The sequence below is a fragment of the Lygodium microphyllum genome, chromosome 20, assembly GCF_053477565.2.
Source record: "Lygodium microphyllum isolate KBCC chromosome 20, Lygodium_microphyllum_v1.1.10, whole genome shotgun sequence".
NCBI lineage: Eukaryota > Viridiplantae > Streptophyta > Polypodiopsida > Schizaeales > Lygodiaceae > Lygodium > Lygodium microphyllum.
Window position 1 is genome coordinate 119920746 of NC_141154.1, and position 144179 is coordinate 120064924.

At 40.7% G+C, this 144179-nt stretch overlaps 1 protein-coding gene and 1 pseudogene across 3 annotated transcripts; both read left to right on the forward strand.

The window, feature by feature from the left end:
- Positions 1-4800: 4800 nt before the first annotated feature.
- LOC148019315 (uncharacterized) lies at positions 4801-101482 on the forward strand. Of its 3 annotated transcripts, none has more exons than XM_087701203.1 (10): positions 4801-5301; positions 33149-33330; positions 34175-34232; positions 34320-34379; positions 46483-46551; positions 72028-72132; positions 72265-72342; positions 95444-95488; positions 101048-101110; positions 101261-101482. In XM_087701203.1, exons 1-10 carry the CDS (start codon positions 4867-4869, stop codon positions 101384-101386), a joined length of 1221 nt encoding a protein of 406 aa, XP_087557329.1. In that variant the 5' UTR covers positions 4801-4866; the 3' UTR covers positions 101387-101482. The 3 variants fall into 3 exon arrangements, with proteins under 3 accessions (XP_087557329.1, XP_087557330.1, XP_087557331.1); XM_087701204.1 differs by having other exon boundaries at positions 4802-5301; positions 72031-72132; XM_087701205.1 differs by lacking the exon at positions 46483-46551 and having other exon boundaries at positions 4802-5301; positions 72031-72132.
- Positions 52238-59023, forward strand: LOC148019316 (uncharacterized; annotated as a pseudogene).
- Positions 101483-144179: the final 42697 nt, after the last annotated feature.

Sequence of the window (144179 nt, forward strand, 5' to 3'; positions counted from 1 at the left end):
TCTACACTTTAATTGATTATAACAAGTCAAATGGGGCACAATATTAGCAGAGTTGTGAAACACATGGAAAAGGCTCAAAACTTTTGGCAAACCTCCAAGTTTAGAGTGGAAAACTCTCCTATGCATTTGGAATTGTCTCTTGAGAAGGTGCTCTTAGGAGCTAGTAGGATGAATTAGAATAAGAAGATGACAATGACCCATATGTTAATGCATGCCATGAGGATGGTGCAACCACCTCATGGGCTTGCAAAATCCTTTCATGGCATGTTCCAATGTCCTAGGGGCTCATTGCACCTCCTAGAGGTGGTAAAGATTCTAGGTTGGACATTAGAAGGCATGCAAGGCTGGTGCATGAGGTGGCCTTTCTTGGCAACTAAGGTTTTATTAACCTTAGCAATGGTGGTGATGGCAAACTTGAGATCTAAGAATGAAAGGCCTTAAGGCAAGGCCCTCTTCTACTTAAGCATTTGTGTGACCACCTCAATAAGGGAGTTGAGGGGAGCACCCAGAGTGACAAGAATAGCTTTTGAGATTGTTGGAAAAATCATTTGCTTAAAGCCCGTTCTTCTTGTGACATAATGTCAAGGGAATAATACATAGGATCATGAAGGAGAGGTGTAATATCATTGGTGTCTTCATATAGGGAATAATAGCTTAGAGCAATTTGATTTTGCCACCATTTGAAGATTAGGAGAGGTTGAGGGGTGAAGCGAGTAGATGTGAAGCAAGAGTATGCAGGTGTAGTTGAGTACTTGAAAATGCATTTACATGGAGCACTAAAGTTTACAAAATAACGATAATAATTCACTTTGCATGAGGGATCTAAACCCCCTTGATAAACCCACCAAGGTGTGTCAAGTATAAGACTCTACCCTAACCCCTCTCTTAACCCTAAACACACACATGCAAGTGCGTGCGCGCGCGCACACGCACACACACGCACGCACGCACACACACACACACACACACACACACACACACTCTCTCTCTCTCTCTCTCTCTCTCTCTCTCTCTCTCTCTCTCTCTCTCTCTCTCTCTCTCTCTCTCTCTCTCTCTCTCTCTCTCTCTCTCTCCCCTTAGCTTTAAATATTCCAATTTCTTTTGCACATTCTTGTGTGTTTGAAATGTGGAATGGTTATTTTAGAAAAACTATAACAAAAACTCTCTAATTGTTTTTTACCATGGTAGCACCATTTCGTTATGGGTATTACTTTTATTTTAAAAAAGTGGAGGTTTCTACGGCTCATTAGCTATGCTTGTTGCCAAAAAAAAAAAAACACATTTGAAAAAAGGTGTGGGTAACTTGGCATTGGATTCCCCTCTTGGGATAGTTTGCCTTCTAATGTTTAAACCTTAGAATGAAAATAAGGACCTCCTTTTTCAAATGGAGCATAGCTCTCTTGCTATATAATGACAAGAAGCGGACAAGCTCCAAGCCGAATCCATGGTTGAGTAGTACTCCTCTTTACTCTCTTTTTTTGTCTCTGGCCCTTCATTGGTGTTGTATGGACCACTCAACCTTCTCTCATAGGCTAAGGTGTGCCTTAAAAGTAAGAGTTCAAGCAACCATGAAAGCTCTCTCCATGTTCATCTTGATTTTAACATCCCTCTTGGCTATGGCTACCTTTACAACAACGAAACTATCACCATATCTTGCTCCTTGCAAGAGCTACTTTTTATGATGCTCCCTTTGTTTTTATGTGCATCCCTTGTAAACCTTCCTACTCAGACTAGACTATGTAACCTTTATAATGATAGCACTACTTGTTAAAGTTTAATTTTCTTTCATATAGGCCTACCATAGTAAAGGTCACCAATGCCTAGCTGCTTGTGCAATGCTTCACTATCCTTAAATGAGCGATGTTAGCCTACATTTGTTGATTATTATCTACTAATGCTTAATAAACAACTAAGTAGGAAGTCTCTGCATCTATAGAATTGTGCAACCTCCATTACAATACAATATTTATTGTTCTTGAATATAATTTAAAAAAACTATGCAATGAAACATTGAGCATCATGGATGTTGAACCTCCTTTCATTAGGCCATGATTTTTCTTTAAAATTTTGTGACTTGAGGGACTGAGCATACATGTAGCCCCCATTCATGGTGGCATGATAATGATTATATAATATGTATATGTCTGTAACAAACACCATGTAGCAAGGAGTTGAACAAGCATGATTGCTCATCCTCTATTCACTATGACATAGTTTCTTTTCATATGCTAACACATTTCTTTTCAAATATGATTGCACCTAGTGTGCTAAACATACACGTATGCTCAGCTTCCATTCATTTTCACATGATTGTTACTACAATTAATAGGTTGATTGCTACATGCTCATCCATGTTGTACCAACTCATGTCACCTTCTTTGCAAGTATGGTGGATACCCTCTACCTGGTGAGGCCTTCCACATGATGAAGGCACAATCATTCTGTAGTATATTGATGTTACCTTGATGGAAACGCTAAAGACATGCATGGGCTTTAGAAGGTTAGTGGGTAGTCCTTCCTACTTAATGAATACTAAGGCGACATTAGCACTACCAATGGTACTATTATTTGGTTAGGCAACAAGCATGTGGATGCATTCTAATATTTATTTGAAGCATCTTGTCCCTCTATATCACATAACTAATCAGACACTAACATGTGCAAAAACTATACCTACTCACATTGGAATAGGTTCTTACTCACGTCTAACTCTTCCTATTCTTAAAATAAGGGGTGTCCTCGATGAAAATGGTAGTCTTATTCATATGTATAACCTATAGCCTTCACGATTCTAGGCTCACCCAATCTTCAATACATAAGCGAATACTATGTCTCAAGAGAGAACCATCTTAGACTCACATTCATAACCAATCCCATACATAAGGACCCCCTATCCTTCTCATCTATCACACTTTTCTCCATCCAAGAAAAGTGATTGCTACACTTCTTTAACACTTTCAACCAAGTTTTACACCCTATTATGGAATCTAGCAAGGTAAACTGGTGAAGTTGGCAACTGGGTCAAGCCATTGACACCTATAATACAAGATTTGCATCTTAGTTTTTACTAACCGATTCTTGTTTTGCTTGCAACCATTCTAGCTTTCTCAAATATGTATTGTTCGAAGTCTCAAATATATGTCACTTGTTTTGTGAATCTTTAAGCTTTGTATCAAGTGTAATTTCCATATTTGCAATAAGGAGTTTGATTATTTTTTATACAAATTATTAGAGGCAAAATGCTATTTTATGATTAAATGTCAGTTACCACCAAGTTTGTCCAAATGCTAATGATATTTTAACTCACTATTCAAGAGTATTATGATAATTAAAAATTTTATTCACACGCACGCACAGACACATTGACACACTCACTCACTCACTCACACACACACACACACACTCTCTATGTGTGTGTGTGTGTGTGTGTGTGTGTGTTAGTTTATAGCATATAGAAGAATACTTTAAGTCTAATAAAGTCATTGCAGCATTTAAAAGTAGCATAATCTAGAAATTTAGAATAATAGAAACATGTATTTACTAAATATATAAAGCTATAATAATATATTATATTAGCAAAATGGAAATCCATGATCAACACTCTTAATAATATGAGGGCTTTACATAAATGCTAATATATTGGGTTAACAAGGTTCACCATGTTGCTACCAACAATAGGGCTTAGATTGAAGTATATGAGGGCATCAATGGATGCCATATCATTGCTTGGCACAACTTTCCACTTGACTATGAGATGATGGCATGAAGGGCACGACTAATATACTTATTAGGATGTTCATGATTAAAAGAACAAGGAGCTTGATGGTCTTAACAACAACCCCAACCAAGAATATTAGGCAAATCAAATCTAGAGATAAGCAATAGAAATAGGGGGCTATATGTATGAAAGCACTAACATATATAACACAAAAACATAGCAATTATATGTATTAAAGCAAATCGTACATGATATATTAATCAATGGAACAATAACATTAAATCAATGTACTAGCATTAGACGACCTTAACAAAACCTAAGGACTAATCAATGGGATTCACTCTCTCCATCCACAATTATTATTGAGAATATTTAAACAATATTTTATTTACTCCAAAAAAGATAGCGAGCAAGACTATGAGGATAGACTTTGAAGTGAAATTGCAAGAGATCTACAAAGTGATTGAGTTGTTGAGGGAAAGTGAAATGAAACTATTAACAAAGAAGGGAGGTTGCCTAGAGTGGCAGTTAGGACTACTAGGGTATCTAATCCCCGTAGGCTCCTTTCCTTATACCTGGCCTTTATCAAGTGCCTTACTATTGCTAGATTTTCGACAGGTAATATGGGCCCTCTGACCTCTAGCCAATTCGGGACTCCATTTAGTAGCTTCGCGAATAATTTCATTACCTTCATGAGCAAGATCACGTCCTTCATTGCGGGCTTGTACACTGAGCTTTGTCTTGAATTTGCCCATTACTTTAGGTTACTCCCAAAAAGGAATTAGATAGACAAGCTGTGCCCTCCATTATTGCATTATTGTGTGCACCTTCACACACTAAATTGCACCTCAACTAGCAAACTTTTCCGCATTTGGCATCGTTAAAACATGCAAACAAAGTTTCCACTTTTAATGACAAACGGGCACATGCTGCCCATTGCAAAGCCTTTCTTACAAATCAGACATTTTTAAAAGAAATAGGCCCTATTGCTCGTGAAGGGACCGTCAAATCAAAAAGTGCTTTCGTGATCAAGAACACAATGTTACTTTCAAAAAAAGTTCGAAAAATAGGAGATGAAAAATACAATTTATTCTTCCTAAGGCCTTCCGAGAGAGAGAGAGAGAGAGAGAGAGATACTGTGTGTCTCAATGGAAGCACCGAGTTGCATCTCCATCGACACTACCCCCTTATCAACAATCAGGTGCGTCTGCATCAACAGTACCCCCTTCTCAGCCTGCGTGTCCTCCCCTTCGGCGAGTTTCAACTGTGTGCCACCGCGCCGGCTTCAGCTCCATGGCCCGGTGGTACCTTCATCTCCCAGAGCAGCGGCTGCTCCTGCTGACCTTCACTGCCATGGAGGAGGAGGAAGAGGAGAAGAGGAGGAGCCAGGAAGATGGCGGATGACGAACGCGCGTGCGGAATGTGGAGAGATGAACGCTCCCTGCTTCATTTCCGGATGGCTGGCCCTTGTAATGCAATGGAGCTCGGTGTTGGAGACTCGCCGGTCTTTTATTGCAGGCCTTGTTCGAAAGCAGTTTGGCCACCTCGCGACAAACCATCTGCCTCACCTAGTTTCACCACAGGTATGCAAGACACAAAAACACATGGCTCTGAGCATGCGTTGCTTAAGGCTCAAATCACATGGATTTGAGTATGTTGCTTTCGATAAGAGCAGTGCTTGGCAAAATTGGCCATGTTTTACAAGATTTCACTTTGTTCAAGCAACATTTTTACTCGGACCTGCATTGCCAACATCAGCATGGACCTGCATTGTCAATCGACAGTAAACTTCCACTAGTGGATACTTTACAGCTCCAAAATTGCAAGTCAAGGTTGGTGCATCATTCTTGCCACCAGAGATAAAAATAAATCTGAGTGCATTGAATAAATGAAGTCATTGAAAGTACCCCTTTCCCTATCTGAGTGCAAGTGATAGTTTCATCCTTGTCATGCTTATAACAGGTTGGCACGACCACCACTCTTGATTGTGCCAGCTGGCATAATGGAGGCATTGGTGGAAGGAGTCAACAGCAGATTCAAGAACTGCATTTTGGAGGGACCACAGCCTGGCCAGCTTGCTGTTATCATTGTCCCTCCTCCTCTTGCTGTTTGTGGAGCTGCCATCGCAGCCAGCATATTTGCCTTTTGGCTGCCTGGAGTCTCCTGCTGCCTAGAGGACTACAGTGTGCTCCTTCTGTTGTTGCTCTTGGCATCATTGTTGCTGTGGACTGCTGCTGCTGTGTTTCAGGATCTGTTGTGAGACACCATGGGAACTGCTCTTCACATCTTTGAAACCTCTTTCAGCCCAGTCCTGGAGACGAGGTTTGAGGCCCCCACATTGTGGCACATATCTGCTTATTCCTTGTGGTGTGGCACATTTTGCATCTCTCTTTGTTTGCCCTAGCATTTCTTTACATGGTGTAAGAGCTAGATGCTCTCGATTGACACTTGAGCCTTGATAAGTAAGCTTGGCATTCAAGAGCACACGGGAATCCTATACACAGCACAACACAACCATCTCTCTCTCATCATTTGTACATAGATTCTAATTTGAATATATATATATACACATTTCTCTCTCTCTTTCATACACAAGTTATCCACATCCACACGTGTGTGCATGCAGGCACTCCCTCCCCAACCCCAAAAAACTAGGGCTGAGTGGTGGGTAGCTTGTCTATTTATAGAAGAGTGGATCCTCCCAATTTAGGGTTTGGCTTATGGGATATAGACACTCTCTAGGATTGCATACCATTTAATGAAACTTTTTGGTAAGGTGGTTAAAGCACCACTAGTGGAAATAGCTCAGGATCTAGTCAGGGGTGTTGTGCACAATGAGATGCATAGAGTAATGCCACATGGTGAGAATGGGCATGCAACAGGCCACTTGGACAGTGTCTCTTGTGGGGAAATTATTTCTTCCAAGGACCCTTTCACAAAGATGAGTATGATCATTCAATGTAAAGGGTAGGTACAATAGTGCATTGAGAAACCGCTTCTTTTGTGTATCCACCTTAGTTAGGATTTCACATTGACAATCCCAAAAAGGATTGGTGCCCTTATTCTTGGCACCTTATCAGTGGGCACCCACATAGTGGTGCGCCACCCTAGACAGCTGAGGTCTATAAATAGGCCACCTCTCCATTCATTCGACACATCTCTTCAATCATTGTCCACCACTCTTCTTTTGTCCTTACACACCCTTCCTTCCTCTCTTCAACCCTTCCATTGCCCTCACATCCTTTTGGTGGACATTGCTGTTCGTGGCTCGTGGCTCTTCTTCATTACCATTTTCTCCCTTAGCTTTAGGCATCATCACCCTTTGCGTTTGGAGCAACTTCCACTTGGCGTCACCATGTCTCTGCCTGGCATCAGCACCCCTCTCCTTCAGGCTCCACCTTCACCTACGTTTTTCAATCTAGAGGGTTTTCCCTTGCCTGGCGTCATTATCCCCAGCTTGGTGTCAGTATTGTCCAGCTTGGCATTAGCCCTTGTGGCACTTGCGTCAAGTTTATAGCCCTTGTCACTTGCGCTTTGCAGTTAGGAGGCTCCTCCACCTTGAGTTTCCAGCTCCTAGGCTTTTGGGGTCATCTTCCATTTGATGTTTTGTTGCGTGGCCCACCTGGTGGCATTCGAGGATTGCACTTCACCCCTTCGACAGTTGGTGATCATCTTCTTTCTCCTTGACGGCATCAAAGGATTGTATTTTTGCTCCCTCAATAATTGTCCTTCATCTCTAGGTTAGTTCAATAGCCTAGTGGCCGGAGGACTGTGTTTTGCTTCCTCCAGTGTGCTGATTCCCCACAAGTGTTGCTACTTGTCTCAGATATGACAGTGCAGACATCTTTTGAGCTTTGGCTTTTGTGTGTGAGAGAGGAAAATTTATTGTGTGTCTTACTCACCTCTCAACCAAATATACCCTCTTCCCACCTTCTAATCGGGTCTTTAGGACTTTTTTTCATGGTGCACCCAACTGGTGTTCCCAAATAGACAAGTCCTGCCCAATTTAGCAAGAAATCTAAGGGTATCCCTTGAGCTTCGGACCTTGGCACTTCTTGCCCTTGTTCGGGACGCACTAATTAATGGTTGATTAGTGATGGGAAGTGTCATCGAATCAGAGCTTTTGATTCCCATGTAGCATCAGTAACTGGTAGATCCTTCCAGGCAACTAGATACTTGTGGAGAGTACGATTACGCAACCGTTTCTCTCTCCGATCTAGTATCTTGTTTAGTCCATGGTTAACAACTGAATCTTGTTCCTACAAAGGTATCATACCATCAATTAGATTATCGTCACGTGAGAGATGCTTTTTTAATTTGCTAACGTGAAACATTGGATGAACACGGCATCCAGGAGGAAGTTTCAATTGGTAAGCTACATTACTTAGCTTCTAAATAAATTTCCACCGTCCACAATATCTTGGAGATAACTTTGGACATTTACTAGTCGATAAACTAGACGACTTGGCTGGTACTTGGAGAAAAACTTTTTCTCCTAATCCAAAGATTCTACTTGACCTTTTTTTATTTGCAAAATGCTTAGCCCTATCAGTAGCTTGTTAAAACTTGTCTTGAGCAATTTTAATATTAGCTTGTATGTTAGTAAGAAATTCTGCAGCAGCTGGGCATTTCTCATCTGACCTTACTGTACTGGGTAAACTTGGATTCATTCCATAATTTATTTCAAAAGGAGACAAACCTGTCGCCTTATGAGGTCTGTTGTTATATGCAAATTCTGACAAAGTCAAATGCCTATCCCAATTTGTTTGTTTATCAGATACATATGCTCTCAGCATGTCTTCTAGTATCTGATTGACTCTTTCTGTTCGACCATGTGTTTCTGGGTGATCACCACTTGATATGTTTAAAGACACATTTAAATGACCAAAGATATGACGCTAAAAATGACCAGTAAACTTGACATCCCTATCAGACACAATGGACGTAGGTAGACCATGCAACCTAAACACATGATCAATAAACAAATCTGCGACTTGTGGAGCTTCCACACTTTCGCGAGTGGCTATAAAATGAGCCATTTTACTGAAGCGATCCACTATCACTAGGATAGTGTCTTTTTGTCTCTGGGTTCTAGGGAAGCCGACAATGAAATCCATGGAAATACTTTTCCAATTAGATTCTGGAATTTGTAATGGCATTAGCAGTCTTGGTGGCTTCACCCTTTCTGCTTTATTAACTTGACATTGAAAGCATTGTTGGACATATTGGCAAATATCCTTGGCCAACTTTGGCCACCAAAATGTCCTTCTAACAAGCTGTATGGTCTTATCAATACAAGGATGTCCTGCACAAGGCACATCATGGTTATCAAACAAAACTTTCTTTTGTAGTTCCTGTGCATTAGGAACACAGATCTTGCCTTTTCTTTTAAGAAACCCATTCTCAATTGAAAGGTTTTTAAATGAACTTGCCTTATTAGAAATAACAGTAGGTAATGAAACAAAAGTATCTGGTCTATCCCTAATCAAAGAGTCTCGTTCTATGGCTTGATAAATTTTTGCCATATAAGAGTCCTCTAACTATGCTTCCTTTATTTCTTGAAGCAATGAGCTTTCTAAAATTGTAAAGCTCATTTGATATATTATACGAGATAATGCATCAGCAACAACATTATCCTTATCCTTCTTGTATAGAATTTCCATATGAAATTCTTGCATCATTTCAGCCCATCGAACTTGGCGCCCTCGAAGATCTGGTTGACTACAAAAATACTTAGGGGTATGGTGATCTATATAAACTTTAAAATTTGCACCATATAAATAGTGCCGCCAAACTTTAAGGCAATGAACAATAGCATAAAGCTCTTGTTCATGAACTGGCCAATTCTTTTGGCTTGGGGAAAGCTTCTTGCTTTCAAAAGCTATAGGCCCGCCTTCTTGGCTAAGGATTGCACCTATCGCGATGCTACTTGCATCTGTTTCTAAAACAAATGGTTTCTCAAGATCAACTATCTTGAGAACAGGGGCAATAGAAACTGCTTGTTTCATAGCCTCAAAACTTTATTGTTGCACTGATGTCCACACATAGGGCACCATAGCTTGCAACAAATCTGTCATAGGAGCATCTATGTACGAGTATGCGTATATAAATCTCCTATAGAATCCTGACAATCCCAAAAAGGAACGAAGAGCTGTTTCATTTTGGGGTGTCGGCCAGCTAAGTATCACAACAACCTTCTTGGGGTCCATCTTGATCCCGTTGGCAGAGACAATATGACCTAAATACTCTATCTTTGCTAAACATAGTTAGCATAGAGTTTTGCTTCCCGCAAAGTTTCAAAGATTGTCACCAAATGTGACTCATGTTCATGGATACTCTTACTATACACAAGTACATCGTCAATAAAATCTACAACAAGTTTGTCCATGTATGGTCTTAGTAAATCATTCATTAACATCATAAAAGTAGCAGGAGCATTTGTTAAACCAAAAGGCATAATCAAATACTCATATTGACCAAATCTTGTTCTAAAAGCAATTTTAAAAATATCTTCATCTCTTACTCTAATTTGGTGATAACCACTTTTTAAATCAATCTTACTAAAGATAGAAGCACCACCTAGAGCATCCAAGAGATCATCAATACGAGGCATAGGATATCTATGCTTGATAGTTATTTTATTTAAAGCTCTGTAGTCTACACACATTCGAAAAGAACCATCTTTCTTTTTTACAAGTAAAATAGGGGCTGCAAAGGGTGAAAAGCTAGGTCTAATCAATCCTTTGCCTAAGTACTCATCCACCACCTTACGGACTTCATTCTCCTCTTGTAGACTCATCTTGAACGGGGGTCTAGCAACTGGATTAGCTCCTGGGATGAGCTCAATCCTATGCTCCACGTTCCTACGAGGAGGTAAACCAAGAGGTAGTTCAGATTTAAATACATCAGAAAATTGGGCTCTTATTTTACTTGATAAGACCGAAGGGATACTTGTGGAACTTCCACATTTATCTGTGTCATCCTTTGACACACATTTAGATATATTTAAAATATAACAAAAGTAAAGAGACTTACAGTCAATCTTGAGTTCCTTGGTCATTGAGAGAATCTTCGCTTCTTGGAGATCTGGTTCTCCGCGAATCAACAATCGTCGGCCCTTGTGCTCAAATTGATAAATATGAGAAGAGACGTCAATGATAGGTCTCTTCTTTGCATGCCATTGCTTTCTCAACACTAGGTCGAATCTTGCAAGGCGTGTAATTTCAAAATCCAATCTGTTCTGGATGTGTACAGGGTGGTCAACAACTCGGCTTCTTGACAAGATTAGAGCTAATAACATTATGTGAAGAGCCCGTATCAAATAAAATACGCACAGGATATCCTGCCACTATGCCTTTCATTACAATGAGCTCAGTGTTAGCAAATTGGTACCCCTTTTGTGCCTCGATAACATTGCATTTGGCACAGTCGGTACTTTCTTTGTTACTGTGATGGCTAGGATCCGTTCATGATAACCAGAATCATGTGGAGATGACTCATCTAGGTCATCTCTCGCCTTATCCACATCTTGCATTGGATTAAGTACCATTTGAGCACTAACTCTTGCCTTCTTGGGACAAGCCTTAAATTTATGCTGCCCCAGGCATCCGTAACAGAGTCCTTCTCTCATTGCTTTCTCCCTTTGCTGTGGAGTGAGCATGGATTTATTGTAGGCTGTCTCAGTCATAGAAGATACCTTCCTCTTGGTACCTGACACCGTCTTGATCATATGCATCTCTCTAGTGTCCTTCGCACGAGGAACACTAGATGCAATTGCAGGAGTAAAGACAGGGCGTGCACTTCTAGTCCAAGGAAATCTCTGGGCCTTCCCATCTTCAAGGACCAATGCAAGCTCCACTGCCTCATTCAAGATTTTACATCTCTCCTTCCTGACAAGTGGCCTTAAGGTTTCTTTTAAGCCCATGACAAATTTATGCACTTGTAGAAAGTCAGGAATATGTTCAGGGACCTTTAACAGAATCTCCCTATACTTGTCCGTATATCCCTGGATAGAGTAGCTCTTCTGAGCTATGAAGACCCATGCATCCTGAGCCCTTGTCCACTCATCTGGAGGGACAAAATTATTATAAAACAATGTCTTAAATGCAATCCAAGTAGACGGCTATGCATGATCCTGCTCAATTTTCCGTCACCAACAGTGAGCAGCATCCATGAGATTATATGTAGCTTGTTGTATCTTTTAAGCATCCTCATGAATATGGCATAACTTAAAACACTGCTCCCATTTAGAGAGCCACTGTTCCACCGCATCTGCAGTCCTTTGTGCCGCCGTGCCATTGAAGTTAGGTGGCTTAAGGTCTTTAAGCTGCCACTTAGCTTCTAGCAACGGAGGAACGACTACGGAGGAGTCGTGTACAACTTGTGTGTTAGGCATACATGCATCAGGTAAACTCTCATCTAAAGGTCTCTTGCCTTTATCCAAAGCATTTCGAGTTAAAATTTGCATTTGTTCAAGCAAAACTTGCATAGTGCCTTCCAAACTAGAAAGACGATTATGCACATCATTAAAACTTTCTCTACATCAATGTCGTTCAAAGGCATATCTTCTGTGCCTGACATGATTGATTAATTGATGTTAAAAAAAAAAAGATTGATAATTCAAACCAACAAAAGCAAGGCAAACGTAAATACAATGTACTTTCAGAAAACTTCTATGTTTCCGCACAAGTACTATCCACAAGAAGCATACATGTCAAAAGCAAGCCTCTTTGTACATTTCGAACAAAAGTACAAAGCTCAATAAGTCACCAAATCCTCTTTGAAACCAAGCATAAACATCCAAATGCACAAAATCCACACTCTCAAGCATATATAGACGCACTCAAGTAGTAAATTTTAAGCCCCAGAAGGTAGAGATAATGCATATCTGGCACCACGAAAGCAATTTGAAATGTCCTCGCTGGTCAAAACCAGAGGTCAAATATGCTGAAATTTGATACTCATCAATGCAAGAAAACCATAGGAACTAACAGCACTTGAATCGGAGTCCGTTGGAGCCCAAAAAATCCCAATTTTTGCCCGCCTCAAGAGGTCACTTTGGCGCGAAATTTCAGAAGTGCTCCCAAGCTCAATTGGCGATGATAATACTTTAGAAGCTTGTCTTCAAATCATTCTTGAAGCTTGTGAAATCGGTTTGCAATTTGGATGTTGTACCAAGAAGTTATAGATCTCAGAAAATGTGTTCAGAAAGAGGAGAAAACATCCTTTTTTTTTTTCAAGGGGACTGAGGGCTCACAAGCTTGGTAAAAAGGGGATTCTATTCCACATGGAGAGTGCCACAAGGAATTTACCAAGGATAAAAGGTGAAAGGGAGATGGTCATTCTCTCAAGTAAAAGAGAGAGAGCTCTCTTGTGTGATGGAGTGTGCCTTGGCCTTGGTGGTGCTATTGGCCGCCGCTGGCTCACGTCATTGGCTTGTTGGTGGGCCTTGTGGTGGGTGCTGCCACCTGCACAGAGAGAGGCTTTTCACGCTGCACTGTCTTCTGTGGTGTGTTGTAGAGATGCCTTCACGTTGCCCACCACTGTGCGCTCTCGTGACTGCAGCACGATCTCACCTGTGTGGCCGTAACAAAAAACCCCCAAATCTCTTTTTTTTTTTTGGAAACCCGCGTGCTCTGATACCAAATGTGAGAGAGAGAGGAAAATTTCTTGTGTGTTTTACTTACCTCCCAACTAAATATACCCTCTTTCCACCTTCTAATCGGGTCTTCAGGGCTTGTTTTCATGGTGCACCCAACCGGTGTTTCCAAATAGACAAGTCCTGCCCAATTTAGCAAGAAATTTGAGGGTATCCCCCGAGCTCTGGACCTTGGCACTTCTTGCCCTTGTCCAGGACACACTAATTAATGGCCGTCTTGGGCTACTTGCTTGGCCGAAGGTTATTATGTTTGACAGCTTTGTTGTATCAACTTTTCTTCAGATAGCATGATTCAATGCTTTATTATCTTGTCCTTGTGTTTTTGAGTTTTTCTTCTCTCTCAGTGTTTGCCGATACTGTGTTTCCACAAAACCTATGGTCTCTTTGTCAGAAGGTGTGCAACAATGGAAGCGTAAACATAAGTTGTAATAAACTGCTGAAACACAAGACAAAAGAGAAAGGGAAAGAAAGAACACAGTATAGATGAGAACTTAGATGTATGCTTGGAAAATGGAATCCATATATGAGACACGAGACTGTTGTAGTGAGTCATTGGCTGCGTGGGCACTGGCACCGACTCCTCTCTCCATGGAACCTTCAGGCGGTGAACCATTGCGGCCAGAGATGTTAAAAACGTTTAGAAATGAAACGTCAGAAACATGTTTCGTAAGTTTCTTTCAAGAAGGAAAAAAATAAGAAACGTGGGTTTTTTTATATAGGGTTTTTCAACAGTTTTGACTAGGAAAAGAGGTTCTAAACCTCTATGGAACTCTCTTAAACAAAGAATGGCCAATATAGTCAATTGAGAATAATACGTTACATATCCATGATCCATTATTGACTTGTTACTTATGTCAAAGTTAGTCTTTGGACCAAGCCATACTATGGTTTAGAACTCAAACATTATGATTCATACATATCATACAAAGAAAATTGAAGTTAACCTGCAAATAGCCTATCTACAGTATGGACTGAGTCAAGTTGCAACATCATGATTCTCATTTCAAAACAAATTGACAAAATGTCAAAATCGAGAATGAATTATAATATATCATGAATAACTCATACATGAGACTAAAGTCGTATAATATTCAACTCTCAAGATAAGAATAGATACTAGATTGACAAAGTTCAATATCTAAACAAAATCACAAAAAATCAGTCTCTCGTTCAAAATCTTGAGCCCTCACGAGTCATTACACATCATCATCATCATATTTAACATTGCCTAATAGTTTTTGTCAAAAAACCCATGTTTTGGATTCCAACTCACCAGAAAAAAAGAAAAAGAAAACACAACTTTTTTTACTCTCAGAAATGTTTCGTACTTTAAGAAACGTTTCGTAAGTTTCAAATTCAAAGAAGTGCTTTTCTTAGCTGCTATGTGGTGAACTGACTAACTGAGGAGGAGGAGCTTAGAATAAATAGGCACAAATAATGCCATAAAATATGTCAGGTTGGCCAGCATTTAATGCTGGTCGGCTTGCAATAAATGCCAAATATGACCATAAAATGACACAATAAAAATGCCTAGATAACCTAAATAATGTGCCCAAGCCTCTGCAGCTCAGACTCACACATGAGCTGACGTATCTGCTAACACCCTCTCTCAGATCATGGGTGATCTGATACAATACAATGGTACAAGGAGAATGAATCAGAAACCATAAAACATAGAACCACCAAGTAGAATCATGGATATCCAAGCAATGGGTGATCAAGCCACCACCAAGGTGCCTCGGAGAGAACCTGATGTCGATGTCGATCATACGAGCTCTTGAAGATAGAGAAGATCATAGTAGCTCTCAATGTTTTGTTGGGGTAAAAGGCCCTTGGGCTTGCCCGTGTATACTGACCGCCCATATTCTTTATTCATGTATATGAGATAGTGCAATAAGTTTGTCATATCATTCTTGACAGCACCTACATTGTGTGTGCTCTTCTCTCCCGCATCTTCCTCTTCTTCTTTTCCACTGCCATTGCATCCCCTTCAACTGGTATCAGAGCTTGATTGTGGAGCTTAGCCCGTCATTACTTCAGCCCGGATTGAAGACCTAGAGCTTGGAGCTTCAATGCCAGCCATGGCTTCTTCCCCCCGAGATAAGATTTCATCTCCCGCCTCTCCCCGGCCCTCATAGGCTCTTTGCAGGTGTTCCTTGGCTTCATTGGGCACCTTGTATGCCCCCATTCACCCCCTTATCCTCAGCATAACCAGCAGGCCCCATAGTAGCAGCTCACGTTTTTTTGTTCCGGTTTCAAAATCTGGCTTAAAAATCCCATTTTTTCTCATATCTCGGGCATCCGAAACCCAATTTAGGCAAGGTAAGAGTCTAACTTGGGGTTTTGGCACGCTCTGATGCAATGACGATGTCAGATTTGCCAAATTTTGATCATAGAATTTTCTGCAACAGATCTGAGTTGATTTATAGAAAGAAAATGTTATGCTCTTAGCTTATGTGATGCTCTCGAGACTTGGTATTTGATGCCTAGATGCTTTGGGGATGTTTGCCCAATGCTTTGAGATGCTTTAGGACTCGGTTTGAGCTTCCATAGCTCAATTTATGTAGGGATTTATTGCTGTACATTGTTTGGGCAGCAAGGTTTTATCTTGCACGGCTTATGCATAATGCTCTTTGTTGACATTCGCGTGTCCTGTTGGATGTATTGATACTTGGTCATCATGGTTTATGCCCAGATATGCTATTTGAGAGCTATTGAGCCTTGATTTGGATGCGAATACTTCGTTGTTGATTGGGATTTATGCTACCTTGGTTGATAGGTTATTTTACCTCCAGTTTGGTTATGCCTATGGTCTACGGGTGCTCCCGACTACTCGGTATGATATGCTGATGCATTTGGATGATGCCACTTTGATGTTTATGCTCTCGGATGCTTCTTGAGTAAAGAGTAGAGCTCAATTCTTGGTTCACTGTTATTTTCTTTGCAGTTGGCATTTCACTTGATAGGTTTATCCCCCGTGCTATCCATTATGGGACTGATGTTTGATGTGGATGCTTTTGGGTTCGGCTGCAGTATGGTAGATGTTTGGGCTTGAATCGACTTGTATTTGAGAGTTTTATGGAGCTGTTTGCATTTGGTCGGCTTATCACTTACGCAGCTTGGATGCTATTCTGCCCTTAATGCCTTGATTATGGATCTTGGATTTACTTGGATGCAGATACATGTTTGAGCAGTGATTGCTCCATTCTCCTTTGACGGTTGGTTATTGAGCAGTGATTGCTCATTGATACTTGGATTTATCGCAGGTTATTTTGGTCGATTAGTGGACTTTATAGTGCTTGGGTTACAATTATGGCTTTCTTGCTCCTCTGTTGTCTAGCTTCTATGCTAGTTGGGCTGGTGTTGCCCGTCCATTTTTAAGAGCAGATGCTATGTATGGTTACCTGTCTATGCACATGGTCTACTGTTGTATACCTTACAGAGCCACTTATTTGGATGTTGTTGTACAGATGTTTGGGCTTCTCTTGGAGCTTGATTCTTGTAGGATGTTTTGTCACTTGTCGGTCTTTACTTGACTTGGATGTTCCTAGGTGGCATGATGTACTGCAGAGCTATGCGTATGCGTATGGCTATGGGCTGATTTCATTGCTGAATACCGTATGCTCTTATGACTGATGTCTATTCTTTACTGTATTGTGGTTGGTTATGTCATCTAGTTGGCTAAGACTCTTCTTCATGTGAGAGCTTTTGCATCCTTGGTTGATGCCTTTATGTCCTCTCGTCCATTGAGGTTTCATGAGCCTTTGTAGCATGCTCCTACCACCACTGATGTACTTGTAGATAATTGTCTTCATGAGTAGGTTCCCTCTGTTAGGACAACCCTCGACTCCTTGAGCTCCGTGAATGCTATGGATAGGCCTATTCATGATGACTTGGATTCCTTGTCGTCTTCTACAGGTTCTTCAGTTATAGATATTGTATGCTTCCATTGTGGAAAGCTTGGGTATGTTAAAAGAAAATGTTTTAGACGGATTAGAGAGCAGCAAAGACAGACGGACTCGACATGAGCAGAGAGTTAGCGATGCAGCAGGTGTTACAGCTTCTTCTAGTGGTGAGGTACATGCAGTTATCCATGATGATGCAGTTGAGCATGTCCTCCTGTCATCTAGTTTCCCTACAGCTTACTTGCTCAATGATCAAGCCTATGTCTTTGATTGGCTGTTGGATTCTTCAGCCTCTTGTCATGTTACCTCTCATAGAGCATGGTTCTCTTCTTACAGGAAGGTTGACAAATGTATTGATTTGGGCCTTGAGTTATGCTATTGTTGGTACAGGGGACATACACCTAGCTTTGCCTAATGGGACTTCTCGTGCTCCATGATGTATGACATATTCCTATGCTTAGTAAGAGCTTGATTTCTGTCAATTAGTTGCATGATGCAAGTTACTCTGTTTCTCTTCAGGATAGGTCATGGAAGATCTGTCGTGGTTGCTTGGTTTTGGCGAGAGGTTCTAGAGTTGGTTCTCATTACCCAGTGCATGTCTCTCATGTAAGAGATTCTATGGTTGCAGTTATCCGGATACCATATGCATTGTTATGGCATTATCGCCTAGGCCATATACACCATAGAGAGATGGAGATCTTGTCTCGTTTAGACTCCATATTGCCTTCTTTGTGCCCTGATTGTACTTATGGTCCTTGCAGAGCCCCTTTGGCTCATGGTGATCGTGAGAGGCATGATCCTTTAGATCTTGTCCATTGTGCAATATATGGACCTATGCCTTTCCAATCACTTGGTGGAGCATCGTACTTTACGACCTTCGTGGATCATACTACCCACCATGTTTGGGCTTTTCCCTTGGAATGGATTGAGGATGCCGTAGTTATGCGGGAATGCGAGTCAGAAGTGGAGCAACAACAGTGTCGAGTGTGAGCATGAGAGAGTTTCAAGATGAGTGTACCAGCTTGTACTGGTATACAAAGAATGACATATATTTATATGTTAGGATAGAAATAAGGAGGTATTCATACCCATATAAGTTTATACATGGAGATTAAGAGACTTTACACCCAATAGGCGCAACGGCCCAAGTGTCACGCTATCATCAATGATTATATACATGTATCATGAGACTTATAATAAACAAACTAAATCAAAGATCATCATCATGATCTGAGATTGCTGTAGTTGCTCCTAAAGTGCTAGTCTCATCATCATGTGTGCCATGAATTGTTGCATCTCCCTCTCCCTCAACAGTAGCATGTGTTTTCTTTTCTTGTTGCATCTCCCACTCTGTGAATGGATCGGGCTTTGCTTTTAGACCGTTATATAACATCCTCAAGTTAGCACTAAGAAATACCAGATCGTTTGCCCTCTCCACACCAAGACGATTTCTCTTCTTTGAAGCAATGTGAGTGTACGTACTCCACAATTGCTCCAAACAATAGGAGCTAATTGATTGACTCAAAATAGGGATGGCTAGTTGCTGCAACTCAGGACCATCCAAACCATACTCCCAACACAAAGCTGCCCTAACCTTATAGCGATCCTCCTGTGCATTCCCACAATCAAAAGAACCCTTAAAAGTCTTATGACATGAAAGTTGGTCTTTGATCTTTAATCTAGTATCATAATTAGGCTCTAAATAAGATAGTATAAGTATCCATGCATCCATAACCTTAGTGTCATTTTCTTGACCCTTGCCCTGGAACTTGGGATCCACAACAAATAATGTTGTATGCATGGGTGAGCTATAGGAGTTCCATCTCATCACAACTAAATGGGGTATCTCCTTATATGCCTCATCATTTGGTGCCAACTCCTACAACTTTTCATTCAGCCTATCCATAGCCTCATATACCTGGCCAATGCAAGACTGCATAGCATCCATATTCCTCAATAAATGGACAACAGGTGATACCATAGCATCATCCGCTTTACATCATCCCAAAAAGTGGAGTTATTTGCTTTCTCCAAGCATAAGATACGTGTAGGAGTATCTGCCAATGCTGATGAGGTGAACTCATCACTAAGAAATAATTGCTCCAAGGCATGATTGCATTCTCTTAATCTGCTTAGCATCAAGAAACAAATGTGGTATCAGAGTATTTTAAAAGCATCTTCTTCGACCGCAAAGAGAACTGATGGCTAAGAAATTGGTGATTCAAAACAAAGCTAACAATTTGATCTCCTTGCTCTATGACAGGTATAATCCATGACAGTTTATCGATCTCCTTTAGTAGGTAATTCAAGTAATGAGCCATACAATATAAAAAAGTGATATGTGGATAATATCCGTGGATGATAGCACCTGCTGCCTTGTTTGTGGGTGTCACAAGACTGTGACAACTATTACCTTTTTTGTTGATTTCTTTATTACATATTTTATTTGGTTTTTCTTTTTGGAAGGATCCCTCTTGAAATCTAAACACTTGAGTTGCATGGCCAGTATGTGAAATAGATAGGAATGTCTAGTGATTCAAGACAGGATAGTTAAGGTCCAGTACAAGTCTGGAAGAGACTGATGGCACTGTAGATTGACAAGCCTGGAAGAGACTTGTGAAAGTGTATATGGACAAGTGTGTTGAAGAACTAGCCTGGAAGAGACTAGTTCAAAGTGAAGATGGACAAATCTTCAAGAGATTAGTCCATGTGGGGTCATTAGTGGAAATTCACTTTCAGTTGAGCTACATTACAAATTTGGATGTAGCCATAGTCTGCAAAGATGGTCAGAAGACTAGTGGGGATGCAATGGAAGCAACTCCTAAAATTTAGGGAGTTACTATTTTCGGACCTCAGAATCTGTTCGTGTCATTATCTTCGTTTTTGTACGAGGATTAATCCTTTGGTCTATGCTGAGGTCAAATTTTGAACCGAGGATGGAGAATTTTAAACCGGAAGGTTAGAACGGGAAATATCTTACAGTGCTGCCATTTGGCACAAATTGGTGCACTTACCTCTTTAAAGAGGGCTGGCGTGCAGTTTTTGGGCTGAAGGGGCTCATTTGTGAAAGAGGGGATGGATAGTTGCTGATGGAGAGCTCTTGAGAGCTGGTCTACCTTGTCTATGAAGCACAGAGGGTGGAGCTTGCTTCCTACTCTCTCTTTTTCTCTCCTTGACAGTATGGTTATGCTGCAGAATCAAGGGCCTTTCTTCTGATTCAGGTACAGCTGTGTGGAATATGCTGTTTTTGCATGAGGCAAGAGCCTCTGTTCTTCAAGAACGGGAGCAATTGTTTGCTGCCCACAAGCAGGAACAGGTGAGGGTGGTAACCTCACCAAGCAAGTGTTTGAAACAGCATTAGATCAGTTCTGATTCTGGAATGTTCAGAGGTTATTTCAGAGCCCAATTGATGTCAGAATCAAGGGGCACTTGGCTCAGATGATGCAGGATAGTGCAAGGAACAATATGAGCTGAGAACAGGTGTTAGAACATTTTTGAACCAGTAATTACAGTGGGTTGAACAGTACAGGGAACAATATGAGTTGTAAACAGGTTTCAGAACAGGTCTGAACCAGTAATTACAGCAGGCTGAAATGGTCAATTCTGCACTCCAACCAGAAGTTTCAGACTTGGGCAGAGTGTCCCCTCCTGGTCGGCTTGTTTTGGGGCAGTAATTGTACTGTTATGCTGCCAAATTTCACCTAGAATAGGTGAAGGACAGCCCATTGTACTCTCTCTCTCTTTTTAAAAATAAAGAAATACCGCAAGGGGCGCCTAACTTAGGGGCCAACAGGGTGTCTGTGTGGCAACAGGAGCATTTTAGCTTCCTGTTTTTCTTCTTGATTCTGTGTCTTTAAGTTCAGGTAAAGTGGGCGACTGTTAATTGGGTGAAAGCATTTATATATTTTGGTTGTACACTATCGCCCTTCCCAGTGAACAGGCCGGTTACATGGTTCCATTGCCGGGATCAAATCACTTTTTTCCTAAAGAGTGAGCCAGGGTTTGTTTGGGTGTAAGACACAGAATTGTGCATTATGGCTGATAGAAAGCAAGACACCAGAGAGGAAGCGTCTTCATCACAGGAGATCCCTGTTGTTCATGAGGTGGGAGAGTCTTCTAGACCTCCACAGTCTGTTACTCCTCCTGTTATGGTTGAGCCACAAGTTCCTACGGCTTCTTGTATGGATGAAGACATTTTCAAGACTCAGTTAGTTGCTGCTGTGAGTATGTTTACTCAAGTGATGCAGAATCCAAGGTTTTTGGCATTTTTGCAGCCCTCTCTTCCTTTACAGCAAGTTGGGCAATCTGCAAAGATTTCGGATCCAATAGAGGTCCAGGATAAGGGTAAGCATGCTGCAGATTCAGTGGAAACACCAAGGCAGCTTGCGGAGTCAATGGAGACTCCAAGATTGGTTCCGACTGTCCAGGAGCAGGTGGCGGAAACGGTAGTTACACAGGCATTGCGAGTTCAGCTCGCCACTTTACAGCAGCCAAATGTTGGCTTAAATGGACAAGGAAACAATTTTCAAGCTTTACCACAGGTTTTCCCACCGACCTCTTTACATCCTGGGTACTTTGGAGGTGGATCTGTATTTTAGAGTATGGCTGGTTATGCACCTGGAAATCAGATTTATGTACCAGGAACAGTGTTTTCGGGTGCACAGGGTTTTATGCCAAACCCCATGTATGGCAATATAGGCATGCAACTTGGATTTAAGGGTGTTCAGGGCAGTTTTGGCATGCCACAGGGCGCTTTTGGTATGGTTGGTTATCAAAATCAGCAAGCAAGTATTGTGTCTACAAGCCCTGTAGTCAGTGGTCTAGCAACTCCTATGCCACTTGTTAGTGTTCCTATGTTACATGCATATCCTACGGACCCTTTGATGGCTCATGAGAAGCCAAAGCCATACAAGGAAGGTGGTGCAGCCGTGCGGTTTGACATCTTTCGAGGATTTGAAGATAGGACTAAGGCTCTCTCTTTCTTACAGCAGTTTGATGCCGCATTTGTAGGAGGGAACTTTACAGAGCCTTCTAAGGTTCGGAAAGCTGCCACTTTTCTTAAAGACAATGCTAGTCAGTGGTGGAGTACATTGCTGATGCAAGGACAGGCTCCTGCCACTTGGACTTATTTTAAGCAAGTATTTGCTTCTGCTTGGTTGACCAATGAATTTGAGATTGATGTTATATCAGCTTGGCACAATTTGGATGCATCTAAATGTAAGGATCTGGAAGACTATAACAAGAAGTTTTGGGAGGCTTTACTTCCAATCACTTCTTACAGGGTTGTGCCATTGACTGAGCAGATAGAGAAATATTGCTGCGGGCTGCCCAAGGAACTCCCGAATTATTGTACAAAGACAAAGGTCACCACTTTGACTCAGTTAATTGAGAATGCTACCACAGGAAATGCATTATTGTTGGGACAGTCAAGTGGTTTTGGGGGCAGCATTAAACATGACAAATCTGAGAAATTTGCAGTAAAGAAGCCATTTGGTAAACAGGTTTCTTAGATTTCTCAAAGCACAGATAAACCTTGGCAGTTCAAGAAGAAGCCAGCCAAGTTCTTTGGACAACAGTCAAAGGACTAGAAGAAACCTTTTGTGCGCAAGTCTCTTGAAGAGAGAAAGGCTTTAATGGTGAGAGGAAGTGCTTTATTTGTGAGCAAAGTGGTCATATTGCGTCTAATTGTCCAGACAAGAATAAGAGATCAGCTGATGATGATAAAGAGGACAGAAAAGGAAAGAAGCCCAAACCTTCAGCAGGTTTAGTGCCAGATATGCTGGGAGACAGGCCACACTCGGATGCTAATGAGCTTTGCAGAGCTTGGGGTAAAGTTAGGGATCAACATGTACTCATTTTCTTTGATTCAGGAGCTAAGGCAAACTTTATCTCACTAGAGTTGACTTCTACTTTGGGCATCAGAGCAGATGAGATGGGCTACACAGCAGAGGCAGGGTTGGCATGTCCTGGTCACTTAGAGTCTGTGACACCCATGCTTGGAAAGCTGCGTCTTCATATACAGTCTTATGTTGATGCAGAAGAGTTTTATATCATGCCACTTGAAGGCTGTGATGTCTTGTTGGGAAGGCCATGGATGTTCAGAAAGCATGGTGTGTTGGATGCCTTTAACAAGACACTGACTTTGGAACATAGGGGAAAGACTCATGTACTTGATGCGAAGCTTAAAGGAGAGTCTGTACCTGTTGTATCGGCTTCTGCCATTACATCTGTAATAAAGAATCATCTTTCTGCGTACTTGATTTTTGCACGTGATGTCAAGGATAATGATGAGTCAAATTTCTCTATGTTAAATAGAGACAGGTCTGCTTTCTTGTCTCAGTTCAGTGATTGTTTTTCTGACTCATTACCATCACAGTTGCCACCAGAGAGGTCTGAGGATCATGCAATAGATTTGGTGCCAGGTAGTAGCCCGCCAAATAGACCTCCGTATAGGGTTAGTGCAGCCCAAGAGAAAGAGATATTGAGCCAGGTAAATGAGCTCTTAGAAAAAGGGCTGATTCAGCCAAGTTCATCTCCCTTTTGCTCACCAGTGCTCTTAGTACAGAAGAAGGATGGCTCTTGGCGCATGTGCATAGATTATCGAGCGTTGAACAAGAGTACCATCAAGAATAGGTTCCCCATTCCAAGGATTGACGACATCCTTGACCGTTTGGAAGGAGCGTCAATTTTCAGGAGGATAGATTTGAAGAGTGGATACCATCAGATTAGGATTAAGCAAGAGGATGTGCATAAGACTGCATTTAGGACCATGTTTGGTCCCTATGAGTTCTTGGTAATGCCATTTGGACTTACTAATGCTCCTGCTACGTTTAATCGAATGATGGACAAGATTTTTTATCCATATAGGCAGTTTGTTGGTACATTCTTTGATGACATGATTGTCTTTTCAAAGAATGAACATGAGCATAGAGAACACTTGAAAGCAGTCTTTGATGAGCTTTGCAGTAATAGGTTGCTTATCAATGGCAAGAAGAGTGAGTTCTTCTTGGAAGAAATCCAGTTTTTGGGGCACATAGTGTCAAAGGATGGTGTCCAAATGGATCCTGCTAAGGTTGAAGCAATTAGAACATGGCCAGATTTGAAGATTGTCCATGATGTAGAAGCTTCTTGTGTTTGTGTTCTTACTACAGGAGGTTCATTCTCAATTTTGCAGAGATTGCTTCACCTTTACATGCTTTACAGAAGAAAGGAGTCTCTTTCCAGTGGACACAGAAAGAGATTTCAGCTTTTAATCTTCTTAAAGAAAAGATGACTTCTAGTCCAGTGATCATTCTGCCAGATCTTAGGAAGTCATTTGTTGTCCAATGTGATGCTTGTGGCAATAGCATTGGTGCAGTGTTAATGCAAGATGGCCGGGTAGTGGCATATGAAAGCAGAATCTTGCGAGGGCTAGAGAAGACTATGCAGGTCTATGAGAAAGAATTGCTGGCTGTGATTCATGCGCTTTCTTGTTGGAAACACTACCTACTTGGGGCAGATTTTGTTGTCCAGACAGATCATCAGACATTGCGTTATTTCTTAACTCAGACTAAGCTGTCAGAAAAGCATATGCGTTGGGCAAACTTTTTGTCAATGTTCCATTTTCAGATTGTGCATGTGGAAGGCAAAAAGAATGTTGTGGCTGATGCTTTGTCAAGGAAGCCACAAATTTCAGCTATGTCAATTCCTTATCATCATGAGCTTGATGATATGAAGGAACAATATGCTGATGATGAAAATTTTGCAAGGATCTTTGATCAGCTTATCAATGGACAGACAGAAAGTTATGACAGAGAGTCATTCTCCACCATATGCAGGGCATCGTGGTATTGATGCAATAGTCAAAGCAGTAGAGGCATTCTTTTATTGGCCTACTTTGAGAAGAGACGTGGATGCTTTTGTGCGGCAGTGTTTGATTTGCCAGAAGGTCAAGTTTGACAGGCAAAAAGCACCAGGGCTTTTACAGCCATTGCCTATTCGAGATAAACCATGGGAAAGCATAGCTATGGATTTTATCTTTGATCTTCCAAGGACATAGACAGGAAATGATGGGATATGGACTATTATTTGCAGGTTTAGCAAACAGGATCATTTCATTCCTGTCAGGAAGAAGATAAAACTAGATCAGATGGCACGTTTGTTTATGTGCAATGTCTTCAAGTATCATGGTATGCCACAGTCTATTGGCAGTGACCATGATCCACGGATGACAAGTCTATTTTGAAGAGGCATATTTGAGAACATGGGCACAATGCTTAAGTTCTCATCGTCATTTCATCCACAGACTGATGGACAGTTAGAAGAGGCAAATTCTACTGTCTTGGATCTGCTTAAGTGCTATGTGTCAGAGCGTAAGTCAAAGTGGGAGCAGTATTTGCCTTTGGTTGAGTATGCATACAATAATACTGTGCATTCGTCAACAGGCCAAGCCCCTTTTGAAATTGTTGAAGGTGGTAAAAAGGTTCCTCCCATTTTGCATACAAAGGATAAGATCTTTCAAGCAGATCAGTATGTGCAGAGTATGGGTGAAATGTATCAGAAAGTTAAGCATGCCCTTGAAAGGACTCAGGCAAAGCAAAAGAAAGCTGTTGATCATCACCGTCGTGAATTGTTGTTTTCACTTGGTGATTGGGTACTGTTGCGGTTTGAAAAGGCACGCTTAAAGAAACGGAAAGGCAAGGAAAGTCTTTTCACTAAGCTTAGTATGCGATACTATGGGCCTTTTCAAGTAACAGAGAAGATTAGTGATGTCAGCTATGGGCTGAAATTACCTGACAATTGGAAGATTCATAATGCTTTCCATGCAAGTCTTCTTAGACCTTATGTGGGTGATGTGCTAGAAGATATGCCAGTTGAGGAACAGCCCGAAGTTGAGGAACTTGATGAAATTCTTGTTCCAGAACAGGTATTGGCACACAAGGAAAGGAAAGTGAAAGGCAAAGTTGCTAGAAGGTATTTGGTTAAGTTCAAGAACTATCCAGCTATAGATGCTAAGTGGATGGACGAAGGTGAACATGCAGAGTCACCTAATGTGTTGGAACTTTACCTTGAAGCATTTCGCTTGCAACCTACCTTGACCCCTTATATCTCTAAGCTGAAATAGATTGTCAAAGTGACAATTGCTCAAGAAAGAAATTATGTACAGAAACAGATTTTGTATAGGTTAACACTGATTGTATCCATATGGTTTTCTCAGTGCTAAAGAAGTAAGTTTTGCTTGCAAGAATACAGTTTTTACTTCTATTGAATTGAATACATGTTGTAACAATGGTTACTCGATCGGGCATGTATTTTGTGAATGGACTCAGTGGGGATATCATTTTGATGTACCGGCCACTAGATCTCTAGTCAGGGTGATGTGGAGTCATCAAATGAGAATCTGCCACTATGGGGATATCATTGTGGTGTACCGGCCACTATATCTGGAAACAGTGAGGTGGAGTCACATGATGATAGTCTACCATGTTTCACAGTTAGAACATACATGTGTTAACAGTGTGTTCAGTTCACAATGTTGACTGATAGCATATATGTGTTGTACATGTGCTGCCAAGTGTAAGTTCACTGGGTTAGCTGGAAGCATGTATGGCATTCATGCAAACGAGGACGTTTGCGATTCGAGAGGGAGGTATGTCACAAGACTGTGACAACTATTACCTTTTTTGTTGATTTATTTATTACATATTTTATTTGGTTTTTCTTTTTGGAAGGATCCCTCTTGAAATCTAAACGCCTGAGTTGCATGGCCAGTATGTGAAACAGATAGGAATGTCTAGTGAGTCAAGACTGGACAGTTAAGGTCCAGTACAAGTCTGGAAGAGACTAATGGCACTGTAGATTGACAACCCTGGAAGAGACTTGTGAAAGTGTATATGGACAAGTGTGTTGAAGAACTAGCCTGGAAGAGACTAGTTCAAAGTGAAGATGGACAAATCTTCAAGAGATTAGTCCATGTGGGGTCATAAGTGGAAATTCACTTTCAATTGAGCTACATTACAAATTTGGATGTAGCCATAGTTTGCAAAGATGGTCAGAAGACTAGTGGGGATGCAATGGAAGCAACTCCTAAAATTTAGGGAGTTACTATTTTCGGACCTCAGAATCTGTTCGTGTCATTATCTTCGTTTTTGTACAAGGATTAATCCTTTGGTCTGTGCTGAGGTCAAATTTTGAACCGAGGATGGAGAATTTTAAACCGGAAGGTTAGAACGGGAAATATCTTACAGTGCTGCCATTTGGCACAAATTGGTGCACTTACCTCTTTAAAGAGGGCTGGCGTGCAGTTTTTGGGCTGAAGGGGCTCATTTGTGAAAGAGGGGATGGATAGTTGCTGACGGAGAGCTCTTGAGAGCTGGTCTACCTTGTCTATGAAGCACAGAGGGTGGAGCTTGCTTCCTACTCTCTCTTTTTCTCTCCTTGACAGTATGGTTATGCTGCAAAATCAAGGGCCTTTCTTTTGATTCAGGTACAGCTGTGTGGAATATGCTGTTTTTGCATGAGGCAAGAGCCTCTGTTCTTCAGGAACAGGAGCAGTTGTTTGCTGCCCACAAGCAGGAACAGGTGAGGGTGGTAACCTCACCAAGCAAGTGTCTGAAACAGCATTAGATCAGTTCTGATTCTGGAATGTTCAGAGGTTATTTCAGAGCCCAATTGATGTTAGAATCAAGGGGCACTTGGCCTAGATGATGCAGGACAGTGCAGGGAACAATATGAGCTGAGAACAGGTGTCAGAACAGGTATGAACCAGTAATTACAGTGGGCTGAACAGTACAGGGAACAGTATGAGTTGTAAACAGGTTTCAGAACAGGTCTGAACCAGTAATTACAGCAGGCTGAAATGGTCAATTCTGCACTCCAACCAGAAGTTTCAGACTTGGGCAGAGTGTCCCCTCCTGGTCGGCTTGTTTTGGGTCAGTAATTGTATTGTTATGTTGCCAAATTTCACTCAGAATAGGTGAAAGACAGCCCATTGTACTCTCTCTCTCTTTTAAAAAATAAAGAAATACCGCAAGGGGCGCCTAACTTAGGGGCCAACAGGGTGTCTGTGTGGCAATAGGAGCATTTTAGCTTCCTGTTTTTCTTCTTGATTCTGTGTCTTTAAGTTCAGGTAAAGTGGGCGACTGTTAATTGGGTGAAAGCATTTATATATTTTGGTTGTACACTACCGCCCTTCCCAGTGAACATGCCAGTTACAGTGGGTACGCTATCTGCAACAAATTCCACAACATGCTCTGGGCTAATAAACTCAATATCTGTAACCCACTCTATTGCAAGTACATGTGTTGAGTTTCCTGTCTTTGATGCATCATGTGAAAATATGAAATACATCTCCCCACAAGAATAAGTAACAATGCCAAAAATGGATCGCTTACACGTATCATTCCAACCATTAGTAATCAATGAAACTCCATTTTTAGCCCGTAGGCTTTTTCTAGTCACTGCTGCTTGCTCAACAAGGCGTTTCTCCATGTCGAGCAAAGTGGTGCGCAAGATCTTTGATGCTGGAGGTACATATGAAGGGCCATAGTCACCAATCTTCTTGCATATCAATTTAAAATGCTGTGATCTGGTTGCATGAAACTAATTGTGGTCATGGGAGAAAAAACGTGCCATTGATGTATCCACCTCTTCCTTCTTCTTGGGATCCCAACTAGCATCAAGTGTGCTCTATCTATTTGCAACATGTGGTGTTGCTAATGCCATGGTTGATGTAATGCCTACAGTAGGTGTGGAGGTAGCACTTCCTTCTACTGATCTTGCTCTGGACACATTTGATGGGGGTGGTGTCACAAAAGTTACAGGGTTAACTGCAACATGTCATGGTCTAAACACAAGATAAGCCTGTTGACCTACTATATGGTCACGAAGCTCCCTTTGCTTCTCCGTGGTCACATTAGAACAGAACCATACCTTTGAATTTGGCTCATGCAGGAGATGAGCTTGGACCTAATTGTGCAAAAAATGAAACAAATGGCAATGGTATTTTATATTCTAATATTTAAGTAACTTTGAAAAATTAAAATCAATAAAAATTCGAAATAAAAAATCTCAATTCAATCAATTATCTTGTTTCCTCCACTAGTTTGCTTGTATGGGTAAAGTTTACAGGTCCATGGTTGAGATCCTGCACTACTTTATGGGCGGTCAGTGTTTACTTCTTCCCACCATGACCAATCATCGGACCTTCTTGCTCAACCATTGACACAACGAGCGTGGTGGGAAGATGAAGCCATTTCAGGCTGAAAACTGAAATAAAAACAGCTGAAGAAAAGCCTCAAGGGCTGGCCATGGTGAAGAGACTCGAGAGAAGGGAGAAGAGTGAGGGAGAACTCAGAAGAGGGAAGGGAGAAGGAAGAAGAGAAGAGGAGAAGAAGTGGATGGAGCAAGATGACCTCAATAGGTTCACCTTATTGTTATTGCTTTATCTTGATAGTTTTGATTAGAGTAAACTTCAGTCATTGCTTAATCAAGCTCAATAGAGTGCAATTTTGGAGCATTGCTTGATGCTCAAGAAGGGGGGCGATTCTACTTTCTTGGTATGGCAGACTTAGTCATCTAGAGGTTGCTTGGTGATTCTAATGTTTCCTCCAAGGTATTGTATACTGATAATGACTTCTTTGATCCTTGTAGTAGAAATGTGTGATGCTATAATATATGTATGTTGATGCAATAATTATAGGTTAACCCCATGGATTGAGCTTGAGTGGGGGTGGAAGCTTGACTTTACCTTAGTGGACTTGGGTGGATGGCTAGGAACACAAAATGTGCAAGAGATTCATAAAAGGAAATAGGTGGAAAAAAAGCAAAAGGGGACAAAGTGTGAAACCCTTGAAATAATCTAAAAAGAAATACCTTGTATGGGCACTTGGTTAGGATAGGAATAATGACATCTCGTAATTCCAAATAGCTACGTTGGTTACATGATCGCTAGGTGATCTAAGCGAATCACTTGTCTTGCCTTAATATATAAAAACAAAAGATTCAAATCATAATGCAATGAATTCATGTGAGAAATCCCAATCTTGAGCGTCTTTTTATCCCCTTATATTATGATTATCTAGGGCGAAATAATCCTTTTGACAATCATTCAGTTCATTTTTTGATAAGAATCAAATAAATAATACTTAACGTATCTTTGTTAAGTTTACTCTCTTTTCTATTCAACCTTTGTCTATATCTCTAACTTAGCAAAAAGTTGTTAGTCAACATTGATTGGTAGACATATGTACCCAAAAAAAAAGGTTTAATACTAAATATATTTTCTTTTTGTATTGAAAGGAAAATTGAGGAGGTTGAGATGGATCTTGAAGTAATCATTCTTTATGGCAAATGTAATTCCATTGGTTCAGATTTGGACTTTCTATGCAATTACATTGCACTATCAAAATATCAAGCATGGGTATCCTCTTACATAACTAATGAGGAGCTGTATGAATACTTAGCTTCATGTATGGTTTCAAATTAGAGGCGGTAAAATTCTAGAAGTCTTAAGTACAATTGATATAGACGACAACGAGTCCAAGTAGGTGGACATGTGGCACCAACCAATAGGCTTCATGCAATAGCATAAACAACAAATCTTCATGTAGCATCATAGAGTGAATCTCCCACAACTTTATCCCAATAAATCTTCAATATATTTTTCACAATTACTCATAGAAACCATCAAAAAACTAAAGGAATACAAAAAAATGCTCAACCTTGAATGGAATGCATCACATAGTACTCATATTTCTTAGTCTTCATAGTCTTCATAGTCTTTCTCTCAATCTCTCACATATATATACAATGTTTCTTCATAGAAATTGACTATCTCTTCACCTTCTGTTTTAAAACCTAGACATTGTACCCTATTTGCCTTATGCACTCTTCTTGATCATGAGGGAATAGACATTCCATTTCTGAGTTACAAAATTATCGTAATTGAGCAGTACAAGCTGCAAGGTACATTGGGCAAGGTTTTGCAATCACATTGGATCATCTTAACGGGTCACTCGTAACTATTCAATATCCATATGCAATTTTTTTACCATTTGAGTATTTTCGTGGAAGAATCCATTTTGAATTTGATGAATGGTATTGCTTGCAAAGTTTATGTCCGAGTGTGCCCACTCAATCTGCTAGTTGTTGACCAGAAATTAATGAGTATATTAAGGAAAAGATTGGAAAATTATAGCATTGATTTTGGAGTCTCTACCTTTTGCGGAAATTGTACTGAATATTGTCTGACAAATGGCTTGTCAATGATTGAGGAGTATGAGCTTTCCAGATGTGATCAAGTGGCTCTAGGTTGGCTACCCCTTTCTATTCAACAAGACATTATCTCCATGAACTACCAAAAAATGGAAGAACATTTGATAGTCGAAGAAGTGTTGCTCCCAACATCCACCCTTGCACACCATAAATTGACTTCTTGAGAAGCAGAGAATTGGCTCCATAAACTGGTTTACAAATTCTTAACAATTGTTAATTCATTCACTTGTTTATCACCTGAAATTTGAAACTAATTGAAAATATGTTTGAATAAAAAAATTAATTAATGAATAGTATATGTATGGACATGCCCATGACAAAAGTCTTACTTGGTTATTTTGTCACATGCATATATACTATGGTATGTCCCATTGGATCATGTTTGGGCATGAGGGTAACTTGTGACGCTTCATGAGGGTGTATGTCAACAGTATATTCATGTAAGATTTTGAATCAGAATACTTCAATTTTGGTACTCCTTGCTTTGGGCATGATGATCAATTTTACACTAGTAGTTAAGACATGGGCATTGGACATACAATGGGCAAAGTGTAGGCCTTGTGGCACAAGGGCGGGACCAAAGAATGGGCTCAAAACTTTGAAACAATGAGTTTCTAAGGTTAAAACAATGAGGCTTGCCAAAGTTTAGGCAGCTACTTAATTAATTTATGTTTAGGCAAACAATTTAAAAGCTTGGGCAATCCCAAATGCTAATGACAAGGCAAAAATGTGGGATATTTTTCTGATGCTTTGGGCAAGTGAAACTTCCCATCAATGTTTGGACACGCATGCAATGTTTCCTGGACATGCAATCACTATTATGGATGTATCCAACATTCAAATGGATGCTGGCACTTGTTAGATTGAAATTGGGACAGCTTCGTTGGGAGAAATGCCAAGATTGATGAGACATTGTTGGCAAGTGCATTAGGGCACAACTGGATGGAGCTTCATCGAAGTATCCAAATTGTCATGGTCCTTTGTAATCTGAGGAAATGCTACAATGGGCACCAATTTTGGGGTGAGTCAGTGTTTGTGCCACTGAGTAGGAGCATTTCGTTTTCCTGATTTATGGTTCTGGTTCTAAGTTGTTTATATTTGCTGAGTCAATGTCATACTGTCCTTTAGCTATTTGAAGGCCAGCTTCATCTCACCCTAGCAGTTAATGAAAAGAGAAATCTCTTGTCTACTTTGTAAACAAAATGTTCAGCTCATACTGACCAAAAATGCCTCATTTTAATGCAAATAAAGATGAGGAAATTAGTGAAATCCTGTGCCCCAATAATTAAGAAAAAGAGAATTTTGGTGTTTACTTTGTGAACAAAATGGTCAGCTCACAATGATAAAAATTGCCTTATTTGTATATAAATTGAATTGAGGAACTTAGTGAATTTATTTTATATTATAGTTCAATTATATACACTTCAGTGTTTGTAAGGTCCATCTCAAACTAATGAAGTTTCTGTTAAAGATTATCATCCAGAAAACATAACTTACATCATATCAAGCATGCACATTTATTTGGGATTTCGAAGACATCAGAGGTTGATCCAATATGTAATAAGAAGCAAGTTTGTTTGGGGATTTGATAATACTGGTCATGTGCTGTTGCAGCTTGTCACTGAAACAAATCATGAAGTATTTGCAAGGAGAGTAGCTTTGGTAACACTAGTGCTAGCTGTGGGAACTGCATCATGGAGTAGCCCTGCATCAGCTAGTAATGAAGAAGATGACAATCTGAAGAGATCTTTTCTACAGAGTCTCGGTATCGGAGATGCAGATATTTACTATCCCAGGTGCAAACATTTCACAACGGGCTAACTAGTTTCAGATTACTCCAAGTTTTTTATTTTCAAAGAAGAGAAAGTTCTATATTAATGGAAACCTTATAAAATACAACTGAGATAGTAATACAATAAGAGCCCTGTATAGAACTTCGAAAGAACATCCAATATAGACAGGAAATCCAATATATGGACTGGGTAAAAAAGCTAGTCTGATGTTCTATAATGCTAGATAATGTGAGACTCTAAAATGGAAGACGGTGCCTGAATCCCAAGTCTGAGAAAAGTGTCTCTCCCGGAGAGGCTTTGAATTAGATTACTCCATCTTAAGCTTGTCTGATGCACATTAGTTCCTAACATTGGCATGTGATTCCTAATATTGAGATGCGATTCTTGACACTGACATATACATTGACAGCTCTAGCACAGACAGCTGACCCCTGTTCCTTTGATGGGGGATGCCCAATGTGTATCCAGGACCTGTCCTTTGATGTTGGGATGCTCAATGTGTATCTGGGAAAATGCTTCACTAGTTATAAATTGCAATTGGATGCAACTATGGAAAGCTCCAACTCCTAGCACTATTCCCTGTTCATTGCACATGCAAGTCTGAACAAACTATTTCTGAAAAGTTTGGCTGTTTTTCCATTGGCAACGTTTCTCCTTCAAGTATACTTCACGATTTGCAAAAGATTATTGCAAACTTTTCTTCCTGCAAATTAGTATTTTCTCTTCATGCATGTTTTGTATGTTAAAGAGTATGATATCAGTGGGTGGCCATAGTGTGTTTTCCAATATTGTATGTACAGCAGGTTTAGATCTCTGGCACTTGAAATATGACTTGTTTCTTATTTAGGTTGTTTCAAGGGACTTGGTCTTGTGATTCAACACTTGTGGCAGTGGACGCTCCTCAGGTGAGACATGTGGTTTACTTATGAGTTGTAAGCCTTAACAGTGAGTAAAAAGGTGGTCTCTCAGTAAACATTTTGGTGTTCATACAGGGTGAGGAAAAGGTAGACAAAAAAAGTGTCGATTTTTCTCGAAAACAGCTGGGCTACACTGTAAGTGCTTTTGTCTTCTTGTTGAACTCCAAATTGTCTTTCTTACAGAGTTTTAAGAGGGTAAAAAGAAAGTTGTTGATGACCCAAAGGTCTATTTGACATCAAAATAATAAAATAATGCAACTCTATAGTCAATACAAAGAAACATTGAATAATATAGTGATGAAGGAAGAGTACTAATTCTGGAACTTGTGAATGTAAGGGATTTGAAAGGTGCATAGCTAGGATGAGTCACTTGAAGTGCTCTTTCCCTACTAGAATGTCTAGTGCCTCTACTGCTTTTGAAATATTACTAGCGGTAAGGAATAGAGAAGAATAGCTTTTGCTAAGGTTCAATGGATCTTTGAGACTGAAGTTGTCATATAGCAAGCTCATGCCATGCCCTGCAAAGAACCAGCTGCTTAAGGAAGCAAAATATCCGACACAAAGGTAGAACCAATGGTTTATCTTGCAAGGGAGAGAGTGGCTCAACTTTTGATAGAGAACAAAATGGGACTATGTAGCACAGATATTGGGAAAAACATATAGGATGGAATTGTCTACATCACCAAGGGAAAATCATATAGCAAGTATAAAGACCTATATAAAAACAGAAAGGGCTGAAATAACATTCATGCCACTGTGGTAACTGCAAGCTTTGCAGACCGTCTACCGTGCTTAGAGTTGAGTCCAAGTGAAAAAATAAAAGTGATTTGAAAGCTGCACTGGAAATCTGTGAAACAACCACATGTATTTCCCAACGTAAGTTTTTCTTTGTTGTAACAACTTGCTCACAAGCAATGCATGGATAATATTCTAGAGGCCGATGCTTGAGCGATCTCACAAGAGCATCGATTGTGCTTGTCCTCTTTCACAATCAACTTGATGGTGAGAGGGGGTGCTTGTACCTCCTTGCCTGGGATTGACTTCATGGTGAGAGAGTGTTGATTTCCCTCTTTGTATGACAAGTTGTGGTGTAATTTTATCTTCAACATTACCATCTTTCCTTCTATACTATGATTAGCCATGTATTGCTGTAGAAGGGCATATGAATAAGTGAAGTGCATATTGAGGGTGCTACCTGTTGAGATGTAGAGGGAAGATATGTAGAGACATGAGAGAGAAAGAAGAGACACACCATGTACACTCCCAAAGACTATTTCATATTGATCACAATCTACATATATATAGGTGAGACCTAGTCTATATAGGGTGAGCTATGGATTACGGAGGTCACGGATGAACCATGTACATTTTATGGAGCTTGTTTGCTCTAACTACTATTTGATGTCTTGTGTTATGCAGGATAGAGAGCGTACCTTTGGGAAGGAGGCTTTACAGTCTGACCGTTGGCGGAAAGCGATGGAAGCCGAGTTGGAGGCTATTGAGTGGAATGGTACTTGGTACCTTGTGCCTTGTTTCTCTCATAAGAAGGTGATTGGTGTCAAATGGGTCTTCAACACCAAGTAGCATAGTGATGGCTCTTTGGACAAGCACAAGGCGTGCCTTGTTACTAAAGGTTTTGCTTAGCGCCCAAGCATTGATTTCCATGCTCCTTTTCCCCCACTGCTCGTATGGCGATGATCCGTGCTATTCTTGCCTTGGCTGGTCATTGGAGCTAGCCCGTCTTTCAGTTGGATGTGAAGTCGGCCTTCTTGAATGGCAATTTAAAGGAGGAGATCTATGTAGAGCAGGCTCCTAGCTTTGGTTCCTCAGATGGGTAGGTTTACAGGTTGAAGAAGGCCTTGTATGGCCTGAAGCAGGCTCCACGTGCTTGGAACGAGAAGATTGACTTGTTTCTTCAAGCAAAGTTAGAATATTAGCGCACTTAGGCCGATCTGCAACTTTATGTGCACACTTCCAAAGGTGATTGTGTGTTGTTTGTTTTGTATGTTGATAACTTGATTGTTATAGGTGACTATGCCCAGAAGGTCACAGGGACAAAGGCAGCCTTACATCAGAAGTTCGAGATGACGGATTTAGGACTTCTCCATTTCTTTTTGGGCCACGAGATTTATCAGACTCAAAGGGGGATTTTCATCTCTCAGTAGAGATATGTACATGAGCTCTTGGTGACTTTTGAGATGGAGGTGGTCCATTTCTACTTCTATGAATCCGAATTGGAAGGCCACTTCACACTCAGATTCTCCTTTGTCGGATGCCACCTGCTACCGTCAATTGATTGGATCGTTGATTTGGCTTCTCAACACTCGGGTTGATCTATGTTTTGTTGTAGGTCTCTTGGTTGGGTTCATGAGTGCACCTCAGCAAGTACATTGGTAGGCTGCTTAGGGGATGCTATGGTTTTTGAGGGGGACCTCCGACCTAGGGATTTCCTATCCAGCAGGTACAAGTGCTTTCGATCTCGTTCTTGCAGGTTGGAGTGATTTGGATTGGATTGGCGATGTAGACCATATGTGGTCTACTACAGGCTATTGTTTTACCTTGGGTGCAAGTGTTATCTCTTGGAGTAGCAAGAAGTAGCCCATGGTAGCCATATCTTCGATTGAGGCAGAGTATCGGGCTGTGTCTTCTACCACATGTGAGATTGTCTGGCTTTAGCGATTGTTGGAGGAGCTTGGCTGCCCCCAGACTCGTCCTACTATTTTGCAGTGCGACAATGAGAGTTACATTGCCTTGGTATGGAATCTGGTACTCCATGCCCAGACGAAGCACATAGAGATCTAGTACCACTTCATCAGGGAGAAGCTTCTGGATGAGACCATCAATGTGAAATACGGTAAGACCAAGGACAATCTTGCAGATTTGTTTACGAAGGTGCTTTCCCAGGCTCTACTTCGCCAACATTCCAGATCCCTCCGCCTTATGCCTTGTCCAGGATCTGAGAGGGGATGTTAGCTAGTCATCTCCGGGACAAGCATGTGCCACGTGGCAGGCAGTTCTGGATGAGACCATCGATGTGAAATACTGTAAGACTGAGGACAATCTTGCATATTTGTTTACGAAGGTGCTTCCCTAGGCTCTACTTCGCCAACATTCCAGATTTCTTTGCCTTATGCCTTGTCCAAGATCTGAGAGGGGGTGTTAGCTAGTCATCTCTCGGACAGGCATGCGCCACGTGGCAGGTAGTCGGCCAAGTGCCACGTGGCCTGCAGTCGGAGTCCAGATTGCAGTAGTTGGCTGCATTAATTGCAGCTGACCTGCATCTTTTTGGCCATTATTTTCAGACTATTTATAGGCTTTGTCTCCAACAGTCTCAATTAGTTGTGTCCCATAGATTTCAGGCTGCAGGCCGTGGAGACTACCCTCGGGGCTGACAGAGACCGAGATCTTTGAGGTGGAGACATACGCATATATTCTCTTTGCACCAGTGTATAATTCTGCATCCTTATACAAGACTCTTCATTGCAGATTTTCTGTGTATCACTGTCTTGGTCATTCGCTTCCGCATTGCTTCACTTTGACATGTATAACCCAAAAGTTGAAGTGAATGCAAAGAAAGAGATTTGTGTTGGCGTCGATAAACCAACCCAAAATCTTTAGTGCCTTTCAAATACTTTAAAACTTGTTTAGATGCAGACCAATGTTTAAGGCATGGAGAACTAAGACGTTGCCCAAGAAAATTTACAATAAAAAGAATGTCAGGGTAAGAATTTAAGCCAATAAATTGAAAATATCCAACAAGATTAGCATAAGGTTGATATAATGCTAATTGTCCATCATTCTGTAGAAAGTGAGAGTTTTTGGTAGATCTCATAAGACAAGGAGTAGTAGTAGGATGTGTAGAACCCGAATCAAATTTCTAAATAATATCTTCAATGAACTTTATTTGACGCAGTAATAAAACATCCTTTTCTCAATAGCGTTGAATCTGCATACCAAGACATGAGTGTATGTCTCTAAGATCCACCATGCCAAATGTAGAAGACAAAACCTTCTTTACTCGTTGAAGGAAGTTGAGATTGTTAGAAACAAGTATGGTATCATCCACATATAGAGCAAGAATAACAAAACTATCATTGCAACGCTTGATATATAAGTTAGGATTTGAAGAACAAGAGATAAAACCTTGTTTTGTAAGGAAGGGATCACTCTTTTGATACCAAGCTCGTGAAGGTTGTTTGAGACCATAGAGTGCCTGATGAAGTCTACAAGCAAGATTTTCCTTATGTTTGACTACAAATCCCTATGGTTGCTCCATGTATACCTTTTCCTTTAAATTTCCATTAAGAAAAGTAATTCTCACATCCATTTGGTAAACCTCCAAATCAAACTCAACAATAAAAACTAACAAGACCTGAATACTGATAACACGAGCAACATATGAGAAAGTTTCTTGATAATCAACTCTTGCAATTTGTGAGAAACCTTTGGCAACTAGCCTTGCTTTGAGTTTGTCAAATGTTTCATTTGCTTTTGTTTTAGTCTTATAAACCCACTTGCATTTAATAGCAGTATGTCCAAGTGGTAACTCAGTTAGAACCCATGAACCTTTAGAGAGAAGAGATTCATACTCAGCTTCCATAGCCTCTTGCCATTGTTTCTTTTGTGGGATTGATATGGTATCACTATCTGACAGGGTCTTCACAAATATTGAGAGCATTTTGAAAAATATCAGCATCATAAATATGACAGCTACCATACTTATGATCAATATAAAGATCAATGCCAAGGTCATCATCAACAATAATAGATGTAGATTGTGAATTATGATTTGAAGAGTCAATATTATCTTGTGAAGGAGATTCATCATCATATAGAAAAGGAAAAGTAGTGAGTAATGACTTTGCATCATTAACATTCTCTAGTGACCACGTCCTCCCAGCATCCTCCTAAGGCCATGTGTTGCTCATTGAAAATAGTATCATGACTTATGATTATCTTCTTGGAGGATGGATCATAAAACTTGTATCCCTTGAAAATTTGAATATCCAATGAAAATAACTTTCAAACTAGGAGGATCAAGTTTTCTGTGAGTCTCTTTGGATACATGATATAAGCAATATATTCAAAGATTTGAAAATATGAAAGAGAAGGAGTTTTACCTATCCAAACAGTAATCGGTATTTTACCAGAAGGAGCAGTCATAGAAAGATGATTTTGCACAAATATTGATGTTAAGAATATTTTAGCCCAGAAACATCAAGATAAGCTAGAATGAATGAGCATACATCACATGGCATTGAGAATAGTTCTATTTCTACGTTCAACAATACCATTCTGTTGAGGAGAATAGGGAACAATATATTCATGATGAATACCCTGATTATTACAATAATTGCCAAAATCATTTGAGATGTATTCTTCATCATTATCACTACGAAGTTTCTTTATGCGACGACCAATATGAAGTTCTGTAGCTTTTTGATATTGCTTAAAAGATAATAAATCTTCTGATTTGTGTCGCAAGAGAAAAATTGTGGTGTATCTTGAGAAGTCATCAATAAAAGTCATGAAATACCGATAGAGATTTCGATGGAGGAAAAGATCCACAAATATCAATGTGACAAATATCAGCGAATCTCTTGAATGAGTTGTGGTAGAAATGGAAAAGGGTTTGCGAACCTTGAACAAGGTGACACTGATAAAGATCGGCAAGCTTAGAATAATCAGAGTGAACAAAGCGGTGATGCCATATTTTGTTGTTAAGATTGCCAAGAGCTATAACAACATTTGCAACTTCTTCATTTAAAGATACTCAAAAAGATTACCATTTTGAGGAGCGACAACTATGGTTTGGTCGTGTTTCTCAATGTGACACTTGGTATGGTCAAAATTGACAAAGAGACCAAGATCCACAAGTCTTGTAACTGAAAGAAGATTCCTTTGTAGATTTGGGACATATAAAACTCCATGCAGAATTCTTGTTGAAGAAAGAGTACCGAGATATAAATCACCTATACCTTTGACTTGACAGGTTGTGTCATCATCAAGATAAACCAATTTCTTGATAGGAATAGAATGATAATTATGTAACCATTGGGACTAATATGTTGTGTTTCTTGTAGCATTGGAATCAATAATAAAAAGAGATTCATAACGAATATGAAGTATCCTTTCCGGAGAGAGAGAACAACTCACATAATTTACTTCTTCAGTAGTGTTGCCATGTATAGCAGCATATGCTCTTTTATGATTTGAATCAAAACGCCTCTTGAAACATAGATGGGTTGGATGATCACTCTTTTTGCAGTAGTTACAAGGAGAATAATCCTTGGATAAACGTGGTTATTTATTTGTAATACCGTGTTTTTCATCATATTGTTTATTTGTAATACTGTGTTTTTTATCATATTGTTTTGCTCAACAATCATTTGTAGTGTGACCGTTTCTATTGTAATAAAAACAATGTCTACTAGGAAACTTGAGATGAGAGAAGCTTCCACCATGATGACTTCTACGTGTAAAGGGTGGAAAGGGATGCCTTTGAGTTAGTAAATCTTGGTTGATTTGTTTTGACTGTTTGTCCTCTTGTGAGATCATAGCTGTTTCTTGATTTGAGTGTCGCCGTTCATGTCATTGTGAATATTCAATAAAAAAATATACAAGTTTGATCAAAATTGATTCCATCTTTATTAGATAATATGGTAACAATATTATCATAAGCGAGATCCTTTACAGTGTCAAGAAGCTGTGTTACCAATTGCTTTCATGGAATGGCATCATGAGTAGCAGCAAGCTGATCGATAATGTTCTTGAATGATTCGATATGTTATGTCATAGAAGTTTTGATATTGTATTGTAACTCAGTGAGTTGACTACGAAGATAAATTATTTCTGTAATAGATTTCTTATCAAAATTTGCTATCAAATACTCCCATATAGCTTGTGAGGTTGAAAGATTACATGTATTAAGCATAAGAGATTCTTGAAGAGTAGAAAGAATATACCGATGAGTTGCTTCGTTGCATCTGATCCACCCATTATAAGCAGTTTGCCATTCTTCAAAGATAGGTCCTTCAGTTACAAGGGTATTATTATGAGCCTGGATCAATTGGTTGAGGGAAACATTCACAATTACTAAGAACAATATTATACAAGTTATTGCCTTCAAGAATTAGCAGCATCTTTACATTCCATCCAAGGAATCCTTGTCCTTGAAAGTGAGGGACAGAACTTTGTTCAAAAGGAAATCCATTGACGATTATAGAATACGGCATATTTGGTTGAGAGAATACGTACAAAATGAGATCACAGAATTTGCACACCATATACTAAATGATGACGAAAGTGTTGTACAATAAATCGTACGTAGAAGCTATGCTGTAAAGAAAGATATTTAGTTCAAAATATGGCCCAAGATAGATGAAACGTGGGCAAGAATAAAGCGGCCCAAAGTAGATGAAACGTGGGCAAGAATAAAGCAACCCAAAATAGACAAAATGTGTGTGGGAATAAAGTGGCCCAAAATAGACGATAAATATGAACAAGGATCAAAACGTTATCACTTTACTTTTTGGCAAAGTATAGATGATGATTTGGCTAATTTTGGCAGAAACTTAAAAGTGAGTAATCGTGACGAAATTTGTGTCGTAGAAGTCTGTACGAAAAGCTGTTGTCTTGTTTGTTTTGCCGTTTCAAGTCCAATTTACCTGAATTGATATAACTCTTGACACAAAACTCCAAATTGAGTACGGATTTGCTAGAAAGAAAGCTTGTGAGCTTTAGCACATCACAAAAATTGGTTTTCCAGGAGAATAGAAACATTTAGGGTGTCCAAGTAAGGCATATCTACAATTTAACATATCTGCAATCTAAACGATGATGGAGGGAACTTCTTCTATGCTTAAAATTCATAACATAAGATGCTCTTAACATACACAATACAATACATAAAATTTAAGCATGAAAAGAACATAAATCAAGAATTGAAGAGATACTATATAGGTTTACTTCCTAATTGTCTTCTTCAAGGAATTGGTTGTAGTCTATTGTGATAGCTCTGAGACCATGTTGAGATGTAGAGAGAGAAGACATGTAGAGATGTGCACGAGAGAGAAGAGATACACTACGTACACTCCCAAAGACTATTTCATATTGATCACAATCTACATATATATAGGTGAGACCTAGTCTAGATAGGGTGAGCTCTTGCTGAAAAACCAGTTGTTGGTAACTTTTCCAAGTGATTCTTGTTTGCTACCTCTACTACAAATGGCACTTGGGGGTCTCGAATAGCTACCTAACTCACTCAGCATTCATGAAAGTCTCTCTTTTAGATTCATGAGGGTGGTTTGCTCCCTGCTTGCCAAACTTGAAAAAAAAGGGAGAGAACTGAGTCTTCTTGTCATTTCCTCTTGGGCTCCCTTGTTAGGACCATAAGATGTGTAATTAGTAACTTAATTACAACTTTATTGGCTGATCTATTTGGCTCTAGAACAGGTTCAAAGGGGAAAATCAAATTAAATGCACTTTTTTGAGTTTGGGTAGGACAAATGCCCACCCAAACTCCCTATAAAGGGGCCATGGGAGGACAACCATTCTTCATCAGTGCATACAATGAATTGTTCTGACTCAGTGTTCCATCACCATCACCACCCTTTCTTTGCAACACCCAATCTCCATTCCAATTCTAGCAGCCATAGTGGTTGCTCTGCTGCTTGACGATCTACCTAGCTGCCCTGGTGACATATTGTGGCTGTTGCATGCTGCTGTCCTTCTCTAAAATGTAAATTCTTGCTGCCCGCTACCAGCTACAAGTGACATCTGTGACTCGGACTTTTTATGCTGCTATGAACTTTGATGCTCCTGTTGATCCCAAATGCAGCTGTTCCATGCCAGTTCATTGCTTCTATTGCCCATGCAGCTGCCTCAGCTAGCAGTGATACTGTTCTAGCCTGCCATGCAACCTTTTGCACTAACAAACAAAACCTCTGTGTAAATGCAGTCTGCATTGCCCAGAATGCTACCTTAAGTCAAAATGTTGGATTTCTTGTGTGGTTCGGAATACTGGTTGCATGCTCATGTTGGGGATTTGTTTGGGTGATGACAGGCTCTGCCCTACCATTCACCTACATTTTCACACCCATCCACTTCCATCCTTGTTTATTGTTTTTCCTTTTTGGTGCACTCACAAGGAGTCTCTATGCCTAGCACAGCCCCAGCTATGTTGCTGGCTGCACCTGAAATCACTGTGGTGGGAAATGCCCCTACAGCGCTTTAGTTTCCATGATAGGTTTGGTTTGAATGATGTACTATGTCTTCTTTATGATGCATTTCTCCTTTTTATTCCTTAGCTATTTGGTTTTAAACTTATTTAAAGTATCTAGCCCATTTAATGTATACAGTTTCTTTGGGATCAGAGTAAGGTGTTTTATGAAGTAAGGATGCATGATTGGAATTTATTGCTTCATATATCTGCATGCTTGTATACAGGTTATTATTCCTACCACTTTGATGCTTCTGATTTAAAGTTACATAGTCTCAAGGTGGTTGGACTACAGATATGGTTTGTGTAGCTGTTGAGTTGCTCAGATGTTTTAATTATGGTTGCTTATAGTATGGTTTTTCGGGAGCATTGCTTTTGTGGTTTTTTTGGAGGTGGTTTTTAGTTTCTTGTAATAGTGCCCCTTGAGTTTCTTGTAGCGGTGCCACTTGATATTGTCATGTGCTACTGATTGCAATTATTCTCTTACAGCATGCTAGATAGGGATTAGAGATGGGATGTATTTGACTAGATTCAAATTCTTTTTAGTTTTAACATGATACTCATCATGGAGTTGTTGTATATTCACAACAGACTCATCCTGTTATTGCTGCTCCCTCTTCTTCACAACAGTGACACAGTCTGAGAGTGTTTTTAGTGAAAAAGAGGAGGAAGATTTGTTGCAGCAGCCCATGAGTCTTTAAGGATTGGAGGAAGAGCAATTGAGCAAACATATTGCTAGTCCATTTACTTTGTTGTTGGCACTATTGCACATGATGGCCATCACCATTAGCTTTCTAAGTGCCCATCAAAAGTCCTCACCATGAAATGGTTGTTGATTCTTCATCATAATTTTGAGTTGTCTCCTAACCCATGTCTCAAATCAAACGCCATGAATACAATCATTTGGTGATTGACAGCTGCATGAAATCTGTCCAGTGTATCCATCTGCATGGCATCAGCTCGTCTGTCAGATTGCAAGTTGCCATGCCATGATCTACCTTGTGACATAGAAGGTTAAACTTTGAATTTTTCATTCAACATTACGAACAGTTAAAAAAAACAACCTTCATTTGACGGAACACATTGATGTTTAAATTCTTCAACGTGGATTTTCATATTTCTAAATTTGGTTGACCTCTTGTTAAGCTACCTCAAATTAAACCCCACATTAATAATGTTTAAGTGGCTAAAATTTTTGCTCTCGTACATCCCAAAAAGAATTGACAATTGAACAAGAATTGTTTTACCAGCTTACTTTTTGGTAGGACAATTGGCTCAAAAAGTTCTATAAAAGGGGATCATGGGCAGTCCACTTATCATCCCATCTATATCAACTTTTTGCACCAGTTTTCCATTGTCTTCATTATTGTTGCTTGTTAGGCTTGATTGCTCTACCCAACTAGGTGCCTGCATTCATCATCCTTCTTCCTGACAGACCCTTGACTGGATTGATGCTACTTGGTGTTCACCTCTTCAACAAATAGCTGCTGTTCATATCCAATGCAAGGACTGTTGCTGTTTGTCTGCATCAGAGGGCTCCAGCTGCTGCATTTTGCTGCCCAGCTGCCCCAGCTGCTGGTGCTGCTACCTCGACTGTTTGTGCTGCTGATGGCTTCCCCTTGAGCTTCCACACTGTTACATTTGGCTTGCCAGGAGGACCTGCTGCCATCACTGCCCTAAACACAGCTTGCCTTGTCATCAACCAGTGTGTTTTGGGCTGTTCACAGTGCATGCACAGACCGTTTTCTCTCCATCTGGCATTGGACAGCTTTTTATATTTGCATTCAGGATCCATTGGAGTATGACACACTCCTACTGTTGTGATGTCATCAAAAACTCAGTAAGCTCCCCTTCAACATGCTCTTAGAGAGACTTACATGTTCATACATTGTGTTCCATACCCTGCTTTGTGGAGGATCTTGTATTTGTTCCTTCATTTCATTTGAGCGTTCATTTGTTATTCAGGTTGTTCATACTGTGTGTTCTCTTGTTAGTCCCTGGTTTTCTCACCTCATCTGAGAGCTGGGTGCCTTGTTTAAGTTACCTGAGTTGCCACTCGTCAAATTTGGTGTCTCATCTCTCACACACTATGGAGGGAAGATTTCCATCATCTTCTTCATTGGGACATCTCTCACGGTCAGAGCCTTTGTTACCTCCAGATTGGGGTATATCTTCATTCGTTCAGGCTTTGAGGGAGTAGTACATGCAAACCGATGCATCTTCTTCTACCATGCCCAACAATACACCTATTCATCTCTCTCTATCTTTGGCTTCCTCTTCTAGCATCTTTGATCTATGTGAAGTGAAGCTAGAGGGAAATGCATTCAGTCACAGTACTTAATTGGCAAGAATTCTCAGCTTCTAGTTACGGGAGAATAGCCCATCAAGGGATGATTGGCAATCCAAGACCTTCATCATGGCCAGACACGTTGTCAGGCTTGTATATTTCTTGTAGTTTGTATATAAAGTTTCGTCTCATTGCTTTGTCTCAGATATGCAGGTACTGACTGTAAGTTGCCATGGAGACACATTGGTACCAATATATAAACTTGGAAAGGGGATCTAGACATAAAAGAAAATCTTGGTCAATTAAAACTGAAAGTTTGAAATTTTATTGACTTAGAGAATATGTTTAGCACATTCCTTTCTCAAAACACTATTCTCCCACCCTCTTCTCCAATTTCTGTAGGAATCCTGCCTTCTTAAGGCTGAAAATTACTGTTTCTTTATTTAATCTATAGGATGTCGTTCCCCCTGCTCCTGTTCCTTGACCTCAGCTGTTTCCCTTATTCTGAAGGGCCTTGTTCCACTTTCCCATTTCCCGTTCCATGTTACTATGATTAGTGTCCCCACCCAAGGGGGAAGGGGGAGGAGGCATAAGGGAGTTGGGGAGGCAATACATCATGGTGAGTGGCTAGAGGCACAGCGAGAGAGGCAGTACTTCAGTTTAGTGTTTAAACAATGTTTGCCCTAATGTTTTTTGTTCCTTTGCTTTCTTGGGAAAGAATGAAGCAGGTTAGGTACAAGGCTCGTTTTATCCCTTTTCAAAACAAAGTAATTGGTGATCGATTGTTCACAACTATGGTGAGCTACTTTCACATTTTGTCCTTTCAAATTGCTGATTTCCAGCTACTATTTGAGATGAGTTTAAAAGGATGCTAACAGTGTTTATTGCCACGTGTGTCTGCATCTTTGTCTTTGTTGGAGATTTATATTGTTGTTTAAATTTCTTGGGAACTCTCTTCAAGAAGTTATTTTGTCTTGGGCTCCTGTTTCTGTTGGACTGTATATACCCCACTAATTCCTTAGTCAGATGTGAAGGGACAAAAATACAATCCGTGATCATGACTTTTTATTACAATCCACTTCAGGTGTGTCCACTAAAAACAAGTCTCTAATCATGACAACTTGCTACATGTCATGGCAGTGCAGGCTGGGAGAGTCATTTGATACCCAGGTTTCGGGAACTCCTCAATGTCTGCTCTACCCTGTCGATAAACTGCCCACTCTGCTTCTCTTTTTTTTTTTTTTCGTGACGATATTGAATTAAGTAAATATTTACATCAGACCATTAGGTCAACATTGAAAATGACAGACATAAAGGGAAGTCTACACAGACTCTAGCACAGAAATGTCACACCGAAAGAACAGCTGGTGTGGAGCAAATAGTATCCAGATAGGGAGCAGCAATGTCAATAAGAACCAGATCCACAGACACCGTAGAGGAGATTTGCCACAACACTAAACCACAAATTCGTGCCACATGACCATGAATGCCAGGAACTGAATAAAAAATGAAGGCATTCCGAGTACACCAAATATGCCAGAGAGCTGTCCATCTAAGGAAATGGAAAAAGGCAGCAACAATCTGAACTCAAAGAGGTCATGGAGGTCATCTTTCCCATAATCCATGAATGAGCTGATATCCGGTGCTGAGTCAATCCGATTGAACTTGTCTCGCTGCAGATCTTTATCAAGCCAATCCAACAACCTGGAGGTAGCCAGTACTTCTCCTAGTAGGGAAATTTCCTTCTTACGAAAATCAGAAGAGCGCCAAACTGCAAAACGTAATATCGCGTGCCAAGATGTGATAACAGGGGAAAGGAGAAAAGAGTGGGAGACCTTAATAGACATTGTAGAGTTAAGTAGATGCCACCAAGAAGCATGAATAACCGTTCTATAATGAGAAATGTCAGTCCTTTCTATTAAAAAATTTGCTATATCTGTCGAGGGACGATTCTCAACACAGAGTGCCTGGAGAAGAGCTAACCTCAAAGCAGCCATATGAAAATCAACATCCAAAAGAGTTGCTCCCCCCATCCTTTTAGGAGTAGTCACATGTTGCCATGAAATCCACACCTGGCCCAGATGATTTCCTTTCTTTTTCCATGACATGAATTGGATAGGCTGAACCAATTCCGATAGGGACTTCTTGGTCCAAGGAAGCAATGGCAAGAAAAACGAAATTATGCTGATCATAATGCATTGAGCAACTTTAAGTTTCATATGGAGAGGCCAGCCTTGAGACTTCCAGTACATAAACCTATCATGAATACAGGATGCCATCCAATCCAACAAGGCACGAGGAGCTACCTCCACACCAATAGGATAACCCAAATGTCTAGTTATATTTCCCGGATCACAATACCATTCTAGCCCAAAGCTTGCAAATCATTTTCCGTACAAGAGAGCAGAGTGGATTTTTGAGCATTAATATGAAGTCCTGATGCTATAGCAAAAAGTTTCCACGCTACCATTGCCCGATCAACATTCGAGCGAATTGCCTTAAGAAACATAAAGGAATCATTTGCCAAAGATTGACCCACAAGTTGGGCCCCACTGGGAAGAGACAAACCAGCAATCTCACCTTGATTAGCCAACTTATCCAACAAAGAAAGCATCGAGTGAGTAACTAATGCAAACAACAAAGGGTTGAGAGGGCAGCCTTGGCGAAGGAACCGAGATAAGGCAATTTCATTAGTGATCCCTCCGTTAAGTGCAATACGAGCCATTCCCCGCTGACTAATAGTATCCACAAGAGAAACTATACGTGGCCCAAACCCCATGGTGAACATTAATTGCTTCAAAAAAGATCAGCTTACATGTTCAAATGCCTTTTCAATATCCAGTTGAAGCATAACAATTTGCTGGCCAGAATCTTTTGCAAAGTCAATCCCCAGCTGAACATTCAAGATGATGTGCATTATATTCCGACCCTTAATGAAACTGTATTGATGTGGATGAACCAAATGCGGAAATACTTTTTGCAATCTGTTGTTGGTAGTGATTTTTGAGAAGATTTTATATAAAGAGCCCATAACAAAAATGGGTCTCCATTGTTTCAAAGAGATAGGAGAGGGAACCTTAGGCAATAACCGAATGACTGCAATCTTTCAATCCGAAGGCATAATATCAAAATTTCAAACTTGCTGACACAGGCGAGTCAACGGATCCTTAAATTGTTCAACATTGGCTGAAAACAACTCATTAGGAAGGCCATCCCAACCAGGGCTTTTCCTTCTAGGCAAATGGGACAACACCTCTTCCACTTCATCCTTCAAAATATCAGCCTCCATTAGAGCTACCCATTTTGGCTGAACCTGATTACTAACCAGGTGACAAATGTATATGCGAGCTGAGTGTACAATATCAGAGAGAGTCTCTTGAGGGCCCAACAATAATTTATGAAAATCTACATATCTGAATGATGGATGTAGGATCTGTCACCATAACACCTTGCTCATTCTTCAAATGCACAATATTTTCCCGGGCGTATTTTTGATGTAATTGAGCAAAGAATTGATTAGATTGACAGTTATTATCGTGCAAAGCTTCTGCTTTGGACGACAATTTGTATTTAGCATATTCCTCTTCTTGTAGCAATTGAACTCGGCCTTTCAACCATTCAATGTGTCATCAGTGGTATCCCCCAACAAACACAGAGACAAAGAGTGGGCCAACAAAGATTACGTATGCTTCAATTCAGCACGTAAAATGGAAGCATGCTGAATACCATACTGTCGAGATAGCGACGAACGCGCATTATCCCTAAAAACATCCCATGCTTCCATCCCTTCTGATGGGACCCTAGAATGAAAAAAATCAATTAATTGCTGAATACATTCCAGAAACAGATTTTGTAGCAGAAAGGATTGATTGAAACGAATAGACAAATGAGCTAGGAGAGCCTTATAGGCATGAATAGGTCGGTGTGTCATTTCCCAAATTAAAGGATAATGATGAGACAAGATATGCTGTCGCTCAACCCACATATCAATGATTGCAGAGAGAAAAGAATCACTTTGACAAATATAGATCTTGTCCAGTTTGGCCCATGTATTTGGATGCTGAAGAGAACGATAAGTATATCGTGGCTGAGAGGGATGCATTCAAGATCGCATGTCTTGTTTCAAAGACACAGTTGCTAGAGCATCCCAAGCCTGTCGCTCAAGTCCATCCATAACTGAGTGTTGTAAAGTCGTTTGATTGAGTGATATAAAGGCGTTAAAATCACCCATTACAAAGCCTTGATGGGCCATGGCAAGGCAATACAAGTCATCCCAAAGCTGACGACGTTCAGGCTCAATAGAAGGAGCATACACACCCACTAGCCATAAAACCTCTCCCTTATATAGGATTTCCAAAATCATAAATCTGCTGCGATAGTCTTGAGAAATCATAGACCTTATAGCACAGTGGAGGAGGGAGATTGCTTGTAGCAGGGTAGAGAGTGTTGTAGATAGAGATTATTTGATTTCAACAAATGCTATCAAAACCACTCATGAGATTGCTTGTAGCATGGTAGAGAGTGTTGTAGATAGTATTGAGTATTGCTTCATAAGAATTCGTATGCAAGATGAAGATTTGACGGCCAACATTACTCCAGATTTATGTGGAGCACGACCACTTAAAAAGACTGAATAATCATTATATACATAAGATGAATCTGCCAAAGCATGTTGTTTATGCTCCACAACACAAAAAACATCCCAATTGCCAGCTAACACAGCTTTTCACAACCGATATTGGTTACTGCCCGAAGAAATACCTTTAAAATTCCATAAGGCAATTCTTATGATAGATCACAGAAAAGAAAAACTACCGAACCCCCACTTTCCCTTTCCCTTTTACATCAATTACTTTTGCTACCTGAAATCTTTCTATCTCGCTTCGAATCACATCTACGGGATCTACCCTTTGTAAACGAGCAATCGAAGTATGAGAATGAAACTATTGTTGCTGGGGATAGAAAACATCCCGAGCAGGCACCAGCCTCCCTCTTGAGTCAAAGCGCAGAGCAATATCAAAAATCCTTTTTTCATTCTCACGAATTGCAGGTTGTGGTTTCATATAGAACCCCCTACCTCTGCTTTGAAAAGTTTGAGTGAGAGTCTATGGAGCTAGGCGAACAGGAGTTGATTGAGGCTCCTCTCTAGCTGCCACGGGGACGTGAAATTTTGAGATGCTTTAATCTTGCTAGTAACATTTGATTAAGTTACTAATCAAATGTGCAAGGTTGTTTAGCACATGTGATGCACATGGCAGCTATTTCATGGGAATGGGCCAAGGACCCCGAGGATGCAGTGGGTGTTAAAGGCAAAAGTCGTGTTAAGTTATGTCAACTGGGTTTTGGTGGTCAGTTGGTGCCAGGTTGAACCCTAGGACAATTGTTTGGCCATTAAATGTCAGTGGTGACATTAGGGACTAGCATTAATTAATTAATTAATGCTAGTCTAAGGGTCAACAGAGGTTGGGAACCACTCCAAGTTGCAAATGGCCTAGCCAATTTCATTCCAGATGGGCATGTTTAATTTTGGGCAGGGTCAAAATGGTTGAAATTAATTTTCAGAATTAATTAATTCTGAAAAATTAATTTAATGGCTGAAAATGCATTAGGAAGGCTGCCACTCGGCAAAACTTTTCCATGCAACTAGGGAGAAGGCTGTTGGAGGGTGGTGGAAGCTGAATGGCAGCCATTCGGAGCTTGGTGGAGGGAGAGGAGGTGATCAGATTTAGCTCTGAGAGGCAACGACGACTGATCGCGCGCCGCGATAGGAGAGGGGGCAGCAGGTTTTCTCTTCCGCCTCAAGAGAGGCAGCGGCAGGAGAGGAGGGCTTGCCAGCTGAGTTGGCGTTTTACCCTCCTTTTGAAGTTGTTGGTGCCATCAGATTTGTCATCAGAGCTACGACTCAGAAGATACATTTCAGCTGATTTTCTCTCTTTCTACAGCATTCTCTCATCTCCTCCAGTCTATGCTCAAGTATTCTCAGCAATTCTCAGCCATGGGTAGGAGAGTACAACCAAATTTGGTGGATTGAAGAGAGTTTACTGCTGTAAACCCTAAATAACAGCAGTAATTAGGGTTTAGCAGCCACCTTGGGACCCGTGCCATCAGTCAAAGGCATTGTACACTGAAATCAGCACCGGAAATTCGTGGAATTATGAGGATTTCAGATGCCAGCCCATCTATTGTGAATTTTGAGCAGCATTTGACCAGTTGGGGTTCCATTAGAGCAAGTCCTGAGTGAAAATCAAGGGGCAATTTGCCCGAATGCTTTCCTGATTATTGGAACAGCAAGGGGCTTTTGAATCAGCCAAGGAGATTGTGAAATCTCGGTTTGTAATTTATCCATGAGCAATTGAAATTAAAGAAATACCGAAAGGGGCATCAGTTTTGGGGCTAACAGGGTGTCCACTGTCCCAAGTTTTTGAAGGTAAAGTGAGCATTTCAATATATGTTCATTTGCTAATTGCTGTAACTAAGTGCTTAATCAGGTTAAACCACCCTATCCGAGAAGGAAGGCTGGTTTCATGGTTCCATTGCTGGGATAATCACTCAATCTCTTGATTTGGTGAGCCCGAGGCACCCGATTGCAAGCCAAAGCTTTGTGCTAGTGCTGATTTTTATGCTCAGCTGAGAAATTACAGCAACATGTCTTCATATAGTGAGATGGAATCAAGCAGTGATGATGCCTCTCAGTATGGACATTCTCATGGGAATGAAGGAAATGCAATGCCTAATCTTGGACAAGGCTCTCATGATGGACAACAAGCTGAAAATGCTGCTGTTGGGAAAGATGCAGGGCCTTCAAGCCGTCATGAGGTAGAGGACCAGCAAAGTGAAGAGGAATTTGATGGCCAATTCAAGAATTGGATGAGGACAGCAGCAAATCTCTTTGCTGAATAGGCAAAGGATCCTTAGTTCACCCGATTTTTGAATGCTCCAAAGAAGGACAGCAAGGGCAAGAAGAAAAAGTCAACTTCTACACCTTCGGGACAGCAAGATGCATCAAAGGTAGTGCCAAATCCTTCACTTGAAGCTCCTAACGAGGCCAATGAAGCTAAACAATTGGTACCTATGGGGCAAGGAATGCAAATGCAAGGCCATTATGGAAGTGCCAATCCAATGGATTTTGGACAGCCGAGCATGCATGCTATGATGGGGCAGCCAGGATACTTTGGTGGTAGCATGATTTTTCATGCAATGGTTGGCCAAGGGACGCATACGGGAATGCATGGCACAAATCCCTATGGTATGCAGCAGCCAATGCATGGTGTGCAAGGCCCATTGTTTTCAGGTATGGCTGGAAATGTGCAAAACTCTATGTATGGTAGCATTGGCTTGATGCCTGGGGCACAAAGTGGAATGTTTGGCAATGCATCTGCACCCCCGAATGCTTATGGGGCTCAAGGAATGACTGCTGGTCATCCAAATGCTTCATTTGGGCTTGGTCATGATGTAAATACAGCAAATGCACCCTTTTTGCAGCAGCCAATGTATGACAACTTGACTCCCAAAGGGGAAGCAAAAGACTATGATGAGGGTGGAAAAGCAGTGAAGTTTGAGTCCTTCAGTGGTGCACAAGAGAGGCTGAAAGCTTTGACCTTCATTCAGCAGTTTGATACAGCCTATTCAGGGGGAAACTTCACTGAATCCTCTAAGATTCGAAAGGCAGCCACTTTCTTGAAGGGGAATGCATTGCAGTGGTGATCCACGCTCTTGATGCAAGGTAGTGTCAGAAGTGGAGCAGCGGTGGAAGCATAAACATGTGCTGAAATAAACTGTTGAAACACAAGACAAAAAGAGAAAAGAAAAGAACACGATACACATGACAACTCAGATGTATGCATGAGAAATGGAATCCATATATCTGAACGCGAGACAGTCGCATACAATAGTGAGCCACTGGCTGCGTGGGCACTGGCACTGGCTCCTCTCTCCACAGAGTCTGCAGATGGTGAAGATGATGATGACTGAGGAGGAGCCATTGAGTATAAATAGGCTGAAAAGTGGGGAGCAATAAATGCTGGTCGGACAGCATTAATGCTGGCTGACTGGTGCATAAAATGCTCCACTGGCATAAAATGCCACATCAGAAAAATATCTAAAATACCTAATAAAAATGCCCAGCCCAGATCAAGCTCAGACTCACACATGAGCTGACAAATACTCTGCTAACACCCTCTCTCAGATCATGGGTGATTTGATACAATACAATAGTACAAGGAAAAGGGATCAGAAACTATAGAACATAGAACCACCAAGTAGAACCATGGATACCCGAGCAGTGGGTGATCAAGCCACCACCAAGGTGCCTCGGAGAGAACCTGATGTCGATGTCAATCGTACCAAACACTTGAAAATAGAGAAGATCATAGCATGTCTCTGTGTCCATCATCAATGTCTCGCAGTAGCATACAAGACCATCCTGTCAAAAATGCCCCTGAACATAGGTGACCATGGATTCCCCGCCTTTGGCCAGACCGCCAAAGTGTCCCCTCATGTGAGCTCCAGACGAAAGCCTCCCGCTCTCTGTCAGATAACCAACTCATCATGAACGTGGATGTCAATCCCAGCTCTAGGATTTGATTCCGCCAGACTGAAGTCGATGTGTCAGGGACGTCCCTCTCTGAAACCTGTGCACCTGTATAAAAGTATAGATGAGGCGCGGCTGCCCCATCGGAACACCCGCTCACACTCCCTCTCTGGCACAAGAGAGTCATGAGGGATGACCTCATCACCACCACTAGAAAGCAGTCGAGGAAGGGGCCACCAAGCCCTTCTTGCGATCCGAAGAAGAGGATCCCTTCCGCGCCTTGGACTTCACCTTGGTCGGAGGATCTGAGTCGGAGTTTGATGAAGGAGAGAACTCATCGGTAGAGTCAACACCCCGCTTCGTCTTCTGCTCCTTCTCTTTGGAAACGTCCCAACGAGATGCGCCTCGGGAAGAGTAGATTGCATGTGCCGAAGCTGGTCCTGTACCTGTGTAACATGAAGAAGAAAAGACTGAATAGTATCTTTCGGCTCAAACTTCATCTGCTAGAGCTGGCCATAAAGTGTGACTGCCCACATGGTGGAAGGTGCCTCGTACATCTGTTGCAACTTTTACCATACTTCAGGAGAGGTCCTACAGGAGGTAACCGCCGGTAAGACCGCTTTAGAAATACACCGAAGCAACGCTGAGTAAGCACGGGCATCGTCCGAGTCCCATGTGAGCACCGTTTCCTCATGGGTGTCCTCATCAAAATTGTCAGGAAGAGGAAAAGGACGGAGAGGTCGAGGTATAGCTCCACAGACGATGTACCATAACCGCTTCTGCACAAACCAAGCTTTCATGACAGCACTCCATGTGAGATAATCAGGTCCATGTAACTTATCATCAGTGGAAGTGCACGGAGGAGCCATATGGAGAGGATAAGAAGAGAAGGAATTTAGAGAGGAGACACAGCCAAAACACAAGCACAGACTGCAGAAAATGAGAGTGCACATGCAATATAACCCAAAATCTGATCAATAGAAGACAAAATCTGCTGCAGAAAGGCAAAAAATTAGTCAAAAACTGCCAAAAACAGCAAAAACGGCCTGAATTAACAGTCACCCAGCCATGAGAGATGTTGAATTAGCAAAAACGCAGGCTGTAGATTGCAGAAAAATAGGTAGAAAACTGTCGCTAGCAGCTGCTGATGGAAAACGCAGGCAGCAGAGGGTACGGAGGCAGCAGGCGATGACAAAACTGCAAAAAACGCAGGCTGAAAACAGCCCCAAAACAGGTCGTCTGGTTGTGACAGCAGTCGTCTGATCAGCACGGATACAAAACAGTCTTGAAATCAGCAAGAAAACACAACAGGAGCACAGATCCTGAAATCTGATACCATGTCAGAAGTGGAGCAACGGTGGAAGCATAAACATGTGCTGAAATACTGCTGAAACACAAGACAAAAAGAGAAAAGAAAAGAACATGATACACATGACAACTCAGATGTATGCACGAGAAATGGAATCCATATATCTGAACGCGAGACAGTCGCATATAATAGTGAGTCACTGGCTGCGTGGGCACTGGCACTGGCTCCTCTCTCCACAGAGTCTGCAGATGGTGAAGATGATGATGACTGAGGAGGAGCCATTGAGTATAAATAGGCTGAAAAGTGGGGAGTAATAAATGCTGGTCGGACAGCATTAATGCTGGCCGACTGGTGCATAAAATGCTCCATTGGCATAAAATGCCACACCAGAAAAATACCTAAAATACCTAATAAAAATGCCCAGCCCAGATCAAGCTCAGACTCACACATGAGCTGACAAATACTCTGCTAACACCCTCTCTCAGATCATAGGTGATCTGATATAATACAATAGTACAAGGAAAAGGGATAAGAAACTATAGAACATAGAACCATGGATACCCGAGCAGTGGGTGATCAAGCCACCACCAAGGTGCCTCGGAGAGAACCTGATGTCGATGTCGATTGTACCAAACACCTGAAAATAGAGAAGATCATAGCATGTCTCTGTGTCCATCATCAATGTCTCGCAGTAGCATACAAGACCATCCTGTCAAAAATGCCTCTGAACATAGGTGACCATGGATTCCCCGCCTTTGGCCAGACCACCAAAGTGTCTCCTCATGTGAGCTCTAGACGAAAGCCTCACGCTCTCTGTTAGATAACCAGCTCATCATGAATCTGGATGCTAATCCCAGCTCCAGGATTTGATTCCGCCAGACTGAAGTCGATGCATCAGGGACGTCCCTCTCTGGAACCTGTGCACCTGTATAAAATTATAGATGAGGCGCGGCTGCCCCATTGGAACACCCGCTCACACTCCCTCTCTGGCACAAGAGAGTCGTGAGGGATGACCTCATCACCACCACTAGAAAGCAGTCGAGGAAGGGGCCACCAAGCCCTTCTTGCGATCCGAAGAAGAGGATCCCTTCCGCGCCTTGGACTTCACCTTGGTTGGAGGATCTGAGTCGGAGTCTGATGAAGGAGAGAACTCATCGGTAGAGTCAACATCCCGCTTCGTCTTCTGTTGCTTCTTCCTGGAAGCCGCCAACGTCTTGCAGTCCTTCCGCAAATGTCCCTTCTTGCCACAGTGGTAACATTGGGCCTTCGACTTCTTATTTCCGTCACCCCTCTCTGAAGCTACATAAGCCTCGCCTCCATAATGTGCCGGAAGCCACCCCTGTAATCGCAAGGATGTCTCATGCTCAAGAAGCATCGAGGTCATATATGTAAAACTGATAGGAGTCGATGATGTCTGCGCCCGCAAAGCATTTGCCACTCCATCAAACTCCGGAGAGAGCTTGTAGAGGACCGTCCCGACGAGATGCGCCTCGAGAAGAGCAGATTGCATGTGCCGAAGCTGGTCCTGTACCTGCGTAACACGAAGAAGAAAAGACTGAATAGTATCTTTCGGCTCAAACTTCATCTGCTGGAGCTGGCCATAAAGTGTGATTGCCCGCATGGTGGAAGGTGCCTCATACATTTGCTGCAACTTCTGCCATACTTCAGGAGAGGTCCTACAGGAGGTAACCGCCGGTAAGACCGCTTTAGAAATACACCAAAGCAACGCCGAGTAAGCACAGGCATCGTCCGAGTCCCATGTGAGCACCGCTTCCTCATGGGTGTCCTCATCAAAATCGTCAGGAAGAGGAAAAGGACGGAGAGGTCGAGGTATAGCTCCACAGACGATGTACCATAACCGCTTCTGCACAAACCAAGCTTTCATGACAGCACTCCATGTGAGATAATCAAGTCCATGTAACTTATCATCTGTGGAAGTGCACGGAGGAGCCATATGGAGAGGATAAGAAGAGAAGGAGTTTAGAGAGGAAACACAGCCAAAACACAAGCACAGACTGCAGAAAATGAGAGTTCACATGCAATATAACCCAAAATCTGATCAATAGAAGACAAAATCTGCTGCAGAAAGGCAAAAAATCAGTCAAAAACTGCCAAAACCAGGAAAAACGGCCTGAATTAACATTACCCAGCCACGAGAGATGCTGAATCAGCAAAACCGCAGGCTGTAAATTGTAGAAAAACAGGTAGAAAACTGTCGCCAGCAGCTGTTGATGGAAAACGCAGGCAGTAGAGGGTACGGAGGCAGCAGGCGATGACAAAACTGCAAAAAACGCAGGCTGAAAACAGCCCCAAAACAGGTCGCCTGGCTGCGACAGCAGTCGTCTGATCAGTACGGGTACAAAACAGTCCTGAAATCAGCAAGAAAACACAACAGGAGCACAGATCCTGAAATCTGATACCATGTCAGAAGTGGAGCAGCGGTGGAAGCATAAACATGTGCTGAAATAAACTGTTGAAACACAAGACAAAAAGAGAAAAGAAAAGAACACGATACAGATGAGAACTCAGATGTATGCACGGGAAATGGAATCCATATATCTGAACACAAGACAGTCGCATACAACAGTGAGTCACTGGCTGCGTGGGCACTGGCACTGGCTCCTCTCTCCACAGAGTCTGCAGATGGTGAAGATGATGATGATTGAGGAGGAGCCACTGAGTATAAATAGGTTGAAAAGTGGGGAGCAATAAATGCTGGTCGGACAGCATTAATGCTGGCCGACTGGTGCATAAAATGCTCCATTGGTATAAAATGCCACACCAGAAAAATACCTAAAATACCTAATAAAAATGCCCAGCCCAGATGAAGCTCAGACTCACACATGAGCTGACAAATACTCTGCTAACAGGTAGAGCATCGTCAACATGGGTACAATTCAAGCAAATGTTTGCATCGAATTGGTTGACTAGTACCTTTGAGGTGGACATCATGACAGCTTGGAACAAGCTTGATGCTAAGGAATGCAATAATTTAGAGCAATACAATAAGACGTTTTGGGATGCATTGCTGCCGGTCACTTCTTAGCGTGCCGTATCCCTTCATGAGCAAGTGGAAAAATATGTATGTGGGCTACCCAAAGGAATCAAGGATTTTTGCATAAAATCCATATTGTCTAGCATGTCTCAGCTCATAGAGACTGCTACTACAGCCGATGCTTTGCTGCGTGGAAAGGATTCGGGCTTCCAAGAGAGCGGGGAGAAGCTGAATAAAAAGTTGTTTAAGGCTGAGAAAAGGGGCATATCTGAAAACCAGTCTTAAAAGAGACCAAAACAATAAAAAAAGGGCTCGAAAACATTGGCACAACGTAGGGAATTGATGGCTGCAAATAAATGCTTTATTTGTGAACAGGAGGGTCATATTGCAAAGAATTGTCCCAATAGGCAGCAAGTTGCAAAATCAGAAAATTAGGGAGATCCTAAGGGTAAAAGGCCCAAAACATGAGTGGGATTGGTGCCCGGTGTTGTTAGTGATCAGCCCAATGATGATACTACTGAGTTGTGCAAAGCATGGGCAAAATTAGGGATTAGCATGCATTGATATTCTTTGATAATGGTGCACGAGCCAACTTCATCTCTATTGACATTGCAGCCCGTCTAGGCATCAAAGAGGATGAGATGGGAGCCACGGGGGAAGTTGGAATGGGATATAAGGGTCATGCAGAACCTGTCACACCACTTACTGGAAAGCTTCGGTTGCACATACAGGGATATGTGGACAGCAAAGAGTTTTACATTGCTCCACTTGAGGGTTGTGATGTGTTGCTTGGTATGCCATGGTGCCACCGTATGCATGCAGTGATTGATTCATATGCAAAAGAGATCACTATTCAACAGAAGGGAAAGACACTCACGCTTGATGTAAAGTTAAAAGGAGAATTTGTCCATGTTGTATCTGCAACTGCTATTTCTAAAGTAATGAAAAATCATCTTTCAGCATATTGAGTTTTTGCTAAGGATAAGGATGATAGTGAGAATGTTGGAAATATGTCTAAATTAGAGAAGGATCTCATGTCATTTCTGAAAATGTATGTTGATTGCTTCTCTCAGTCACTTCTAGGGCAGCTACCACTTGAAAGACTTGAAGATCATGGCATAGACCTTATCCCTGGAAGTAGCCCTCCTAATAAACCACCCTATAGAGTCAGTGCAGGCCAACAGAAGGAGATTATGAGTCAGGTAAATGAGTTGTTAGAAAAAGGACTGATTCGGCCCAGCTCATCTCCTTTTTATTCTCCAGTGCTTTTGGTGCAGAAAAAGGATGGTTCATGGCGTATGTGCATTGACTATCGTGCTTTGAACAAGATCACGATAAAGAACCGCTTTCCGATCCCTCGGATCGATGATGTTATGGATAGATTGCAGGGGGCAGCAATATTCAGCCGTATAGATTTGAAAAGTAGGTATCATCAGATACGTATTAGACCGGAGGATGTGTCTAAGACAGCTTTTAGGACATCTTTTGGGTTATATGAATTTCTTGTCATGCCTTTTGGACTTACGAATGCTCTTGTCACTTTTAATCGGATGATGGATTGCATCTTTCGGCCACATAGAGCATTTGTGGGTACTTTCTTTGATGACATGATTGTCTATTCAAAGAATGAGACAGAGCATAGAAAGCACTTGGACATTGTTTTCAATGAGCTACCTAAGCATAGGTTGGTTATCAATGACAAGAAGAGTGAATTCTTTTTGCGTGAAATCCACTTCTTGGGGCATATTGTATCGGCTGATGGTATTCGTATGGATCAAGGAAAAGATAACTTCAGATCCTGTGCTTGTGTTGCCTGATCTAAGGAAGTCGTTTGTGGTTCAGTGTGATGCATTTGGTAACATTGGGGCTATCCTTATGCAAGATGGCCGAGTTGTGGCTTATGAGAGCCGAATTCTCCACGGTGCAGAGAGGAATTTACAGGTTTATGAGAAAGAGCTCTTGGCTGTAATTCATGCACTGTCTACGTGGAAACATTATTCGTTGGGGGCTGATTTTACAGTGCAGACAGACCATCAGACTTTGAGGTACTTTCTGACGCAAACAAAGTTGTCAGAGAAACATATGAGATGGGCAAATTTTCTCTCTATGTTTCATTTTCAGATTATACACATTGATGGTAAAAAGAATGTTGTGGCTGATGCACTATCACGTAAGCCATAAATTTCAGCCGTCACTATGGTTTATCACACTAAGTTGGATGCCATGAAAGAGCAATATGCTGCTGATTCAGACTTTGCTAATGCTTATGATCAGCTTTGCAATGGCCAAAGGCATGAGCATTTTATGCTAAGAGATGGATTTCTGTTGATGTATGGACGACTGTGTGCCACAAAGCAGTTGGGGCCTAGAGTGATCATTGAAAGTCATGCTCCTCCATATGCAGGACATAGAGATATTGATGCCACAGTCAAGGCAGTGGAGCATTTATTTTATTTGCCAGCTTTGAGGCATGATGTAGAGCAGTTTGTTAGGGCATGCATCATATGTCAGAAGGTAAAGCATGATAGGCAAAAGATGCCGGGCTTGTTGCAGCCCTTGCCTATTCCAGATAGACCTTGGCAGAGCATTGCTATGGACTTTATCTTTGAGCTTCCTAGGACACCTACAGGGAATGATGGGATATAGACTATTATTTGCAGGTTTAGCAAGCAAGTCCATTTCCTTCCGGTAAGGAAGAAGATAAAGGCTGATTATATGGCACGATTATTTATGCAGCACATTTTCAAGTATCGTGGTATGCCTGAGTTGATCATCAGTGATCGAGACCCTCGGATGACCAGTCTATTTTGGAAGGGGTTGTTTGAAAATATGGGCACCACTCTGAAATTCTCATCATCCTTCCATCTGCAGACAGATGGTCAGTCTGAGGAAGCAAATTCCACAGTGTTGGATCTTTTGAGGTGCTATGTTTCAAACTACAAGACACAGGGGGAGCAGTATTTGCCATTGGTTGAGTTTGCATACAATAATATGGTGCATAGTTCCACTGGCAAGGCTCGCTTTGAGGTGGTTTTGTGTGGCAAGAAGGTTCCACCTATTTTGCACACCAAGGATAAGATCTTTGAGGTTGATCGCTTTGTGGAAAGCTTGGATGCAGCCTATGAAAAGATAAAGTATGCACTTGAGAGGTCACAGGACAAGCAAAAGCGGGCAGTTGATCGCCATAGACGTGCTTTGCAGTTTGCAGAGGGCGATTATGTATTGCTGCGTTTCGAAAAGGCAAGGCTGAAAAAGATGAAGGGAAGAGAGAGGTTGTATCCGAAGTTAAGCATGAGATACTATGGGCCCTTTCAAGTGTTGGAAAAGGTCAACGATGTTGCATATCGACTGAAATTACCTCCACATTGGCAGATACACAATGCCTTTCATGTCGGTTTGTTGAGACCTTTTCGTACTGATGTGCCTGAAGATGTATCTGCTGAAATTCAGCCAGAGATTGAGGAACTAGATGAGATTTTGGTACCCAAGCAGATTTTGGCACATAAGGAAAGGAAGGTTAGAGATAAAGTTTCCACAAGATATTTGGTGAAGTTTCCAAATGATTCACCAATGGATGCAAAATGGATGGAAGAGGATGACTTGGCAGACCATCCTCAGTTGTTGCAACTTTATCTCGATGCCTTTTAGTTAGAGCCGACTTTGGATCGGGCTTACTCAAGTTCAGTAGAGCGGACGTCTAGAGCATTGCCTGATGCTCAAGGGGGAGGTAGCACTTCCACCGGTTTTGGACAGCTCTCGTATATAGTGGATCTCGGATGTATTCAGCATGCATCCAAGGTACTGTGCTGACAGTATTGTGAGGGGGTGAGAGGATCAAGGTGCAGCTGAGAGTGCAGTAGGCAGTGTGAGAGACAGAGTGAAGCACGACACCCAATAGAATAGACTGAAAGAGTGTAAAATGAAAGTACAAAGTACAACCCTTAAACCTTAGGGTTGTAGGGGGTGTTCACACCCGAACACGGTAAGTGCCCATAAGTGTGTAACATAAGCACATAAGTACATACGAAAATAAGACCATAAGTCTGGCGGAAAAAACCTCTCCTATCGAGAGTAAAAAGTGCCCCAGTGTCCTACTGATCACCGACACTCCCATATGAGCGTAGGCGTAAGTGAGGCGTGAGTCAAATACCTAACAAACCCCCCTGGAGTGAAGAGTGATCAAGAGTACAAGGATCATCCGCCACCAAAGGATATCAAATTTAAAGCATCGCGAAATGCTTCAAATTTGTCACGAGGAAGAGCTTTGGTGAAGATGTCTGCCACATTATTGGTGGCAGGACAATAGACAAGGCTGATATCACCTGCATGTAGCCTCTCTTTGACAAAGTGATATGGATCTCAATGTGTTTCGTGCGGGCATGAAACACTGGGTTCCGTGCCACTGCAATGGCACTCTGACTGTCAGTGAACAAAGGAGTAGGCTCCGTAACAGATACATCCAGATCAGCTAGCAAGCGTCTAAGCCATACGCATTCAACTGTGGTAGTGAGAGCTGCCTTGTATTCAGCTTCACATGACGATGTGGCAACAGTGGATTGTTTCTTGCTAAGCCAAGAAATGCAAGAAGAGCCAGAGCCAAGAAAGAAACAATTGCCACTAGTGGAGTGACGTGTATCATAATCACCAGCCCAATCAGAATGACTGTAAGCATGTAACTGCAGTGGTCCCCCCTTGGCATAAAGCAACCCAAGAGATCGAGTACCTTGCAAGTAACGAAAAACATGCTTGACAACTTGCCGATGTGACATACGTGGCTGATGCATAGACCTGCTCAAAGCTGAAACTGCAAACTGTATGTCCGGCCTAGTGTTGCATAGGTAGATAAGACATCCAACTGCAGGAGCATATGTATGTATATCAAACAAATCAGTGTCATCATGTAATGACAGTTTCAGTCTAGGTTCCATGGGGGTACAAAGTGGCTTGCAATCCTGTAAGCCAAACTTCTCAAGAAGCTGCCCAATATACCTTGACTGTGATAGCCCAATACCTTGAGCATATGTATGAACTGGATGCCCAAGTAGTAATGCAAAACTCCCAAGTCAGACATGTCAAAAGTTTACTGCAAATTTTATTTGAATGCTGAAATCTGATTAGCATGTGTTCCTGTGAGCAAAAGGTCATCAACATAAAGACATATAATCAGCATAGATCCCCCTTCTTTACATACGTAAAGGGTAGACTCAGATGAGCTGTTGAGAAACCCCTGACCAAGCAAGAAAGCATCTATTTTTGCATACCAAGCTCTAGGAGCTTGTTTCAAACCATATAGTGCCTTTTTGAGCTTGCATACCAAATGTTTTGAGCCTTCAATTGCAAAACCAATGGGTTGCTGTACATAAACTTCCTCCTGAAGTTCCCCATGTAAAAATGCAGTCTTGATATCCAGCTGATGCACTGTCCAACCATAATGTGCAGCCAAAGCAATCATAGACCTGATGGTCGTCATACGGGAAGTAGGAGCAAATGTCTCCTCATAGTCAATGCCCTTTTTCTGTGCGTAGCCTTTAGCTACAAGCCGTGCCTTGTATTTATCAATGGATCCATCTGCTTTCCTTTTCAGTTTGTAGACCCATTTCGTTGCAATGGCTTTCTTCCCAAATGGCAAAGACACCAAATCCCAAGTTTGATTCTTAGTGATAGAATCTAATTCAGCTTGCATTGCTGCCATCCAATGCACACAATGTTGTGCATTCTCAAAACATTCAGGCTCTTCATTATCAAAAGTACTTGCTGCCATAACAAACTCCATGGTATGTGCTGAATCATGCAAACGAGTTTGCCTTCTAGTACGACCAGCCATGGGTGCATCCAAAGGACTATCTTGCATAGTCTACAAATACCATCTAGATAATTGTCTAGCTTCCTGACTGTGTGCAAGCTCTTGCTGAATTTCAGTTTCAGCATTATGCTGAATATTCCGATCAGCCAATGGCTGAATTTCTGCACTTTCCATAGGAGCAGCTGGCTGAACATTAGGTTCATTTTCTGAAGCTCGAGCTGAATCACCAAAAGTAATGGGAAGCAGCCCTTCAAAAACATCACGGGCAGCCTGATATGTGTCCAAACCAGCCAAGGATAATTCTGATTTTTCATCAAAAATAACATCCCTGGTGACAAAAACCTTCTTTGTAATGGGATTATAGAGTCTGTAGCCTTTGCTCTCACTGCTATATCCCATAAAAATGCACTTAACAGCCTTGTTGTCCAACTTTTTTCTAAGTACCCGTGGAATATGGGCATAGGCAAGACACCCAAAGGTACGGAAGTGACCAACAGAAGGTTTACGGCTGTTCCAAGCCTCAAAAGGTGTGATGGTCTTCAAGGCTTTGGTAGGGCATCTGTTCAAAATATGGCAAGCACACATGACTGCTTCCATCCAAAAACTATGAGGCAAGCTCTTTGCCTTCAGCATACATCTAGCCATCTCCATGAGTGACCGATTCTTCCTCTCTGCTACCCCATTCTGTTGTGGAGTATAGGTAGTAGTGTACTGATGGACTATGCCTTTCTACTTCAAAAAAGAATTTAGCATAGAGGACATGTATTCCCCCCCTCGGTCCGAACGGAGAGTCTTAATTTTGCATCCAGATTGATTTTCAACAAGTGCATTGAAAGCCAAAAATGCATCATACACTTCTGACTTATTTTTCAAACAGTAGACCCAACAAAAACGTGTAAAGTCATCAATGAATGTCACAAAATAGTAACAACCGCCCAATGACATTGTTTGCATAGGCCCACAAACATCTGAATGCACCAACTGCAGTCTAGTTGTTGCTCTAAAAGCAACATCACGGGAAAATGAGAAACAATGCATTTTTTTCAAAATGCATCCCGCACATAAGTGCTTAGGAGGTCTCTCCAAGAGAGGTAAGCCATCTGACATCTGAGTACGCTGCAAAAGCATCAAGTTGCCAAAGTTTACATGCCCCAAACGAGCATGCCATAACTCCACCTGTATCATAGCAGGAGTAAGAGTGGATGTCAAGTATGCCGATTGATCTACTGAAAGAGCATCCAACTCATATAAACCATGACACAAAGATCCTGTCAGGACCAAAGTCATGCGTTCTTTATCTCTAACCATGCAACGGTCATCATCAAATGTGACCTGCAAACCACAACGTGCCAAAGAGGAAATAGATAGCAAATTCTTCTTGATCCTAGGCACAAACAAAGCATCCTGCAAGCGGAGAATAGAGCCATTAATGGCTGTGAGCTGAATCTCCCCAATACCATGAACAGGGTATGATGCATTATTGGCACACTGTACAGATTTCCCAACGGGAGATGCACTAACTGAAGTAAACAAATCTCTGCGAGATGTAATATGCCTAGAAGCACCACTGTCAAAGAACCAAGTGTTAGCATCCTCTGTAGAGCTAAGTGCTCTATCAGCTCAAGAGATGTCATAACTGCAAGTGTAAAAACAATAGTCCCTGTCTACAACAAAGGACGCGGACTCACTAGCAGTGGAAGGAGTAGTAGAAACAGACATTCCTGACTCCTTCTTCTTCTCTTTGGCAATTCGCTTCCTGTACTCAGTGATATAGTGGCTTGGCTTCTTACAATAATGACATTTTCCCTTTTTAGCTTGCGTCTCCCCTTGTGTCTGATTCTATGATGTGCCAGAAGTACCAGAACTCTGTGGAGCATTTTTTACCTTGTTGTTTTTGCCTTTCTGTCTTGCCACAAAAGCCTGCTCAGAGACTATAGCATCCACACCACTATTTTTCCTTATTTACTCCTCCTCTAGAAGCAAACTAACCAGCTGAATAAAAGTGAGTGGGTGCTCGGCAATCCTCATGGTGAGGTTCAAGGCAGTATGAAAAGACAAGTACGAAGGAGATAAGGAATTCAAGGTGGTAGATATCAACTGTGCATCCGAAAAGTACTCATCTACATTCATGAGCTGCTCTCGCAAGTCCTGAATCTTATTCAAGTGATTCTGCATAGAATCACCCTCATTCATCTTCAAAGTCTCTAACTCTTTCTTCAAGAAAGAGATTCGAGTCTCATTTTTTCCTGCAAACATATGCTTCAAAGTCAGCCATGCATCTCGTGAAGAAGATGCTGAACGAATGTGAGGGATGATGGACCACTGAACTGCCAAAGCAATCAGCGACAAAGCCTGTGCATCTCGTGTAACGACGGGTACGGATCCCGAGGCAATGTCTGCGCATAGGAACAGGCTGGCGAACTTGGTGGCGGGCTGCTGGAGGTTCAGGAGGCTGCGCCTGCAGGAGCAGCGTTAGCACGCACAGGTACAGGGCGTGCGCAGGGACTGGCGGCGCCTGAGGAGGCGGCAGTTGCAACTGGCGGCTCTTGTAGGAGGCACGCTGGGCAGAGGGCACGCTGGGCAGAGGAGGCGGCGCCTGGACTAGCGGTGTCTGCAGGTGGCGCGTGCAGGTACAGGTGAGGCAACGCCCAAGACTGGTGGTGTGTGCAGACCAAGCGTCGGGAGCTGGCGGCTAGGGCAGAGCTGGACACTGGGGCAGAAGGTACAGTCGGGGGCTGCAGACTGCAGACAGGTGGCTGAGCTCAGAGCTGACCTCTGATACCAAATGTGAGGGGGTGAGAGGATCGAGGTGCAGCTGAGAGTGCTGTAGACAGTGTGAGAGTGTGAGAGACAGAGTGAAGCACGACACCCAATAGAATAGATTGAAAGAGTGTAAAATGAAAGTACAAAGTACAACCCTTAAACCTTAGGGTTGTAGGGGGTGTTCACACCCGAACACGGTAAGTGCCCATAAGTGTGTAACATAAGCACATAAGCACATACGAAAATAAGACTATAAGTCTAGGGGAAAAACCCTCTCCTACCGAGAGTAAAAAGTGTCCCAGTGTCCTACTGATCACCGACACTCCCATATGAGCGTAGGCGTAAGTGAGGCGTGAGTCAAATACCCAACAAGTATGTCTGCCATGAGGTCACTACTTGGTGTACTAGTCACTGTGAGATACATGTATATGAGTATGGTTGTCACCGCGGCTTTGAGACTATACTTATGCATGAGTTTTTGGACCAGTTTGGCATGAGTTTTTGCCTCAATTTTGAGATCAATTTTTGATTAGTTTCAGCTCAGTTTTTGATCAATTTGAGAACCGTTTATGATCACTTTGGGATCAGTTTTGCATCAGTTTCTGATCAGTTTTTTTTACCATCAACTTGTGATTAGTTTGGAGTCACATTTGCAGCCATTTGTGATCAGTTCTCATATCAGTCCATGATCAGGTCATGCTCAGTTTTTAATGATTTACAGCTGATTCCATGGACAGCCGCATATAAACGAATGTCATTGAAAGTTTCAGCCATGGTTTATGCTGAGAATATGCTTTACTGTGGTTTTGAAGTTAGAACGGTTGAGAAACATGAGTTATGGATGCATCCAATGGTTTCTAGCAACAGTTTTGGACTGTTTTTCAGTTTTCTATTATGTTTTGCTGGTTGGAAATTTTCAATAAGTTTTTCGCATATGCAACGATTTGACAATAGTGGCCAATGTTGTGGTGATTGTCATGCCAAATTGAAATTCCAGTGCAATATACTTTTGCTTTGGCCCAATACAGTGCAATCGAGGACGATTGCAAGGTTTTCAAAGGGGAGGTTTGTCACGGGGACGTGAAACTTTGAGATGCTTTAATCTTGCTAGTAACATTTGATTAAGTTACTAATTAAATGTGCAAGGTTGTTTAGCACATGTGATGCACATGGCAGTTATTTCATGGGAACGGGCCAAGGACTCGGAGGATGCAGTGGGCGTTAAAGGCAAAAGCTGTTTTAAGTTATGCCAACTGGGTTTTGGTGGTCTGTTGGTTCCAAATTGGACCCTAGGACAATTGTTTGGCCATTAAGTGTCAGTGGTGACACTAGGGACTAGCATTAATTAATTAATTAATGCTAGTCTAAGGGTCAATAGAGGTTGGAAACCACTGCACGTTGCAAATGGCCTAGCCAATTTCATTCCAGATGGGCATGTTTAATTTTGGGCAAGGTCAAAATGGCTGAAATTAATTTTCAGAATTAATTAATTCTGAAAAATTAATTTAATGGCTGAAAATGCATTAGGAAGGTTGCCACTTGGCAAAACTTTCCCATGCAACTAGGGAGAAGGCTGTTGGAGGGTGGTGGAAGCTGAATGGCAGCCATTCGGAGCTTGGTGGAGGGAGAGGAGGTAATCAGATTTAGCTCTGAGAGGCGACGACGATTGATCGCGCGCCGCGATAGGAGAGGGGGCAGCAGGTTTTCTCTTCCGCCTCAAGAGAGGTGGCGGCAGGAGAGGAGGGCTCGCCAGCTGAGTTGAGCTGGTGTTTTGCCCCCCTTTTGAAGCTGTTGGTGCCATCAGATTTGTCATCAGAGCTACGAATGAGAAGTCACATTTTAGCTGATTTTCTCTCTTTCTACAGCATTCTCTCATCTCCTCCAGTCTATGCTCAAGTATTCTCAGCAATTCTCAGCCATGGGTAGCAGAGTACAGCCAAATTTGGTGGACAGCAGAGAGTTTACTGCTGTAAATTCTAAATTACAGTTGTAATTAGGGTTTAGCAGCCACCTTGGTACCCGTTCAAATAATAAATTCACTAGTCGATAATCCACCTTTTGATTGCACTATTGATGAACACGTTCAACATAATCGTCAAAGGCATTGTACATTGAAATCAGCACCGGAAATTCATGGAATTGTGAGGATTTCAGTTGCCAACCCATCTATTGTGAATTTTGGGCAGCATTTGACCAGTTGGGGTTCCATTAGAGCAAGTCCTGGGTGAAAATCAACGGGCAATTTTTCCAAATGCTTTCCTGATTATTGGAACAACAAGAGTCTTTTGAATCAGCCAAGGAGATTGTGAAATCGCGGTTTGTAATTTATCCATCAGCAATTGAAATTAAAGAAATACCAAAAGGGACGCCAGTTTTTGGGCCAACAGGGTGTCCACTGTCTAAGTTTTTGAAGGTAAAGTGAGTATTTCAGTTTATGTTCATTTGCTAATTGCTGTAATTAAGTGCTTAATCAGGTTAAACCACCCTATCCGAGAAGGAAGGCTGGTTTCACTGGCATTACGACGGACCACTGTAACCCAAATATTGTCCCGAGGAGACAAGTTCTGACCCATCAAAAGCGATACATGCTCAATACCAGCTTGAGAAGCAACCTTCTTTCCATCTACTTGTTCCTGTTGGACAATCGGCTCAGGAACAGCTTGAGGCTGTTGAACCATCTGTTGGGGAAGATGGCCATGCATATCCAAATCGGGATCCATAGACCGCTGCAATACCTCCTGGCTTGTATCACATTTTGAAATAAAATGTCCCAATTGTCCACATCTGAAGCAATGTCTAGCAAATGTTCCCCATTTCAGCTCATAGACCAAAGTTTGTAACCCTAGAACTTCAAATCGAACGGATGAGGTTTTCCTGTATCCCAAAGCATACATGCCCCATTCCTATTGCGAGAGGCCAACCGAGGCTTCACCAAAACCTCATCAAGTGATCTTAGAACCAAGGGAAGAAGTCGCCAAAGATGTGCAGGAAAATCAACCACATCAACCCAATTTGGACATGCTTGCCTAAGTACCTCCTGAAACTCCACCATAGGCCTCCATGGAACCATATGAACTAACTGACCATCCATGAACAACAGGATACATTGCATAATATGAGCATGCACTTCTTGAGACCGGAAAAGAACCTCAAAAAAAACCCCTGGGTCCATCATAAATCTCTTCCACAAAAGGCAGGCCTGCCCTTGCCCTGAAGCATCATCCTAACACACCTCCACATTGACAAGCATAGATTGCAACCAAGCATGGATTTTAGTGATCAAAGGAGTCCTTCCCATAAAGTAAAAGATGGCTGCCCTCTCATGAAAGGCAGCAATCTGCTGAAGAACCAGATCAGCACCCATAACAGTGACTACATGTTCACCTTCTGGTAAAGAACTTGCTTTACCCTCATTGGCTTGAGCATATTTCGACATAAGATTATTGACAATGGCCAGCATAAACTGAAAAGACTCATTAGTTTGAGATCATGAAGCATGAACATTTTGCTGAGGCAAATTCAGGGCACACAAATCTGGTTCTTCGACCGACATTTTATGACGTTTAGCGATCTCATCCCCTTCCATTAACTGCCCAGAATCGTCAGTTGACGAATCACCATCTGATTCTGCCAAATCTTTATCATCCCCATTTCCAATATACCCATACCATTAGATTCCTGCAAATTCTCCATATCCGAGGCCTATGCTTTACACAGTTTAATCCAACCCTGACTGGCTGTCACAGAACAGAACAGAACCTGTCTCCTTCTGCAGGCCGTTGTATGTCAGGTGCTCTACGCAAATCTATGCTCTGCTATACTGTTTGTACAGACCTTTAACAATCACTCTCACTCGGTTTTACCCGGGATGAAAGTAGATCGTCACAGACAGACCCTCGCAGTCCGACACAGCTGGGCGCCACAGAAAAGTCAGGACAGATGAGGTCTACGGTGTGCACATGTGAACTGGGACATAGTGCAAGCTGGGCAGAAGGCTAACCTCTGGATGGCAAGGGCAGGACTGGAGTTGTCGAACAGGGCAGACAGGAGCCGGTGTGATGTGAACCAAGACTGAGGTGGTGTGGGAAGCAGTCAAACAGAGGCGCGGTTCAGGGACAACTCCTCTCCTAGCTCTTTTGTAAATAGCTGTAACTTTAGAAAAAATGAAGCATAACTTAAAGGGATCCCAAACTACTGTCAATATAGTTTACTACAACAGAGCAGCCTCAGCCAAGTGACTAGCTTATGTATGTCTATAACCCCTGCTTTTTGTATATGGGAAAGTTGCCACGGAATCAGCCTCCAAACCCTATGTTTTTCTAGTGATTGGCGGGATAGGGATGAATTATTGAGATGTCCAGGAGCAGCCTGATAGTTATGCTTGAATTTCAGGCTGTCCCTGAAGTATCATTGAGATAGTTATTGTTTTGCTTAAATTTGGTTGAATTCGGAGCACTATACCAACTTTTATTCTTCTCAGACAATAACCCACAGGTTTTTATTGGCTTCTATGTTCTCTGTTATAGCTGTTACATTTGCATTATCCATATTGGTTCAATATCCTCTGTGCATGTTGAATACATGATCTTTCTTCTCAATCTCATTTATTTGGGATGAAGTTAAAATTGTCAGATGAACAAGAAGAATTTTACAAACCACCCAGGAGTGATTGTACTCTGTGGTCAGTTCAAACCTTTGCTCAACCTGTATTCTGGTTATCTGAGAAGGCTTATTCCTTGAGTTTAAAATGATTCCTGTGTGTTATAATGTTCTCACTCATTGTATCAATGGTGTTCTCTCTCACTCCAAGGCTTTGGAAATGCTCAGAACATGACTATGCCTTCTTGAAACCTATCATATGTTGTTTCAAAAGCAGTCTTTGCTGGAGTCAACTGTTGGGAGAAATATTGTAGACCATGGACTCTGGAAACCAGAGAAACCTGATCGACTATCCCTTGTTTTGCAAGGAGGGCTAAAGGTATTGCTAAATTATGAAACTTTTAGTATCTTGTCTGACCTCTAGTTATGCCATTCAACGATCTACCTAACAATATTTTCTGGGTTTCTACTAAAAAATTTTATTTCCTTTTTGTTTCCCTGGAGAAAACAGGTTCAAAATGTAGTGACCAAGCGGTCATTTTCCACTTCTGGGCCTGGTCGATTTGATACCTCTGAGTATTCACAACAGGTTAGAGGAGTCAGACATTCATTGATACCAAGAACTGTATTGGGCACATCGTTGGCTGGAAAAATGCACCTTTATTTGTGACATGCAGTCTTGGTCCTTCTGTGGTAACTTGTATTTTTGGATGATGCATGTATCTCAAGCATGTGCATTAACACATGCACTGGGGTTTCCAATATTAGCAATGACCTGGGATGCATTTCAGCTTATTAAAGGATTCATTTTTTGTCTGAGATAAGGCACAGGCACTTGAACGTCCACAAGGGGGCACTTTCCTTCCAAGCATAAAGCCATGAGAGCAGGCAAGAGCTGCACATGCGATTTTTCTGTGTGTGGATAGGTTGGCTTCCTAGCCAAATGAACAACAGAGCTTAATTGCATTGGGACCCTCCTTGTCAGTTTTAAGGATTCATACCAGTGGAATCATTAAGTAGGCTTGGCAAGCATAGGTCTGTATGCTTTTGATTGTTTGATCTTTGTGAACTTTGACTACATCTATCCATCAATCTCTCAATCATCTCAGTCTACTGAAATGGTTGATTGTCATTATCAACTCTTACCCCATCACTTTGGAAAAGTCATGATGCGGGGATAGGGCTTGTTCAAACCCAGCACCTGGACTTCTCTCAAGCCCTATGCCAACCATAAAGATGAACTGGGGCACTACCAAAGCAAGGCCACTCTCTTCTTCCTCTTCCTTTGCAACTGTTTGTAGTTATGCCAAGATACGACCCGCTGTTGACCTCCTGAATGCTCTTAATGAGCCAAAACTCTCATGCTATCCTATATCTGCACTTCTCAGACGGCTTGCAATGCCTTACACCCTCTCCTCACTGCTTCTACGATCCACTTCAATCACCTTTGCAAGGTTATCTACAACCTTGAGAGACTCACTTATGAGATTTTGGAGAAATTGCAGAGAATTTTTGGTGTTTTTTTTGTATATCAGAAGTTGATTTGGGCACATATGTATGCAGTATACATGTTAGGCAGCTCCTACTGAGTTGATGTATTGCTGAATATTCATGGTGCAGACGTCTTAGAGATCATTTGCAGATCTGGGATCGTTGCAGATGTATTTTTGGTGATATTGCTGAAGCGGGAGTTACTTGGCAGTGATGTATGCATGTAATATATGCTGGAAATTTTAGTTATATTGCTAAAAGTCATCCTTTCTGCTGTCGTACATATATTTGGGCATTGTCAGTAATATAATGACACTAAATCTTGCTCTTATTTCCTGAAATTTTGTGCTGAAATTAGTTGAATATTCAGCTTGTTGTTTGCTGTCATAAATTACAGCATTGGTTTTTGGTGCATTGTTGACAAATGGCCACTATTGCTTTGCAATGGCTTTGATTTGTGGAAGGACAGGATGCAAGGCATTTTGTTTCTCAAGGATTGTGATGATGCTCTCTTGGAAACTAAGCTTGCAACTATGGTAGATGAGGATTGGGCTAGACCCAATAAGAAGGCCATTGCGTACATTAAAATGGTTGTATCTGATGATGTACTTATAGACATTAAGCATCTTGATACAACTTATGCTGTATGGATAAAGTTACTGGATACTTATGAAAATACAACTCCAATGAACCAAGTACATCTCATGGGCAAGCTTGTGAACATGGAGTTGGATGAAGTCTAAGCAAGCATTTGAGCATTTGAGTGCTTTCATAGGGATTTTGAGTCAGTTGCAGGACTTTGGTTTGCAGCCCTTTGGTAGACTATTTTCTTGTTGATGACGTCCAAGTTCTCCTTCAGAAGGTCATGCAGTACGATCGAGAGCTTTTCTTTTGGAAGATTGGTTTCCACCTTTAGGTGCGATGCTTAGTACCATCAGTATCCACGAAAGTTAATTGCTTTTCACCTTCCACTTCATAGATGAAGGCCCCACAGCTGCTTTTGGGTACAGATCCAACTCCTTCAAGGGAGTAGCCTCCTCATATTTGATGCTCTACTAGAAGCGACTTCCTCTTCCCATGAGTTCTTAACTTGCTTCTTGGAATGCTGAAATGGTATCAAGGTTGTTTCGGGTTTGGTTTGGGAATTAGTTACTTCTTGGCTTGAGGACTCGTCTTTCAAGGATGCCTCTAGGAATGTCACACAACAGGAATCAATTGATTTTTGCTTGGGCTGTAGGACGAGTGGTTATTGGCAAGGTGTATCGTCATGATCCTCTCTTGAGAAGAGTAAATTCAGGCGACAAGAGCCACTTTGTCTGATAGCTAGGAGGCTTTGGTTGTTTCACTTAGCAATAACGCTGCTTTAACCTTTGATGGTGTTGGGGGCTCTATTGTCAATGAGGAAATCATAAGAAAGTCCAGTGGAGAAAGGTATGTCAGAGAAGAGGGGTAATGCGGCAAATAAAGGAAAAAGTAGGAGTAAAAGCAAGGGTAAACAACAGGATGTTACTTGCTATTAGTGTGGGCGCAAAGGGCATAAAAAGCCCGATTGCTGGCACTACAAGAAAGAGCAAGAAAGAAAGAAACAATAGGAAAAGAAAAAGGAGGATGACAAGAAAGATGATGATAACTCTTCGTCAAAAGAAGTTCCAAAGGCAAATGTTGCATCTAGTGTGGTCATTGAAGAAATTTCTAAGAGCACATTTTACTAGCTTTGGTGGTGGATCTTGGAAGGTCCACAAGGGCTCTATGTTGATTGTTAAGAGCAGCAAAAGGGGGGACTTTGTATTATTCTCATCATTAAGCATTACTTGGCAAGTTCTTGGCTGTGACTAAAGTTGATTCACAGGTGGAACTTTGACACAAAAGATTTAGTTATATGAGTCAAAAAGGCCTTCAAGTTTTCTTTTCTTTAGGTAGATTTGATATAAACGGCTTTGGTCTCGAATTTTGTAATGATTGCTTATATGGAAAACATGTGAAGTCTTCTTATTACTCTAGTGTCGTGAAGAAGTTCAATGCTCTTGATTTAGTACACTTCGATGTGTGTACTATGCATGTTAATTCATATGGAGGTGCACGATACTTTGTAACTTTTATTGATGATTTAAGTAGAAAGTCATGGGTGTATGTGTTAAAGAGCAAAAAGGAAGTGCTAGATGATTTTAAAAGGTTTCATACTTTTGTTATTGAAACCAATATTCCTTTCGTGGATAGGTGGTAATTTCCTGATTACAACTTAGTTACAGTAGCAACATTTATTACAAAATCGAAAAATGTAAATTAACTCATAATCTTGGGCAATGGACATCTTGTTGGCCCTAAAACCGGCAGTCCTTTCGGTATTTCTTTAACTTTGAAGAAAAAGTTGATGTATAATGGGATTTTTTGAATCCCTTTCGGTATTCTAACTTTCCTTGCTATCCAAAGTTGTTGGGTATCACTCACGCCTATGCTCACAGAGGAGTGTCAGAGATCTCAGTAGAACACAGGGGTACTTTTTACTCTGGGTATGAGAGGTTTTTTTTCCCAGATTTATTCTCTTTATTTTATGTGCCTATGTTACACATTTTCGGGCACTTATCGTGTTGCACATACTTGGGGTGTGAACACCCTCTTACAACCCTAAGGTTTAAGGGTTGTACCTTGTACTTTCATCTTACACTTTCAATCTATTGCATTGGGTGTCGTGCTTCCACTCTCCACACTGTCTACTCCACTCTTAGCTGAGCTTCGATTCACTCCATCTCTCACATTTGGTATAAGAGTTGAGTAGAGCTCAGTCCCTTCTCATAGTACAGCTTAGCTCAGCCCCCCTTGTGGAACTGCCTTTCAGCTGGAACAATCAGCTCCCACCAATGAGAGACCTGCAGGTTGAGATAGTGCTAGCACCAGCAACTATAGCTCTACCCTGCGCTAGTAGCACTGTTGCCTCTGACTTGAGCCGCTCGTGTGTAACGACCGCTGCTCCTCTTGTCCGTGTCCTGCGCTGCATGCGCCCTGTGTTGCAGCCTCTCTACGGCCACTTGTAGCCCGTCTCTTCCCTGCGCTCCGCCTCTGCCTTGTGCTTTGCCAGCACTTTGCCTCTGCCCTGCGCCACCCGTTTGTACTCCTGCCTACTTGTGATCAGCGCCGCCCTTGCAGTTTGAACGTCCAGACCACCAGTTTGCCACCTGTCCACCACCTGCTCAGGCCGCCTGTCACACCAGCTGGATTGGTTCTTGTGCCATGTAAAAAAATTTTCAGGTAAAAATTACTTTTTTATTCTACATTCATCTCTGTGAAAGGGGCTTTTGCCTATTGGATGTAAAGGCCCATTATGCGCTCTTCCGTGTATATATTACTTCACACATGTGAACCCACCCTAACGGGTGTAAGTGTACCATACCCTAAGTATAAATATATTCTTTCATTCTTTGTGTGTACCACACTGGTACACATCCATCTGACAACTCACTCTCTATCCCTAGCAAACACTGTTCAACTCTGAGTCCTTGAACTCCTCGATTTTACTGTGCTTGCTCTCAGCTCTCTTTCTCGATCTGCTTCCACTTCGACAGAGCAAATGGTATCAGAGCCAATGGTTGACGCAAGCAGGCGATCGTTCTGTAAGGCTGTTGAGGAGTAGACAAGCAAGTATCAGGCGATTGGTCAGGTGACTGGTCAGATGCAGCTAATGTGCCAAGCGTCGACAATCAGGTGCAGGCCGAACGTGCCAGGCGTCAACAGTCAGGCTAGGCGATTGGTCATGTGAGGTGTAATGGACGTCAGTTGTGCAGATTGACGACTGACGGGACTGCGTGACAAGGAAGACCTGCGCGATGGGATTGGGCGAGACTATGTGATGAGGCGACCTGCTCGAGAGGATTGGAGGCGTGCGACATGATGAATGGGCTGCACGAACGATGGGCAGAAGGTCAACGACATTTTTGTTTAATTGTTCTTCACCTTATTTTCCCCCCTTCCACCAGGTGTTCATACCTATTAGCACAGAGTGCAAATCTATGCAAGTCTATGTCTCAAAATTTGGGGCTTTTCTAAATTTGGTGCTTGACACATACTGCAGTGTTCTCTGGACCATAACTTGCAGACATTAAGTGCACAGGCCTCGGAAATTTTTTGGGGATTCTCAAATGCAAGTGAAATTTTTGCTTCGATGAGCCAATTTCTTGGAAATTGTGTTTTGTTGGACCTCGAAATTTGGGGCTTTTGCAGAAATCATGAAATTTCTGCCACATTAGCTCGCACTTGATGCTTGGGGTGATGTATTTATGCAATTGGAGCAGATTCACTGCAGAAATTTTGGGGCTTTTCACATTTGAGCCAATTTCCTGAAAATTGTGCTCTGTTGGATCCCGAAATTTGGGGCTTTTGCAGAAATTGTGAAATTTTTGCCACATTAGCCCGCACTTGATGCTTGGGTTGATGTATTTATGCAATTGGAGCAGATTCACTGCAGAAATTTTGGGGCTTTTCACATTGGTGATGTATTTTTGAGTCGTGTTGAGACTGGACAGTGAAATTTACAGCAGATTCACTGCTGAGTGGGAGTCTTAATAGTTTTGGATGCTTCAAATATTAAAAAAGGGCAGTTTCTCTTAGTACGTGCATTGCTGAATACTCATTATGCAGTGAAACAGTGGCAAATACAACATTTGGGTCATTGCATTTGGGATTTTTGGTGATGTACTACTGAAGTGGGAGCTATCCTTAATGCAAATGTATCAGATTTGATTCGTGCATATGCTGTAATCAGTACTTGAGACTAAAATTTGCAGCTAAACATCTGCTTCTTGGACACTTTGGAAGTACAAGAGTGTGTACTTGCTGTTACAATTCAGAAACCTTGCTATTGGCTAAAAGCATTCAGCCCGTTATTGCAGTTGTGTATTGCTGAAAATGGTTGGTAGTGCATCTACATCTGACACAAAGAATCTCTTTGAGATTCGTAAATTTGACGGAAATGGTTTTGATCTTTGAAAAGATCGTATGCAGGGTATACTCTTTCTAAAGGATTGTGATGATGCTTTAGAAGAACATAATCCTGTTGTTTTGTCAGATGAGGATTGGGCTAAAATGAATAAAAAGGCCATTACTTACATTAAAATGGCCCGTCACAGATGACATCTTGGTTGATATGAAGGGGCTTGATACTGCTGATGTAGTTTGGGAAAAGCTTAAGGCTACTTATGAGAATACAACTCTTGTCAATCAGGTACATCTCATGCGAAAGTTGGTCAAATTGAAGCTCGATGAGTCCAAACCTGCTTCAGAGCATTTAAATGCTTTCACTGGTATTTTGAGTGAGTTATAGGATGCAGGTTTGCCAGCTTTTGATCCTAAATTGAGGGCTATCTTCTTGCTCATGACCTTGTCTGGTTCATGGAAAGCATTGGTTGTGTCATTGAGCAATAACCCCAACTTGACATTTGATGGTGTGTGTGGTTCTATTCTGAATGAAGAGATTAGACGCAAGGCAAGCGGGGACAACAGTGGATCAGGTTACAATGTAAGAGAAAGACTTGAAAAAATGTATAATGCTGTAAATAAAAACAAAAATTGCAACAAAGCAAAGAAAACCAGCAAGATGTAACTTGTTATCAATGTGGTCGCAAAGGGCATAAAAAGCCCGATTGCAGGTACTTTAAAAAGGATCAAGAATGTAAGAAGTAGGCTAATGCAAAAGGCAAAAAGAATGACAAGGATGGCAGCTCTACCTCTAAAGAGATAGAAAATGCAAATGTGGTATCTAGTGTTGTTATTGAGGAGATAGAATATGATAAAGATGCTGATTTGCTAGTTGCATGTTCAGATCCCCTTGCTATGACAGTGGAGGATATGTATATCACTAAAACAGATGTGATAGATGCTTTGTTGTTAGCTCATGATGGTTTGTCACAATCGTGGATTGTTGATAGCGGTGCTTCTTTTCATATAACTCCATCTCTGGAGTGTTTTTCTACTTATGCAGAAGGTAATCTTGGAAAAGTCTACCTTGGCAACAATCATGTATGTGATATTGAAGGAATGGGCACCATACATCTTCTCTAGAAAATGGTCAGGAATTGATTCTTCATGATGTTAGGTATATTCCTGGCATCAAGAAGAGCTTGGTTTCTATTGGGCAGCTTGATAGCAAAGGTTACTTCACTACTTTTGGTGGTAGCATGTGGAAAATATAGAAAGGATCTATGCTAGTCACTAGAGGTGGTAAAAAGGGGTCTCTGTATTTTCTCTACTGCAAGGTACTTCCTGGAGAGTTTATTGCAGTTGCTGAAGTACAGTCACACATGGAGTTATGGCACAAGCGTCTTGGACATATGAGCCAAAAGGGTTTGCAGGCACTGTCTTCACTTGGAAGAGTTGATGTGAAAAGTTCAAAACTTGACTTTTGTGATGATTGTATTTTTGGTAAACATGTAAAGAGTTTCTACTCTCATGGAGCCTCTAGAAAGGCATGTATCTTGGATCTAGTCCATTTTGATGTTTGCACCACGCTAATAAAAACTCATAGTGGTTTCCGTTATTTTGTGTCTTTTATTGATGACCACTCTAGGAAGCTATGGGTTTACTTGCTTAAGCAGAAAAGTGAGGCATTGGATGTTTTTAAAAGGTTTTATGCTTTGGTTAATACTCAAAAAGGCCTAAAGTTAAAATGCATAAGAATAGATAATGGGGGAGAGTATGTATCTAAAGAATTCAATAAGTTTTGTGGTGATAATGGGATTAAACAAGAGCTTATAGCTCCTTACAATCCATCCTCTAATGGTGTGGCTGAGCGAATGAATCTCACGTTATGTGAGAAGATTTGGTGCATGCTGTCCACAGCTAATCTCTCACAATCGTTTTGGGGAGAGGCACTTAAAACGGTAGTGTATATTTGCAACCGATCTCCACATCATGCACTTGATAGTGGCATTCCTAAAGAGGTTTGGTCTGGCAAACCTGCTTCATATGACCACTTACGAGTCTTTTGGATGCGAATGCTATGTACATGTACCTATTGATAGCAGAACCAAACTTGACATGAAATCTCATAGAGGCATCTTAATGGGTTATGGAGATGAAGGTGAAATGGGCTATCGAGTTTGGGTTCCAAGTATAAAAAAGGTGCTACACAGCCGGGATGTGATATTCAATGAGTCAAAGCTGTTGAAAAATGTCACATCTAATGACTTAGACAAAAAGAAAGTTAAATTTCAGCATGATCAGTTGCTAGAGCAGCCATCAATCACTGAAAATTCAGCTCCTTTTGATGCTGATTATGACAATTAGCGTATCATCATTGAGCCAGATGAAAATGGGTAGCAAGGGGAGGCTGAACATCAGCTTGAGCACCAAAATCAGCATGCTGAAAATGAATTACAACAGCCTGAAATTGTATTACAACAACCTGAACATGTAGCTCAGTAGCCAAACAATGAGGTCATTGACATTCCCTTAGATGTGGATCCACTACCTGATAACACAGATCATTGGGTAAGAGGGTCTACACGTGTTAGAAGACCTATAGAAAGATTTAATCCTTCTTTGAACTGCATTTTGCTCACAAATGAAGGTGAGCCTCTTACGTATAAAGAGGCCTTATCATGTGACTTAAAGAAAAAGTGGGAGCTAGCTATGCAGGAAGAAATGAAGTCATTTTATCAGAATGATACTTGGGAATTGGTTACATTGCCCAAGGATAGAAAAGCCATTCCTAACAAATGGGTCTATTAAATAATATGTGTGGATGGCAAACCCAGATACAAAGCCGGACTTGTGGCTAAGGGCTATACACAAAAGGAGGGCATTGATTTTCAGGAAGTGTTTTCTCTTGTTGTCGAAATGACCACTCTTCAAGTGTTATTTGCCATTGTAGCATCTATGGATCTTGAACTTGATCAGATGGATGTTAGAACTGCATTTTTGCATGGTGATTTGGAAGAAGAGCTGTACATGAAATAACCCGAAGGCTTTGTTATACATGGAAAGGAGCATTTGGTATGTAAGCTTAAGAGAAGCTTGTATGGTTTGAAATAGGCTCCTAGACAATGGTATAAAAAGTTCGATGCCTTCATGCTCTCACATGGTTTTAAATGGAGTAATGCAAATCACTACTTATATATTAAGAAGGTCGATGATGGAAGCCTTATTATACTTGTGCTTTATGTGGATGATATGCTTATTGCTGATAAGCATAAAAGCCAGATTAATGCATTGAAAAGGCAGCTGAATTTAGGTTTTTCTATGAAGGATTTGGGTGCAGTTGATCATATTTTGGGCATGCGTGTCACACGAAATAGAGAGCAACAACTCTTATTTCTCTTGCAAGAAAAGTACATCAACAAAATACTTGATTGTTTTTCTATGTTCGATGCCAAGCCTCTTGGTGTACCTTTTCCACCTTGCCCTAAGCTTAGCAAAGCAGATTGCCCAAAAGATGACAAGGTAGCCAATACCATGAAGGGTGTTCCTTATGCTTCAGCTCATGGTTCACTCATGTATGCTATGGTCTCTACTAGACGTGACATTGCTTATACAGTGGGAGTTGTAAGTAGATTCATGTCAAATCCTGGCAAAGCACACTGGAAAGCAATGAAATGTATCTTATGATACCTTAAGGGCACATAAAGAAAATGTATTTGCTATGGCAAGGGTATATTGGATCTGTAGGGGTATTGTGATATAGACATGGCAGGTGACTTGGATACTCGCAAATCTACTAGCGGGTATATCTTTACCTTGACGGGTGGCGCAGTTTCTTGGTGCTCTAGATTGCAAAAAATAGTAGCATTTTCTACCACTGAAGCTGAATATATTTTAGCCATTGAGGCTTCAAAAAAAGCAGTTTGGCTTGGTCGTTTGGTCAAGGATTTTGGCTTGCCCACCAAAACACCTGTACTTAGATGTGATAGCCAGAGTGCTGTATGCCTGGCTAAGAGTGCCATGTTTCATGCACATACCAAACATATTGATGTTTGGTATTATTTTATCAAACAGATTTTGGATGATGGTCTAGTCACCCTGACTAAGATCAAATCACAAGATAACCCTGCAGATGTTCTCACTAAAAGCCTTGCAAAGGCTCCACATCAACATTGCATTAGACTTGTGGGAGTTGGTTAAAGGTTTGCTTAGGACCTTTAAGTGGGAGGTTGTTGGATGTAAAGGCCCTTTACGCGCTCTCCCGTGTATATATTACCTCACACATGTGAACCCACCGTAACGGGTGTAAGTATGTTGTACCCTAAGTATAAATATATTCTTTCATTCTTTGTGTGTATCACACTGGTACACACCCATCCGACGACTCACTCTTTATCCCTAGCAAACGTTGTTCACTTCTGAGTCCTTGAACTCCTCGATTACTGTGCCTGCTCTTAGCTCTCTTTCTTGATTTGCTTCCACTTTGACTCAGCATTACCGGGTCAGGCACAATAGTCTTGATACGTGTCTAGGACATGATTTATACAGAAATTTCTTGGTAAATAAGTAAAGAATTTTGGGATTTTTCGGTTCTGTGAAGACATTGGCATATACAGAGCAGTTTCAGTTTGAAACAGATTGTTTTTGAGCATTTTGGGGCAATAAATTTTGGGGCTTTTGCTTCTACAGTGTTGATGAGCATTTATTGCACCTTGGACTACGTGCATTACAGATAGTTTTGACAGAGTGTACTTCAGTTTGTTAATTGCTGTTGGAACTGGAGGGGGGCACAACAGAGAGTGATGGAGGTCAAGCAAGAGTGAACGAGTGAGTGTGATGGCTTGAGAGAGTTTGAGACAATAAGAGTGTACCAATAATGTGTCGGTGCACAAAGAATAAAATGTATTTATACTTAGGGCACATAAAGGGTGCGTTCACATGTACTATGTGTCTGTACTATATACACGGAGGTTACCGGGCCTTTATATACCAACAACCTCCCACTTAAAGGTCCGATATGAATCTCTAGCTAACCAACTCCCACTAGTCAAATGCATTGCTCGTGTTGAGCTCTGCTTAGACTTTTAGTGAGAACATCTGCAGGGTTATCTTGTGTTTTAATCTTGGTCAATGTGATTTGACCATCTTTCAGAATTTGTCTGATGAAGTGATATCGCACATCTATATGCTTTGTGCGTGAATGATACATGGCATTCTTAGCTAGATACACAGCACTCTGGCTATCATATCCCAAAACTGCAGTACCCATAGACATGCGGAGATCATCTGCAAGTCTGCTAAACCATATAGCTTCCTTAGAAGCTTCAGTAGCTGATATGTATTCAGCTTCAGTGGTACTCAGTGCAACAATATTTTGCAACTTGGAACACTAAGAAACAGGCCCACCAGCAACTGTAAAGACATACCCGTTGGTGGACCTACGAGTGTCCAAGTCACCTGCCATGTCTGCATCACAATAACCCTGCAAACTAAGTGCATCCTGCCCATAGCAAATACTTTTTCTTTGTGTATCCTTAAGGTATCAAAGAATACACTTGACAGCCTCCCAATGTGCTTTGCCAGGGTTTGACATAAACCTGCTAACAACTCCCACTGCCTGAGCAATGTCTGGACGAGTAGCAACCATAGCACACATAAGAGAGCCACAAGCTGATGCATAAGGAACTCCCTTCATAGCATTTGCTTCCACATCATCTTTCGGGCTGTTGGTTTTGCTAAGCTTGAGATAAGGAGGTAAGGGTACTCCAAAAGGCTTGGCTTCAGCCATGTTAAATCTATCCAGTACCTTTCCAATGTACTTTTCTTGAGATAAAAACAGCAATTTCTGCATTCTATCTCTACGAATCCTCATGCCCAAAATATGCTTTGCATTCCCCAAATCTTTCATGGAGAATGCTGATTTCAGCTGATTTTTGAGAGCATCCAGACTAGTCTTTCTTTTCCCAGCTAGTAACATATCATCTAGATACAAAACAAGTATTATGGGGTTGCCATCTGTATCCTTTTTCATGTGCAAGCAATGATATGCATGGCTGCGTGTAAACTCATGAGATAGCATAAAAGCATCAAACTTTTTGTACCACTGCCGTGGTGCTTGCTTCAGTCCATACAAGCTGCGTTTTAGCTTACACACCATCTGTTCTTTTCCAGGAACTACAAAGCCCTCGGGCTGTTTCATATAGATTTCCTCATCAATGTCACCATGCAAGAAAGCTGTTTTTACATCCATTTGATACAGCTCTAAATCCAAAACAGCAGTAAGAGCAAAAAGCACACGTAAAGTGGTCATCTTCACAATAGGTGAGAAGACCTCTTGGAAGTCAATCCCTTCCTTTTGAGTATAACCTTTGGCAACTAGCCTTGCCTTGTACTTGGGTTTCCCATCAACTGTCTTGACTTTGTACACCCATTTGTTTGGAAGTGGCTTTCTTCCCTTTGGTAATGACACAAGATCCCAAGTATCATTTGCATATAGGGATTTAATCTCTTCCTGCATAGCTAGCTCCCACTTATTGCTGAACTCACATGACTTAGCCTCTTTGTATGTAAGAGGCTCACTCTCATCTATAAGCATCACATAATGCAAGGAGGGGTCAAACCTATGTGGTTGCCTTCTTACGCGTGTAAACCTGCGTACCCAATGATCAACATTGTCAGGAATTGGGTCTACATCAAGACGTTTATTATTTTCAGCATTCATTTGCTGCTGTAAACCATTTTCAGCATGTTGTTCATGCTGTACAGCACCTTCATTTTCATTTTCAGTACGTGCATTTTCATAATCAGCAAGCCTATCTTGCTGTCCATGACCTCCTTGTGCTTCTATTTGCTGTCCATCATCATCTGGCTCAAAAGTAACCGGCTGATCATCAGTTTCAGCGTGTGGTACAGCACCTTGAGGCTCATTTTCTGAAGTAATGGGTGGTTGCAAACTCTGAAATTTTACATTTTTTAGATCTTCATTAGAGGCTAGAGTGCCTTTCAGCAATTTTGCCTCATTAAACATAACATTATGGTTGCGAATAATTTTCTTGGACTGAGGTAACCACACTTTGTAGCCAAATTTACCCTCATCACCATAGCCCATGAAGGTGCCTTTGGTAGATTTTGGGTCAAGTTTATTCCTCTGTTCATTTCTAACATGCACAAAGGCATCACAGCCAAAAATGCGTAAATGGTCATATGAGACCGATTTGCTAGACCTGTTTAAGGACCTGTTTGGAGAGTGGTTGCAAGTGTGAACCGCAGTTTTGAGTGCCTCTCCCCAAAATGCATGAGGGAGATTAGTAGTGGACAGCATGTACGACACTCTTTCACATAAAGTCCTGTTATATCTTTCAGCCACCCCATTTGAAGAAGGGCTGTAAGCTCCCTCTTAATACCATGCAAGTCAGAAAAGGACTTGAATTCAGTCGATGTGAACTCACTCCCATTATCAGTTCGCAAGCATTTCAGCTTTCTATCTGTCTGAGTGGTCACAAATGCATGAAAAGTTTTAAAAACAGCAAACACATCACTTTTCTTTTTCAGCAAGTACACCCAAATCTTCTTGGAACAGTCATCAATAAGGGAGACAAAATATGCAGCACCACCCAATGATTTCACGGGCATACTACATATATCAGAATGCACCAAGTCCAAGACATTGGACTTACGAGAGACACCAGAGTAAAAAGAAAATTTTATTTGCTTTCCAAACTGACACTCATTACAAAAATCAAGTTTAGAGCCTTTTCCATCAACCCTCTTCAGAGAGATAAGGACATCAAGTCCTTTTTGGCTCATATGGCCTAATCTCTTATGCCATAACTCCAAGTGGCTGCAAATTTCAGCAACTGCAAGAAACTTGCCATTAAAGGCTTTACAGTGCAAACAATACAATGTGCCCTTCTTGGTTCCTTTTGCAATCAGCATGGAACCCTTTTTCACTTTCCACAAACCACTACGAAACAGTGTGGTGTAGCCATGCAAGTCAAGCTGACCAACAGACAATAAACTCTTTTTAATGCCAGGCACATATCTGACATCTTTCAATACAAGCTCTTGACCATTGTCTAAAGATAAGTGTACGGTACCAATCCCATCAATGTTGCAAGCATGGTTATTTCCAAGGTACACCTTTCCATAACTGCCTGCATTGAACATAGCAAAACACTTCAAGCAAGGAGTTACATGGAAAGAGGCACCAGAGTCTATAATCCAAGTCTGAGTGACACCATCATCAACAGACAAGAGTGCATCAATCACATCAGCCTTGGTAATCTGCATATCCTGCATGTGACATACAAGGGCATCATAATCACATGCACATAATACATCAGCCTTTGTATTTGAAAGCTCCTCTATGACCACACTTGAGGCCACATTGGCCTTTTCTTTGCCTTTGGATGTCTCCAATGCCTCTGTCTTTTCTTCTTTCTTTTTTTTATCTCCTACATTCTTCTTTCTCTCTTGTTTCTTCTTGTAGTACCTGCAATCAGGTTTCTTGTGGCCCTTTCGACCACAATGATAGCAAGTAATGTCACTCTTATCCTTTCCTTTGCTCTTGCTCCTGTTTCTCTACCCTGCATATACATTTTTCTTTTCAGCCCTGCCTCTTACATTATAAGCTGAGTTGTTGCCTTCTCCACTAGACATACGTCTGATTTCTTCATTCAAGATAGAACCCCTCAACCCATCATATGAGAGATTGGGGTTATTGCCGAGTGAAACCACCAAGGTTTTCCACGAGTCCAGCAGTGTCATGATAAAAAAGATCGCCCTCAACTTATCATCAAAGTCCAAGTTTGCATCTTTGAGCTGATTTAGAATCCCTGTAAATGCACTCAAGTGCTCAGCTGCAGGCATTGACTCATCCAGTCGCATATTCACCAACTTGCGCATTAAATGTACTTGATTAACAGGTGTGGTGATTTCATAAGTAGTCTTCAGCTTCTCCCATATTGCATAACTTGTGTCTAAACCCTTAATGTTTGTCAAAATGCCATCAGTGACACCCATCTTTATGTAAGCCACAACCATTTTATTCACTCTAGCCTAATCTGCATCAGACATTAGTGCGGGTTTATCTTCCTGCAAAGCATCCTCACAATCCTTTAGGAACAAAATGCCCTGCATACGGTCTTTCCAAAGGTCAAAGCCATGACCATCAAACCGTACTTGCTGTTTTTCCTTAACCAGAAATAAATCTCTGCTGTTTGTACATTAACCAGCCACTGCACGGGGAAAAGATGCAGAAATTTACCAAATTCTGCACAAATCCCCAAAATTTTGAGTCCAAAATTGCATGAATGTCAATCAATCTGACCCAGTTGAAGAATTGCAGCAAGTTATTTGCTGTAATTTCAGGAAATTTTGAGATTTTCAGGTTGGTCTAGCTATGACACTACTCTTTTGCTCTTTTTTTTTGCATTGTTTATCATGGAAAATCAGGGAGGTGATGTATTTACCTATGTATCCAAGGAGGATAGGTTGGATGGTAACAACTATTCACTCTTGTTCTTCATGATGTAGAATGTGCTGATTGCGAAGAATCTTTGGGACTATGTCAGCGGAAAAGAGTTAGGTTTGGAGTTGTGGCTCCTTTTACTCGTCCTCCAAGAGGACGTGGACAACAGGTAACTCAGCTTGTTCAGCCTGCTCCACTTCAGCCACTTCCCCAAAGATCAACATCACAAAAGGCATGGGATACATGGGATGCACAGGCTTTGTTGCTGATTGCATTGGTTGTTCAGCGGTCTATTATCCCTCACATTCGGTCTGCAGCTTCTTTACGAGAAGATTGGCTGATCTTGGAGCAGATGCTTACTAGTAAAAATGAGACTCGCATCTCTTTCTTGAAGAAAGAGCTTGAGACATTGAAGATGGATGAGGCCAAGTATATGAGGGCCACAATGAATTCAATGTAGTAGATATCATCTGTGCATCTAAGTAATATTCATCAATATTCATAAGCTGCTCACGCAAGTCCTGAATTTTGTTAGAGGTATTGGGGAGATTGTGCTCACAGCCATTGATGGCTCTATTCTCCGCCTACAGGATGGTTTGTTTGTACTAGGTATAAAGAAGAATTTGTTATCTATTTCTTCTTTGGCATGGTGTCTTACACGTCACCTTTGATAATGATAGATGCATGGTGCAAGATAAGAACATAACTTTGGTCTTGACTGGTACTCTATGTCATGGGTTATATGAGTTGGATGCTCTTTCAGTTGATCAGTCCGCCTATTTAGCGTCCACTCTTAGTCTTGCTATGTTACAGGTAGAGTTATGGCATGCTCGCATAGAGTATATAAACTATGGTAGTTTGATGCTTTTACAACGTACCTAGATGCTTAATGGATTACCACTCTAGGAGAGATCTCTTGAGCACTTATGCGAGGGATGTATTTTGGGAAAAATGCATCGGTTTTCATTTCCTCGTGATGTTACTTTTAGAGCCATCAGATAGTGCACTTAGATGTATGTGGTCCTGTGCAGACAGTCATTGTGTGGATGTTACTATTTTGTGACTTCTATTGATGACTTTACTCACTTCTGTTGGGTCTATTCTTTAGTAAAAAAGTCAGAAGTGTATGATGCATTTTTGGATTTTGTAGTGCTTGTTGAGAACCAATTTGGCTGTAAGGTGAAGACTCTCCGTTCGGACTGAGGGGGGAATATATATATCCTCTATGCTGAATTCTTTTTTGAAGCATAAGGGCATTGTTCATTAGTTCACTACTGCTTATACTCCACAGCAGAATGGGGTTGCAAAGAGGAAGAATCGGTCACTCATGGAGATGACCAGATATATGTTGAAAGCAAACAGCTTCTCACATAGTTTTTGGATGGAAGCCGTTATGTGTGCTTGCCATGTTTTGAATAGATGCCCCACCAAAGCATTAAAGAATATCACACCTTTTGAGGCTTGGAATAACCAGAAACTTTTTTCGTACTTTTGGGTGTCTTGCATATGCACACATTCCCAAGATACTTAGAAAAAAGTTGGATAACAAGGTTGTCAAATGCATTTTTGTGGGGTACAATAGTGAGAGCAAAGGATACATATTATATGATCTTGTCTTTGAAAAGGTATTTGTTAGTAGGGATGTACTTTTCGATGAAAAATCAGAATTATCCCTTGTTAGTTTTGACACATATCAGGCTGCGGTTGATGTATTTGAAGGGCTGCTGCCCATTTCTTTTGGTGATTCAGTTGGAGTTTTAGCAAGTGAACTTAATGTTCAGCCAACTGCTCCATTGGAAAATGCAGAAAATCAGCCAATGGCTGATTTGAATATTCAGCAAAGTGCTGAATGTGAAATTCAGCATGAGCTTGTGCACAGTTAGGAGGCAAGACAAATGCTTAGATGGTATTTACAGACTATGAAAGATAGTCATTTGGATGCTCCCATGGCTGGCGTACTAGAAGGCAAGCTTGTATGCATGATACTGCACATACCATGGAGTTTGTTATGGCAGCAAATACAGTTGATGATGAGGAGTCTGAATGTTTTGAGGATACACAACATAGTGTGCATTGGATGGCAGCAATGCAAGCTGAGTTTGATTCCATAATTAAGAATCAAACATGGGATTTAGTATCTTTGCCTACTGAGAAGAAAGCCATTGGAACAAAATGGATTTACAAGCTGAAAAGGAATGTAGATAGATCCATTGACAAATATAAAGCCAAGCTTGTAGTCAAGGGCTATGCATAGAAGAAAGGCATTGACTATGAGGAGACATTTGCTTCTACCTTCCGTATAACTACCATTAGGTCTATGATTGCTTTGGCTGCCCATTATGGATGGACTGTGCATCAATTAGATATAAAGACTGCATTTTTACATGGGGAACTTCATGAAAAAGTATATGTACAGCAGTCCATTGGTTTTGCAATTGAGGGATTTGAACACTTGAGTTGTAAGCTAAAAAAGGTTTTATATAGCTTGAAACAAGCTCCTAGAGCTTGGTACGCAAAGATTGATGTTTTTTTAACTCAGCCAAGGGTTCATAAACAGCTCATCAAAGTCTACTCTTTACGTATGTAAAGAGGGGGGATCCACGTTGATCATTTGTCTATATGTTGATGACCTTTTGCTTACAGGGACACATGTTGGATCAAATATCAGACTTGGGGTCTTTGTACTATTACTTGGGCATTCAATTCATACATTATGCTAGAGGTATCGGTTTATCACAGTCAAGATACATTGGTAAAATTCTTGAGAGATTTGGCTTACATGATTGCAAGCTAGTCTGTACATCAATGGAACCTGGACTGAATCTGTCATTGCACGATGACAATGATTTGTTTGATATACATACATATTCTCTAGCAATTGGATGCCTTATCTACCTATGCAACACTAAGCCGGACATACAGTTTGCAGTTTCAGCCCTGAATAGATATATGCCAAGGGGGACCACTTGCAAGGTAGTAGATCTCTTGGATTGCTTTATGCTAAGGGGGGCCACTGCACTTACATGCTTACAGTGATTCTGATTGGGCTGGTGATTATGATTCTCGTCACTCCACTAGTAGCAATTGTTTCTTTCTTGGCTCGTCTTCCATATCTTGGCTTAGCAAGAAATAGTCTATTGTTGCCACATCGTAATGTGAAGCTGAATACAAGGCAGCTTTGACTACGACAATTGAATGTGTATGGCTTAGATGCTCGCTAGCTGATCTGATGTATTTCTTACGGAGCCTAGTCTTTTGTTCATTGACAATCAGAGTGCCATTGCAGTGGCACAGAAGCCAGTGTTTCATGCACGTACGAAACACATTGAGATCCATTATCACTTTGTCAAAGAGAGGCTACATGTCGGAGATATCGGCCTTATCTATTGTCCTACCACTTGTAATGTGGCAGACATCTTTACCAAAGCTCTTCCTCATGACAAATTTAAAGCATTTCAGAATGCTCTAAATTTGATCTCCTTTGGTTTCACTCATGCCTATGCTTACAAAGGAGTGCTGGTGATCTCAGTAGAACACTGGGGCACTTTTTACTTTCCATAGGATAGGTTTTCTACTTTCCATAGGAGAGGTTTTTTCCCCCAAATTTATTCTCTTTATCTTATATGCCTATGTTACATATTTTCGGACACTTATCATGTTGCACACACTTCAAGTGTAAACGCCCTCTTATAATCCCAAGGTTTAAGGGTTGTACCTTGTACTCTGATCTTGCACTTTCAGTCTATTGCATTGGGTGTCGTGCATCCACTCTCGACACTGTGAGCTCCACTCTCTGCTCAGCTTCGATCCACTCCATCTCTCACAAAAATGACTAGCAAGTCTTCTATTTGATTTGCCTCTTGATTTGGGCAGTCAATTGGCCTTCACCCACTTTGATGGAGATGAAAAATGCCCCAAATTTTTTGATTTGTTGGTCCCTCCACTTGAATTTGACTAAAAACAACTTCAGCCTTTACAACAGAGAAATATGAAATTTCTCAACCTTTGGTGATCTCAACGCTGTAATCTTCAGAGTAAGGTTGGGAGATGAGAGAGAATACTGAGGAGAGAGAAAATTCAGACTTTCTTTGCGAAGAATTGAAAAAAATCTGCCATTTATTGCTGCCCCTATCTTAATAGCTTGTAGATGTTGTCGCATGTTGATTGTTTTCTCCTACCCTTGGTTGCATCAGAAGGTCCTTCAATGGTTGGAGATCAAACCAACAACATCTCCTCCCTTTCTCTTGCAGGATGAATGCCTTAAATGCCTCTCTCTAGCCTCTAAATATGTTTTTTAGTCTTGTATAGGCATTTTTGACAATCTTCCCAAATGGTTTTTCTAGCATTATTCAGATTAGCTAATAATTAAATTAGCTAGGCAACTTTCATTCCGAGTGTCTCTGCGTCTTCTTTGACCATTAGATTGGCGTTAGGTACTATTAAATGCCACTTCTCTAGTGTCACCAATTGACACTTATGGCCAAATAAATGACCTAGGCGAACAACTGGCACTAGATATCACGAAGTACTTGTGTAACAAAACTTATAGCAACTTTTGCCTTTGATATCCTGTGATTTCCTGGAGTCTCGAGCTCGTAAACTTACTATAACCCTAGTTACACTTCACATGTGCAACATTTACTTAACCATGTGATTAAAAATTAATGGACATGTTAAGTGAGGTTTCAAAAATACATGTCCTCATGAGAGCTCTCCCTCCTAAAATCCTTGCAATTGCCCTCTATTGCATTGCCAAATGCATTGAAAGCAAAAGAGTGGATTGGAATTTTCACTAGGTATCATAGTTAACACAACATTGCGCATTGCTGCTTAACCATTTCATATGCCCAACACATTCTAAAAATTGCCAGCTAACATAACATAACATAAGACTCAAAAAGAATCTTAAGAATATTTCCAGATTATCATGTGACATGTCTATTTCTCATGAACTCAACTCATCTGGCAAAACCAAACCATAGCATAGCATAAACCAAGCATAAACCATGGCTAAAATATAAATGGTATCATAACATATGTTGCTGTCCACATAACCAATTGAATGCCAATGAATATTAATGATCATACATTGAAAACCAGCTGAATACCACTGAATATTATTGATCATACATTGAAAACTAGCATTTGTTAATATGTCCTCGATGATCATTTATCAATGCAAATGTACAATTTGAGAGTTGTAGTGAAAACCATAGCCATCTGCATACCAAATATAGTGACTAGTATACTAAATATTGATCTCATGCCAAACATATTGTTAGCTACAGTACCTTGAATGTATGTTGAATACATCCGAGATCCACTACATCTAGAGCTGTCCATGGTTGAGGAGTGGAGGTGCTAGCTCCTCCTCAATAGTCCACAAGACTGTTACACGAGACTCTACGTGTCACCTGCACCTCTCAACAGCTTGAGTGAGCCATTGGCTCTGATACCAGTTTGTAGGGGCCGATTGAGCATGACGATCGAGGCAGACTGTCCTACGCGTAGTGAGAGACAAAGAGAGAGCAAGAGCAAGCAGTGTAGAGAGTGAGCACGCTTTTTCAGGTACAATGACGAGTGTACCTTTAGGTTTTTAGATAGATATATATGTGTAAGTACAAGTGCTAAGGGTGCATTCACACCCGAGCACATTTAAAGGCACGAGGCCTTTATTCCCAACAATATCATCATCCAGAATGGTAGTCTTGGATGATTATCGTATGAGCTCGATAGATTGCTTATTCCCCCTATTGGGACAATGGGCAGAAGGGCACTTGTCATAGCTATTGTTTGTTTGTTTGCTCTTCTCTTGGCCTATGTGTGCACAGCACTTAATGCATTCATTGTGTTTCATATTTTTTTCCTGAATGTGTATGGTTTAAATACCAAATGTTGGTAAATGTTTGATATGGAGAACATATTTGGCCCTGAGAAAAAATAAAAAGAGTCCAATGCTGTCTTTTAATACCATTGCACTTGCCACTTGTCCAAAAACACATCTGTGCCAGTTTTTACATGGTTTAATATATTCATGGTTTATAACTTGAAACGTGAAACTTTAGATTATACTATGTGCATTACATAATTTTCCTATACCTTAATTTTTGAAAGTATTGTGGATAGCAAACCTTACATTTCCATACTTCCATACCTGCACATGTTTGCCATATGGTTACATTTTGAAAAAACTATGCTGTGTTCAATGCAGGTATAAAACAGCTTTAATTCTCTGATGTATTCACTGCTGGATTCAGTGTTCAATCATCATTCGTGTGCATGTATAAAATAACTCTGATTCACTACTGCATGCATATCTTGCATTCACGTTTGCCTACAGCATTCGATTGTTTCACTGTTCCATGCGCTAGTGTTCCTCAGGACTCGTTTATTGTGACAGCACATTTCACACCAAGTGTCTTCTGTCAATTCACTGTTATAACAGTTTTTACTCTGAGTTTATATAACCGCATTTGCAGGACTGCATTTAGTTTAAGGTCTTTTCCAGGTCAGATAGCAATTAGAACAGCATCTAGCTCACTGTTTGCATTCACTGTTTCCCCTATTTTACTTTTCGTACTGTTTGCATTCAAGGTCACCTGCTGCAGGTCACAATTTGTCTCACAGCATCAAAGAATTACAGATCATACATGACTGCATTACTGTCACGAAAGCATTTCACCTGTTTGGGGAGGCATAGCTGGTGACCCCATTGCTGCTTGACATCCTTCACAATTTGGGTTGCTCTTTGACATACTGTGGTATTCAGGACTCTGGCACAACAGGCCGTCAGTGGATGAAAGGGACACATTCATCACTTGCGAGGCATGCTACTTTGGCAAGTGTCATCATATGTCACTGCCGGTGTCTTAATCAAAGAGCATGCTGATCCTTAGATTGTGGCTCTTCTTCTGTCGCTTATCAGTTCTGATTTTATTGGGTTTCTTGTCGAGGAGCTACATGTTTGTGTAGAAGGATTTTCTTGGATAAAACAGCCTCTATACATCTTTTGTTTTCACAACTACTAAAGTACCCATATAAAAACGATGAAAATTGAGAGGAAAGGAGGGGATGGGGGGGTATTGGCTCGTAGATGAAAGCTACATGAATGCACTTTTAAGCCTACACCACCGCATAGTGTTATTTGCTTGAATAAGAAGGCAGGGGAAGGGACAAAGAAAGGCTGGCCTTATAGGCTTGCTACCCTTTGACCAGGCAACTGCAAGGGGGGAAGGCGGAGGGAGGGAGACTAGCTTGTAGGTAAAAGCTAAGTGAATGCACCTTTTAGAGTGGCCACACCACTGTATAGCTGCTGTATGTTTAAGTTTGAAAGTAGGGGGAAGGGACCAAGCAAGGCTGGCTGTATATGCCAGTGCACCACCTTTTTTGTGATACCCTTTTACTGTATTTGGGCCTCCATTTGACTATGGCCAGTGTCCATTTTGGGCTGCCTTTTTACCAGGGCCACTTAAAAATTCAACCAAATCAGCCCTTCTTTGATAGTAGTATGCAAGAACTGTATATAATCCTGCAGCTGCTGGCTTATTGTTGACTTGTATAGTACTGGCTGCAAGTTGGTACTATTGTAGGGAATTTAAGTTGAACGTTAAGTGCAGTGATGCATATATAATTAGTCATGCATAATATCTAAGAGACACTAGATGAGATTTGTTATTTTTCTTTGTTTAACTGGCTGCTGTAATCTGAAATACAGAAAACAGTGTTAGTGGTCAATCTCTTTGGTTCCCCTGTTATGAGCAAGATACTAACTTTATATTTTTGTTTTGGTAGAGTGCTGACAAATGTCTCTTTCTATTTTCAGATTTTTGACAATCCTACACTTGAAGGTGGTCCACCAACAATCAAGGTTTGATTCATCCTGTAGCACCTCTTTCACCATTACCATTGCACAAATTTAAAGAGTTGTATATCACTTTAATGTCTCCGAAAGGTATACGAGCTGGTGGTGTTGTAAATAGGATCACCCATGACTCTGTAAAAATAGTTCTTTTCTTTCAATACTAAGCACACAATGGGATCTTTACATGCTGGTACTTGTTGAGGCTTTGGCGTGGCATGCTTGTAATGATATCATCTTCTTTTAGGTGCATGATGTGAAAAGCCAAATTCTCGTTAGTATCACCAGTTTAATTTGTGTTTCATGATATGAAAAACCAAAATATCATCAACACCACCCAATTTAGTGTTAATCTCACAGGATTGGAGATGGCCTTTCTTGGTACTATGTAGAGTGAGAACTACTGATGAGTGTTTGAAACTTGAGAAGTTGACTGTTAGCATTCTTTGTGATCATAGTGTTAGATATGATCAATGCCCCACTCTCATTAGGTGCTACCAATGATCCATGGTGCTCAAAGTTGTATGGCCCTCATTATGAGGAGAAGCCAAGTGTGAGCCCGGACATTGGTGGAGTCCTGACTTGTATATCAGATGAGGTCTATGTGACCAGATGGCAAAAATGTGACCATTGTGGGTCTAATCTTTGGGTTAGACGGAGAGGTTAAGTTGGTAGCAACTCGAGGCACATTGCATTGAGTTGCGTGGTAAGGGAGTTAAAAGGGGCCCCTATTAGTGGAGACTCATATGGTAGGTCATCAGCAGGCCGACCTAACGACCTTCGCGGGCTATAAAAGCTAAACCCCTTCGCAGCCATCTCTCACTCATCTTTCACGCAGTCAGAGTTGTTGTTCCAGCTAGCCTTAAGCTCTTCACCTATCTTCTGTCTAGATCTCCATCTAAGTTTCACGCAGTGGAAGCGCACGGATGGACAGAGCCATCTTTGTATCAGTTATTTGAAATTAAAGAATTTACTGATTCTCCTCTTATCTGTTGTGTACTCTCTATCTCTTTCTCAGATTCTGTTCGCTGCGCCGTGTAATATTTTACACATAGTTATACTAGTACCACGTACGAAAGGTTTCATACTAAACCATACTTTAGGTACTGTACCTTACGTATTAGTACCATAAGGTACCGACTTAATGGACACATCTTTTTCTGTTCAAACTGCACTTTGGGATGAGCTAAATGCTCCTTATACTAATATGTTTCTCCCATGAGATTAGGTTATTTGAGATTCAAACAATTTCTCTCAACCTTCTCTCTCTCAAGCCCACACTTCTCTCATTTGTATGATCATTCATGTATGATGTATCCACTTCCATCTATGTAGTTGTAAGTTGTAGGTTGCAGTAGCGCATGCAGCATCAGGTTTTGGCATGTTACCCTCTAGTATTCATCTTATATACTCTAATAGCATTGATATTTAGATTTGAAACATCTATTCTATTATCTTTAGTCCAAAGTAATTAAGTTTTTTTTTTTTTTGGTACTAATATTGTATTGTACCTTATAAAATCTTAAGGTACCATTTAGTATCATATTTTATCGTACCGTACCGTACCTTTCGTACTCGACAACTGTATGTGATCTATCCTTATCTCTTGATTTTGAGCTCGGTCAGAGTTTATGGAGAGGGAGGAGCTTTGGTATACCATTGCATGTGCATACATTAAAAGTTGTCATTTAGTGTTATTTTCGCATGATCACACTGTACAGAGCTTGATTTGACAGGTGCATGTCATCTTTTGCCATGTGGCAGCCGGGACAGCACCATTTACAGCCCACCACCATCACTGATGTGGCACATACCAAGGCAGGGGCTGACTGTTTGTGCCTGTATTTGCGTTCAGATCAGAGTGACATTCCTTCAGTTTTCTTCTGCATTTTATCTTCTCTTATACTCTCTTCTCTTCCATCTGTTTTTTTTGCTTTCATTGCTCACTCTCACATTTTATCGTCACAGGTGCTAGCACAGAGCCCCATAACAGCTGCTGCATTTTCTCTCTCGTTATCTCTCCTCAAGCCACTCCTTGTGCTGTTTAGGTTGAGTCTGGTTGTGTTGAAAGAACTCTTCACTAGGTGGAGGCAGCAAGCGATCTTAGTGTGTGAATCTCTTTTGTTGTTTTTTGTAGGTTTTTGAAGGATACATATAGCAGATCGGCACGATAGATAAGATTGGGTGGACCGAGAATACAAGTGAGATTGTGAGGACTGCCAAAGTAGCGAGTGAGACTGTGAAGGCTGGTGCTCTGATTGTTGTGACTGTGAGGATTGTTGTGAAGACCAAGAGATCAGGAGGATTGTCACAAAGGCAATCATGATGGTGTGGATCATGAGGATTGTAGAGATCATGACATGGATCAAAATGTAGGCTGTGATCCACCTTCCTCTAGTCCCACATCCCTTCATCCTCCTTTTCCTCCTCCCTCTTTTGCATCGTGTATTTCGTGGATGGCCATTATGGCATCCTCCGTATAGATGCCCGTCCTTCCCAACCTTGGAGAGAAAGACAAGTTGGATGGCTCAAATTGGGCCATTTGCTCTTGCAAGATTGAGTGTGTCCTTGATAATTCGATCTTTGGGACTTTGTTATCATCCCTACTGTCTATGCCATTGTGGACCCATGGATTGGTTCTAGAAGGGATTTGACAGCCTTGTGGGATTGGCTGAACTCTCAAGCCTGTTTCTTTATTTTCTTAAGCTGCCATAATTCATTTCTCATCCATGTAAGCCACATTTGGAATGCCTTTGAGGTGTGAACTCAATTATCTTCAGACTTCTTTCTATTAGGTCAAGAACTTTGCCTACAAGATAACACTTGAGGTGAAGCTATGACAACTCTCTGTCATAGATTCCCACACCATGAAAGAGATCATCATCAAGATGGAGGAGATTTAGAACGAGCTTGCATCCCTAGACAAGGAGGCTTTGGATGACATGGTTGTGACTTTGTCATCACATATATCATCCTCATAGTATGATGCCTTCTACACCAGCCTCCTCATCTCGTGTTTGGGATACTATGACCTAAGAGTTAAATCCCTAGTATGGTTCTTACATAGGATGCATGACATAAGGAGACAAGATTAGGTGGAGAAGGATTTGCTAGTTTTGCCTTCGTGGCCGGCACATCAAGGAATGGACAAAAGTCAAAGAAAGAGAAGTAGTCAAATCTGCAAACTGAAAAAATGAATGGATGAGAAGCCCAAGAGTTATCCTAGGTGTCCACATTGGGAAGACTACTCATTCGGAAGAAGTGCTAGATGTTCCCTCACCTTTGGCTTGGGGTGAAGGGTGGAGTGAATGATCTCAAAGCTATATCAGCTAGGACAATCTAGTCAGTCTCTGCCCATTGCTATGAGGTTGATGACACTATTGTGGCTTCATCGTTTGAGAAGCCTTTGCTTGCGGATAGCAGTTCATGGAGTTAGATGACGTATAGATGTGATTGGATATGGGATTTGCATGATACAAGGGCTGAGTCACCATTGGTGACAAGTCATTAGTGTGTTTTTGAGGTGTGGTCCTTGTTCCTTTTGTAGCAATTCAGTAGGGCTCCCAAGTAGTAGTTTATGGAGGAGGTTAGGGTGGAGGGTGCATTTTCAAAAGGCACGTGTTAATTGGATATTGGGGACAAAGGCCGGTTAGGCACAAAGTTGCTAGACTTCTCTTTGCACTTTCCATCAATTAGTCTGTGATTCTGGTTTCATGCAGGCGAGTTGCAGCCTGTTGTTGTCTCCACGATAAAGAACACAAAGAACCTTTTTATAAATAGACTTCCCATTGGGCTACTACCTCGGAGCTTGTCCATATGGATTTGTGGGGCCTCATGCGCATCCCATCCTTGGGCAAGGTTTAGTATTTGATGCTATAAGTTGATAATTTCCCAAGGTATGTTTGGGCTTATTTTCTGAAGATGAAATCACATGCTTTTTTTCCCTTCTATGAGTGGAGAGCATAGAAACAAGGAATGCCCGTTCCGTTCCTTAGGAACGGATTAACGCGTTCTGGCATGTGTCTACCAGCAAAATGCCCATGGACCGTTCCCAGCCCCGTTTCTGCCCGTTCCAACCCCATTCCACCAGCCGTTCCTTGTTGGAATGGCCGTTCCCTGGAATCAGACTGCACAGTCCCCAAATTTGGGGCATTTCAATTGAGTCATCACTAGCATGCTGGTCATGAGGTCAGCCGGTTTTTGAGTTGGTAGTAGGTCGGCTTACCAGGGTCTTTAATTTAATTTAATTAAAATGAACTTTAATTCTGGTTCCCCTAGGTCTTGGCATAGTTGATTGCACTGACAAGGAAGGATTTGGCATGGGGCATGCAATGGATGAGTGTACATGCTATGTGGTGGAAGGGTAGGTAAGCAGATCGTTGAAAGTGGCAAAGCAAGCCCTGAGCTTAAGATTGGTCCAACAAGCAGCTCACTTTTGAGTAATGACCCAACCATTAATTAGCCCTTAAACAAATTCAACCTTTCAATGCTGGTGCAATGGTCACATGCCAAGAGCCAGGGTTGCCAAAAATTCATCTTAATTGAAAATCTCTGTGAAGTTCAAGTAAATCATTAAGTTCATTTCTTATTTTGGTGACAGCTGGTATTATTAGCAGCAGGTCTGCCTATTTTGCAGCCATTGCGTATTTATGGCAGCCAGTTCCATTCTCCTGTATATTCAGCAGCCTTTTGCCTCAGTCCACACATCATCGCCTGCATCATCCTCGTTATTTGCCATCAGTTGAGTGCCCTCGCTAACGTGGTGCACATGTGAAGGGGCTTACTGTCCCCAGCTTGTATTTGCATTCAGATCAGAGTGATATTCCTTCAGTTTCCTCGTGCATTTTATCTTCTCTCATACTTCTCTCTCTCTCTCTCTTTTCATTATTGTGTCTGTTCCATCTATCCTAAATATATCGTTACTCTTGATTTCTGTCTGTCTGTGATTTCTGTCTGTACAGACAGAAATTTACGATGTTGGATCCTTACTTTTCTTGAGTGCAGTAAATAATAACGTTTATCTTAGAAAAATCTCATTTGTCTGCAGACTTAGTAGCTGCCTTGATGCTCTGAAAAGTAGTTTGGAGTGCTTTTCACATAGCTTCACAGATCTGTCCAGCAACCTGCTTGGGAGGATAACAGCACCAAATCAAGGCTCCTGCTGGTCGTGCCATCGTGTGTGTCTTATTTGACAGTTGGCCTGTAACAGCTATGCCCCAAACTAAAAAATACCAAAGACTTTCTAAATCATTGATAGAGCATACAGTATTTAATTCAAAACTTTGAGCCTTATAATCAAAGAGGCAGACTGGACATTGATGTTTTGAAAGCTTTGAGGGGGACTCATTTAGCTCACTTGTGATGGGAGCGGAAGGAGAGTAAAATTGTAGGCTTAATACCATGGTTGCCTCCCAACATTTGCATGTATAATTGTGGTGCCTTCCATCTTCTAGGCATGTTCTGAGTTCTTTCAGATTTTGGACAGCTGGTCTAGATCTGTTAAACTAAACAAGGTGATGGAACTGTTCTTTGTTAACCAATCTTGTGATGGTTTTTGTTGAAGTGCAGGCCAGCCAAAATCGTACTCGATATCGATGGGATACAACTGCTCAGGAGGTCTCCTACATCGAGGTATGGATTCTAGGAGTCAAAGAAATACCTCTTATACATACAACTGGATTATCAAGCCAGAAGTCTTATCTCGAACAGCAGCAGCGGTGTTTAGTAGTACTTGGCTTATTACTTGCTGATGATCTTGTTCAACTTGTTCTATGATTACAGGCTTTTCAAAGAGTTTCCATGTTTCCTGTTGTCCAAGAAGGATTGCAGAATGTGGATATTATGGCGTTGCAGAAGCCTGTGACTGTATACAAGTATATTCTTAGATTCTCCCGTGAATCAGGCTGAAATCAGTGTCATTTGACGAATTCATTATATGTGAACTGTACATCCACATCTATGATAGAATGTTTATTCACAGGTTATTAAATGCCTCTTTTTGAAGTGTATGCAGACTAATCATTGTGATTATAGATATTAATATTCAATATCATGTGAAGAAAGAGAGAAAACTGACTATCAGTAAGGAAAAGGCAGTTCACCCAAACATCAGTAATAAATTGACCTAGCACCTTACCTTCTCGAGCTATTTCTTTAATCTTTATTCTAGAATCATCAAATCATCAGATTAATCCATCTTTATTCTAGGATTCCATGCAACTAGTCATCCCACTAAGGAATTGGCCACATAACTAATTTATCTAGACTTTGTCTTGCCAAATTTGTAGCATGGGCTCTTGCCCAAAGTAGAACACTGCTTTACAAACTAGAATGCAGCTATATTTTTGAAATTAAAATCAAAATTTAAACTTGGAAAGTCACCCCGTTTAGGATTTTTTTTTGGTAATGCATTTATTCGCCAAAGGATTGTAGGTTCTTGTGAGATTGTGTGCAACACGTGGTAGAAATTTATCTTGCAATCAGTTGGAACTCACACACCCACCTCTACCAACTAAGCAATGGCTCATTTGCAACGGGCAATGGCTTATTGGCTGTTACTCAATTGGTACCATATCAATAAAGCTACAAGGCTACATCATGCCTTATCAATATTGACACATAATTAAGATAGAATATTGTCATGTTTTCAGTGAAACTGATTGTCTCAAAATTCACTTTCTAGTGTTGTGATCTTTTGGATGAATTACATCTCCTTGATTCTTGATCCATCATTGGCCAAACTGATATTTCATTGTTTACCATACAATTGTCTACACTTCTTTATCCTCAATAGTGACATTAAAATTATACATTGATGATAGGGCTAGGGTTTAGATAGAGAGAATGCATGATGATGATTTATCAATTGCTCAAGGCACAACATACCTTTCTTGAAAAAGGACAAATACTATTGATTTTGTTCATGGGAGAGTAAGACAAAAGAAAATTTGAAAAGATAACAATAGATCAAATACATGTTCCCCAAATGAATACATTGAAAGAGTTTGAATGACAAACACAATTGTAGTGAATAAGAAGCAAACTTGGCTTATCAATTTTCCTTTCTTATGAGCAATCTTGAAGCGCCAATGCCTATCAACACTTGGAAGTGTCAATATATTGAGAAACCTTTCTTGCATAATTCAAAACCCTCTTATAACACACCTTTGCTTAAAACTTTTCAAGTTGTGAACTATCAAACTTCAAGATGTGGGTAGTTGGAAATTTCATTTAGGGAGTGATGCTAGCTACGAATCAATTTAATAATCATTAAAACCTCATCCATCTTGAGCACATCATGAAAGTTTTTGTAGTAGATATACTAACATCCTTTAGTATCTTGAGTGGTATCACCAAGTTGCTTCCAAATCCATACAATGAACTTATTATTAGGAAGTACAAGAACCCTTCTCTTACATATCAAACAATACTCCAAGCCTTACATTTTGTTGTAGTTAAATAAGCAATGTCAATGGTAGGCTCGAACTTGAAGGCTCTAAGACAAGCTTGTAAAGTTATTAAATTTGCTATCATCCACATTGGTGATAGACTTTAAACTTCATCCAATGTTATGACAGTGTATCTTCGACCTTTTCTTTCCTTGCATTTCAAAACCAAGTGCTAGAACAAGAACATTGGGTTTCTCATTACATATCCAATCCATTGGACCTTTAAAAGTCTAAGCAAACTCACATTGAAAGTATTGTGAATCTTTTATGACCAAGTACTTGTTGTAAATGAGATTTTGTTATACAATTTGCTTATGCAAGTTGATTTCAATGATCTTTTCAATTCTTATAAGAATTCTCAATCTATTCGTTGTTTGATAATGAAAGGTAATCAGTGTGCTTTGTCAATTAATTGGTTGGTTTTTGTTTCCTTATATGAGGAAAAATCTAGGTGAAATAGGTCCATTATATGTATTGTAGACTAAGCATCAAAAAGGTAAAGGAAAAGCTTCCTTTTTTACTACTAGTAAGCAAAAATTTACAAATGTTATTCAAACAAAGAGGTATGACAAGGATGGGAAGAAAAAGAGAGTAAAATATTATGTAGATATTGTAAGGAAAAAGATGATTAATTAACGATATGTTCTAAACTATCTGTAACAAGAGGCTAAGAAGAAAGAGACTAGTATGGTTGTGTAGATGCCTTTCCTTTTAAGTCAAAATTTACAGTTGGGTAGGATATAGAGTGGGCATTTAGTGCACAATAAAATTACAAATCTTCACATGATTTTTGTATGTTTGTTGTGGGTTTAGATGGATAATACTTTGACAATGGTGTCACAAAGCATATTACTTCTTTATATAGCTTGTTTACTTCTCTTAAGCTTATCCCCAAGGGCAATACTGTGACATGTCGATAGCTCCTCTTCTTGTTAGAGTTGGAAAAATTGTATTGATAGCTTTTAATGATAGCATTTTCACAAGTATGGATACTTTGTATTTGCCAGTGCTAAAAAGAATTTGTTGTTAGTTTTTACACTTATTAAGATTAGCTTGATTGTAAAGTTTGTTAATGATAGATGCACAATTTATGATTTCTTTGGTAGTGATAGAATTACTATATCTAGTTCTCTATGTCATGGGTTGTACAAGCTCAACAACTATGGTAAATGTATGGAAGACATGGCATGTGTAGTGTAGATTAACAGACATTTTTGAATACAAAACTTTAGCATGTCTATTTTGGTTATCTTAATTTTACTAGTTTATATGCTTGAAAAATCTAAGATGGAAAACACATTTGTGAAGATTGCATATTGGGTAAAATGCAGTATGCTTGGTTTCTGAAAGATGGTTTAGTGAACAACTTGTATATAGTGATATTTGTGGTCCAATGCAAAAATTATCTTGTGGCAACAACTATCTACTTTCATTGATGAGTACTTCAAGTGTGCATGGATATATGGTTTGAAAGTTGACCGATGTGTTTTGTGCTTCAAGCAATTTTAGCATAGCTAAATTTGTTGAGCCATGTAAAGCAGACACTTTTCATTCAAATTAAGGGTAAGGGTATATATATATAAGGAATTTAACTTATATTTGGCTAAGAATGGGGTAAAACTCCAATTTGTATTGTTGTATATTTAACAACAAAATGGTGTAGTTGAAAGGAAAAACAAATTACTCATGGAGATGATATGACACATAATTAAGAGTCAAGCCTTGCTATATAGTTTTTGGCTTGAGTGCTTTATATGTAAACTATGTATATATCTTTGTGAGAGATGATATTTAGTATTTATTTTCTTGTATAAAAGAGATGGATATATAGTCATTGAATATCTATTATGCTCTTTTTAGTAGTGTATTGTCAAATGAGGCAATTTTTAATCCTATATAAGTTTTTCACGACAATATAGATCAATCCTTGTGTGATGCAAATATGAATGATGCAATTCTAGATATGAGAATAAAGATTGAGCAGTCTAGGATGATAAGTACCGTATATGTTAGACTTGAATATGATGTGTTGGTGATCATTGTGATTTATATTGTTGACATGTTGCTCTCACTAGTCCTAATAACACATATTGCTAATTTTAAGGTTGAGTTGATTTTAGCTTTTGTTGAGTGTTGAAATGACTTATTTTTTGGCTGATTTTTGTTGTTTTTAAGAGCTGAATGGATGATTTTATGAGATGATTGATTGGTTTGGAAGTGGTTTGAGAGTGTTTTGGATGATATTGATTGTGTTTTGGAAGTTCATGATGTTTATTAGTAGAGATATGAGATTCTGTGATGTTCTAATAGGTTCTGATTGGTTCTGTATACCTTCTGTATAGCTTCTGTTTTGTTCTAATTGTCTTCTGTAAGGAGGGATGGAGTATTGATTGATAAAGATTGAGATCTTTGAAAGCTTATTGAATAGTTTTTGAGAGTTTGGAATGGTTTGAGTATAAGTTATGTGGTTTTGATGATCTTCTGTAACCTTCTGTAGGTCTTCTGTAGAGCTTCTGTTTCTGCTCTATTCTGTACTGTAGCTGTTCTGTTACTATACTGTGACTGTTCTGTATGCTTCTGTATGTGTTCTGATGGATGAGAGTGTAGCTTGGGAAAGTTTTCTAGCCTTGGAAAGAGGTGAATACAAGTGCAAAAGAGCTGAAAGAAGTAGCTGTTGAAGACTCAAGTGAAGACTGAAGTGAAGTGACAGTAGTGAGCTATGAAAGGACACTATAATGGCTCTGGTGACTCTTCATATCAGACATACCTCTTGGGAGGGGTATCCACGACCTAAGAAGGATTATTGAGAGTGATTTTGAGAGAGTGTAGTGAGGATATGATGTATTATTGATGGAGAGAGAGAGAGAGAGAGAGAGTCAGAGATAGCCAATTCTATTAAAACAAAGTGATTGTATATGAGAGATTAAGAGAAGACTATGAAGATATTAAAGATGAATACTATGTGATGTATTTCCATTCAAAGATGGTGTATTCCTTTGCTTTCTTTGTTCTATTGATGGATTTTTTGAAGATACTGAAGAATATAGTTGATTCTATCAAATCCGTGGGAGATCTACATGATGCTGTATGAAGATTTGTTGTGCCTGGTATTCTTTTCTTCATTGTGATCATATAAAACATAATAAACAAGCTTGTTGATGTTACAAGATAGATTTTCTTGTAAGAGAATTCCCTTTTCCTTGGTGTTTCTCTTGGGTCTCCATGTTTTTGGTGCGCAGCCGGGGAAACTTGCCATCAACAAGCACCATAAGAGGCTAAAAATGAAGGAAATGGCATTGCCAAGAAGAGAGGAATTCAATGGATGTTTGTAAAGTTCCTTCTTCCACTGAAGAGTTGGAATTTCTCATAATCAAAGCCACTTTCCACAAGAATTTCATCCCACAATGGCGGAAACACATCACCATCATGATACATGCTCTATGTGGTGGACAGTTTCCTCTTCCTGTTGAAGCAGCAAAAACTTGCATCTTGGTGGCAAACTGTTTGGGAACAAACTGAAGAGCAGAAACAGAGAGAATGACCATCCATGGAAGATTTGCCATTCATTGAGAAGTTTCCAGACATCATCAAGTGGGAGATTGTGAAGAAGCTTCAGGAGTCTTAGTTTGTAGAGGTTCACAGAGACAAGAAGGAAAAGAGTTGGAATTTGTTTGTGGATGCTCAACAGCAAGATACGTGGGATGCTTGGTGCACTGATAATCTTCTATTTGTTCAATTAGCAACCCACTCGAAGTTGGTAGACACAGTATTTTTCACAACATATATTGTTGAAACCATCAGAAGCTGGCATTACTATGATGATGGCACCACCACAATGCTCAGACGTATGCATTTTAACACCTTCAGAACTGAATACCTTCCTTTGTGCAATGGCATGAAAGCAGAATTCAGAGACGTTGAAAAGGAAGAAGTAGAAGAAATGTTGGCAAGAGAGTCCTCCAGAGATTGAAGCCTTCTGTTAACCCTCTGTGGAGCACTAACAACATAGTGGAGCCAACCCCCTGATGAATGATGCAATAAAGAGGCAAGTGTTAGAATGAGTCCAGAGGTACGTGAGAAGAGAGAAAGCAAAAATCAGAGCCGAGAACGAGCTCGCAGCAGAAGCCGCCTTTGACGCCCTTGCGGAACTCTTTACAGAATTCCCAATGGCACATCAAGCCCTTCCTCCTCCTACTGGAGGTCCACTTCAAGCCAGATCCGTCCTGGAAATATTGATGACAGGCCAGCGAATGTAGTTCCATTGCCAGTTTTTAAGGGAGAGTACAATGAAGACCCCGATCTTCATGTAGCAGAGTTTATGGTAGCATGTGTGGCTAACAATGCCGGAACCCCTGAGCATTGGCTAGCAATATTTCCCGCCACTTTCAAGGGCGCGGCGTTTCAGTGGTATGAGAGACAAGCAGCAGGAACTTTTGGCACATGGGACGACCTGAAGTTGGCCTTCCTCACTAAATTCAGGCGTGAAGGTTTTGAAGAGCGGATGCGAGAGGAATTTATGAATTTAAGTCAGTCCTCTGGAGAAAGAGTAGAAGCTTACGTCTCACGAATGGAATCCATCCTGAAGAGATGGACTAACCATAATCTAGACGATGGCATTCAGAAGGGGGTGTTTCTCAGAGGATTACAACCAGAAGTCCGTAAGTTTGTGGAGCTACAAAGACCAGCTACATTGCAAGCTGCAACAGAAGGTGCAAGACTGTATGATGAAGTGGAAGCTAGATTGGCGATGAATCCAGGAAGAGGAGTCCTACCTCCTCTGATGCCAAGAATGATGTACCCACCAAATGCAGTCCCAGGGACAGTCCCCTATCCCTACCAACAGATGCCCCCAGTATCACAGTACAGTGCACCAAATCCATAGTAGCCACAATCAATGCCTCAAATGATGGTTCAACCACAACAACAGTGGTCCCAACCAATTTTCCCAATGCCAAATCAGCAGCAACAGTGGAACCCTACTAACTGGAGCCAACAGCCAACAGTTCAAACAGGAGCTCTGAATCAGAATCAGAACAGAGACCCTTCTGCACCAGCCCAACCTATTTATACAGTGATTACAGAGACTCCTCAAAACCCTACTGCCAGTACCTCCGGAGGAGAAAGCTTGAAGGATTATTTATCCAACTTAGTTGCAAATATCAAAAAGGAGTTGATGGATGTGATTACAGAGTAGCTACAGACGCTGAAAGTGAATACCACTAGCATATCCAACGTTGCAGGAGCAGGAAGAGATGTGATGCGATCAAATACTTGGTGTGGTAAGTGTCATCAAGCAGGCCATTTAACCACTGAATGTACACGCAAACCAACCATTCTTGGAGCCTTATGTTCCTACTGTTTGCAGAAGAACCATACAGAGGACATTTGCTCTCTAAAGGAGATGCATAATAGGAGAAGGAAGAAAGAAGACGCAAGATTCAACTTGCTGGAATCCAAAATGACAACACAGGATATTGGACCCAAGCCTAGAGAGTTTGGTCCTAATTTCGGACCTAGAAGATTTCCCTCATAAAGTTACAGAGGAAGACAGTCTGGCGGTGGTCAGAGATCAGAAGTGGAGTGTTACAAATGCAGAGAAAAATGATACATCTCACCAAATTGTCCAAATCCTAGAAGGTTAGTGGATTATAAGTCCTTATGCAGTCAATGCAAAGGAGAAGGCCACACTGCAAAAGATTGTCCAAGCCCAGCCCCAGTGAAAAACAGTGCTACTGATAGTCCGGCCAAGGCCCAAGAGCCTACCTCCAATTTAGTGGAATTGGAAGTTACTGCCATCACGCGTGCAAAGAAGAAGGAATCACCTATCCAGCAAGAAAACAATCCTCCTGCCAGAACAGTGAAGTTCAATCTTCCACCAGAAGAATAGAACATAACAAAGCCTGACAGTGCCGTACAGAGCACTACAGTGCCACAGAGAGTTACAGAGACTGTTCCAGAGACAGGACCAGAGGTCCAGGAGAGACAGAAGAGGTGGAGGTGCCACAAGGGGTAGAAGAAGTTTCCATGATTCCTCTGTTGGAAGAAAAAAGGAAAATGAAAATGGGTGTTGCCCCATTCCCTAACCGATTAGAGAAGCCAGTGGATCCTATTAAGGAATACGATCTGGTTAGAGATCTAGATACCTTTAAACCAAACCTCACATTTCAACAATTATTGATGCTGTCTCCTAGTTGCCGAAAACGGTTCAAAAGTATACTGACAAGAAGACGTGGCTTAAGGATTGCTCGCTCAACAGCAGCAAAGTCCAACAAAGCTTCCGAGCCTGTAAAAGAAGTGGATGTGGCTAACGCCTTCCTAGATCCGAGTACCCGAGAGACTGGCGTGTGGATAGAAGGCTACTTCATTGCAAATGCACTGATTGATGGTGGTTCATCAGTGAACATTATGACGAATGTGACAATGAAGGATCTAGGCCTACAAGGTGTGCAACCAACCCAATGGCTCATCAGACTGGCGGATCAGAGCAGAATCAAGCCTTTGGGCATTCTCCCATATGTGAAGACTACAGTGGCTGGAAGAGATTATTGCCTAACCTATCTGGTGGTGAAGCCAAACTCTTATGGTACATCCTACCCTCTGTTACTGGGCAGACTATGGCTTTTTGAAGCCAGAGCAAGGACGGATTGGTTCAAAGGAACCTTGACCTTGGGTAGAGGACCCAACAAAGTGGTGTTGAAGCTATATGGTGCTCAAAAAGGACATGGAGCCACCTCCTTGGAATTATCTTCTAACTCCCCTAATACGGCTACAGATGGAACATCAGCAACAGCAGACGAAGATGCTGTCAAACAGATCCTTCCCAAGAAAACAGTGGCACGTTCCTTAACAGTGAATACTATAAGCCAACTCCCAAAAGATGCAAAGCCATTATCAATGGGTGAATACTTCCTGCCTGAACCAGGAACGATTGTCGAAATCACTTCTGACAGTGAGATAGAAGCATGGATGTACTGCTCTCCCTGTTACATGGCCAAAGCAGAGCCAGAGACAAAGGCAGAAGATGAATCAGAGAACCTGTTCTTCTCTTACAGAGACAGAGACAGAGACAAAGCCGGAGACAGAGACAGAAGAGGATGGAGATGATATGGACGAAGAAGGTTATGAAAGCGAGATGGAAGAGTCTATCCCACCCGAAGAGGATACATTTGGAGAAGAAGTTTCAGAAGCATCAAAAGCAGACGATCTCATGCTATGGGACAGAATGGCGATGGTACCATTTAGTCTGGTAAATGGATCTTCTTATATGCAAAATCTTTATAAGAAATGGATTAAGAAGACTAAGCCGTCTTTCAGCAATGGCTCTTGCCGTCCTCACCCATCCTTGCCAAAGAAAGATGATGATGATGCACCGGGCCAACAAGTACCAGTCTCACAAACCCAACAGGCATCAGAGGGTCCTTGTTATGTGACATTCCTGGACGTGTCATCAGAAGATGAGTCTTCAAGCCAAGAGGTAATTAATTTTGAAACCAAACCCGAAACGGCCCTAATCCCATTTCAACATCTCAAGGAGCAACCTAAGTCTCCACCAAAAGAAGAAGTTGGGTCTAGTGGGACATCCGAAGAGGACATCACTTCTTTGAAGGAGTCGAATCTGTACCCAGAAGCAGTCCGTGGGACCTTCATCCGTGAAGTCGAAGGTGAAAGGCAGTTAACTTTTGTAGATGCAGATGGCACTAAACGCCACTTGAAGGTGGGTAGCAACCTCTTAGAAGAGGAGTTATCAACCTTGTACAACTTGTTGAAAGAAAATTTGGACGTGTTTGCGTGGTCCTACAAAGACCTAAAGGGGATTGATCCCACAATATGCCAGCATCATATTGACTTGGAGCCTGATGCCAAGCCAGTACGGCAACGACAGAGGCGAATGAACCCAAATTATTCCACATTGGTGAAAGCAGAGCTGCTGAAGCTTCTAGAAGCCGAGTTCATCTATCCAGTGGCAAATAGTGAATGGGTTTCACCCATCGTGGTTGTACCCAAGAAGAATGGCAAGCTTCGAATATGTGTGGATTTCCGCAAGCTCAATTCGAAGATGAAGAAGGATCACTTTTCGATCCCTTTCACAGACCAACTGTTGGACACAATGGCAGGACATGAGCTTTATTCCCTTCTGGATGGATTCAGCGGATACAACCAAGTGCAGATCGCAAAAGAAGACCAGTCCAAAACAACCTTCACCATAGAATGGGGGACCTACGCTTACCAAGTGATGCCGTTTGGGCTCTACAATGCCCCTGCTACTTTTCAGCGAGTCATGATGGCTGCATTCCAAAATCATCTGCACGACTTTATTAAGGTGTATTTGGATGACTTCTGTGTCTATAGTTTGATCCGTGAACACTGGGGACACCTGGAACAATGCTTTGACCAATGCCGGGAGTATGGGATTTCCCTCAACCCCGACAAATGCATCTTTGGGGTCTCTTCTGGAGTTCTGTTGGGCCACATTGTCTCTGCACAAGGAATATCAACAGACCCTGCAAAGATCGAAAAGATCGCAGCTTTGACAGCACCCACCAACCTCAAACAGTTGAGGGGATTCCTAGGCCATGTGGGTTACTACAGAAGGTTCATAGCCCATTTTGCAACAAAGGCAACCTCCTTGCACAAGCTTCTGAGGAAAGATGCAGAGTTTACTTGGACAGAAGAATGTGACAAAGCCTTCAACACTCTAAAGCAATGTCTGATTGAGGTACCCATTCTGCAACCTCCTGATTGGACGAAGGAGTTTCATGTACACACTGATGCATCTATTGAAGGCTTAGGCGCAGTTCTCTGCCAGAAGGGCTCCTCGAAGCTGGATCAACTGATCTATTACGCAAGCCAAAAAGTCATTGATAGGGAACGGAACTATACAGTGACAGAGCTTGAGTGCTTGGCAATGGTGTTTGCACTAGAGAAGTTCCGCCACTACCTCCTATCCACCCACTTTAAGTTTTATGTAGATCATGAGGCCCTCTCCTTCCTAATGAACAAAGCAGATGTGAAAGGACGAATGATGAGATGGTTCCTTCTATTTCAGGAGTTCGACTTTGAGGTAATTACCAAGCCTGGTCGTTCCCATGTTCTGGCTGATCATCTGTCGCGTATCCCGCAAACTGCAGACGAGGAGCAGGATGATCCAGACCTCCCTGATACTTCCCTATTTTTGGTAGAAACTGTAACCCCCTAGTATGCAAACATTGCCAATCTGCTGGCAACCCGACAGTACCCTCCTGGTATCTCTAGTCGGAAAAGGAAGAAGCTTATGCTAGAATCAGCTCCCTACACCCTGTTAGTAGGCTGTGCACTGTACAAGAAAGGCAAAGATGAAGTGCTCCGAAGATGTGTTGCAGGAGATGAGATTGGAATTGTTCTGAAGGCTTGCCATGACGAGCCATGTGGAGGCCACTTTGCACGAGAAGCTACAGCCAGGAAGGCTCTACTAGCAGGATACTGGTGGCCTACCCTTCATAAGGATGCCTATGATTACTGTAAAAGATGTGATGCTTGTCAGCGAGTGAATGGAGAAACCCACGAAGACAAGTGCCATGCCACTGCAACCTATCATTTCTTTAAAGCCGTTTGAGAAGTGGGGCATCGACTTCGTAGGCCCGATCGATCCTCCTACCAAAAGGAAACAGAACCGATACATCCTCGTATGTACGGATTATGTTACAAAGTGGTGTGAAGCTAAAGCCCTAAAGCGGAACGATGGTAACAGCGTGGCCATGTTCATGTACGAGAATATCATCACCCGTTTTGGCAGTCCCTTAGAGCTGGTAAGTGACAGGGGTACTCATTTCCTTAACAAAGTCATGAAAGAGTTGACAGAGTTGTATAAGATCCGCCATCGCAAGTCCACTCCTTATTACCCCAGAGCCAACGGCCAAGTCAAAGTCACCAATCGCATCCTCTGCTCGATTCTGACAAGAACGATTGCCGCACATCGTCTGATTGGGATGATCGACTTACAGAGGCCCTCTGGGCGTACAAAACCTCCCATAAAGCAGCAACAGGACAGACACCCTTCCAGCTGGTGTATGGTACAGAAGCTATTTTCCCTGTTAAACTGGAATTACCCTCTTTGAGAGTGGCTATCAAAGAGCGTTTGGGGGACGATGATTCACTGCAACATCATCTCCTGCACTTGGAATGTTTGGACGAAACTCGCAGGATGGCTCTACAGTGCATGGAAGCCACGCAAGCTCAACGCAAGGCTTACCATGACAGCTTCATCAAGCACAAGGAGTTCAAAGAAGGTGATTTGGTCTTAGGTGGATGGGCCCATATAAGGTACTTGCCCCGTCAACCCTAATGGCTCTATCCAAGTGCAGACCGTTGATGCCTCTGATGATCCCTTCCTAATCAATGGATATCGCCTGAATAAGTACTTCCCTCCTTGGGGATCTTGACAATCACGGTCACCTGATCCTTTACCTCGTTGGCGTGGCACTGTACTTCTTATGATGCTAATTCTGGTAGCCGTTCTTCAGCCATTCCTGATGAGGTGGATGCAACCCTCCGTCCCCTCAACCTCATCTTCTAGCCTTGATCTCTTATCCTCTATTTTCCACCAGCGACAGTGGCGAGGTTGGTTCTGATACATGGTCTTTCTACCATTCCCTTGCTTAATTCGAGGAAAACAAAAGAAAATATATATATATATATATACATATCGGTCATGGGAGAAAAGGACTTAGGTCCCTGTCATGCCGACCTATTCTTCGAGAAAAGGTGGAAACACCCTCGGGAATAGGGGAAAAAAAAAAACAAGATAAGAAAAACAAATCTATTATGGGAGAAAAGGAAGCAATTCCCTGTCATAGCAGGCCTCGTTCCAAAAAAAGGTGGCACACACCCTTGGACGGGAAGCTAGCTGTGAAAAAGGTGGCAACACCCAGCAGTCCAGAAAGTGGATTCATCAATTGAAATTTCCAGGATCCAGTTCCGAAGCTTCCTCCCTTAGTACGCTGTGTCCTGGGTCTCTCTGCAGAGCGTCTAACTGTCCTCTAAACGCTATGGTCCTATCCAACACAATGTTCGATTTGATGGCTACCTCCCTCGGTAAGCCTCTTCAACAACTAATGACGCGATCTTCATCGACAAACAATCGAGTGATGTGAGCTTTCATCCTAACCGGATGGGGCAGTAAGTATAGTTGCCTCTATAATTATCAACAACGAGTGAGACAGAGGGTGGGGCGAGTAACCAGTCTTATCCCTTTAAATCAAATGAGAGGTGAGAAGTGTGAATGAAGTATTGCACGCACGGGATGGGCCTCTCAATGCACAAAGCACAATTTGTTTTTGTGCATTGCACCATAAGGCTCCCTGGCCTTCCTTCTCACACCGTATGCCGGCACAAGGCGAGATGCACAGTTGCACCATTCAATGCACACAAGGCATACAACCTTTGCACAAGTGATCATGCAGATTACATCAGTGGGTTTCAGGACATGGTTGCCCTTCTGTATCTATCAACAGAGCGTGAGACAGAGGGTGGGCTGATTGAGGGACGTTACGACACTTGGAGTAAGGTATATTCATGTTTCCCTATGCACCCACGGGATGGGTCTCTGCCGTCATCACAAGACACGTCACCCTGTTCTGTACACTGCACTGTAAGGCTCCCTTGCCTTCCTCCTTGCACTTATGCCAGATGGGTTGGACGCACTAATGCACCATCAACTGTGCACCCTGGCATACTCCTTCTGCACCATTCCCCTGTCGATTCCTAACCTGGGTATGAGATATGGGTTTCAATCCTTATTCCTCGAGTGATATTAGTCATGGGGCGAGTGACAGTTCTTTCATTCCATTTGAGTGACTGTGAGTTGATTGCAATATCCCTCGATATCAAATTTCATGCGATTCCTTCAACTAGCTACCTCCTTGGGTGCTGCTGCGTGGTCCCTGCCATGACGGATGTGTGCTGTGAAGATGCCTTGGTACCTCCAGCAGCCGACAACAATACAGAAAGTGCCATCGACAATCAACCTTGATTCTCTGCAACATGGGCCAAGTTTTTCTAACTCTACACCTTCTGTTTCTCAGTGACGTTCATGTCTCAAGTGTGGGGACATTAGTGGATGGTCTGTTATGTGGTTCTAGGTCCATGTTGCATGGTTAACCCTAGCCGTTAAGGTTTTAAGTGTGGGGACGCGTCCCTGCGCGTCTACATTGCATACCCTTCTACATATGCCTCAACCTACTCATGCATCTATTCCATGACTTGCTTTTACCCTAATGGGGTCCCTTCCCACCTACTCGTTCATTTTCCACCCACCCTTGGGGCTGTTCCCTTGCAGTTTTCCTTAATTCCTTGCTTTTGTTGTCCTGTCATGTGAATGCGCCCTACGTTCACTGAAGTCCACATCCAACCTTATAGACATGTTTCTCCCTTTGAACTGCCCATTTTTCCTTTTTACCTACCCTTGTTCTGGTGCACGATTTTCGAGTTATTAATTTTTGAAGTATTTTGCGCAAATTAACCGATTTTCCATGTGAACGCGCCTTGCTTCGGAATCGTGATCTGACGTCATAGCCCTAACAACCACTTTTTCCCTGACATTTTTCCTTTTTACTCCATGTCATTTTGATGCACGGTTTGTCCAATATTAATTTTCCGATTTTTTTAATACTTTTTCGTGCTTCTTTTTGACATTTTTCCATGTGAACCTGCCCTGTTTGCATCGGAATCCCAATTTGATTTGATAGTCGTGTCCCTTGTTCCTTCCCCCACCTTTTTCCTTTTTCCTCCACTCTCTCTCGCCTTCTAGATTTTTTATTATTAATTTTTAAATATATTTTCGGGCGTATTTTTTGTGTTTTTTGCATGTGAACCCCTCCTACTTCCACCGGAATTGCATTTTGACATGACAATTCTGTACCACCCCTTCCTGCGGACATTTTTCCTTTCTTACTGCATGTCATTCTAGTGAAAAATTCGTCCAATATTAATTTTCGATCCCATTTTCGGGTCTGTTTTTTGGGTTTTTCCCATGTGAACGCATCTTCTCTTAGTCAGAACTATGTTTTGATGTGATAGGATTGTGGGGCACATCTTTCTGCACATTTTTTCTTTTTCCTGTACCTCGTTCCGATGCACGGATCTTCTGATATTAATTTTTAATTGCGTTTTTTGGTCCGTTTTTGTGTTTTTTGCACATGACCGCCCTTTAAACCCCCCCCCCCCCCCCCCCGGAACCTCTGTTGCGTATTTTCCCTGTCTTCCCCTTGTCGTCCTGCCCACTTTTTATTTTTACACCATTTCGTTTTGACGTCCGGATTGGGAGATATTAATTTTTCTTTATTTTTAATGTGTTTTTGCGCACCTCGTCCCGTGCATGAACATGCCCGTTTTCGATTTTACGCGTCTTAACGCGCCCCGGTCGCATCCGCATGCCCTCGTCCCAGTATCCGGGCGCCCTTTCAATCCCGTCACGGCAAATTTTTTTAACCTTCGGCAACCCCCCTATCCCCTCTACCCCATTTCTTGGGCACCGCCCCTCCTATGGCCTCTGCCCCTTCTCCTATGCCCTGCCCACCCCATGGGTCCGTGCCCATCCCATCCCATCCTTTTCCACCCACCCCCCCCCCCCCCCCCCCCCTACCCCTACCCCTACCCCGACCCCTCCCCACCCTAACCATCTTGTCCCTCCCTCTTCCCTGCATCCTCCCTTCCCTCCCCTCCTCCTCCATTCCATCTCCTCCATTTTCTCCTCCCTCTCCACCCTCTTCTCCATCCCCTCCTCCTCTGCTCCTCTCCTCTTCCCCTCCTTCCCCTCCCCCTTCTCCTGCGCCTTTGCCCGCCCTCCAACCCCGCCAGCCTCGTCGCCAAGTCGCCCTCAGCAGCGCCCCGTGCCGTCCTCCAGCCGTTGCCCCGCCTTCTAGTTGCCAGCCTCGTCGCCAGGTCGCCCTCAGCAGCGCCCCATGCCGCTCTCGCCTTCGACTCCGCCCTTTGGTCACCCTCCAGGCCACTGCCGAGTCGCCAATGCCCGACACGGCCGCCTGTCCCGCCACGACACCCCGTGGGCCGCCACCGAGTCGCCAGTGCCCGTCCTCTGCTCCCCTGCCTCCCGCTGGCCGTCGCCAGCGCCCTCGACGCCAGTGCCAGCGTCCCCGCCTGAGCCACCGTCCTCCACGCTGTGTCCCCGCCCGAGCCGCTGTCCCACCTCGCTGTGCAGCCTCCCGCCTTCCCGCCTTCTTGCCACGTGCCCCCCAACTAAGCCCCCTTCCCCCCCCCCCCCAACCCCCAACCAAGCCCCCTTTCCCCCCCAGCATTCCCACTAACTTACCCCCTTCTCAACCCCCATTCCCCCCCATCTAAGCCCTCCTTTCCCCCACTACACACCCCTCACACAAGCCCCCTTTCCCACCATAACCACACCATCCCCACCCAAGCCCCCGGTCCTACTCACAAAACCCCCCTACCCCCCTGTAAGCCCCTGTTCCCCCACAGCAGCTCCCCACATCCACTCCATAAACCCTCGTCCCACCCGTCGACACCCTCGTGGCCTTGACACACGTGTAGGTGTGTACGCGTGCGTGGGTGCTTGAGATCGCTTGCTCATGATCGTGCGCGGGTGCGGGAGATTGTTCATCCGTTGCTGACACGCAGATGCCACGCAGTCTATTTCTGTGTATTTTTCCAGATTTTTCATTCAATAACCCGCAAACCCTTTTAAAAACACACAAAAATAAATAAATAAATAAAAACAAACAAGATTGAAAAATTAAACAAAATCATTTAAGAATTCTGAAAAAAATACATAAAAATCTAGAAAATTTCCTCTTATTTCTGCAATCCATGGCCATATTTTTCTCAACCTGTAAATTTCAGAAAAAATATTTTCGACAATTTTAAAATTCCCCAATCTTTTAAAAATACCCAAAAAAATGCCAAAATTTTCATTAAAAATGCTAAAGATTCCAAATTAATTTTCAAAAAATTCCTAACAATTCCATTAACATTTTTATTTATTTTTGGTATATTTTTTTAAGCTGTCACAATATTTCATTTCACACCTAAATTCCTTCAAAATACAAAAATAATAATAATAATAATAACCTTTTTCATCCATACACAAACTAAACATCTCGAAAAAAAATCCAGATATTTTTGGATTGCGAAGAGCACATTCTTTGCATTTACATACACCCACTACTAGGTATTTTCCCTTTTATTTGTTATTTTTTTAGCTATCCCACAACCCACAGTTCATATAAAAATAAAAAACAAACAAGAAAAAAAAACAAAAACAAACAACCAAATACTTAAACAAATGAACCCTAAACACCACCATGGCACGCGTATTCGCGATAAACACACCATTTTTTTTTAATAAAAATAAACCCGACGTTCACTTAGTACACGCTAAGTGCGCTAAAGAGGCACTTTAATATTTTTAATTAAAATAAACCAGCCGTCACAAGAGCACGCGCTGGCAAAAAGACGCTCCACATCACCTTAATTTGTAATCAATGAACTTGCATTTAGAGACCCAGTCTGGGTATCGAAGTTTGGGATTCGAATTAAAGCACCGCTTTCACCTAATAATTGGTAATTAAATTTTCAAGAAGGAACCGCCGTTTTTTTGCTAAGGTTTATCACTTAATAAAAATTCACACATTTCTTAATAATTTATTAAAATGAACCTCTCATTAAATTAATTCCCCCTCACTGCACTTACTTCCCCTTTTTAATAAACCGGATTTCGTGGGATGGGTATGCGCAGTCTTTGGAGTTATTTCCATTGTCAAACACCGATTTCTCAACTATGTGGTCTTGATGTGTGTAGGTTGTTGTGATGTTTTGGTTTAGTGTCTTTGATACGGTTAAGGGTACAGTGTGTAGTTTTTTTTTTCTTTATTGCCTAATACGGGTATGATGCATAGCATGAAGCTTTCGGTCGCATATATCTAGAGGTCATGTCGAATTTTTTCTAGGCTGTGGTTTGCTTGGGGATAGTTGGTCGAGTCACGTTTTATCGTTTTGGTTATTTTCTTATCCTTGGTTTTTTGTATGTTGCTTTGCAGGCATTCTCCTTACTTGTCTATGTTTGTGGTGTGTGTATAACCATCTGAATGGCGCCTTCTCACGCTCCTCCCCCTATCCAGTACGTCCCACTAGTTAGTAGGGATTACTCTTCCCTACTTACTTTTGAGCCTCTCACGAAGGCGAGACTCGCTGCTTTTGTGGCTACCTCCTTTCCATTGCTTCTAGAGGATCCATCGTTGTGTGATGAGTTTCTGGCCTCCTACAACAAGAAGTCGGGACTGGTCCAGGGTATTTCTATGACTTTGACACCTCGAGGCCTAGGGAAGGCTCTGTCTCTTCCCTCCAAAGGTGAACCCTTTGTTACCACTCGCCAACTTTTCTCTAACGAAGAGATTTTGAAGTTGTTATAAAAGCAGACTAGGAAAATGCTGGATGTTAAGAAGGTTCAGGAGTTTCCTTTTCCATGATCACTGATCTTGTGTGGAAGATGGTCTGTCAGTTTCTCCAGGACAAGTTTATGCCTGCCGAAACGCCATCCCAGTACTTGTCCAAAGAGCTTTTCACAGCTTCAAGGATGGTGTTGAAAGGAGTCGCTATTGATTGGAGCACTTACCTCCTCACTAAAATGGATCAACATTTCGTCAAAGTTACCAAGGGCAATGTTACCAATGTCACCTATGGATCGTATTTGTCTGTCTTCTTGACCTACTCAAGTTTACAGAAGAGTGTGCCTCCACCTCCTCTATCGAATCCAGTATCTCCTCCACCTTCAGATGAGTCCGAACCCATTGATATAGAGGATGATGATTCTCCGCCTCCCCTGGTCATACAGTGCAAATGCTTGAAGCGGGTAGTGGATAAAGCTCCTTTGGTTCTTCCTTCAGTGCCCATTCCTACTACCTCTAGCAATGATCTCCCTAGGTATCTCACTTGTAATAACCTGTTCAGAGCACATCGCGAAGGTTCGTTGGACATATCAGTTCCCTCACTGAACAGTCTAGTCTCGGGAGATGCAATTCCTTTCCTTTGTAAAGACATTCAAAGTTCCATTGAATTGTCAGTGACAGCATGTGTTCAACAGCTATACGCTTCCTTTTATGAAGAGCTGATGCAGTCTAAGGACCAGTTGCATAAGGCAACATCCGAGTTAGCCTCTGCTAAGGATACCCTAGCAGATTTGTTTAAGCAGATGGAACAACAAACCCAACTGGTTGCAACCCAAAGAGATGAGATCTCTTCTTTGAAGATCCAGTTACTAGAGGCTCAATCAGAGGTTACTAGCCTTTCAAAGGAGAAGGAGAGGATATCCAAAGAAGCGCAGGAGTTCCAAACTCTTTTAGATGCTAATCTTTCAGCCTTACAAACTGCTAATGACATAGTGGAATCCCAAGCTTCCCAAATCAAGCAGTTGCAAGATCAACTGGCAAAGTCACAGTCTGTTCCTCCAAGCCCTAATGTTCCCTTAATCCCTTCTCTCTCACAGCAGGACTTGGCTGCTCTTCAGAGACAGGCTACCTTGTGTCCTCTCTTTCAAGATAAAGTAGAAATCTTGCAATCCAGAATGGATTTGCTATGGTCTACATTTGAGCAGTTTCAGGAATATGTTCCTCCGGACCATTATTTCTTTGTCCACTACCACTTATAGAAGTTGGCCTTTTACATGAAGCTTTCCACGATGGATTTACCTCTTCCAAAGGATGGTTGGAGTGGGGCTTGGTCTGCTGAGTTGCTGATAGAGGTGGTAAGGGTGGTGTTTGAAGATTCTGTCATGATAGATACCATGTTGATGTTCTACATGTATCTATGTGGAGACTTGTTAATTCCAGATGAGGTGGATATGGCATGGTATGTGGGGGACGTGGTTCTGCAAGCTGTTTTGTATGTCAACCATTTGGAGTTGCGCATAAATGACATGTTTCAGAGTTACTCCTCCAAAGTGGCTAATTGTCCTGATAATTCTTGGCATACCATGATTGATTCTGTGGTCCTGAATCAAAGACAGAACACATCCCCTACCTATGCCCAGAGTACTAATCAACTGAGGGTGGATCTCTTAGCTTATCTTTCAAAACATAATCCGTTTGATTCTACCTTTTTTTATGCCTATCATAGAATATCTCTCTTAGGACCTTCTGTTCCTATCCTCTTCTATTACCAACAAATGGCTCACCGATATGATATATATCTTTTTCTTTGTCAATCTAATTCCACAACTATTTTACCCCTTCTTTTCCAACTTTCATCTTTCCCTCAAATTTCCATTTTTACATACTGCTCCTTTATTGAGGATAGAGTATTTTCCCCTTCTCCACCATGTCCTCCATCCATTCATGTACCTTCCACCTTTCCTATTTATCAGTTAACACCCTTTTTAACTGATTCCCTACAAATTTCTGCCACTCCTTTAAATCATTCTTCCTTTTATGATTTTGCATATCCCTCACTTCATCCACTTTTCCTTATTCCACTTCCCTCTCCTAAGACTTCTATATCTCAACCACCTCAGTTGGTTAGTGACTATGACGGGTTTGATCATCAGATTTCCAAAAGACGGGGATGGAGCTCGAATGATTCCCTTCTAGGACCTCAGATAAACTGGCCAGTAATTCCAGGGGAATGGGCAGCTGCCAGTCAAGCTTATTAGAACTATATTCATTTTGCTCAGCAGTATTCACAGTCTGCAAATCCTTCAGTGCGATTAACTGCTCACTTTGCTTGGTATTTGGCGTATATGCATAGGCATTCTCATAATGATTCCAAGCCTATTCCAAAGTTGTGCATGAATATCAATGTGAGTATTGATTCCCAGCAGCTGGATATATTGTATTTTCATGCCCTTTGTTTGCCTAGCAAATACCTGGTCCTGTTGGAAAGGATGTGCTGTCTTTTTCAGAATCCTCCCAAAACATTTGTAGATGAATCCTTGTCTATGGATCGTTTTCGAAATCATCTTTCAAGAGGGATCATCTTCATTGATACCTTTTCCAATGTATGGTGGATGATTTTTAATAAAAATCTCTTTTTGGAGCAGTCATTCAGATGGCTGTGTTGTGTGTAGTGTTTGTGTTGTGGGTTAATTTATGTACGAAGAACGTGGTGGTTTCCTATTGGATTGGATTTCGTGCGAGCTACATTTTGAAGAATTGTGGTGATGGGGTCGTGGTAGGAGAGTTGAAGATGCTGATGAAGAAGAAGAAGAAGAAACCTCTTATATCCTTTACAAGTTTGTTGTAATTTCTAGTTTGATAAGTGTTAATGTATAAAGGGTTTTCCTTTCGTTGTATTTTTATATCAGATACAGGTTATAAGTTGGGGTCGTGGTTGGATGGATTATTTTTGAAGAGATATTGAAGATCAAAGTTGAGCTTTTACCTGAACTTGTATTCCCTTTTTCAGGACGCTTCCTTGTTAAGTGTGGGGATATGTTGAGTGTTGAAATGACTTGTTTTTTGGTTGATTTTTGTTGTTTTTGAGAGCTGAATGGATGATTTTATGAGATGATTGATTGGTTTGGAAGTGGTTTGAGAGTGTTTTGGATGATATTGATTGTGTTTTGGAAGTTCATGATGTTTATTAGTAGAGATATGAGGTTCTGTGATGTTCTGATAGGTTCTAATTGGTTCTATATACCTTCTGTATAGCTTCTGTTTTGTTATGTTTTGTTCTGATTGTCTTCTGTAAGGAGGGATGGAGTATTGATTGATGAAGATTGAGATCTTGTGAAAGCTTATTGAATAGTTTTTGAGAGTTTGGAATGGTTTGAGTATGAGTTATGTGGTTTTGATGACCTTTTGTAACCTTCTGTAGGTCTTCTGTAGAGCTTCTGTTTCTGCTCTGTTCTGTACTGTAGCTGTTCTGTTACTATACTGTGACTGTTCTGTATGCTTCTGTATGTGTTCTGATGGATGAGAGTGTAGCTTGGGAAAGTTTTCTAGCCTTGGAAAGAGGTGAATACAAGTGCAAAAGAGCTGAAAGAAGTAGCTGTTGAAGACTCAAGTGAAGACTGAAGTGAAGTGACAGTAGTGAGCTATGAAAGGACACTATAATGGCTCTGGTGACTCTTCATATCAGACATACCTCTTGGGAGGGGTATCCACGACCTAAGAAGGATTATTGAGAGTGATTTTGAGAGAGTGTAGTGAGGATATGATGTATTATTGATGGAGAGAGAGAGAGAGAGAGAGAGAGTCAGAGATAGCCAATTCTATTAAAACAAAGTGATTGTATATGAGAGATTGAGAGAAGACTATGAAGATATTGAAGATGAATACTATGTGATGTATTTCCATTCAAAGATGGTGTATTCCTTTGCTTTCTTTGTTCTATTGATGGATTTTGTGAAGATACTGAAGAATATGGTTGATTCTATCAAATCCGTGGGAGATCTACATGATGCAGATAGATTTTCTTGCAAGAGAATTCCCTTTTCCTTGGTGTTCCTCTTGGGGCTCCAGCTTTTGACATGTCCAATTTGAGTTTGTTGCATCATTGTTTGGGCATTCAGTTCAAGGAGTGTGATGGAGGTATTGCTTTGTGTTAAACATAATATGTTGAGATGTTGCAGGACTTGATCTTAACGACTACAAGCCTATTGCTACTCCTATAGAGGCAGGTTTGAAGTTGAGCCTTCATGATGCCAAAGATTGCTTTAATGTCTTTCTCTATTTGTTGGCTGTTGGATGCTTGATTTATGTGTTCATTATGAGGCTTCACATTTAGTTTGCAGGCTCATGGATGAGATAGTTTATGCATAGCCCAGGTGCTAAGCATCACTAGTAGGGAAGTGAACCTTTTGGAACTTGAGTAGTACTTTGCACCTTGGGTTTTTTAATCACAAGGGAAGATAATTATTGCCAGATTTATATGTGTTTCTGGATTGTGACTAGATCCATTGTTACGATACTCATGTATCCACATGTGGTCTTTGCTTCATGTTTTGTAGATTGTGTATATCATGGTTAAGTAAGAAGTAGCTTACTATGGCAACTTCTAGTTGTGAAGCTACGTAGAAAGAAGATTTCACAAATATGGTCATTTACCATCACCATCTTTGTTGGCAGCCAGATTGCATTGAGAGTTGCATGGAATCTAGTATTCTATACACACATTAAGCACATTGAGGTGCACTACCATTATGTTAGCGAGAGATTTGGATTGCCCTATAACATCAAATGATAGAGCGATTGTCTTATAATATTAGTTGAATTCAGACCTTAGAAATAAAATCTCACATAACTGTTGAGTAGAAAGTAAAAAATTGTTGTGTAATATTAATGCATGTGGTACAAAATATTATTTAGTGATGATGAATCTCTTGTTGCAATGTGGCCAATAAGGCCTCCAATACGAACACTAGACAAAATTGTACCTTAACACTTGATCTTGGTATAACAATACATCGTATCAATAGTGTTGATGTCTCTTGCCATGCATTGATGAATGTAACAAAAATCATTATGATTGAGGGAAGCCCAATCCCACGAAGGCTTAGAGTTCTCAATTCAAGGAAGCAATATGTTGCATATTTTGCTCTTCTAGCCTACACCACATCAAATTAGAAAGTGATTAATTGTGATTAGAATATTGAGCTTGGACTTTTGACTTGTTGAGTATATCATCTAGGTCCATCTGAAATGCTAACCTCCTTAATAAAAGATTTTAGGTATCTAACAAATGGCCTTTTTGAATATTTAGAAGAATAGTCCCACATGCTTGCTTTAGAAAACTATTTGCTTTTGAGAGACCCAATTTGTATGGTTTCTTTGCTTCTAGAAAACAATTTGCTTTTAGAATTAGATTAGTTTTTTAGAATATTTCTAAATCCAAGGTCATAAAGGCAATGAAGAAGATTCTTATTAAGAATTTCAGACAATGAGAAATTACCAATCTTAAACGTCTCAGTATAAGGTTTTATGTCATATATAATGATATCCTACTTAGTAAACTCTTGGGTACTCTTTGTGAGTTTGAGATGAATATGTAGCAACCAACTTTTAGATTTTTGACATGTAGGTCTATTTATTACATAATTGTTCTAATATGATGTGCTAATGGGATGCTATTAAAAGTCTTATGAAAATAAGATGATTGATTTTTTGGGTAAATTTTCCTTGTCTATTTACCACATGATAGTGACTTGCTATATGTAAGTGTCGTGTATAGCATTGATCACATTGTGATTGTAGATAGATGATAGGGAGTTATACCATGTTTTGTATTTTGGTGAGTAGACTATTAAACAAAGTTAGCACAAAATTCTTGTATTTTTGGGAGCTCTCTAATGCAAAGATAAATGTATTTATTTGGATACAACTTTTGTAAAAGGCCTAAAGGGCTAGATTATTATTTTTGTAAACATTGTGATAGATTTATTTAATAAGAACTAGATATTATTGGATAAAAGCATGTCATGCAAGCAAAAAAAGCAAGAATCCCAAAATAAAAATGCTTCTCAATTATTTTTTAGCACAAAAAGCTTATACAAATCCAAGAATACCTACATGGAGGAGGTGCTCACCAATGCATAGGGGGAGATTGTACCCAATCCTTGTGTCGTGTATTCTTTGTCTCAATTTTATAAATACAAATCCATAAATACTTACATGGGGGATATGCTTACCCATGCATGTTGAGGATTGTACCCAATGATTGTGTCATCCATAAATACTTGCATAGGGGAGGTGCTCATCCATGCATGGGGAGAGATTGTACCCAATGCTTGTGTCATGTATTCTTTGTCTCAAATTCTTTTTCTGCTTTTATGCTTTCTCCATTTTAAATTGACATTTGGTATTGTATGGTGAAGGACTACAAAAATGGTATCAACTTAAGGCTATTAGTTTGCATGTTACTATCAACGTGAATGTATACATCCAGCTTGGCAAACAATACCATCTCCATCATCATACATTATCATTTTAATCCATTTGGTAAAACCTCTACATAGTAGGTTGGACTATAAAAGCTTGCTCATTAAGTATTCTGACTCTATTTTCAATCTTTTGGTGAAAATGACATTTTACAAAAACTTACCTTTCCACCCATTTACAATAAAACCACAAGGCACTACAAGAAATGACATTTAGAAGTGGTTCTAAAAGCAAATGTGTTTTTTGTCTATATTTTTTTTGGATAGATATAAAGATAAGTTTGACTTTCAAGTTAGACCTCCTCAATAATTTGATATTATTTGGGGAATGTCTTTTAGAGATCTATACAAATCTAGACATAGACTATCACACACAAAATTTTTGAAATTTCAAGGTCAATATGTCTCATTGACTAGCGAGCCTAAAATTGAATTGTTTCCACTTATTAGTCACACATAAGCTAGGTGAGCACTTAGAAAGCAATAGAAAGTATACATGATTTTTGTGACTAAATAGAATCTTCTAAATTGAAAAATTTAGAGAAAATGTTTTTGGATATACATAAATACTATTTTCTTGATGACCACCCACTTGGATTATCACCATCCCATGGAGACCTAGATTATAAGATAGACCTTTTCCTTGCTCAAGGACTTTATGAATGTACCTGTTTTGTGACAAGTGGAGATGTCACTTAGAGCGATTGCACGTAATGAATATATCACTATGTGAGAGGCATGTCGCATGTCCTTCATCTCAAAGATCTTTTTGAGTTGATTCTTTAAAGTATCTAGCTCATCATGAGCACTCTCAACAAACACAATATCATCAACACATAGCACCCAAACGATAAGGTTACTATCATGGGCCTTCTTTAGGCTAATGCATATAAATGTCCTCATGCAAGTCCCCATGAAACAAAACCATCTTCACATCCCTTTGGTAATGTAGCATTTTGATCTTCTCTTTATGAGGGTTCTAATTGTGTTCTCCATTCAAAGTTTCATGCTTCCTACTACACACAATCTCCCAAAGCATTCCAAACATGATGATCCTTGTTTGCTACCCTCTTTCTCTCTTTTCTTTATAAACAACAATTGTTACATTGGTTTAAGGATGTTCACACTATTTTCTATCCTCTTTCCACTTATTTAAGCCCCTGTTTTTGAGTACTAAGTACGGAGATCATTAGAAGCCCCAAATGACATCAAAATGAGCCAAGCAAATTTGTGCATATTTCTCTCCTCTTTGAGCAATAGCAAACTTTCATTTTAATGACTGTTCACATATGCTCATAAAGATCATGCCTTAAAGATAGTTCCTATGACTCCAAAGGTAATTCCTATGGTTTTGAAGAGATGTTGAGAGACCATACCAACTCTCATCAACAACAAAGTGGTCACCCCCCAGTTGAGGTTCAACCCTAGGCTGAAGCACAACCTAAAATAGCCCCAAAATCCACACAATGCAAAGTTATAGTAGTTGTACTCTAACTTGAAGATACAATAATTCCATGCAATGATGGGTGATGATAGCTAGGTTAGAATAAGAATTATGAGTTAATTTAGATCTTCTCAAATTATTCTCAATTGTCTTAATTATTTTTATAGGCATGATCACATGCACTTAATGAGAATAAAGATAGTGAAAGAAGCATGTAAGGTTGTTCTTTTTCATCTCATAAAATTATAAGTGGCTATAAATACTTGAAAAGAAGTCATAAAACACTAAAAATAACTTAGAATTCTTTTTTTTTTAGTAATGAATACACAAATTGAAAAATGGTAGTTTCTATACACAACATATGTAAAAGTATGTTAAAAATATTATGGTTATGGCTACTTTTGGATTTGGATATGTGGTGATATATATTATCTTATGGTTTCGTGCTTCTATCAATTAGAGAAATTATGGATTTATGGTGGTTTAGAACATTGGAATCCCCAGCCCAACACTCCTTAGCATTCTATGGAATGCTATAAAACTCGCCTAAGGGTGGGAGCCCTATGCTCCTATGGGAGGTAGATGTTTTTTGTTTATGGGTCACTTGAGTACCTGAGAGAGCAAAGGGTCAAGTGGTAAGTGTGCCTGTCATATAGGACAATTCTAGTGATTTAGGGAAGCTTAGTGGGGACTTGAGCTACTAAATTCCCTGATGTCGACATAGAAGGAGTGTGATGACATATAATCCCCAACCTTACAAGGTTGGAAGGTCCAATTCTAAGCTAGACAGTTGTCTTCTCTATGGAGAGACAAATTTTGTACTACTCTATAGAGTGATGGTTTTGTATATACTTTATGAAATAAAGTATTGTTTCTTGAAGTGTTTGTTATATTCTAAAGACTATATTAGAAAAATTGTTTAATGAGATAATAAATGGATGGCATTTTTCTATGTTCCAACAATGTGATAACATGCTTTGCTAATTAGATAACTCAAACAAACTTGTTGAGAAAAGTGGAAGGCCTTGGTCTTGATGACCAATCACCTGTGGCTAGGAGGACCTAGTAAGTAAGATAGTCTTTTTAACACTAAATAGAGCTATTTAGTACCTGATTTTCCACTTCATTGGGATAATTATCAAGGTTAACATCATTTTAGGGAGCCCAAGCTGAAATTTTACCTTATGGATAGAGGGTTTGACTTACACTCTCCGTCATCTCTCACCCTCTTTGAACTAAGTACAATGTTAACCCTAGTTTTACCTTTGATTGATTGCAAAGTGACCTTTCTTAAGTGAACATTAGACTATTGTTAGGGATAACCCGTCCAAATTCTTCTCTTGTAAAGTAAAACCAAGATTCTCGTACTTAACGAAGTTTGATATTTCTCGAGGGTGACTAGGCAGTGATGTGTATGGACATAGATTTTGATTAACTACTAGATGACCCCCCTAGGGTAGGCACCTCACACATGGTACCAGAGCCAAGGCTTTTTAAAAGATACATAATCAATGAATAAAAGAAATCAATTGAATAACAACACTCGTTTGAATGAATCTCTATTGTTTACTTTCCAATGTATATAGTAAGTATGCTATGATCAATAAGAAATTGGAGAAGAAGAGGCTACATTGATGAGGGAGATTTTCGCATTGATATGTTGGGTAGCCTTAGATTCGGATAACTTCTCCTATTGACAAGCTATATTTGAGATGTGGGTGAAGATATTTATTCCTCCAAATGTGTTGCAACCTTGCTAAGGTGATTGGTACATGAGTGACTTTTAGGCATGAAACAAATCACACATGGGGATAGACATGGGCTAAAACTTTTTTATCCAATATGACTTATGGAGTATCTCTTGGACTAAGCAACTAAAGCTAGTCAAGATATATATTAGATTGAGTATTTTTAATGTTAGTTAGTAGAGCAAACTAGTACCCAAAGCATTATGGGGTCTATTGGCAAGTATTGTGAATAGTACCATGTGAAAGACTAGCTATAGTGCCAAGAATGCCCACATTTGTAATTGGGTGTTAGGAATACCCAAGAGCCTACTAAGTATGTCATCTATCATGCTCAAGTGAAGCCATCAAGATATGAGGATATAGATCATGATGATTTTTATGAGGACAAAATTCATAAACTATGTTTTAGTAGATTAATTCCAATTGGTAAATTTTGTAATCACTATTGCATAAGCAATGAGAAGCTTTGTTATTGTGGAAAATTTAGAGTATGGTATCTATGCTTAATAGTTGAAATTTTTTTATAGGTGAGTGGTAGAGTACACCTTATGCGATTGATTTTTGAAATCGCATATGCAACTATTTGTCAATCAATGATATTGGAAATTTGTGAGAATGTTATGGCTATCTTAGAAAAGACATTTTTGGACTTATCCAAGTGTACAAAGAGTCTTTTTAGGGTTAAATCCACCTCTTGATGCTCATCTTGAATCAATGAGCAACAACCCTTGAGGATTCCCTAATGTAAGCAAAGTTCATAGGCAAAGAAAGTACTTGGAATTGTCAAAGAAGCCACCTTGTGAGCAACAACTTCGAAAGGAACCATCCAAACCCTAGAGCTAATATGGACAATGCCAAGGGATATGGTCAACAAGCTAATGCCAATATAAATTGGGATAGGTAATAAGTAGTGAAATCAATGTGGAAGGATAGGGCATCTAAGAGCAAACTACCCAAATCATCCTCAAAACCCTAATCTTATAGTTGGAAGAGGCCATAGAAATGGTAATAACAACCAAGGTTGTAGACATTGAAGAGCAACGGCAAGAGCCTAGGAAAACGCAATTATAGGTCTACCCAAAGAATACATCTTGGGGGAGGAAATCAAAAGAGGATCCAGACACAATGTTGTTGAGAATAAAGGAGTAGAGTACCAATGCTCTATCATTTAAACTTCAACTATTGATAAGGGCAGGTCATCCAAATTTTGATTGATATGGAAGTACTCATTTTTTTCCTTGTACCAAATACAATCAAAAGATTACATCTAGAATCTGAGGAAAGAAATAAGTTGATAGTATAATTCGAGAGTGGAAAAGAAGTTATCTCTAGTGAAACTATAGGAAATTACAATTCGAACTAGATAGCCAAGTAGTTGAAGTCAAATCCCAAATTCTACCTTTGGGATGCTATGACTATATCTTGGGAATGGACTGGCTTACAAACAATAGAGCTTAAATTCTATGTGTTGAAGAGAAGGTGATCTTCCAAGACTTTGAATGGAACACTGTGAAGACATGGAAAAGCTAGGAGAACTAGAGGCCAACTAGCCAAGGCAAGCCCGGTTCGAAAAGGATTGAGAAAAGTGTAACTAGTCTACATGATCAAGTTAATTAAGGTCAAAAAGAATAAAGAAAGCACATTATCTTCCTAGATCAATGTTTTTGAAGATGTCTTTCTAAAGTGCTAACTCAATTGGCCCCAAATTGAGAAGTTGATCATGAGATAGAGCTGATTCCTAAACTTGAACTAGTATCCAAACACCTATAGAAAATTTCCATACCTAAATCCATTAAGCTTAAGGAACAAATGAGGCAATTGATTAGGCAAGGATTCATTCACCTAAGCAATTCACCCTGGGGTGCACCTATTTTGTTCCAAAAGAAGAGAGATGGATCTCTCAGACTTTGCTTGACTTAAAAGGACTAAAACAAGTAATAGTCAAGAACGAGTGTCCTATACCCTAAATAGATGAATTACTAAACCAATTACACACAAAAAATATATTTTCAAATATATATTTTAGGTATACATTTTACCAAATCCAAATAGGAATAGGATATTCAAAGACTATCTTTAGCAATAGATATGGTCATTAAAAATTATTGGTAGTGCCATTTGGATTGATTTACGCCCTGATAACTTTCAACCAACTACACCTAAATGATTTTATGCTGGTATTCTTTGATGATGTGATGGTATAATCCAAAGTATTGAAGAACCATGAAAATCATACAAGGGTTATATTACAAACCCTCCATAAAAGTTAGCTCTATGCCAAGAAGAGCAAATGTATGTTCTTCATCGATGAAATTGAATACCTAGGATACATTATCTATGTCAATGGGATCTTGGTAGACCTTGCAAAAGTGAAAATTGGCCAATACCTAAGTTAGTCAAGGAAATCCAATGAATTTTGGGACTAAAAGGATGGTATCGAAACTTCGTCAAAGATTATTTTCTCATTGTAGCATCCCGACTATCTCTTAAAGAAGAACACTATTATCATATGGGTAAATGAACATTCAAAGAGCTTTGATAATTAATGAAGTTATAACTACTACCCCAATACTAAAACTCACCAATTTCTCTTAACCATTTGAAGTAATCACTCATGCAAGTGAGCTAGCAATCAAAGGAGTATTGACATAGGAATGAAGACCTGTAGTCTACATTGCAAGGAAACAGAAACCCTATGAATTCAATTATGCTACTCGTGACCTTGAGTTACTCACATTGATCCATGCTTGAAAAATATAGATACAATAAAGAAAGTTCACCTTGGTGATAGATCATAAGATTCATAAGTGAATTTTTAATCAAGAGCTGACCTAAATATAAAGCAGAGAAGGGGGGCCACTAGCACTATAATTTTTTTATTTTGAGATCATTATTATCCAAACAAGGATAATATCATGTTACATGGCTTAAGTTGAAAAACATTCCTCAATAGTATTGTTGAGATATAAAGCTTGAGAACCGTGTCAATACCTGACAACCGTATCCTAGAACTTGTACATCAAGCCATTTCTCAAGACAAGTATTATGAAATGCTTTTAGCCAAAGGACTTCAAGGTGGAAATTCCAATAATAAGGAATGAGCCAAGATAAAGGGCTATCATGCATTAAATGGTTGCATGTATTACCAAGTTCACCTTTGTGTCCCAAAAGGACAAGAGGTGAAATCCAAAATGTAAAATAGCTAGTTCTCACAGCAAACCAAATAACTAGAAATTCATGGAATATACCATACTTGCAAAGAAATACAAGAAATACACCATGTTTGCAAGGAAGCCATAGCCAAGGTAGCTAGGCATGAAATAATATTTCCATGGAAGACTGAGAATCATAGATGAATGCTACAACATGAATACTCGCCACATGTCAAGGTGGGACATGGTATGCACCAAATATCTTAGTGGCTAAGAGCATGCACCCTCGTACTTGGTGGGAGGAAGGAACCTTGAAGCATGTATTGCTTGAAAATGGCAAAAAGATCCCTCACATGTTACATCTCCACCTTTAATACTTAACCCGAGCATACTCTAGACTAAGGTGACTTATGCTTTATTACAAGCCATCCCCGCCTAAAAGAGCTTTGTCCTCAAAGCTGAATTGGGAACAAATTACAAAGATGATTACAAAGATAGCTTGAATCATTTGGAATCGTGCTGTAATAAAGCTCCATGTTGATGAAGATCAAAGAAATCGATGAAGAAGGACCATATAAATGGAACAGACTGTTGTAAACTATCCAAAACAGACTGTAGTACAAAATTGGCCACTAGAAGTGGCCGATTTCTGTGCACGAGATATAGAAATGTAGAGGACAATGCGTAGTACCCAGCCATGCCTTCAAAATTGAATTTTGATGCTGATGAGACAATTTACTTTCTCACAGAAGTTTAATACAGCAAGTTGTTTACTGCCTTGTTGATGAACTATCCTCTTGCTTAAGCCATGGAAATTGTTCCAAATATGATGCTTGTTGCCATGAAGACTCTTCAATAAGCAAACCCTTCCATTTTAACAAGGTATTCTAAAAGAATTATGTTCCTTAGAACCTTCTCCCACTTGCCAATAATCTTCTCGGTCTCATAGATGATCAAACCATCATCATCCAAGGGAGGTACTTCTTCAAGAACTTGAATTTGAGGACCCACATACTTTTTAAGCTGAGACACATGAAAGACATAATGGATTCTTATGTTTGAAGGTAAGTCTAGTTGATAAGCAAGATCCCCAACTCGCTTGACAATATGGTAAGGACCATAAAACCTATGAGCAAGTTTGTTGTGTCCTCCTTTAAGAGAAGCATAACGTGACTTGGAAACCTTCAAAAATACCCATTCATCTTCCTCAAACTCCACATGTCTTCTTTTCTCATCTGCATAGACCTTCATTGTCTCTTGAGCTTTATGAATATTGTCCTTGCATTGCTTCATAAGAGCATCCATCTTTTCCAACTCCTCACAAGCTTGTGGATTTACATCTTCATGAAACAATGCGGAAGGTACTTGTACCTTGTAGCCATATAAAGCTTCAAAAGGAGACATTCCAATGCTCATATGGTAAGTATTATTGTAACAAAACTCCGCAAGATGGAGCCATTGGTCCCATGCATTTTGTGTCTCATGGCAAAAGTGCCTCAAATAAACTTCAAGCCATTTGTTAATTCTTTCAGTTTGCCCATCCATTTGTGGGTGATATATGGTACTAGGATTTTAAAAGAGTCCCCATTGAAGAGAACAAACTCATCCAAAAGCTACCCATAAACTTAGTGCTGCGATCGGACACAATCTTCATTGGCATACCATGAAGCTTGAAAATGCATTCCATGAATTATTGAGCCACTTGCTTTGCTATAAATTGGGCCTTAGTTAGGATGAAATGGACTGATTTAGTCAACCGATCAACTACCACATAAATGCTATTCCACCCATGCTTAGTTGTAGGCAATCCCACAAGAAAATCAGATATCAGTCCACTTGCCTTGCGGAATAGGAAGTGGCTGAAGTAAGCGGCCGGGTAGAAGAGATTAGTCTTTATTTTGTTGACATGGAAGACATTGCATCACATAATCCTTGACATCCCGCCAAATGCCCTTCCAATAGAAGCTCCCTATAATCAATGCACATGCGAAAAGATCCATCTTTCTTCTTAACCAAGAGCACACGAGAGGCAAATGGAGATTGACTTGACTAAATTAAACCCATTTGTAGCAACTCTTTAACTTGTCTTTCCACCTCTTCCCTTTCAAACTTTGACAAGCGATAGGGAGGTTTGTTGATGGGTTTTGTGTTGGGCAGCAAGCCAATACGATGATCTACCTCTCGCTTTGGAGGTAAAGATGATGATTTCTGAAATAAATCTTTGTATTCCTCCAATAGCTCTTCCATTCTTGGATCCTCTTGCTTTGAAGAAGATGATGGCTGATTTGGTGTCTACTCTTCATCCACTTTCACAAGCAAAAGAGTGAATGTGCATGATCCTACATTGATTTCTTTATGCATCTTCTTCATAGAGATGAGTTCCATTTGCTTTTGACTAATGCCCTTCAATATTATATGATTTCCATTCCATTTGAACTCCATCAGTATGTTTTCCAAGTCTAAATAAAAATTTCCAATGGTTTTCAACCAATCGCAACCAATGACAATATCTATAGGACCCATTTCCAAAGTGATCAAGTCCACTTTCAAAGTACATGAAGGAGATAGAGTGATAGGAGTGTGTAGGCATACTTCATTACTTGATTCATAAGCTCCATTAGCCACGTGGATCTTCAACGGCACTTGCATTTGTTGAGGAAGCAATCTCAGCCCATGCAAAGATTTAGTATTAATGAAGCTATGGGTGTTGCCCATATCAATCAAAAGGTGAACCATTCTTCCTTAGATCAGCCCCTCAAGTCTAACTTGGGTGTTTTCTCCCTTACAACTAGTCCATGCATCATGAGAAATTGCACATAAAGAACCACCCATATCAAAAGGAAAGTTGTCCACAATATCATAAAATTCGTCATTATTTCCTTCATCTTCATCATGCATTTCTTCAACCATAGGGTCTGCTTCCACATGAAATACATTCCCCTCTTCACTTTCATCTTCATCTGGCTCATTGATGATGACAAAGTTGAGCTTGCTATTTTTGGATTTGCATTTCAACCTATGGTCTTGTGTCCACTTTTCTTTGCACTTAAAACATAACCCTTTGGCCCTCATGTCTCTTATTTGATCATTTGAAAGAACCTTGCTATAAGTGCTATTTTAAGATCCCTTTTGAGCATTTTCAGCCCTTGCAAAGCTTTGTTTTGCTTCAGCCATTGGCCTATAACCATTTCCTCCACTTGGTTTTGATCCATAGACCGTTGGATATGTAGGCAACTTGCTATAATTACTACTGTATGTACTAGTTCCCTTGCCTTCTTGCCTATAAATAAGAGATATGCGCTCCAACCCTTGAAGGTTGATTAGGTAATGAATAGCCTGCACTTTTTGGTTGAACCCCCATTGAGCCTCTTCTATATTTCTACCCATACCTTTTAGCATATAAAATGGCTTCATGAATTGTCTTGGGCTGCATTGCACCTACTTCCGAAGAGAGGGCTGAATCTAGACCAAAGATGTACTTGTTTAACTTGGCCAAATCATCAATTCCTTCAATATTCATAGAAAGATTAAGGAAAATATTAGAGTAATCACGAACGGACATGCCCCTTTGTTGAAGACCATACCATCTTCGTTGCAATCTTTCTTTCTCCATTGGAGAGACAAACACTCCCAACATAGCCTTCTTAAAATCCTCCCAAGAAGTAAAATTGTGACCAAATCTTTGCATATATCTCCACCATGTATGCACATATGGAGTGCCATAAAATAGATCTTGGCTTCATCATGGCAAGGGAAAAGTGTGAAGTACATCTCTAATTTGTTTACCCATTCTTTCCACTCTATTGGAGGTGCATTATCCCCCTTGAAGTTGGAAATGGTAATCTTTTCTTTGTACTCCCTTTCATTATAGGTTGGCTGGAAATTGTTGGAGTGCTGTCCGAAAATGCTAAAGTATTTTCAATATGAGAAGTTGGTACAGTTGGAGCAAAAGATTTGGTTTGAGTCTTGAAGTCCTTGACAACTACTACTACATCTTCAAATCCACTCTTCATAAACTTGACCAGCTCTGTTGAAGTCCTTCATTCACTTGATTGGATGTGCTCTCAACCTTTCCCAAGGATTTGGATAGTTTTTCATAAGTATCATGCATCCCCGTGTTCAACATATGCATCTCTCTTGAAAGCATAGAGTCTTCAAGAGGTTCGTGAGACAAGTGATTTCCATCATTACCCACCCATGCACTATGAGCATTACCAACATTTACACCATCATCTTGTTGGTCATGATTGAGGGCTTCAATAGTGTTGTTTTGATCATTGATATACTCTCTGATGTCTTCTTAAATGGTCTCCATTACTTGATCTTTCCTTTTGTTTTTGGTCATTATGGATAAGTGCTGTCAAAGATGACTGTAGGGGAGAAAACTGTCAATATCTTGCTTATTATTGCACCAATCCCAATGATTTCTTGATCCAAAGGGATCTTATATAGTAGAGATACTCCAAATTTATTGAGATCTCAGCTTGCAATAGGGTAAATGGATGAAATGAACTCAAACACTGCATCCCTGTCAACATATCTAGGTGCAATCCCACTAGACCCCCTATCGGAAAAATTGCTATGGCATTTGCTCCAGGATTCCGATTACTGAAATTTTTGATTCAAATCAAATTTTGATATCCCTCTTCAAATCAAGCTATCAAGCTCCCAAATCAAATCATGACAGAAATTTCTATAATAGGAACTATGAACCTATCTTGTAAATTCCTACATCCTATAAACACCCTGTGAAAGCCTTGTTTCACCCTGAAATGGACCTTCTACTACTTGTAGACCCCAAAAAAACAACTAGTAGACCTATGATGGGTTATAGGGCACTTGTAGGTATCCAGGAAACACCTGCAACTAATTGGTACCTGTTGGAAAGACCTGTATATCTATTCAAAGATGTCACAAACTACCATGTTTGGCACTATAAGTCTTCAAGTCTTCATCCACTCTTTCCCAAGTGGTCTTCCGTGGTCACCACTTGTGGTGAGGGATAAAACGGTAGGAAGGGCATGTAAATGGGCTCTGAAACTCCAAAAGGTGTGCAAAGTTCCTTTCGGGCTAGGTTGTGCACCCCTATGGAGTCATGAATAGCAAAGGAGAGTCATCTCACTATTGTCTTGCTATCTCGTTCGGCTTCAACCTTTTTCCTCGGTTGGAATATACATGGTAGAGCTAGTATTCTAACAATCAAAGCATGATATGCATGGCTGAATCAAAATTTTGCCATTTCATGATATGCAAGAATTGGAATGGAATATGGCTGAAAATGAAACGGGTATAGGTAAGGAATACCTACATCAGTAACTCACTACTTTACAATTTTATTCCATTTACCACTAGATTTTAATTTTAGCCAAATTGCAATCAATCACATCAAGCAACCAAGGTTAGGATTAGTAGACATAAAGTTTCCAACAAATGGAAGAGATTAGCAACAATTGGCTACTGATTTTTATTGAGCAGGATGAAGAGAATTCAGATAACATCATTCAGCCCTAAGTTGAGTCTATATGCATTCAATTGGTAATTCTAAAATGGGATTACTCTTAATTCTCCCTTTTCAACAATTGGATGGCTTAAGCAATTGGATATTAAAGGGATTAAGAGCAAAATTTAGAAATACCTCTTTCATTGTTGAAGTAGATGATTATAGAAGCTCCAATAATTGTTTGAGACTTGAAATTCTTGATCTCCTGCTTGATGTAGCCAAGAATACCCTCAAATTGCAATTCCCATGATGAATATGTAGCTCATAGACTCCAATTTCTCCTTCAATAGAGCTTCAATATCCGTAAGCTTGATAGAAGTGTTGCTTGTAGCTCCAAATGTGGCTAAAATTTTGAAAGGGAATCAATGATGAGCATCCAAAAGGGTAGAAGACTTCAATCCTTGATAGAGAACTCTTCCATTGAAGCATGTAAGCTTGCATATGCTGCCCATACACTTGCAATGCCAAAAACAAGCCCTATTCTTGCAATGTTGAAGGAAGACTATCAATTCTTGACAAAATCTCATGCATAGAAGCCTTAGGAGGCATCAAGAACCAAAAACCCCATGATTCCATCCTTGAAAGATCAAAAATTTTGGGCATTTGGCTACTCTATAGGAAGCTTAATGCATGGAGAATCAAGCTTTGGTGTCTCATTAGGGAGTAAAGATCATTGAAAGAAGATAGAAGCAGTAGAAGCCATGGATCTTGGAAGAAAGCTTGAGAAGAGGAGAGAGAAAGTCTGCTTCTCAAAAGTAACTCTTCTTTAACCTCGTTTAGTCATTATAGGTTATCCCTTTGTCCAAGAAGACTCCAAAATGACTTCCAAATGGACCACGACCTGCTAAAATGGCCTTGAGCCCGCCATTTTTTATTGAAGACTTCTTCAAAATCCACCAAGTTGGTCCCGACTTGTTGAAGAACACTTCCACTAGTCACGATTTAAACTGTGTAAACCCTGTGACCAATTTTTGGCCTCCTAGTTACCCTATAACCATGTTGTGACTAGATCCACCATGAAAATGACTCTTCCCATGGATCAAATTCCATGCTCTGATACCAATGTAAAATAGCTAGTTCTCACAGCAAACCAAATAACTAGAAATTCATGAAATACACCATACTTGCAAAGAAATACAAGAAATACACCATGTTTGCAAGCCATAGCCAAGGTAGCTAGGCATGAAATAATATTTCCATGGAAGGCTAAGAATCATAGATGAATGCTGCAACATGAATACTCACCTCATGTCAAGGTGGGACATGGTATGCACCCCATATCTTGGTGGCTTAGAGCATGCACCCTCTTAGTTGGTGGGAGGAAGGAACCTTGACGCATGCATTGCTTGAAAATGGCAAAAAGATCCCCCACATGTTACATCTCCACCTTTAATACTTAACCCTAGCATATTCTAGACTAAGGTGACTTATGTTTTATTACACAAATCTTATGGGAGGGTCATGATGGCCCAATTGCTATATACACAAGTTATGCCGATAGTATTAATGCAATTCACAAAAGCTATCACTAGCCAAGACTAAAGAGATGAAAGGATTAAGGTTGAAAGAATCAAAATGCCCAGGGTTCTACAACCCAATGCTCAACTTATCAAAGGATTGAGGCTAAAAGAATCAAAATGCCTAGGGTTCTACAACCCTTGGACATTCCTCAAATGTGGGGAGGACAGAGAGATGGATAGGAATGGGAGATAGCAAAAGAGGAGACGATGTCATGGTCACTATACAGTAACCTTTCAAAGGAGATCATACATTTCTCAAGTCTTGGGGAGGTCCTCATGGTAGGAGATTTCAATGTTGAATCGTCAATGTGAGGTATATGATTTAGAGGGGTTAGAGATACTTCATCTAGTAGATCTAGTAAAGGTTGGGATGAGGAGGATGGTGGAGATTGGGACCTAGAGGTAGGGAGTATGGATGGCATTTTCTTGATCTAGAAGCACAATACCACCTCCTTATCTATAACAAGGTGGAGAAGTGGCTTTCATCAGAAACATTGGCATGATTTCAACCCAAAGGATCCAACACAATGCACATATTGGGATCCATCCCTTTCATGGAGACAATCTCTTTTTTTGGCGTACTGAGCACGACTCATAGTAGTAGACCATATCTATCCCGCCATCACACTATATTCCATCCAGACATAGGGTTCACACACTCCACCATAGACATCCACACCACGTTCTACTTCACAACAAGCTTGCTGACATCTATACACATCATGTATATGAGGGACTCCTATAGCTAGACCCATTGGCATCACTAGCTACACTCACCTCATAGCTCACTTTAGTCATACACTCAACAACACCCACCATAAGCTTCCCTCACTACACATGGTCCACACATAGCACAAGGATGAGGGTCACACCCCATGACACTTGATATGATGAGGAATATTAGGCATAGTACCAACAACATAGGATGCCCAAAGAGAGTGGCACTGCTTCACTCGTTGGAATTTGCATGAGGCACCATAAATGTAATTATTGAAGTCATTAAAAAAAGAAAAAGATGAGCAATTGGTGAAATAGGCTCTTTTAAGAGCAATTTCAGACCATCCGCCGCTAGAGGTTATAACAATCCAAATAGTCTCACCACATTAGGCCCCTTTCAACATTGCATGGACACCATGACCATATGTTCTTCAGCCAACACTAAAAAAGCTACTCTTGGTAGAAGTGGTATGATGATTCTGAGAATTTTGACCAAAATGCCAAAAAGATAAAGTTCCATCTCATCAATCAAAATAGATTTCAAAAAAGTGCTTGAGCATTCTAAAAACTTGCATTGCCTTTGTCCACACAAGGTATATTTTTTATGTTTATAATTGTCTGTTAGCTAAATGAGACATTTTGACTTATTTTTTCTTACTTGAAAACTTTGATCTAAGTATATGTTTAGAAGCTATCAAACAATCCTACTCCATAAAGAAGACATGATTAGCTTGAAAAAATATTATATTATATGACTCTAGTGGTGCAGTTTACCATTGCTTTTTCGATCTACAAGATCATAAAAGTTAATGTCTTGTTTCTATGATTAGAATGTTAATTTTTTTTTATCAAACTGCATGTCACCAAAGGGACTTCTGATCAAATATCGATTAAAGACTAGATATCTCGCTTAGTGCAACTTTTGCTAGCACAGTTTTGTAATAGTGTACTTAGTCTCATGACCTTTAAGCAAGCATCTTTCTTTTGATATTCACTGCATGTAAAAGGTGGACCAATACTATCTAGTTTTCAGGTTGTTGGGAACCTTAAGAATTATATTTTGGCATAAAAAGGTCTCAGACAAAGTTATCAATTCAACTCTAAAAACATGGTCAAGCTATGTCATTTTATATATAAATCTCTTACCATCAAATTTTGCCTCATCTATGCAACTTTTGATTATGTAATGAAATTGATATCTTTAAGTATGGATGGGCTACATATATTGAAATGATCCTTTTAGAATCTAATAAATCATCCAATATTTTTAGTAGAAAAAAACTTTATGTTTCCACTTGTCTAGGCCATAGTTTGAGTTTACATTTTGGTAAATTCAGTGATCTAGCTGTAGTCTATTTTTTTTAAACCTCAACTCATCAGTGATCATAAGATTTTGATGTTTTCACCACTTGAGGAAGATTTGAACACAAAAGATGCCAAATCCTTGTATACCGACTCTTAAATCACTAAATGATACATGTAAAACTCAATGTATGGCCCAAATAAGTTTAAACATACAATCTTTTTCTGATAAAATTTTATATTATTCATCAAGAGCCTTCCTTTTATTACATTTGATGACTCATTAGGTTGCCATTAAAGTTGTATTGGATTGTTATTAAATTTTTTATGAACTTTATATTTAATAGATAAATTAAAATATTTCTTAAATGAGTTGTTTGTTTATTGAGTTAGATGTTTTCAATATAGAAACATTTTTTGTGATTGAGGGGCTTGCAAGCAATGTTAGGGAGTGAGCACAAAGAATATAAAATTTAATGTTGCACTTACAGATTTCAATGTTGCTCATGTTTTATAAAAGGGAAACTATAGTGGATGCACTTCTTTTTACTTGAGCATTGACATTAATATTATTAATTTTTGTACATTACATTTCTAGACCTTTACAATCTTCTTACTTTCCAAAAAATTGCCATGTTGAAATGGTTAATAACCCAGTATCCATTATGTTAGAGTGACTAAAAAGTCAGACAATGTCACAAATGACAATAGATGAATATCTTGATATATGTTGTGCCCATTTCATTACTGGCCATTCCATTATACATGACCAAAAGATGCCTTAAAATAAGTTCTATTATGATGGCCTAAATCCACATAAAAGCATAAAAGTAAGGAAACACTTTGTAAGATAGTGGAAAATGGATTTGCATATATGGTTTTGGATAAGATTCTAAAAGGTATGATTTCATCATTTGTGTTGTGCCCATTGCAAAAGCAAAATCTCTTACTCTCCCTCTTTTCCTTCTCTTCTCTTGTTGCATCTCTCTTCTTCTTCTCTTTGAGCTTCATTGGTTGCATTTATTCATTTCATATTTTTCTTGCTCGTGATTTTTAGTGAGTAAAGAGAGAGTAGCTTCACAGCTACACTACAAGAACCAAGGGTGTCCGGATTGGCTCCTTACTTCATTCTCACGATGTGAAAGGATAGCTTAGTAGGGAGATATTTGAGACTTCCTAATGATATACCTAACACAACATAAGGAGTGCAATAAAGCAAAGACTAGATTTGACATGGTTTTTATTGATCTACATATGGTTACGAGTTGAGTGAGATTTGATGTATTTTGTTTGATGTATTTTGGAGGAATCTTAGCTTTTCTTGTTGATTAGTTGGTAGCTTGTTTGTAGCTTTCCTTACCTCCCATTTGGCACTATTATTTCGGAGTAAATTTATTACTTGTGAGATAATAGTAGAGTAATTGTAGTAGTGCTTTGGAATATCTTTATATTTTATGCTATCCTCCTCCTTTGCCATTCTATTTACTTATGATTTTCCTTTGAAATCCCTTGCTATCGATTCTTTTTTGTATCCTCATTCTCTGCTATTATATTGCCTCTTCTCTTTGCTTTGATATTCCATGCTATACTTGTTCTTTGTCGTCTTTATTTCTCTTGATGGTTCTTGTAAACACTTTTGCTTTTAATTGACTTCTATATCATACATTGAACAAAATTCCATGTGGGCACCATGAAAAATAGGATTTAGACAGGGTTTCTCCATCATGAATCACATTTTCACTATGCAATATATGATTGAGTAGGCCCAAACCAAGAGATAGAAACTATATTGTTGCTTTAAGGATCACAAAGCCTTTGATACAGTGTAGAGGGTTAGACTACTTAGGTGCCTCTTGACCCTAGGAGGGCCATCAAATATGATATGGAGCATATATGCACTATTTGAGTGAGAAGTGGGATGAATCAAATGCCTTAGAGGATTGTCTAGAGAGATTGCTAGCACCATTGGTATTAGCCAAGGTTGCTCATGGTCGCCTCCACCAATTGGGCTATACATTGATTATACCACCAATTACATCATCAGAGAAGGAGGGATTGGATTCAACTTGGTAAGCATTCATATCATAATTATGTTTTAAACTTGTGATGTTGTTTTGATTTCAAAGACACATGAGGGTCTTTAGAGACACCTAGAGGCCCTACACAATTTGCCTAGACAAAGGATTGGCATTGAACCTTGGGAAGACCAAGGTTCTTATTTTCCACACATTGGCTCATATTCATAGGAGATCATCTTTCACTCTGGATGGGTAGCTAGTAGAGATGTTGAGCTCATGTGTTTATTTGGGAGTCACTTTTACTACCACTGTAGGTCTCTTTTCCATGGCATAGGCAATAGAGGATGAACTCACTAGAGATATGCATTATTGGTACTTTTGGAGAGATAATGTCCCTAGGCATACCTATAGGAGCCAGATACCAAGAGATGTCTATTTGATACCATGGTCACTCTAGCTCTTATGTACTCAATAGTGATCTAGGCCCCATGCCTATCACATTAGTCTAGACACAAATGGAGAGGCTCCAAAGTATTTTGCTATCACAAATGATACATATCAAGCCCTCAATGCCAAATGAGATTCTTATCTCTTCATCTAGCATGTTGAAGAGATGCTTACATTCAATTTTCAATCTCGCTTTCCCATCCAATTGCTAAGCCCTGTCCATTTTCTATGTCTGCCCTATGAACTAAACTATTGAGCTGAAAATGAGCTTTGAGATGAGCTCAACATAGGTTTACTGATCCCCTAACCAAGATCCAACAAGCCCCAAAGCCATAAATGACTGATACGAACTCTAGATATGAAGCAATGGCTGCCAATGGTGATTCCATGTTATAGGTAACTCAAATGGAAGCTGAAGCAATGCTGGTAGCTCGAGCTCTAGGGGAAGATGGCTCTAATACTAGTTGAAGGGACTGAACCCTTAAGTGGAAGCACCAAGTAGAAGCAAGAGATATGGTGGAAGGAGCATAA

Excerpts from the sequence above, each read along its gene's own strand:
- LOC148019315 (XM_087701203.1), top strand. The coding sequence starts at position 4,867 with ATGGAAGCACCGAGTTGCATCTCCATCGACACTACCCCCTTATCAACA. Across the intron at positions 46,552-72,027 it reads ATCGATTGTTCACAACTATG|CAGTCTTTGCTGGAGTCAAC; the intron begins GTGAGCTACTTT and ends TTGTTTCAAAAG. Across the intron at positions 101,111-101,260 it reads AGGAGGTCTCCTACATCGAG|GCTTTTCAAAGAGTTTCCAT; the intron begins GTATGGATTCTA and ends CTATGATTACAG.